The following is a 126,714-nucleotide window of genomic DNA, read 5'->3' as shown; positions in this document are numbered from 1 at the left end:
GTTGTATTAATGACATCGGAAAGTGGATTTTTAAAAAGTCTTCAGGATTTGATTGCAAACCCAATACAATCCTACACTTGTCGCAGCAGGCTATTACCATATCATCACAGTAATTAGGGTAATTCGTCAGTTATATAATTAAAAACCTTTTATCATATTTCAATTAACAAGGGTCGTCTAATTTGTTTAATACAGAAGCAATAGGTCGGGTTAAATGACACAAACTGTTGATCAAAACCCCCTTATTTTGATAGAAATCCGTTTTGATATTGTGTTGAATTCCGTGTACGACAAAATCCAGCGCAATATTTTGTATTCAAATAATGTGATGTTTGCTTCATTTCTTTGCAAATGACGGTGCTTGTGTTTTGGTTTACAAACATTTCTCTCCGCCGCATCGAAGGTATAGTTGGGTAAGTAAAGGCAGTAGCCCTTGCTGAAGTTGTAGTCTACAGCACAGTTGTTTTGAAGCAACAGCATATTTTACGACTTGAAACCATAGCTCCTATAGAGTGGTAAGGATTTTTTTTTTACTCTTTAGGATTAGTCACTGTGTTATTTCTTTTTTTCCCGTAACTGACCTGGGTGCTTTTTTGGTGTTCTTTTTTCAGTCAGCATTGTTTTCCTTTTCTAATCAACTGGGATGATTTTTGTGTATAAATCATTTGCATCTAATAACATGCATGCTGTCGATATAATGTGGCGAATTAAATGTAAGGGATTATAGGCCTGTAGACTTTACCTTTGGAAAAATGTTGTTTAACACATATTGTATGACACATGTTGGCCAATGCCAAATAAATGTATAGGAGTATTAATATTTGTCTCATGTGTTGCCTCTGCATGTAATCTGTGCAACCGATAGCGAAGACAGCTGATATGGAATGTAGCCTATATTTCTGGTTCAGATGTTTGCGCAGTAAGCTATAGGCATCTCGTGATTCGAAACTTAACTTGAGAGTCTCTCGTACATGACTGTTCTCTTTGTCTGTTAAGTAGGTTAATGCTGGGTTAATGCTTTTGAGATCTTGATCTCAAAGACAATTCGCACAACCCGTGTTTGCAACAAAGCTATTTGTGTAACTATTTGACACATAAACGCACCAGTCCAGTAGAAGATTCCCCTTTCAAGTGAGGCGGCATGCGCTGGCGACTCACACGGCACGGAGCCACCCCCGCGCTCACCTGGTCAAGAGGCATTAAGGGGCAAGCAGTGTCTCCTCATACACACCGAGAGACTTGTTCATGAAGCTTCAACCAGTCAATTTAAGTTGCTCTTAATGTAAACCGTTGAATTAATTTTTATGCACAGGGGGATCCATGAAAAGTAAATCTTGTAAGGAACTCCCCAGCAATCGGCACAATTTCACATAGTGAAACAAACATCTGAGGACAAAAATAGACAATGTTTAATACTCATGCATCCAGTCTGTGTGACTGAATGCGGTCTTAACCAGTATGTTCAAAAATGATTTATGGTCTCGTTATTGCACGTATTCAATTAGACGTGTAGCTACGCAAGGGTGTTTGTTCATTTTATTATAGCGTGCTCTTGGCACAAATGGAAGGGGAGGGGTTAATTTAGCCAAACGACAATTAAATGCAGTTAGTTAGGCATTATATAATATGTTTGTTGAATATCAATAAAATAACATTATTTGTGGGTGTTATTTCATGTTTGCTATTGTGTTAATGTTACCTGCAGTGTACAGGAAATGGACAAAGAAATGCAGCTATACAAAAGTAACGGACAGTAAGACGCAGAAAGTAGAGGTCCTTGAAGAAAAACCGCACCGGTTTATGGACAGTAAATTACACGAAACTTTAAAAACTAAAACGTCAAACGTTAGGTTGGTATTTCACAGACAAGAGTTTTTCGTATTTTTGGTCACACGTTTATCTTACTGTAGGTTATGGAGTCTGTGCAGCGTGAACAGAATGATAGATATCTTTGTTCAGGATTTTATTCGCATATATAAAATTGAAGGAGCTGATTTTTAAGAGGATGGTTTAATTAGCAATTTCAATATACTGCCCCAGAGGCGATGTTAATTGAATTTCCATTGGCTTGAGAGCTACTGGGGGGTTACTGTCTAATTACAGTGCCAATTGACCAGTGATAAGAATCAGATTTGACTAACGTGATTCTTAAAAATGAAGCTCAGCTTCAAATTTAATGAAATGTGCAGCTGAAGACTTATAATTTTTCTTTCCAAAATACAGGTAAGTTTTTGCCAAAAAAAACCCTACACAGACACACACGCACACACACACACACACACCACACACACACACACACACACACACACACACACACACACACACGCAAACAGGGACACATTCGAATTTGGGTGCCACTGTTTTATCACAATGCCAAATACAGGTCACACAGTAATCACACAGTAAGTCAAGGTCAGGAGCACTTATATAGTCATACATAAATAGCATATCTTGATATTGGAGTCAATAACCTTTTTTTTACCTTGTGACAAAATCAGGGTGCTCCTCACGACTTAGCTTTACAGACAGACATGATCAGTTTTCCCTCAGGAGAGGTGCACGTTAACAGTCCCAATTACACTGCAGAGACCGGCAGAGACACCCAAGAGCTTTTTCGTTGTGATGTTGTGATTGTTATGCCACAAACAAGGCTTACTGCTGGGGAAGCTTTCAATGCACATACATAAAGATGCTCTGAGAGGAAAGGATGCAGTTTCCTGGATACTTGCTTTAATGAAACCTTTATTCACCGGCAACTGGCTGAACTCAATTTCTCATCCTTGGAGCCCTTAGATGTAGTGCACAGAAAGACGCAATCAGCGACCTATGTGCTTAACAGACAGGAATCACTGTAAGAGGTAAAGGGAAAAAGAATCTATTCCCCATCAGAGGAAGGGAAAATAAAAATGTTAAACCATGATACAGCCACGTGTTAAAAACCCTCCTAGCGAATGAAAGGTATCCATATGATATCAATAAAAAGTCAAAGTGTAAGAATTTCTAATATGCAGTCAGATAATTTGAGGTCCCTAAAATATTTTCCATGGCATATCTTGTTGGATACATTGGGCAAACTGAGATCAACAAGGAAGCCACCATCCATCTAAACATGCTAAAAATGAAGGTCATACGCACATTACAGAAAAGCAGGGTCACGTGGAAGGTGAAAACTCAGTATACATCTCTCAAATTAATACACAGACACATTAATACATTAATACACAAAACGTCTGACTGGCTTGTCAAAGGATTGGTCTTGAGGGTCTCTGGGAAAAGACCTCTCCGAGTTCTGGGCAGAATACATGTAAATACAGTCACTGCCAATACTTAAGCCATTCCAGGCAGTGCAGCAAATGTGAGCTGTGTTTAGGAGACATGCATCATCTTTCTCTCGCAAAAGAGCTTCTAATTAAGTCAAGCTGGAATAGTTAGTTCTGCTCCACATTAATGCATAGCAGCTCCGAGGTTTGAAATTATATAGTAATATATATAAAAAGTCAAAGACACCTCTAATTTTTTGATGTAACTTAAATGTCCTATCTAGAGATATCTGCCTCTAAGAATTGTATAATATTCATTCACTCCAGTGTTTTCTGTCTTTGAGTCAGAATGTGGTCTTTACCATAATTGCAAGCCCACAGGAAGGCAGTGTGAAACAGGAGGAGAGCATCCAGTCATATGGCAGGTCTGAATGCAAGAGACAGTGTAAATTGCTCATGGCCACTCCTGTATGCCTTCTCATTACTGGTTACATTCAGGCGGAGGGCACAACATGGTGGTTTGTGTTTCCACAGGTGCAGCTGACCCCAGATCCACTCCAGCAGCACGAAGGTTCAAGGGCTCCTCACGCCGCAGCTGTGCTCTACAGTGTGACAGATGTCTTATTGCCGATGTCAGAGTTTTTGTGGCAGGTTGTACGCGTGAAAGCAACTTTGAAAATGAATGACACATGAAAGATGATAGGAGCATAATGGTTCATTTCCACTCGCGCATATCCAGGCGCACTTTAACGTGGTTGCGCTAAAAAGGCCAATTCCACTTACATCCAGCTGCAGGTGAGTGATTGAAAGTGGTTTGTTACAGTTAGTTGCCTGGTACTTGATGAGTCTAGGGTGTAGTTTCGCTATGCTTGGCAGAAGTTAGCATGGCTGCAGAACAGACAAAGGAGACGGTAGCCTGGCATAGTGGCAAGTAAATGGTGCAATCTCCTGCAAACAGAACTGATCTTTTAAAGTAAACAGTGAACATGTCCAGCTAGATGGAGACAGTGTTTGCTGCATGGGAGGAAAGGAGGGAACTGTCATTTCCTGGGGTCTTTTCTGCACACTTACTTATCAGCTACAGCTGCAAGAAAATATATTGGAATATATTGGAAATATTGGAAAAGAGAGCTACATATTAACAAACATTATAGACCAAACAATGCAGGAAGATAAAAAAAGTCTGTCAAGATGAACTGTTTTCCTACGCAGTTAGCTAGCTACTAGGTAGTATGAGAGCAGATGTGAGTTTTTTTTAAGCTAGTTAGCTAGCAGTGGTTACAAGTTGTGAACTACTGTGCAAGCTTTGGCAAGATAAAAGGATAGGCATCTGATATGCTTATGTAGCTAACTGCGCTTCAAAGCAGTTAGGAATTTCAGGAAATCCCTCGTATTTTTTTGGCCCGTATCTGCAAGGGACATCCACCCACAGGTCAATGTTGTTAATGTAAATGTAAATGAACACAATGCTGCCTGCGTATTTCAGTACACGTGCACCTTTGATGGATATTTTGTCCTTGTTTCCAGCCGCTACGCTCACATTCCACCTGAATTACAATTGAAGTATTACTCAACTATAAGGTCTTTGTTTCAAATGCATTTCAATCTGCTCATCTGGGGAAATGAATGACGATTCTCTAGTTGCTTGAGAATACACACTGCCCCCGCACAACACTCGACCACACTGCGCTCCTCGCTTCTTTTATCTGTCTGCAGACCCAGAGCAGCACTTCCACAGAATAGCAGCTTAAGTCAGCACGACCATCTATTCAAATGCAGCTAGCTGAGAGGGCCTGTGTCATGTCGTGAGGTTGCGGAAATGTCTCTCATTACGACTCTGGAATAAAAAACATTGCAGCTATGAAATGCAGCCTTTACGCCATTCGTCCATTTTGAAATGTCATTCACTAAAAAGCAACACATCATAAAAGCAAATAGCTTTATTTGCTACACTCTTCATTTAGGGAAGAGATGGGAGAAGCAGACAATCAGACCTTTGTATATAATAAAAATGAGAACATGAGCTCAGCCATCACTATCTGTATTGTGAAGGAAGCACCTTTAGAGGAATAAGTACTGTTATCCATATTTTCTTCTTACAAGTGACAAACTCACCTTTCGATGGGCCCACCTGAAAGGCAACCAGTAGCATTTCCTAAAATTCTCCCTCATTTTACCAGTCAGCCTGGATTAACAGGCATGAGAAATATACAGGGTGCAGTTACTGTACGTAGTATGTCAAGCAGAGGAGGTGATATGTAAGTAAATGAGGTGAGATATGGGGACAGGGAGAGAAATAACACACACCGACATTCAGATGACAGGCTCCTGCTGATGTCCTTCAGTGAAGCAATAGGCTTTGTGAGTCCTGAGTCCTACACAGAAGCTGCAGGGCAGTAGATGATAAGGTCAATCCCTATAATGATGTCACATACCTCTAGGTCCTCAAAATCAATATAGAGGGACCCTCCGCACCTGTCAGCAAGTCAAATAAAGCTCTGATAAGAAATCCACCCTGCCCTCAAATTGTCTCTTCTATTGATGATTTAAAAAAAAACCTTTTGGAATTGTTCACTTTGCTGTAAGGCAGAAATCACACACAATCTGTCAGCCGTTATTTCTACCAAACTCCCAGTCCCCGGGAACCACAATGAGTATATACTTGTGCCTCTGTGTTCAATGACCTTCACGTTATTCAATAACTTATACAGCACTATGAGTTTACCATGTGCCTAATTTAAGACAAAATGCAGTGCAAGACATACAAAAGTCGTCATACCTACTTCATTTGTATGCAGTATACAGTTATCATTGTTATGCATATTGTACAACAATAACTGTTTTTCCACTGCACTTCATACTGTATAATAGCAATAACCTTACCCTTGTTTATTCTTGTTTCATAATTCATTATATACTATTTTATACTATGTATATAATCATAGCACAAGGATGATAATTTCTCCATCTCACTATTCTCATTTATTTATTATATGACAGCTACAGACTTACTGCACAATGCATAATTGCACAAACATCTTTCTTTTTGTTGTATTTTATACCTCTCTATTTATTTTATTCAATTTATTCTTTTGTTGTTTTTGATGTGTGCTGGATGGTGCAGTTGTGACACTCAAATTTCCTTCGGGATTAATAAAGTATTTCTTATTCTTATTCTTATTCTTATTTGTGACTGATTGTTATAGATGACACATATTTTGGCCATTTTGAACAGAAACCTGAAACGACAATGAAAAAATGACCACAGCACACCTGTTATAGCATTGTGTTACTAGCTGTTCATCAATGAGAAATGTTCTGACTGCATAAGGCAATTACCAGACACAAGCCAGTAATGTACTGGTGGAAGTCCAACACTGAGCTGAGCTCAGACACAGGGGCTAGCTGAGAGCCAGGGGAGGGAGGGAAAGGCATGGACAAAGCAGGATGAGACCTGCAGCTGCCTGGAAGAGGTTGTGAGCAATCAATAGAGGTTCACATCCGTAATCCTGCCTTAGACTGCTCTCAGAACATGACCATCTTAAATTTGTGACAAGTATCTAGAAAGATCAGTCTTGACAAGACCAACAAGATGAAATCTAGACCTTTTTTGATAACGCTATAAAGTAATATAAACTGTAAGGAATGGTTAAATACACTGAGTGCTCTGAAAACCAAAGCTGACATGTGCGTGCATCATCAGCTGTTTCTTTTCGATGCAATAAATAAACATATGGCAGCCATATCAGATTATTGTGACACAATTTTTTTTCTTTGTTCATGTTTTTGCCTGCTTAACGGAAAACAGGGGGAATAGTTGTAAGTAGTTGCTTTATTATGTTTTGTTTCTAATAATCTTGACAGGGCTTTACATGTACAGCCTTTCAAACATTGATTAAATCTATTACATAACTGACTATACACTACTGTCTATCTTCAGCTACAGTATTCAGAAGGATCAAGAACGACCATAAAACAGATTGTAGATTTGCCATGTCCCTTTACCTGGGATAAGACCGTAAATCGCCAAATACATGTTCTGTTTCCGTACCAGTCCAAACAATTCAAAGTAAAAACATTTTCAGAGCAAAAAAGAACAATTAATAGCACACATGTGATAATGTGTGATAATAACTAATGCTTACGTAAAGTGTACTGTAAAGTAGCTGACTGTGAAATGAAACCATTTTTTTTTTGACAAAACTTTAAGTTGTGACGAAAACTTTTGCGCGTTTATTACGTACTTTACGACAATGATGGCGACCTTCTGTGTGAGGAAATAGCCAAAACTGCTAAGCCTTTCAGTCAGTGTTTTGCCTCCCAAGTAATGTGCGATTTCAAACGTGTGCCGCGGCTGTCCTGAAGAGAGCGGTGACAGCGGAGTTCTGCACGTGAATATGGCCCTTTTTGACAGGATTCGGAAGGAATGGTTCATAATCGGAATTGTGCTTGTTATCACCTTTGCCAAACTGGAACCTTCAGTTGGAGTGAAAGGAGGTGAGCTCAGATGAATAGCCAAATAGCCAGCTAGCTAACCAGCTAATGTGTTTCACCATGTAAAATGACATTAGTATTAACTAGCGAGCTTGGTAGGGGGATAGCTAATGACCTTTCGTCCAAAGCCACAGCTTTACAGAGCCAGCAATGAAACTAGCTAAAGCTGTCCAAGTGGGGATGTCAACTAGAGAGCGAGCCACTGATGCCAAGCAAACGGCTACCTAGCTTGTTAGCAAGCTAAAAGTTACATGTACAGTAACTATTTTCAATGATCTGGCCAGCTAATAAACTGACGAGACTTAGCTGGTCACCATCGCACTAATATGCCTACTAAACCTACTAATTGTAGGTTTCAAGTTCCAGCATTCAAAATAAACAGATAGATAGCTAACTAGATGCAGTAAAACAGGATAATGTAATAAATACAACAGTGTGTTAAAATAAAGTCATTTTTCTATTTCTGGATGGAAGCACCTTAATGCAAAATTTTGAGAGAACTAATGTTTGCACTTTGTGTACAGTTAGCCATCGAACTGACAAAGTGTGGCCATCGTACTGCATGTTCGCTACTGTTGCGAAGTGTTGCATACCAATAGCTGAGAAATTTGGAGTCCGATCATCAGAGAGATATTTTCTCCTGATGAGTACTGTCACCTACCTAGCTGGCCAGTTGTGCTATTGTGTTATTCGCTGCCATATCAACGTGTTTGCTGTGGTTACTTAAACTGAGGCGCTAAAATACACTTCCACACACTGTGTGCGGGGAGCATGCATCTAGTGACACGTTGCATTCCTTGGGAATAGCTACCACCACTTCCGTGTTGCAGTCCGGACACTCATTCAGAGTTGTTACAAAATTACTCAATGTCCGTTATGTCAGGTATCATTAACGATGACATACTAAGTAGCGTGTACAGGTTTTCTTTTTGGAATAAAACTAACGCTGCCCAATTAGCTAGCCAACCAACATATCAAAGAGGTGATACAACCCGTTGGAGGACTGGACACATAAATTCCACTGACCTGCGCGAGTCTCTCCTGATAAATAGTGTTATTCATAAACCAGCTTCGTTGTACAGTATTTGCTTTGACTAATTCCCGTCTTTCTTTCTTCACACAGGTCCCCTGAAGCCAGAAGTCACCATCACATATATTGCTGTATCTGTTATATTCTTTAATAGTGGATTATCGTTAAAAACAGAGGTACAAGATATATATGTATATTATCTCTCTGTTAGGTTTGCTGCCAAGTTTCTGAGCGCTGACTGACAGACTTATATTGTAAAATCACAGAGAATGCATTTTAATTGACCTTGATTTGGGAGGTAATAAGGACAGAATGTACTTGAACATCAGCCAGTTATTTCATAATAACAGAAGCGCAGCGCTGAGTTGTAACAACTGTAAAACCTTTGTTTCAAACAAACAAGAGAAGCTAACAGTTAGCTCACTGTTTTTCTTGTCAAACAGTATGCATGTCCTGCAATATATTTTCTTAACATGTTCTGCGTTTGCAATAAGTCTGAAAAAGTTTTGTGGTGCATGCTGACCGGGTGCCAATGAAAGCAGCATGGTTGATTTAACCCCAGTTGAGTCACAGTGCTTTAAAAGACATTGCACTGTGCAGGAAAAACAGACTTAATGGTCCTCTGCTGTCCTTTAATGTCATTGTTATTTCAGCCTCTGATTGGACAGACACAATGCAGATGAGAAAAAATATCCCACGTTTCGGTTTACAGCCTACAGTGGGGAAAAACAGCTTAAATATACTAGAGCAGGTCCATTCATCAGCTGTTTTGGACAACTGAAAGGTCAATACTTTGGGTATATTGCTGGGGTGGTACACAGTATCCTCACAGGGAGACCTACAGCACCAGTCAAAAGTTTGGACACAAATTTTGTTCTTCATTTTTTCTATTTTCCACATTTTCTAATAATAGTGAAGACATCAAAACTATGAAATAACACAAATGGAATTATGCAGTGACCAAAAAAGTGTTAAACAAATCAAAACTATTTTATATTTTTAGATTCTTTAAAGTAGCCAAAAAATATTTTTTAAAAATGATTTTTTTGGAAAGAAATTCATACATAGGCATTAACTTCAGTATTTATATTTGTCTAAGAAACAAATTTCAAGCATTTAAGCATAGGTCTATAGATCATAATGTCATCAACAGCATGTTTCCCGTTATCTCAATCAGGTGTGTCCAAACTTTTGACTGGTACTGTAGAAGTGAAGCACAGGAATGGAACAGGCTTCCTGTCCTTTCGAAGTGCAGACAGTGAGCTCTGGGAGCGTCTCGGAGGCTGAAGTCAGAGGCCTCCTGCTGTCACACCTCACTGTGGCAGGGTGAGGGGTGCGGGTCACTGACGTGGTGCTTGGTCTTGCAGGAGCTGACGAGCGCTCTGATGCACGTGAGGCTCCACCTCTTCGTGCAGACATTCACGCTTGCCTTCTTCCCGGTGGCGGTCTGGCTCATCCTGAAGCTCCTGGCCTTGACCTCCATTAACCAGTGGTTACTGAAAGGGTAGGCCGGCTTTTTTGTTGACCCGACTCTACAGACGTTGACTTTTTGTTCTCAGAAGGATGACAGCACTTCTGTGTGGTATTGCATTTGTGTAGAATCGGGGTGGAGTGCACCAAGTAGGTGTGAGCGTAACTGATGGCCGTCATCCAGGTTAAGACAGTGTGACATTTATTGATTTTGGGCATGGCTGCAATTGCAATAGATTCAAACATAAAATAAAATAACTTTATGCTGCACATTTCACAGCTCTCCATTGTGAAAGGTGTTACACCAAATACAGTTTTATTGGCTGATAGATTACATGATTATTTAAATCATTAACTGATGGATTAATTTAATGTAATGGTTTATTGAAGGCCAGCATGTGTGAATTATAGCAGTAAACAGAACATGAAAAAACATGAAAACATGCATGTGTTCTCATACAGTTGCATCTTATGTGTTGCTAGGCAAGAATGGATTTTGCTTTGGTTCACTTTTCCCCTCACTTCAGTCTTGAATTGGTATTAATAATGACAGCCTTTTCGGTTGCAGTGGCTTAATCTATGTCTGCCTTGTGCACTCAACCTGAGTTAAGGAAAAGTGTATCTTTAAAATAAGGATATCATCTGAAATGCTCGGTTCATGAACACATTTTCTCTAAAGAAAGGTAGTTCACAGATAAGAAGACAGAAACATCAATTCCACATGATTTCTGACACATGTACAAACTTTGTAATTACATTATACATTACATTACAATACATTATATGCATTTAGCAGATGCTCTTATCCAGAGTAACTTACAGCACAATAGGACATCAGTGTATCCATTCAAGCTAAATGAGCAACAGTGTCAGACCAGGCTAACAACTTTCCCAGACCAGTGAGTGTGAGCATAACAGTATTCGAGCCTGACCACGAGGTAATTTGTGCAATCTGACTAGTCAATTACTTCATTCAATTACTGAAGTCAATTACTTCAGTAATTGACTCTGTAATGAAGTATTTGTTCAGTGCTACACTCCCATTCAATGTGAAGGGGGTCTCTGTGCCCTTGTGAAAAACACAAAATTAATATGCCTCAGTGCTTTCCAAATGTAGATGTCTGATGTTACATTAACACTGAGTTCACAGTGATTTTGTGGAGGGCTTTTCACAAACAGTAACTGTCGTTGCATAATTCCGTCTTTTTTTGAGACAGAGAAGTCAGTTTACTTACTGAGATTTTAGGGCCTAAATCTTGCATTTCTCAAACCGTGCATTTTACCTTGCAGGAAATGTGTGTTTCTCTGCAATTTCCGCTTCAGAGCTCTCTGAAAGCTCCCTTTGTGCCCATCTGTATACTGGTACACCTTTTCCCCTAGAAAATGAAACAAGATTTTTGTCCTCCATGCACCCCAGTATTTATATATTTGTAGCTTATTTTCAGTCGTTCTGATTTGACTTGTGGTTCTGAGACATGCTTGTCACAGTCAGTGGTCTTCTTGTACAAATGTATTTCACAGACTGCTCAGTACTAGAAAATATCTCCTCACACCCTTTATTTAATTTTAAGGTTTTCTTTTCTCTTTACTATCATTGTTAATCAAAGACTATGCTCACAAATTTTAATATTTCATGACTTCTTTATCTGGCAGATGTCTTCATCCAGGGAAATTGAACAACATTTAACCAATATATTAAATAGATAATTATGGGTGTAAAAGCTGTACTAAGCAAAGCTGATAGGTGCTGTGAAAATCAAAATTTACATTAGGGATAGAGGCAGCAGTAGTGTAAATCCCAAGGCTTTATGATATGGGATTTACTGAAAGTATATTATTACTTTTGAGCATGAACACATGGTTCTCACAAGTTAAATCAATGCATTGGGCTCCTTGTTGACTTAATGATTACTTCCTTGTACTGTGACAGTCAGCCCTCTGGCATTGTCATTATTGTGTTCAGAATTGTGTTTTTCAGTTGACTGTGTGGTGATGTCATCATCTGTGTGCTCAGAGTTGCTTTCCCCAGAAGCGTGTGTTGTGCTGTCATTTTCATCGTCGTCATACCCAGAGTTGTTTTCTGCTCCTCACGACATTGTGATGTCATCAAGGTTGTTGTGCTCTGACACTCAGGTTGCAGACGGTCGGCTGCATGCCCCCACCTGTGTCATCAGCCGTCATTTTGACCAAAGCGGTTGGAGGAAATGAGGTAAGCTGAAGTCTCCTTGTGGTGATTTGGCCCTTAATGGACCTGAAAGGCTTAATCGATTAATTGACACTGTTCTGCTTGGCAAATACCAAGTGTCAGCTTGGAACCAAGGGGAGAGGTACGCACACATCCACAGTAATGGCAGATATATGGCAAAGGAAATGTGAATGATAGTGAAAAGGAGTGTTACTGGCATGTTGTTATAGCTCCCAAATGAGAATAGACTTGTGTGCTAGACAGCTCACCAACGCATCTAGGATTGTTTCAGCCTAGATGGCTAACATGTTGTTTGTTTGATGTTCTGCCCAACAAAGAATTATCTCGCGTAGGGCCTTCAGTGGTGCACAGTTATTCGCTTTCAAATATCATCCTTCACTTGCTTATTATAATCAAATAATAGTTAAACATTGCTGTTTTCCTCGGGAAAAAAAGTGTTCTGAAGGCGAGATTTATAACCGCAAACCCAACTCAAACAACGCAGTAAACGTCGAGCAGAATGTTATTCTGATGTGATCACTTTGTTCACTTTGTGCAATGTGTCGTCACATGGAGCTAAGAACATGGAACGCTTTTCTGTTCGTGTCGTTCAAGAGCGTGATCTTCAGAACCCCAAATTCTGTTTGCTGTTGGAAAATCTGTTATCCTCTCAGTATCGCGGAGTGAGCAGATGCGCTCCCGTTGGAGTGAAGGTGGTGACTGCGAGTTTGTCCAATCCGGGAATGTGACGTTAATCACATCTGATCACAGAGGCATCCCGTGCAGTTCCATTAGTCGCGGAATTGCACGGGCTGGCTGCTTGTGTACCGCTTTCTAATTTATACAGTCTAACCTGGCTATTGACACAAACGCATCTGCGTGATCAAAGGCGGGATTCAGAGGGTTGGACAGGGCCATGAAGACAGGGTCTGTAATGGTAATGATCTTCAAACACTTCCCAGTTTAACTGGGAGCTATGCGCAAGTCCCAGTCAAGTCTTCAGCAGCTCTCCCCCACCGGGGAAACGTGCGCTGTAGGTTAGGTGGCAGGTGTCACGTACCCCCCCGCCCCCCACCTCCCACCCCTACCCCATCTCCACGTGAGGCTGGGTGGAGCAGAGCAGGGGAAAAGCAGGCACTGCAGGAGAATGCGAACTTTTTTTTAACGTTTAATTTACTTTATTAGACAGAAAGCTGTTTAACATCACTGCATTGTTGATATTCAGCATGAGGGATAGTTTAAACAGCTTTAAAGCAGGAAATTGGCATCCCGGCCTTAATCCCTGAACAGAAGACCGGAAGGTGGGAATTCTGGGAGTGAAATTTGTGTATGGCAGGGGCGCAGTGGAGTTTGCATTAGTCACAAGTTCGCCTGCCTGGTGTTTTGAGACCGAAGCCGCCGAGCTGAAGGTAGCCGGCGCTCGCTAAACGCGCTTGGCCGGGGCTTCGGGCGGGTGAGCGTCCAGCACGATGTTGACGACGGGATCGCCGCGGGGCCGCTGGCAGGGCCACGGGCGTCTCGCCGACTGGGTGACGTGGCCAGGGAGAGCTGCTGCCCAGACCTGTGCTGAGGGCTTCCTCTGGGACCGGCCCAACATGGCCTCTCCTTTGATGATCACTCACTCAACGCTATGCATTTCTGCAGGAAACGGACAGCTGCTGTTTTGTAAATTTAAATAAATTATACACATGTATGTATGTGTGTGTGTATGTATATATATATATATGTGTGTGTGTATGTGTGTGTGTGTATACATATATACATATATATATGGGTATATATATGAATATATATATGAATATATATATATATATATATATATATATATATATATATATATATATATATAAAACCTGAAACACAGAAAGAAAAAACCCGTCTGCTTAAATGCTGACTAACATTAACTCATCCTATAATGCCCTCTGACCCTTACCAGCGTTTAAGCCACACTCCTTTCTTGCACACTTATTTCTGGACCCATAAGCTATAACCTGTATAATGGGCCTCAGAACTGGCAGTTCTTCCAAATATTTGCACTAAATCCTTCAAGAACCTGTGGCAAACAAATTCTATACCGTTTATGCAGAGACCGAACGCAGTTGAGGTTTATGGAAGCTAATAAACTGTTTTAGCTTTGCGCTGGTCGTGTCCTCTGTGTTCGACTCCTCACATGCGGACGGCTTTGTTCGGTTGTTTGCTCTCTGGTGTTAATACTGAGCCGTAGATCAAATAGGCTTACGTTCTCCCTGGCGGGTCTCCACGTCCTCCGGCCCCACCCACGCATATTGTACAGGGGTGTGTCTGAAGAAATCTGGGAAACGTGGATAAAAGGGGGAAAGGATGGAGCCAGGCCAGCTTCAGAGGTCATAGATATTTACTTGTCTCATTGTAAGATGAATGGACTGTGGTTTTATTTACAAGCGGGACGCTAGACAACTGCTTTCAGGTGGAAGGATATGGGCACTGGCGTAAATGATGCAGCACGGTCAGTGTGTTTCTGAATTCTGCGGTGGTTTCAGTGTGAAACACTAACAAATGTACTAATGATGAGGAAAAATAATAGCGTGCAAAGTTTAGTATTTTCATAGCATTAATTCAGATACATTTCGAAGACTGAGATTCACGATCATGAGAGCATTTTCTAGCTGGCTCGTCTCGCCGTAATGAGCCTGTTTAAGTCCCGGGCCTGGGTGTAGAACCCAGGAAACCCCCAGTGGAAAGCAGTGCACTAGACCCCTGTAGAGATTTGAGGACCACTTTGGAACTCTAATCCACTCAAAATGTGCTGATAATTTTCCTTGCCAGGACACACTCTGCCTGGTGTCACAAGAGTGGCCTCCCGGGAGCGGATCAGCCAATGATAACAAAGTAGCCAGATGTCTAGTTCTGGCAAACTCCCAGAAGCCAGACAGCGGCACTCGGCAGCATCCGCTGTGGGCCCGAGATCAAAGATACCTGAGAATTACTTATGGGCACAAAATATGTATTGCTTATTCTACAATTCCCATTAATAACGATCTGGGAGAATTTGTATTTCTAATTAACTCTTTCTTTGGGCGTAAATGTGCTGCAGGATTTGTATGCTGCGGCAAAAGTTACAGCAGCCCGAGCAGATAACAGGATGTCTGATACATCACCGGTCGGATCAAGGCCTAAGTGTAGAAGTGGGTTTTTTTCTTCTTTTTTTTTTTTTTTTAGTTGTTTATCACTTTCCAAAACCTCAACGCTTTACTGAGCAAACAAGGAAATAGGGAGTTTGCATTCAATCCAACTTGCTATGAGTAGTGCCACGCAGATGAAATGAGGAATGTTACAGCTTTGCAGGTCCTTTGATTCAAGGCGATTTACTTACAGGTTATGTTATGTGCTCTAAATGCTCATAGCAATAAAAACAAGGGCATTTTGGTGAAAGCTTAATTCACTGGTCAGAATACAAGTTACATAATACACATACACACATTATATAATATTATTATAAAAATTATATATATATTTGTATATATGTATATATAATTGAAAAATAGTTTTATTCATTATCTATGTAAGCTATGCAGTCAATCATCTAATTTATCTGTATATTAAAATTTTAACATAATTGTGTAATAATAACAATTATGAATAATATTTTTGTGACACAGTTTACATGTGTTTGATGTAAAGTACTTCATTGCATAGATAAACACAAACATTTAAATCAGTATAGCAAAGACTGGAAAGAGTCTGTTATTTTATAGTTGTGGATCATAAACAGCTTTAAATATGAGTAGGAAAGTAAAAATTGGTGGGTATATAAAGTAGATAGACTAATGTTGCCGTTGCTTACATAGTGGAGCGGTGTACCGGCCCTGTGTTCCTGGCAAGGCCAGCAGACTGCTGAATAAGAGCGTTACTGTCATGGTGTGATAATGCTGACGTTGGGCAGCGTTTTTAATAATTTGAAAAACACAGAACAGAAGTGCTTTGCTGGAATCCAGCCTAGAGGAAGCCTCTCGACTGGTCTCTGTCCCTGTGGCCACAGAAGACTTTGATTAATTTATCGCAAGGTTTTTGTTTTCGGATGCCGCACATGATGTAATCTGCGGTCAGAAACCCGGCTCATGGCTGCCTCGGCGGCGAACCTGAACGCTCCTGACACTTCAGTGTTTTCCAGTTTCTGGCTGATTTAGTAGACAGACCTTCTCTGAAATTCCGAGGCATATTTCCGTTACTGCTCCTCCTCTTTGTATCTTTGACAGCTCTGAGTTCTACAGTTGTTTATTTTCGTTGTCGGCGCGGGATATCGGACCGCAGTGTTTCCTCATAGTTTCTCAGCCTTGGCTGGCTCTGAAAAAGTATCTCAGAGAAAGAGTTTGGTTGGGTGTGCAGTACCAAGCCTTCGGCCTTGCGAGGGCCATCTGCTTGGTGTGGGAACATGCTTGGTAAAGGCCAGCCAAACAAACTCTCGATGGGTTTCATTATCAAATACCTACTGACCCCGTATTATTCATAGACACAGTAACACAGGAGTGTGTTCACTAAACAATTCATGATGATATCCTTTCAAAGAGCAATCGTTGAAAGTTTTCTGAATCAAGAGTAATTCATAATTTAAAACATTATAGCTACTGGACAGTGAGTGGCAGGGTAGCTGGTCCTTGAATGGAACATTCAGCAGGTTTAAGATTTTGGGCCCAGAAGGTGCGATTTTTTGGTTCTTATAATTTATGTTTTTTGGAGAAGAAAGTACAATTGGAAAATATGTCTACAAGGTGCAAATGTAAAACAGCAAAACTTTTTCGCATTTTGCACAGTTTCATTCCGATTTCAGGTGACCATGAGTACTGCATTTGTACTAGGCTGCTGTGGGCCATAGCGCTATTGAGATGAAGTACAGACTCCTCAACCCGACTAAGTAATGTTTCAGCCTTGCCATGACCCTCACCAGGATAAGCAGCTAATGGATAATGTATGGATAGTCAGCATTCACTGAATCACCAGTAATGGCCTCTTCCCCCTTCTACTGCTCATGCTGAACTTGATGAGACCTTTACTATCGCAGGCTGAGCGAACCTGGAACCAAACCCCAACAAGTTAATTCCTGCTTTTCACAGCTCTTATTTTGCACCCGATAATAGAACATGGTGGAAAAGGGTTGAAGGTCTCGGAAACGCTCCCGACCAGAAACGGAACCCGTGGCCCGCGCACCTGGAGGTGGCAGGAAGGATTTCTCCGCGCCCTTTCAGCGGGCGGCCGTTTCGTTAATACGGCTCGGCCTCGGACATATTCCTAGCGGACGACTGTCCACATCTCAACTACCCGCCACACAATTGGCAGTAATTGGCGTGCGGCGCGGAGGGTCCTCGGAGAGTTCTGAGGGAGTGAGCGGGCACGGACTCTAAGCTGCCCTCTCCACCAATTAGGACAGGCTCTCCGCGGGGGGGGGGACGGGGGGGCGGGGGGGAGCAGGCGGAAGCCTGCCTCGCTGCTCGATTGGGTTGTTTGTGGAGATGTTTCCTCTCCAGGATTTTGCTGTGTGTCTGCACTGCACAGACTTGCTGCTTCCTCCGCTGCTGCTACCCTCAGACTAAACTGCGTCGTTATTTGTCTTCTTTCTCTTTGTTTCTGTGTGCGGCATCGTATGACCCACCGGCTTTTTTTATTAAAGAAACTGACACGTAGAGAGTTCCCCTGGGTGGGGAAAATATATAATATATATTTATTTTTCCAGGGGCATTTTGGTGGCATTGCATCTTGGGGATGAAGCATAACAATATGTACCTATATCAGATACACCCAAATATAATTGCATATGTAAACAACTTTGCATCACGGTGAATTTACTGGTGAGAGGATCGTCTGTTACTGTCCATGTGTCAAATGAAATCAGGGATGGACATTAAACTTTTTGAAGGGTCTTCCCTTTGGAGGAAGTTGCATTTCTTACTTTTCCAGAGATGTAAGGCTCTTGTCCGAATAGCACCATTTTAATAATAGCTCATCTGCCTGGGGGGCAAAATTAAAATAGGATATACACTTAATAAGTGTATTTGCAAAGTATTCTCTCAAATCAGCTCTCTGGAAATGCTTCTGGGAACAAGTTTTTGTTCAAAGCCTCTGTTTCTCTGCATTTTGTCTTGTGTTAATATATCTTGGTTTCAAAACGGGGTCTACCCCATTGGCACTGTGTGAGGAGGGGCTCAGAAAAATGAAGGTGACGTCACCCCCCCCCCCCCCCACACACGCACACACACACACACACACACACACACACACACACACACACACACACACACACACACACACACACACACACACACACACACACACACACACACACACACACACACACACACACACACACACAGAGTCTGTAACAGTGGGATTGTTACACAGTGCTGTAAACACTAATCACAACCCCAAAAAACTTATTTTGTTACAGGTAGAAATTTACTGCAATTGCAAATGAACTTTAAATAAATATTTAATAAATCAATATACCAAGAAAGGAAAGGTGTTCCAATCATGGAATACCACATTATTATAATGTAAAATTAATGCAGGGAGTAATTTCTCTTATTCTTATTAATTAGTCATTTGGCAGACAGGCTAAACCAGAATGACGTAGAAGGCTCATATGGCATGTCATGTTAAAGCCATATCACTCCCTTATAAACCTAATAGCCCATGCCTGGCTTGCACATACCCCAAAGCAGGGGTGCAGTTATGATGCCTGTATGGTCCCAGTAAAACTTGGCTTACTGCACCGTGCATCTACTGCCATTTACACTGTGCCCCGGACTTTGAGCTCCCCGCGTTTGTGCATGCAATTGTGCTGCTTGCTCATGGGCATCATCTTAAGCCAGGCACTGCACAGATTTCCTTCCCTTTATATTTTATGGATGTGCTAAGGTAATTATCTGTGTCTACTGTTAGCCTGTCCCGATGACATATGAATTTGTGGATCTGCGCGGCGCCTGCTCTCAGATGAACAAGCGGATGGTCTCCTGACCTGCATTTATTGACAGGGGGAGCAAAGCAGCATAACCACACTGAGGAGAAATGTACATCTTACTCAGCTGCTGTTCACAGGCCCACTGAAACGACAAAGTAAAATAAGAGACCCCCCCCCCGTGAAGTGGGGAGAATCTTTCATGCCTTCTTAGTCTTTGCTGCTTTCACCTCTCAGATTCTGTCTCATTGTAAATCTGGATTCTGTGCTACGAAACAATCAATGTTGTGGGTTTTTTTAAAAGTCATAATCATGGATCCTGCTGACTGGGAATGTCCTAAAACAGGGACTGCCTGTAATTTAGATTGCATGGGCTGGCATTTTGTTCCTGGGCGCAGTGATAAAGGAAGTAAGTGCATACACATATTACCCATGTACACCTTGCTTGCGGCAAAGAACCTTCGCACAAAACCTTGTGTTTCACCAGCCTCTGACTGCCACAGATCACAGGTAATTTCCTCTTACACCATTAGGTGGAAAGCAATATTAACGGGGAATCTTAGTTATTCAGTATACTGCACTGACCAGATGGATAGCTCTTATTTACAAGGTGTGTCAACAGCAAATCGCAAATTGATATAACACCTTTACTGTCTCCATCAAACGTGCAAAATAAGCCCGCTAACTGCATGTCTTCTCGGTAGAGAGCGGCGCTACAGCGCGTGCTACACTAAGAGCCTTGCGCGAGGCAGTTTTTGCAGGCGGCGGAGAGCCACAGGTTGACAGGCAAATCATAAGACGGCCTTTGCAAGGACCCGCACAGGGGGCCTAGCTAATATGCTATGTGGCCTAAGGGCCTGTGGGAGCGCGGTTGGATTATTATGTTAATGCGTGAGCCCGCTGCCCCCTCTCTCTCCCAGCTGGCTCTCCTGTCGTTAGGAGCTGCTTTGCTCTGACAGGGGAGAAATATGCTTCCTGATTGAAAGGGCGAGGGATCTGGCGTTAAAGAGAGCAAAGGCCACGCTGATAAACATATGAAAAAAAGGTGTGACTGTATGCAAGGAGCCCTAGAGAAATGAACAGATTTAGCAATTCCTATAGATTTCAGGAAGGGGGGGGGTATTTATTGAGACTGTCTGGACCTTAGTGGGGCTGGGTTTTAATTACATGTATGCAATGTATGGATTTTTCTTTTTTTTTGCTTTTGAGCAGCAGCCCGTTTTTATAGATTTTCTATTTGTTTATTTAGAAATATTCTTTAGAAATAGTTGTTTCCTTTACAACTACCAGTTTAATTTGTATATTTTAATAAACACCCAACACCATATTGTGGAAACTGTTCTAGAAAATACACTAATTGAAATGTTGCTGGCTGAAACGGCAGTCACCATTATTAGACCGTATTCAAAATTTCAAGACATTAATTTTATTGATTTGAGAAAAATATCCCCATTAAGCTTATTCAACCAAATGGTGTGTGACGCTAATATCACATACATTATCTCAGGTTTTCTCACCAGTCTCGTGCACTTATCTCTCTCTGTCTCATTCTTTTTTTCTCTTGTATGCACTTTCTCTTGAAGGGTTTCATCAGTATATTGTGATTGCCTTTTGATGTTTTATGGTTTTGTTTTTTCATCTGTAACTCATGCGCAGCCACCTTCTTGGCCAGGTCTCCTTTGCAAAAGATATTTTTTTATCTCCACAAGACTTTCCTGGTTAAGTAAAAATAAAACAGGTAGGTAGTGGTGCAGAAATGATTTGCAGTGGAAACCAGCCCTCACTGTACAGTTTACGTATCTGCTTGCTTATTCACCTGGCCCGCACTGATTTTATTTGAGACATACCCACCATGATTTTCCTTTATTACTTTCGACCACCTGCAATGCATACTGCACTGATACTGTACTGTATGTGGAATATTAACGAGCCAGTCTGTGTTAACGCATCAGTCATGAGCTCAGTAATTAGCCTATGTCCCGGAAAGATTTAGGGTGGTAAGGACTGCATGGTTCATCATCACCAAAAACGAGCTTTAAAAATGGGGCATTAACAGATACCAGAGTTCCTGCTGAGGAGCTTCACACTGCTGAGATTTGACAGAAAGAGAACAGGAAACAGGAAATGGCCGTATGGAATCTCTTTGTTCTCTTCATATACATCTACAGATTGATGTCGCCTTCAGCATTATAAGCCTCCGTTTTGTTTGAGCTGATTACTGAGGGGTTTTAATCAGGCTGGATTTTAGTCGAAATCTGATCCAGAGGTCCTAGCGCTCGGGGGAGGGTGCCTTCACAACAAGCTCCACATTGAAGAGCCGCGATGTTTGTGTCAGTGGATCTGTTAACGAGCTGAAGGGCGTTGGTGTGTGATTGCTGGGTAAACACTCGGCTGTGGCTGAGCGTCGGCAGAAAGGTGGGATGGCAGCTAAAGCGTGTCACCAGGCATCTCCCAGTCGCAGAGCCGCAGAACAGAAGAGTAGCCATATTGTGGCGGCGTCGTTTACAGCTGTTTGTAGCTGGTAGAAACTGTTCTTTACAGACGGACATTGACGTCAGCACAGTGATCTGTGGGAAGGCCAAGGTCTTTCCCTGGGTATTATTATCAACAGAAGATAAACTAGAGGTGCCCTTTTCCTCATCCCCGTGGTTACTGGAAAGGCACCAGCTGTCAAGAGTGCCAGCAGTGTAGCAAACTACTGTAGTGTTAATCACCATGCAGTATTGTTATCCACTTATTGTCGACTTCTTCCTTGCGGTTTACACAAACCTTAAAACAGACAGTGCTATTCTCATTGTGAGGAAGAGGCTGTTCAAACACTTATATAGTGCTCCTTTCTCTCATGGTTCCATTAAGGTATGCATGGCAAGATTTATTTAAGATGTGATTTCATGTAAATCATATTGTTACGAGCAGGGAGCCTCAAACTTGGGCTCTGGAGCGGGCCTATTTCTAGATGGTTTTCCCCCCTTTTCCCTCGTCCTTAAAAGGCTTTTTGAGATTCTGTGCCGTGACAAGTGCTTTGTGAAACCATTGTCTTTATGAGCTCAAAGCCATGTTAAATATAATCCCACAGGCTAATGAGGAGAGCTTCAAACCGGGGAAAAAAACGGGGAGGCTGTCAGAGTGGTGACATAAAAACGTCACCCGCAATCCCCGCGCAGACCCAAGACGCCGATGCACCAGATTCTCGACTCGGAGTCGTTTTGCTCCTCGCAGTTCAAACGCTGTTGCCTGTTTGCCTGAGCGCCGTTCAGCAGGGCGTGCATGTTCTGCAGACCTTATGTCCAGGCTCAGGAAGTGAAGCAGTGTGAGTTTACACCGGGCACAGCCTCCTCGCCAGCGTCTGCTGTTGGATACTCTGCATATCTATGTGTCCGTTCGTTATCTGAGCCTCTCTATTGGCCAGCGAGGTTAAAAAAAAAATAATAAAGGACTGGGAACTTGTCTGGTCGGAAGGACCGGTAATTTATGTGCCTGTCTTCTGAGGTTGATGAACTTGGTTCATTCTTGTTGTATGTAATTGAAAACTTTCCCTGGAATATTTTTTTTTTCTGTAATAATTGGCAGAGAACTTGAAATGAATTTCGTGCTCCAGTGAGAAATCTCTGTGTGGTAAATAGTAGTAGCAGGAAATAATAATGAGCTGAAGAATTTTTTAATATATTTATTTCTTTTGAGAAAGCTGTATACGCCCTAAATGCAGCTCGTGGTGTAAGGTGGCACACGGGGCCCTTACTTTCTCTCAGCATTATATGGAGCTTTTTTGGGGTCATTGTGTGGAATTGATTAAAATACTGCCTTGATTGACATATGGGTTTGGCAGGGTGTTGTCCTTACTTTCTCTGTTACCACCGGTAGTTGTACAACACTTTCTCTGTGCATCACTTTAAAATCATAAAATCAAAGCATGTTGTTTCTTTTGTCCTGAAACCTTTACATTTCAAGTTGTAGTTATTAGATCTGCAAGGTCATAATCGTAAGATGAAATATCGACACTAAATCCCAGGTAAAGTCCAAAGACTCAGTGGAGACATCAGGCCTTTCCCAGGTGTTCTGGGCTTGGATCCTCCCCCTGTCCGTGTGCGGTGTTGATCTGGGGAGAAGTCTACGCTGCCGGGCCGCCAGGAACAGCCTGGCTCGGGCCCCCGAACTCAGATCGACAGCGAGAGAGAGGCGCAGAACAAGTGCCGCGGCGAATGTTTGCAAGACGTGAGGAAACTCTGGGCCAAACTCTTCGGGCCCCCGCCAGCGCTGCGGGTCCTTAGCATTCCCGGCTTGTACCGGCAGCCCGCCTCTCGGGCGCGGAGCGGGCCCAGCGATGGGCGAGCCGAACGCCCCGGCCCGCTCCCTCAGAACAACCTGCTCGGCCCATTAAAGATGGAGCGCGTGCGTTCGCGGTCGGAGCGAGCCGGACTGCCGGCTCCCGGCATCGCGAACGAACAAAAAAAAAAAAGAAAAACACCAGGCCTGACACTTCCTCAGTAATGAGCGGAGGGGCCCGGGCCGAGAGGGTCAATAATTCATACCGAGCTTAAATCAACAGGGACAGGGGGAGGAGAGCAGGCTCTCTGTTTTCAGAGCCGGGATCTTTGTTATGGTGGGCTCTGCCTCACACATAACCCTGCGCTTCTGCGCTGCTCCTGCTGCGCTGCGGCACTCTACCGGGCATACATGAACAAAATGTTGTTTTCTGTTTGCGTGCTCTGTTCTACCATTCTCTATCATCTTATTGTCAGTAGCACCGGCCACGATTATTTTTTGCCCTGCCGCCGATGTAATTATTGATGCTTGTAAGAGTAGTCGCTGCACGCTTAACTTTTAACCGCATTACAGCACCTGTTTTTTTTACCCTGTTATTATTTGCAATAATGTGTGGCGGACTGTAGACCTGATTTGGGTTTTTTTTCCCTCAGTTGTTTTTTCGTCCAGGCGTATAGCTTGAAATGCTGATGGGAACAGTGACAGTGGCAGCTTGCGTTCAGTTGGCCATTGTGTAGTCACCGTTTTTTTAATGGTTTCGGGAATTTACTTAAGCATACTGGCCGATATGTTTGACCCGGCGGGCGCTCCCTGGGTGCACTGCATTACGATCTCCGGCTCCGATCGCCGAACGAGGGCTGGCTATTGGTTGAAACTCCTGGCCCATGAATATCCTCACCCTTAGCCTTCCTTACCGTATTCTCAGCGTTCGGCTGCAATGCCCACCGGCCTTGGCGCATGGGATTTAATTTGCACTTCATTACATAATGAGATGGGCCTGCTGCAAACTTAACCAGTGTTCCTGCAACCTCGTCACAATATTTATCAGTATATTCTCACATTCCTACCACTCGCAACAACAGAACCGTAGTTAATCCCCCCCAGGCCTATGCACAGCAGAGCTGAAAAATAAAGCACGGTCAGTTAGACATTTGAATTTGAATCCAGTTTGGCGTCTTCCTTTAGATCTTATATGCTGACCTGTACACAGGCGGCGGTGTGTTCTCGGTTACCCCGCCGTAAAGCGGATCATCATAAATTGAATCCTGTGTTCCTGCAGATGTAATGTTATAAGCTGGGGTTGCATTCCGGAGCACAGGCTAGAACAGCGAGATACAAATCAGTCTGTGCACCAGCATTGATTTACAGGGCAAACCAGGCGGCACACGCACTCCCCCTCATGAGCTCACGCATTTAAAATAAAGATAAATAAGAAAGACAGAACAAAACTATAAAACAAAGTTGTTGTTTTTTTTTTGCTGGTGGCGCAAAAAGCCTTGTCGTTTTTACTGAGCCGTTTTTGCTGGGCCCCTTTCTTGCTTTCATTCCAGACTCTCTCTAATTGTAAATCAGGATTATATTTATCGTACTAAAGTTCCATTTTTATAACCGGCGCAAATGTGCATCATTGTGAACTGGATCGTCTTGAAACGGGAACTTTTCTCATTTTCAGGCCAAATTGCATTTGAAAGCCTAAACATTGAGCACAAGGGTAACTTTAAATGTCATTGTCTTTTATCGTGGATTTAGTAGTATGGCAGATTAAGTTCAGTTAATACAGGGTCATCACTCTATCATTATTTTCTTCTTAACATGGAATGTGTTTAAATGGTATTTTCCTGGAGAGCTGGAGTGTCATTTTAAGAACACTTGTCTTCTTTTACTGCTGCTTTTTAAGGTAATGAAGGTCGTATGTCAGCCTGACTGTAACGCCAGGTTCGTGTAGTTGATTTTTTCCGCCACCGCGCTACATTATTAAATAGAAAGAGATGTGGACAGTAATAAACACTCCCAGTGCCGCGGAGTCCGGCCGCCTGGCACTGCGGTGCTCCTGAATCTCGGCCCTGACTGATGGGCGAACTGTCTGTCAGCAAGCGGCCTCGGCTGGGCCCGTATGTAAAACTGCAGCGCATAGAGAAGATTTATTTCCTCAACTGTCATCAGCTGCGGAATATATGTTTGAATAAACGTTTTGTAATAACTGTGTTACGAGTGAATGGGTCCCAGGTGAGGCAGGGGGGTGGGGGGGTGCGGGGGGGTGGAGGGGGGGACCCGTGGTTTGGGCGGTGTTGGGGGACGACGCGGGTGTTGGGTGAAAAACCAGGCACGGGCCTGAAATACACAGCTATTGTCCTGCTCACATTGCCCCCCCCCCCACCCCCCTCCCCTTACCGCCATTCATCAACGCTTGGCAGGCCCTTATTCTCGCTCACATTTAATGCCCCCTCCCATAAAGCCACTTAATTTCCTTAAGAAGGCCAGACACCTGATTCAATTTTGTGTCGGGGGGAGGCTGAATTTGCTTGCCGTTCCCGCCGCATGGAGATGAATGATCACGTGTCTCAAAACAACGGAGGACAGATTCAATATGTGCATAATGTCCTCGGCATCGTCCGCCCGTCTCTCTCTCCGCCCCCGGTGTCGGACGTCAGAACGTCGCTTTGGGTCGCCTCCCTTGATTATTTGACCTTTAACCTTTCAGTGCGAATGAGTTAGTTTGGTCAGTGTCCTGATGAGTTCATTCACAGCTGGTGTCTTATGGATGTTTCTGCTATGACTGGAGATCTGTTGCAATGCACTCGGACCAGTAAAGCCATTGTAATCACTCTTATTTGCTCACCGAGCAGATGAGTTCATACATGGCGACATCCATAGCTTATTTTTGCATATCCATTACAAAGCTTAGCTGTGTATGTACGGAAGGAATTCAGGCTAAGAACCCTGCTTAAGGATTCAGCAGCAGGACTCCCGCTGGGATTTGACCCTGTAACGTTCCGGTTATAAACCCAGCTCTCTAACCTCTACACCACACTGCAACCTTATTTTGTTCTTCATATACAGCGCGTTTCTAGCGCAGCAGTTTGTTTGAAGCGGCGGCTGAGGATGATTTGAGGGCTCCCGGTCACGGCTGGACCCGCCGCTTTCTCCGATCCGTCAATCAAACGCGGGGACAGGCTGTTCTGAAGCCCGCTGTCCGAGACCTCAGTACAACGACTGTCTTTTCAACCGCGATCACAGCTCTAATTGTTCTGTCAAGGCTTTCATCTGAGGGGCGTGAGAGTGTGTTTGAAACCAGATGCCCACAAACAAGAAAGGGACACGCATTCATTTATTCATGTTTTTCTCTCCCTGCTCTTTTTTAAAAAAAAAAAAATTTTACAAGCCTGTAAATGTTAATTACTGAAAGGATGCCTTCCGTGTGAACTGATTTTTTTAAAACTGGTGCCAAAACAAGACGGTTTTTTTGATTTCCTAAGTCCTTGAAGTCCAGGGCTGGTACAGTAGCACTGTATTCACTACTGTAGTTGTAATTCTCCAGTTTCTGAGGAGTTGCGTGGTCTAGCTGTAGTTGGTTATTGAATGAGCAACCCATCTGTTTGGATGGCAAGCCAGCAGAAATATAGCCATTAATGAAGCAGGTTACATGGTATTAGTAGCCATGAGGGTACTATGTTTAGATGGTATATCCGGCTGTTTTTTCCCGTATACAGCTGGGATATCTTTAAAGCTTGCAATCTTGGTCCTGCGTTCTTTATCAAATCCCCATTCCCTAAAAAAACTGATTGTTTTTCAAAAATTAAACCCTGCAATTTTTTTTTACAAAAACACTAAAACATATTCTGTGCCCTCACACTCATCCAGTCTAATCGCTCGGTTATTATAGCTATTATTCTTATTATGGTTATGATGATATTTGTAAATGGAACACCACTGTAGGTGCCCTTTAACAGAACCCTGCCTCCTCCATGGTTCCGGATTGTTCCGCGGCTGAGAGAGACTGGCTCTCTTCCCATCAAGGTACAGAGCGGTGCCAAACTGCGCCGGGGCCCGCCGCACCCCGCCGCACGCCGCCGCACAGCCCGCGCACTTCAAAGGAGCAGCCGCGGCTAGGAGGCGGCCAGGCTTTCCGAGAGGCCCGGGGAAAAAGGGCCTCTAAAGGGAGGAGACCCTCCACAAAGCTGGCGGTTTCTCAAAACCGGCGCAACTGCAGCGAGGGCGGGGCGGGGGTGCGGCTCTGCAGGTTGTATCACGCTGGCGGGTACCTCAAACTCGGGAACGGGATGCGGCCCGGCGTGTTTCTCGCGTCGGGGTTAAACCGAGGCGGCGTCAAAACACGCCAGCAAAAGCCTGCGAGTAAGCGCAGTCTTGAATGCAGAGCGGTCGTAAGCCGGCGGTTTTGGTGTCATTGCGCAATGTCTGTATCAGCACCTCGGGCTAAATAATAGTGGTACATGACATTACGTTACATTATAGTCATTTAACAGAAGCTTTTATGCAGAGCAACTTACATACGTTACAATTTTTACAAGTCATCCATTTATACAGTTGGATATTTACTGAGGCAATTCGGGGTTAATTACCTTGCCCAAAGGTACAGCAGCAGCGCCCCAGAGGGGAATTGAACTGGCAACCTTTTGGTTGCAAGCCCTGCTCCTTACCACTGTGCTACACTGCCACCCTCACAGTGTTATTGTACTAAAGGCAGAACTGGCTGCCGTCTCCCTCTCGTTGTCGATATGAACAGGGTTCAGTTGGCTGGTGGGTTTACAGGAGAAAGTGTGGTGAACGGGCCTGACATGTGAAGTGAGGTGCTGGTTTGCATTATGTACGGCTGTAAGCCGCGGTGGCCCCGTACCGTAGGCGCTCGGAGTAAAACGGCGCGTCTTGGTGCCAGCTCGTCACGGGCGCAGCCATGATCAAACCCGCCTGATGGAGGGGCGCCGGCACCGGCCCGGTCTGACGGCACACGCCTCGCCTCTCCTGCGCTTGTCAGGGCTGGAGCGCCGGTCTGTCACAGGCAGACAGAGGGAGGTGACGGTGAGGGACGCTTCAGATCCGCCATGTCCACCCCCCCCCCCAACTCCCGGGCCCCCGAAAAGCGGCGGTAATGATCCTCCGATTCTACCCTGACACCTCAGCCCGCTGGTCTTTAGCTGAAGGCTTCCCAAGGTGGCTTTCAGTACGAATTGAAAAGTGGGCAAAGGCTTTATTTTTTGTCACACCATAGTATTTTCACGCCGTTGCTTTATAAGTGACATTTGAACGGTATGGAACCCGACATTAACCAGCCAGCTTTTGCTGCACCCGGAGAGCCGGCTGACTTTATCAAACAGAACGTAATTTAGTAGTGCTCTCAGGTTATTTTTTTTTGCTCAGTTTCAGTTTGTGTTTTCTCTCTGACGCCCCGCTCTCGAAATAACGGAACGTACTCCGCGGTCCGGCCATATAAACGCAGTGCAAATTATTGTTTGATTATTTCTTCATTGTAATTATTCTTTCATTAAGAAGTATAAAGCCCGTTTGACTGACAGTCGTAGATATTGTTCGTGCCTTGAGCTGTGTATTGCAGCGGCCCGAGAAAACTCACGAAGCAATTGAAGCGCGTTGAATCTTCGCGGTACGTAATTTAGCAGACGGAGCGCAATCGTTATCTGTAACGGTGAGTCGCCGCGCGGTTTTTTAACGCCTTGTGAAACGGCATTACTGTAGGTGCCTTCGGTTTCATCCTAACCAACACGTGTGTAATCTGCGCCACACCTCAGTCACCGCCTCTAATTCAAGGTGGGGTGGAATGTGCCAGAGCATGTGATCCCTTGATCAGATCAAAAGGAGGCTGCACGCTTTTGTTGCGGGAGTTGGCCGAGGGGAGGTAATCTTGACATATGCAACCCTTGTCATTAAATTCCAGCCATCTTCTCACTGATGAATATTTCAGTAGTTATTGCAAGGGGGCTCCTCATTTGATTTTCTTTTCTCCCACTTTTCTTACAAGTATTCTTGTGAGGACCATATTAATAACGCCGTGGCCCTGTGATGAAAAGCCGTGCGGGCGTGGAGCTGTGCCGAGTGGACCGCGCTCACGCAGACGCTCGGCTGTCAAAGCGCTGCACGCCTTTGTAATTGGCCTGGAAAAAAAAGAAAATCACATTTACTCTCAGTGTTAACAGGAGGCCTTCACTACAAAGTCCTGATTGAAAGTCGGTGTTTTAAAGTAGCACGCCCCCTTTGCCTGCTTCCCTGAGAGCATGCTGTCTGGCTGCGGTGTGCAAAACTTCCACAGGCAGCTGCTGGCCTGCCCTGACAGGGACCTCTCGTGTGTTTGGGTGTTGCAGGTACCGGAAGGAGGGGGCTCTGAGTGGTGCTTGTGTTTTTCCATGTGCCAAATTTTGAGCCCCTGTTCAGAACATACCGGCAGAGCCAAGCCACATCTGTGAGTGTGTGGAGGTGTGTGTGCGTGCGTGCGTGCGTGCGTGTGTGTGTGTGCGTGTGTGTGTGTGTGTGTGTGTGTGTGTGTGTGTGTGTGTGTATATGTTTGTGCGCGCGCGTGTGTGTATGTGTGTGTGTGTGTGGGTGTGTGTAGGTATGTGGGTGTTCACATTGTGTGTATGTGTGTGTGTGCGCTTGTGAGTGTTAATTACTGTGTGCACATTTGTGTGTGTGTGTGTATGTGTGTGCGTGTGCGTGTGCGTGTGCACGCGTGCATGCACATATGTGTGTACTTGTGTGTGTGTGTGTGTATGAGTGTGTGTGCCTTTCTGCGTGTGTGTGTCTGTGTGCGTGCTTGTGTGTGGGCGGGCACAGGTCTGCCCGGATCCAGCGGCCATTATTTATTGATAAGTCTTGGAAACTAATAATCTAATGAAATTATCAAAGTGGCTGAATTAATTATGACCGTGAATAAGAAAGCTTAGCTCTCTGGAGCGAGGGATCTCATTAGCCATGCAGTCTCATCACACTCTCCTTTGGAGCAGCCGGCACTGGGGCTCGTGCCTCTCCTGGCAGAGATTCACCGCTTTGGACTTCATTCAAACTTTCCCTCCTCACTGACAGAACCATCACCTGTGTGTGTGTTTTTTTTTTTTTCTTTTTTTCAATTAAGCAAGACGGGAGGTCATGGGTAATTAATGTTATTTTTTTTCTTTTTTTTTTTTTTTTTACCATCCCCTTTTGTACTTTTGGTCAGACTGACTGACTGACCGGTCGCTGGAAGAAGCAGTGGTCTGTGAGCAGAGAACGTTACACCTTGCGTGTTTTTATTTTTATTTTTCTTGGCTCGATCCAGATTGCAGTCCTTGAAACCTCTGGGGAAATTTCTCATTTGGACATGCTGGAACTGGGGGTGGGGTGGCTGGGGCGCAAAAAATTCAAAGGCGTCCCGGGGTCTCTGGGTAAGCGAAGGCCGGGTCGGTGTCCGCTCAGTGCGGCGGTATTCGCCAGCTGTTCGCTGGGGTGCAGGTGCTTTCAGTGTGTGTTTCTCTAAACAGCTTATTAAAGTTTGTTGCATGGTTTCATGTACACGTGTTTATAGATCTCTGTGGTTGAATTTTGGTTTAATGTAGCTGTGCTTCAGTCTTCTTCCCTACATGCATGTTTCATAAAAGGAATTTAGTCTTTAGTTTTTCAGAGCCTTTTGATGATGCTCTGTCAGTTTTGAAGTTGGAATTACTTAGCTATAGTAATTGTGCATATAGTTGGATGCAGTAGTCAAACGTTGTGTGTGTTTATGATTGTATGTTTGCGTTTGTGTGGGAGTATAGGTGTTAAATCTCCATGCAAAGGTTGCAGCGTTTTATACTTTATGTAATTCCAACTTTTCTGTCTTTCCTTTTGCAGGCTGCTGCCATATTTAATTCTGCCTTTGGAAGCTTTCTGGTGAGTAACTGTATTCATCTATTACAGGTATTGATGTGTTATTCATTAAGGCTTTGATACACACTGCTCGCTGGATCACAAACAAGTGAAAAGCTCACATATTAAAAGGGACCATTGAGCTTTCTTATATCATTATAGCGCTCCATCAATAAAGCAGAGAAGAAAGCTAAAAATAGCCTGGGGGTAGCTGAACCCTTTAAGTCAATGCAAAGCTTTTGATTGTGCGTATTTATTTTGTGTTTCTGTTTGTTCATTAACGAGTATCAGCGCAGAACATCTTAGACATACACTCTGATCTGCAGTTATTAAATATTCTGTCCCCTTTTTACGGTAACACAAAGTAGCAAATTCATGAAAGCCAAAAAAAATCTGAAATGTAAAGATGCGCTACTATTGTAAATCAGAAAACATGAATGATTTTTTTATATAGGAACCTGATTCAAAATAATAATACAAAAAAATAAAGATTTAGGCCTGATGTTTTCAATCAGTTGTGATCTCCTCCTCTAATTGTCACCTCCTATGAATTGTCGGAATTGATTGCCGTACAAATTAGTCTTAAAAGGCGACCGGTCAATATATGGATTGTTTTTATGAGGTCCATCAAATAGCCATTACCGGCGGTATCAGGGGGCCTGCGGTGTGAGGGGAGAGCTGGCCGTGAGTGATGGGCCCGGGCAGGCAGATGTCTGTCGGTGTGTTCCTGCGCTGTCCTCAGTAATTAAAGGGCACCCTGGACTGTTCTCGCAGGAGGAGAGACAGGCGGGGGGGTGGCTGGGGGGGGGACCGGCCGGCCGTAGCCGCCGGTCATCAGTCAGCCTCGTAAGGGCCGTGAATCCGGTGCACTCAGCTGTGCTCGAGCCCGAATGGAGACGTTTAACCTTCCCCTCAATATCAAACGTCTGGAGCTGCACATCAGCGGCGTTTCTGAGAGGACTGCCGCTGACCTGGTCTCGGGGAGCGGCCGTCATTCATAAACAGATTAACTGGCCAGCAGCAGTAGTTGTATCTACGTGTACGTGTAGGTGTGTGTATGCACAGACTGGATCTGGAAATACGGGCCTGGCGACGGTTTGTACTCAAAACTGAATGAGTTAAATGCAGCTGTTTACAGTTTTTATCAATCTACAGTTACAAGGGCTGTCATGAACCATGTGACACTGGCTGACTGCAGAAATGTTTTGCAAATGGCTTCATTTTATTATTTAATCCACCAGAGAATTTAATAGGTCATTCAGTGGGGAGAGTGTCTAGAGAGAGATCCGAATGTGCTTAAGAAGCCAGGCGAAATGGGGGTTGACTTGTAAATGGTTATTTTCGAGAAGGACAGCACTTTGAATTGTGTGGTCATAGTTCCAGGTAAAAGGCAGAGACATAAAAATGAACTATATGACCTTCCACACGTGTAAACGCATTAATCCTTTTGTTTGAATCGTTGAAAAGTTGTTCTCCATTACGTTTACAGCTTATTCGTTCATATTTAAACTATTTCTTGATTGGGTTTTAACAAAATCTCCGCTGACGTACAAATATCTTCAGATGCACATAGTGCCGTTAAGGGATTGCTAGGATAGAATTCTGCAGTAAGTGTTAGTTAAGTTCACCAGTAATATTCCTTTCAGCAATCGTTCTGGATTCTGTGCATCACCTTCCGTCTTCATCGTCGTCGAGTGTTGCAGTGCCACGGTCCTCACTTGTGCTGTTCGCCTGCTTTTTTTAAACTCTCTAATGAAGAAAAAAGATACGTGTTTCTCACCTTATTGATTTCGCTTGTGTATGTTGATTATGACTAGGAGACAAAGGAAAGGGACAGCGGCGAAGCAGATGAGGGATTCATTTCTATCCGAAGTAATGAACTTTCCCCGAGGTCTCACCCTGGCTGCATAATCCTCAGTGGAGAGAGGATTGATCCCCTCCTGCTCTGACGCAGAACAGCATGTCCAGCCAAACACTTTCCCAGAGTTTGGTTTTGGTATTTACTTGTATTTTTTCACAGGGGTTGCAGTTAATTTCAAGCTGTAATTAAAAACACAAAAAGGTAACTTTTTGCCTTTCTATATGATATTATTTTGGCATAGTATAACAATAATAAGAATAATAAACATTCAAATGCATATCAGCATAATAACATTAGATCAACCCTAGGTACTCTCGGTAAAGGCCTGTAATATCATAAATTTGCCACATGCTTCATTGTAGGTTCATATGTTGGTATTTTCAGTTTTTTGTTTTTATGCAGCACCTTCTACACAATAGACCCAAATGTGGCCTACTCTGCCTGTCCTGTCAGCCAGAAAGCTGTCACTTCTGCGAAGGCTTGAACTGCGTAGCTGAAATTCAGATAGAACTTTAAGAGGGAAAAAATAGTTCAGAAACATTTTTGCTTGGTATGCCAGACGTCTTCAGCGACAGCCATAACATTGATAAAAATGTTTTGTGGATGGCCTGAGTGAAGTAGTGGGAATAGGAGATTAATATAGGCAAAAATATAATAATATAGAACATGGCAACGATTCAAACCAGTAACAACACAGGTATTGCTTTCTGTGTTCTCTGACGTATTGAAAGATGTATTGCTGCCCAGCGATGGATTAGGAGAGATGCCTTCCATTCACTGCCTTTACTTCGGTGTTAAATTGGTTTGAAATCTCAGGAACACAAATAAGGATGAGATGAATGCGTTTCCTCCATCAGACGTCCCTGTCATGAATGTCAAAAGTTTAATGTTGTGAAATAGAGCTCTTAAATATTCATGCTGGGCCTATTAGTGTCCCCTGGCTAATTAATAAGCAACATTTTAAGGTCTAATTGTTCAAGAAAACTGTGTTTTTTTATGTAGCGGCAATGGTAATAACTAATGATAGATGAATAAAATTTACATAAATTTCAGGCCAAGAGAATATCTGATCATTGTGCCACGGAGAATTGCTCTAAGTTAGGAAGTTAATTTCGTTATCTCCTCCCCTCATTTAAGCCTGCTGCTTTACAATAATTGGAAAACAGAATAAAAGATTAGATTTTACTACATGATGGGCTGTAATAAAGTCTGATAGCATGTTAACATTACGGAAAGTGTGCCAATTACAGACGGGCGGCTCAGATACTCTGACGAGAAGATGGAAGCTCTTCTCTCACTTTACCCAGCCAAATGCAGAGATATGGGTTAGTGGGAGTGCTCTTGAAAACCCCAAAGAAAGAAAGGACAGGTTCTCACCTTTTTATTCCAAAGACAAATGTTTGCTTGCCGCTGCGACACAAACTCAGACCTCCATACAGGCTGGAAGCACTACCACAGGTTGTATCAAACCAGGTGGTTACAAATAAATGTGGCAGTGTACAGTGTACAGTTTTTTTTTTTTCCCAATAACTGTGTTATACAGTGAATGGTGGAGTCCAGTTCTCCACGGTAGGTGACAGAATTCTGTGCTGCAATGTTAGCTGTAAGTAGTGAATAGTGGCAGAAGTCCTGTTTCCCGGTGTTGTTTAGAAATACCAGTTGAGACCATTTGCACCATTAAGTCACTAATAATGGAACCGAAGAGCCTGAACAAGAGGGGGGATGTTGAGATCGCGAAGACATGCGCGTCTGCGTTTGCTCTCCCCGAGAAAATGGATTTCCGTGCTCAGTGAAAACGAGGGGTTCTAGCTGAAGGCCATTACATCCTCATCAATCTCAGCGAGGCAAACATATTTTAGGCCCCATAAAGAGGGTAACGTGGGCTGCGCGTATCTGCACTCCAGCTAAACTCTGTCCCTCAGTCCGGAACCTTCCGCAGAAGCTAACCGCATTAAGCACGGTGTCCATTCTTCTCCCACGTTTGTGACAGCAATTTAATTACTCCAATGACCGGCAAAGAACAAATTCAATTTGGATTGCGTAGGTCAACTTTTTTTTTTTTTTTTAAGTGACTTCAGTTTTTTTTGTGCCCCCCCTTCCAACCCACCCCATTTGAATCTCATTAGGGAAGAGGTCTCACTAGACACCCTTGTTGTTCCTTGCGCGAGCGTTGTGGCTTCTTCAAAACGCGCCTTTGTTGTCGAGAGCTTCTTGCAGAGAGCGCATATTCATGCCCCGCGTTTAAGGCTTTTTTTTCTGCTGTCGTAAGCAGGTGTTTATTGTTATCAGCGGAGGGTCTCAAGGCGTCTGCGCCGCGGCGGCTCCTCACCGTATCCTAATGCACCGGGGTGAGATGCAGCTTTTGATACATTTCTTAACGTGTTTTTTTTTTTTTTTTTTCCCGGCTCCCGGCTCAGCATATGAAGATCCTCTTTTAATAATGGCCGCGAGGCAGGTTACTTCCTGTAGCAGACGTGGCGCGTGATTCAATTGACACCACTCGGCGGTGGCGGGGGAAACCCAATTGTCTGGAATTGTCAGGTAATATAGTTCCCAGTGTGAGTCGCTCCCGTGCCTTGGCAGAGGTTAGCTCCGGCCACGTTTTTATTCAATAAGCGAGGCGTTCTCCCCTCACCATCCATGCAGCCCCCCCCATAAACCCCCTCTACATGCCTGGGCTGTCCTTCAACCAAGAGCCGGCTCTGCCTTTAAAAAAAAGGGAATCAAATACAATTTTCTGAATTATTTTTGAGCTGTCATATTTTCGTGAGATATTGAAATATGTCTCTCTCTCGCTTGCTCATTCGCTGCATCTTTCTGAGCATCTGTTCAGAGAGAAATTTAAAGCAGTGCCGCTTAAGTATCGCAGCATCCTCCGAGCTGTCCTAATTATTGATGGTTTTTACATATTAACATGTCTGAGAACCATGTTTTTTCTTCCACGTAATGGTAACTTTCTTAGTTATCGTCATCATACTGATGATTTCATACTGAAAAGTAATGATAGTGATGCAGCTACGTTTTACAGATTCGCCAGCAGGAGCTGAAGTGGTTCTTTGAGTAAAGTTTTGAATCCCGTTATTGTTTGATGCCATTGCAGGTCCCCGATTAATGGTGTCGGTTCTTGTCCTGATGGAAAGATCTTGCTTCGACACCATTCTAATCATATGAGCCTTGTAGGATTGATTCATTGAGTCACAGAACTGAGTCATTGAGTCATTGAATCACAGCACAGTATAATTGAGTCACAGAACAGTATAATTTAGTCACAGAACGGCGTGACTGAGTCATAGGACTGAGTCATTAGGCACTTGCACATTGCCCAAAAGGCCCAAAAGAGTCCTCCAGAAGGCTTGTATTGGCTGATTTTGTAACAAAAAAAGTGAATGTTTGATGGTACACTGGACCGATAAAACAGCACCAAAGCAAACGGAGAAACTGCACTCTCATATACCAGGGGGAGGTGAAACAGTTCAGGATACATAAATCAGGGATCTGAATACTATAGGTGGGTGAACTGTGGACAACTTAGCCAAGACCTGTATAAAATGCTGTACCTACTAGAAATATTTAACAAAAAATCTAAAGAAAAGTGGAAATGAACTCTGTGCGTATGTATATATCTGTGCACACGTTTGGTTATGTCGCTCACTAGCCAAGCAAAATATTTTTCTTTGTACTTTTGTACAAAAATTGTACCTTTTTTACACTTATTGTTTTAGAAAATCTATGGATCTGTCATCCATAGGGGAAAAAGCATGTCCATTGTTTGAGCACCAAATGTTTATTGCTAGATATTAACCCATTTTCATCCCTTGGGCACTCAAATGCAGTTTCTAGCACACGTTTCTTGTTAGTACAGCTAAAGCGGCCAGCTGGAAAGCTTTCCCTGTGTTTCTGTGTTCAGTGGTTCAGGCCCAATGCTCATATGTCAGTGCATTTGCAGTTGACATTGATTTCCTTGCCACGGAGAAGAAAAAAACGAATGGTCCCAACATGGTGTGAAAAGAGTTTTCATGACTTTTCATTGTTGCACCAGGTAGCAGGTGTGCCAACTGGCAAGTGAGCACACCGTGTTATTGAAACTGCCCATCTATTCAGCTGGAGCTTCAGCTAGTGATACGATATGGGAGAGCTATCTGCATTTAAAAGCAAGGCACCCCTGCCCTGCCCCACTCTGCTGTTTGCCAGTGGTGCTGCCTCAGCGTATGAGGGCCTGTCGTGTCATAAGGCAGAGGCATTGCATCACATGGCTGGGTCTGTGTGTCAGCCCAGCTGGTGGTTACATCGGTTCGCTCTCCCTGGAGCACGCGATGTAGCGGTTTGAGTCTGGACTTCACACCAGACCGTCACAGGTTTAAATCCCAGGTGGCCTGCAGAACTGTACCGTTCAGGCAGTTCAGCAAAGAGTTTTCCCTCACACACACTAGTCAAAGTCCACTTGTTTTAAATGGCAGCGTTACGCGTGAGGATGATGTTTGTCAAATGGTGCCTACTTAGCAGATCGTTTGAAATAGAATTTATCGTCAGCCATTGGCACACACTAACATACTTGGCAAGAAATGTTAAAAAGGCCACATGCTCTTATCTTTCATAGTAAATCTTTAAAAGGTTTGGTGTTAATGTATTAGTTCATTATTTTAAGTAGATATATTTTTGGAGACAGTCATTTTCCAAAGGTAGGTAAGATCTAGACAATCTCATAATTTATTTATTTTTCCCCCATTGGACTGAGATTGTAATATTAACATTACCGTTAATCATGACTTAAATTATCTTTCATGTATAACCAAGGTGTTGACCATTGAATCATGCGATTTAATTCAAATGAAACTGGCTAAAACAAATGCCGGCTGAGAAAGGTGAAAAATGCTGACGGTTCTTCATCCTCCATGTCCATGTAGCCTAACATTACAAATGGAATTCAGTCCCCCTGCTTCGCAGTTTAGCCTTAACTTTGAATACTTCATAAATAAAGCGTTTATGAAGTTTGGATCATTTTTGTTTGTGCTCATATTGCCGTAACGCAATCATGTCAAATCAAAAAGTAGGTCTTGGCTTTGAGTTTCCCCTTACATGAGAGTACTTTGTTGATATGTTTGTTTTATAAAAAATAGAAAATGTGTCATTTTTTTCTGTGAAGTTTCCATTCCCTTTCACTGACGTTGTAATTTGAGTTCCCTTCATTTAAACAGCGGCTCAGTGACGGCGCCGGTGTGATTGACATGCAGATTTGATTCGGTTTGCTCTGCCAGACAAGGAAACAAACGGAGCACAAGGCGAGGGAATTTAATCGGAGATCTCAGGGCCCCCACAGGACACCCTAACATGCTGTGTGCCCGCAGCCTCGCGCCTGATCGCGTTTGCGGGAGAGAGCTCACGCTTGCCGCCAGGGCCGTGCGCCGTTAGAGTGACGAGGGCGGCCCCCGCCGGGGGGGACAGGGACCCTAACGTCAGATGGAGTGTCCTGCCCAGAGCAGACCGCTCTCATCCCCCCCACTCCCCCCCCCGACACATGTTCGTCACCTGTTCATCACCTGTGATCAACTGTAGGATAAGCGCCGGCCGCATTAAACCCCACGCATCTGGGCGGCCTTTTAAAAGTGACGGGGGAGAAGGAGAGGTCCGCCAAATCGCGCCCGTCTTCCTCATTCTCTTCTCGTTGCGGGACGGCGCGTTCCCGAGGACATCTGCCGCGGGGCATTTTCCGCGTTTTGTCATTTAATTGGACGTAATTGGGGCTGAACTTCGGTTGAAGTTTGGGTGGAAGTAGTTTTAGAGAGAAGTCATAATTAAAGTGCTCAGATTGACTCCTGCTGCAGGCTGTGCTGTCAGGGCGCATTGAAGTCCTGCCCGAGCGCACAGCAGCGCTGCTCCTATTAATCAATTTATTCTGCATATGAGAGTGCTTTGCTGTGTGTAGTTGTTGTGCCAAGGAAACTCTTTTGAAGGCAGGTTGTCCTTACTGTGTATAAGGTTTCTGTCCCTGGTATTTCCATGATATTACATTACATTATTGTAATTTAGCAGGTGCTCTTACCCAGAGCAACTTACACAGGTTAGCTTTTTGACATGTTGTCCATTTGTACAGCTGGATATTTACTGAGGCAATTGCGGGTTAAGTACCTTGCCCAAGGGTACAGTAGCCCCAGTGGGGAATTGAACCAGCAACCTTTCGGTTGCAAGCCCTGCTCCTTGGCCACTGTGCTACACCACCACCCGCCCAAGATTCCTCTGCTATAAAATGCGCCGGTCGGAGAGAGGGGGGAGAGGAGGGTCTTCAGTGGTGCAGGTTTCTCTTAATGTCTCATGAATCCAAGCTTATTGCAGTGGGGATCGAGCCCTCAGACATTGCACTGTACTCAAAGAGACGACCAAGCTCTGAGCTGGATTGGAAGCGGCAGCACAAGCACCCCTTCACTGACCGGTGACCTGGGAGACAGCAGTGCCAGGCCAGGCCGGGGCAGTGGCACAGCAGCGAGGCGAGGCTCTTTGGTAGCGCCGCCCGCCTGTCGCCTGGTGACGGGCCGATGCCGTCTTTACTGTTCACGCGCTTTTTGATGTGCCTCTGATTCCTAACTTTTCATGTGCTGCCAATGGGCCATCAGTTTGAAAGAGATGCTTCCTTTCAGAGGGCTCGCTCGTATAAATATTTTCCATTGATGAATAAAATACTGCGAAGACGCCGTACCGCGTCGCGCCTTTGATTCTCTTCTTTACGGCCCACAGTGATGTCATATTGTCACGGTTGAGTCCCTCGACAAGGCAGATGTAATCCCGAAACAGCGGCGTTCGCCATTCTCCTGGTGTATCCCTGTCCTCTGAATGGTTGTGTAAAACATTGCCATGACGATTTACTGTTCACATTGTATATCTGAGCTGTGTATACATTTATTCCTTTTTTAGACAACTGACTTCATATCATTTTATGGTGTTTGTGCAGATTTTGTATTTTATGGTCCTTTGAGATTTACGTCTACATATTTAGGGCAGTTAAGGGATTAGGTCGTCTTTGAAAACCTTCTCGCGCACCTTAACCAGACTTTGGTCGGCGTTCGCTGGTGAATCGCTTTCTGGCTTCTGTGCATGTTGAACACATCCAGCACGGTCCCAGAATGTCAGAACTCATGTGTGGTGGGATTGTTGACCGAAGCTGTCAGTCACATCGGAAAGAGAAGCGTGCCTTTCCTTCACATAAACACCTCCCATCTGACACACTGAGAATTTTTTTTTTTTTTAAGAGCCGTTTTTTGAGCGCTGCTCTAAAAATGGATTCATTTGCGCGGAGGAGAGACAATGATCCCGTTTCTTTTCCCGCTTTTTTTACCCGGGATTGTGGCGGAGAGCCCGTTGAGCGTGACAGGTCCTCCGCCACTCTCGCCTGGAACATGTTAAAAACATGAGTGGGAGAACTGGGGGGGGACCATCGCTGTGTGTTCCAGAAACATCTCGTTCTCTTTCCCCGCGACCCACTGATGAAATGTTTATCCTGTTCAACAGGAAAGGGTTTTGAGCAGTTCCTTAAACAACATGACCTGCGGTCTGGGTTTGAAATAGCTAAGATTTCGACTTTTTAATTGCTTAATGTATAATGCATACGGGTACAGATCCACGGCTTATTGCTTATTCAGGCGTTTCCACGGAGAAGCCCGGGTGGAAGTGAAAAGTGGAGAGCGTCAGCTTGTCTTGTTGATTTAAGTTTTTTTTTATCCCGCCTTTTTTTTTTCTTCGCACGACTGTCTTGAGCGATTGTGTTTTAGAAAAATATTTTAGATGTCAAAAAGATCCAACAAAGGTTAACGGCAGGTAGAAACGGGGGAGGTGGGGAGATAAGAAGGGGGGAGGAAAAGGGGAAAAAAAAAGCCTGCATTGAGCTATCAAACGGGTGTCCTGGTTTCTTGGTAGATAATGAGCTCTTGGAACTGTGTGTTTTTGTTCCAGTACCAGCGAAAAGATGAAAGATTGTTCCAGGATAGCACCGTACTGCACATCTGACTGAAGCAGGTGCTAGAGATGCAGATGAATGGAAGAGACTAGAGACAATACAAATTTGAAGTGAAAATGCTACTGGCGGGCCTTCTCTGTTCTTAACACGTGAAGCCTGGGGACTATTAATTATTCATCTTATTGTGTGTGCGCGCGCGTGTGTGTGTTAGCTCTGTAGGAAGTGGGGAAAGGTGTCGGTTGCAGTTAAACAGCGAGCTTTGGGTTTGTTTAGCACAGGTTGGGAGGCTGTGCAGCGGCAATATCCCCACTTGTGCCGTTTTAATGATGGAACCAGGAGGATTGGTGGCTAAAGTGCAGCTTCAGTTATTTGAAGGAGAAAAAAAGAGAGACGGAGTGGTGGTGGTGGTGGGGGGAAAAAAAAAAAGCCTCGCACACTGGGGGTGTTTTTCAAAGACGCGCAGACTTGAAGCCATTGGGAGAGGCCTTTGACTTTAATCTTGCGCTCCTTTGAAAATTATGGCCGAGGACAGTGGTGCTTCATTAAAAAGACGTGTTCTTTTTCTTGTGTAGTGCAGCCAGGATCCCACTCCGTGCTGAGCTCGGCTTTCGCCCCTTCCGAAAATCCCGCACCCTTCAAAAGCACCTTATGTTAAGGGCAGCTCACGCGCCTGTTTATGGAGCGACCCGGCTCTTCCCGGTTATTAGAGGGGACGGGCCCAGTTCCACTTGTTCTTGTCATTTTATTCATGTTTTTCCTGATTCTTCTTTGTTTCCCCGAGGAAAAAAAAAAATTTGATGAATGTCAAAATATGTGTCAAGTCTCATGGTAATGGTAATTATAGATTATTGATAGGTAGATTCCATACAATTCCATACAATTTCCGTTAATCATTTTGTGGAATAATGTGATTTTTCCATTGCTGAACCTTCATTTTTGGTTGATTTTGCTCATGAATGACAGAGAACTCAGAGAGTATAATGGATTTACCGGCAATAAGGGCCCCACGATATGGTACGATATGGTACCCCACATGGACACAAAGGCTCCTGATTGGAAATATTTCCTTTTAAGGTACAGGTTGCGAAGGTGGCCTCTGAAAACCAAACTCCCGTTCTCTTGTGTTTAAAGAAGCTTTAATGATGTTTATAGAAAGCTCAGCTCTTTTGGGAAAGGATCTTGAGTCAGTGTCCTGGGCCATTTTATACTTATCCTCATACCTGTGTTGCCGGAGTGTGGAATCGCAACGCCTTTGACTGGTTCAGCCCATGAAGATCATCTTCCCCATTCGCCCGGCTCTTAAAACAACACCCCGCAGAGAAGCGCCTTACGCCAGTGGCTCCTCCCGGTCGGCTGTGCACCCGGGCGGCACCTGAGAGACGCCGTCTCTGGCGGCTCCCCGACGCGGTAAAGGTCACGGGGTGCCGCGTCTCTGGGCGACGCGGCGGATCCGACGGCTGGGGCCCCGTTTGAAATTCAGGCGGACGGAGCTTCAGTGAAATGCCACACGGGTGCGGATCGATCCCTGGCTGCGCTGAGCACCCGCCGCGAGTGCACAAATCAGGTCACGCCGAGCCGCCTTTAACGACCGCCGCTCGGCTACAATGGGAGAGCTTTCTCAGCTGTTTCTACAGTCTCCTTTTTCTTCTTTTTCTGAGAGAGGTGCTCATGCCGTGCCAGTAACAGTTTCAAAATGACACATTCAGTCTGCTTATTTTTCGAATAGTTAGCCACACGCTAATATTTTTTGATTACACATCCCTCTGTCCTCTGTATTAAATGGTTCATCCATTATTGCAACGCTGCTGCTACAACAAGCAGAAAAATGGCTCTATGTTCCAAAATCAGCCACTCATCATGCGTTTGAGGAGTAGCTCATATTTGCCTTTCCGCGTGCTTTAAATGCGTCTCTTTGAAACGATCATCAGTTAGGATGCGACTGAGTTTAGCGTAGTTAAACCAGCAAAAGCCTGTGGAAAAAGAGCCTCCAATTCCCAAAGCTCCTCCGGCAGTAAAGCATTATTTGTGATGCTGCCGACTCCTCTCTGAACGTATGTAGCCTTTTTTTTTTTTTTTTTTTTTTATTATAGCCGTACAACCGTCATCTAACGTGTTTGCGCGTGAGAAGCGCCTCACCTCATCTGGCTTTTAAAGCGCGGGAATGAAATGAATAGTGACAATTGCAGGTAGGCTTGTGAGGGTTCTTTCACAGGGTATTTGTCTTCTGCCTTTGTTTGCTGGGGGAACGCGTGTTGTGAATTTCTCAGCGCAAACCTCCCAGTAATGTTAGCTGAGGAGGGAACAAAGGGATTTAAAGGAACAATATACAGCCTCTCAGTCACATGTATGTTTTGAGGTGCATCTCGGGCTGAAACGGGAGGCAAACAAGGAGCGTAACAATACCGAAATGGAATTTGATTAGCCGCTTTACAACATCTAAGGGTGGAGAATATCTCTTTAATTTTTTTTCTTTTTCGTTTTTTAAGCAGTTGCCACATGTGAGACTACAAATGTAGTGTTCTTTTTGAAATATGTCAGGACCTTCACCTGCCTGCTAATTGGTTAATAATTGAATTCACTCTGTGGGAGCAGTTCCTTGAAGTGTGAAAACAAAGAGACTGTGTGTCATATAGGGAGAGGTGTGTGCACAGCCTCCTCTGGTACTCATTAAAGGAGTTATTCTGCATTGAGGCACCGAACCCCAGACCTGTTAACCAAAGTGGGCGTCTTCAGGGCTCAGAAGTCCTCCCATCGAGCTTTTGCCTCGATTGGCTGGCCTGGCAGGACGGCGAGTAGAGCAGAGCACCTCCTCCGCGCGTGCTGAATCGAACGAAGGGGCCGAGCTCAAAGCTTAGGGCAGCTATCGGCGGAATGAATGTAAGTAACGGAAAAAAAATAAAAATAAAAACATGCTCGAAACTGTCCCACGGTCTGTTTACGTGGAAACAAACGAAGAGACAGAAAGGGCCCTTTGATCAATCAGTCTCCGGATGAATTCCGGCGGAGGAGCCCGCGTTGCGGAGCGGCGGAGGACGGCGCGAGAAAAACAAATGCGCCGGGAGATCAAACCGTGTCAATTCGTCCTCAGGAATAATAGAGCAGCTTTCTGATGGCCAACAGCCACACCGCCACCAATTACACTTTTTCCCGCCGAACTATTGCACCCTCCGCCTTTGTTTATCTTCCGCTGAGGGCTAGGTGCAGATAATAGATTTCTCCCAGTCCCTGCCCTCCTGTTGCTGTGGGCCTGTCCCCTGAATCTGGCTCGCAAAGCCTCTGGTAGAGGCGATCATGCCGTCTCTTTGCCATTGCGATTTTAGGTTGGCGAATATTATCAGTCAATCGATCAGTCCCGGTTTTGTTAGATGTAGTGCTCCTAACAGAGGAATTGTCACCGCCTGCTTCACTGAAACGGTGCACGTTGTAGTAGATATAACTTGAGAGAAATGAAAGGAGTGATATCTAGAGCATCATGTTGAAATCACCCAGAGTGGTTGTAGATGGAAGAATACGCTGGTGCACAGACAGAGAGGTGTCCTCACGGAGCTACATACAGGTATGTATAGTAGGGTATCGTATATATGCTTCTCTTTGGGGAAGATAAAAAAAAAAAACACTCCAAGCAAAACACAGAAATTAGTTTGGAAGAATGTAGACGCTTTCTTTACTGTCTCCTGAAGGCAACCAAGGCGACGCTGTAAGTGCAGACCTGCTTTGCTTTGGTAGGTCATGGTATTGAGCTGCTCTGAAAGGCAACTGAGCTGCAACAGATGAAGACAGTTCACACGTTGTCATCCATCATCAGCTGAAATAAATGCATTAGGTCCACACATGGCAAATGTTTCAGTACTATATATGACCCTGTGACGTCACGTGTCCTGTTTTTAGATAGGCTTGTAGACTTATAGACTTATAGATAGACCGTACTGTAGTCTTATGATAGACCTAACCTGTATGAAAGGGTGTTTTTTGAAAGGAGGGCGTATGCCATGTATGGACGTTTTTTTTGTTTTTCGTATTATGATGTGTGCTTACACTGTCCCTTTGTAATCGTCTGAATTAAGCTTAGCTCACTCTGCTTGAGTCTAAATGAGTCCATCCATCCATACTTGGATAAAATGAGAAACAAATGGGAAGCATGCAAATTAAGACTAAAATGGATACATAATCAATATTTAAGTGTAGGTTACCATTTTGTAGCCTGTTGAAGTCAAAAGTATATGGTTTTAAATTTTTGTTTTACAAGTTCATTAATATCTAAAGCAAATAATCAGTCCATACATGGTTTCAAATTAAAGAATTTCATTTCAAATATAAAGGTTAGAAGGTCATGTTGTACCCGTGAATAAGTAGATATGAATCTTTCTTTATTCTCACAGCAAAATGAGTACGTATTTCTCCCCGGAGATATCCAGCTGTCGTTATTGATTTGTATGTAAATGTAATTGTTAAAGTCAAAGAGGAATTACAGCAGGTTTGCTGCGTAAACAACGCGCTAGCGTGAAGTTGTGCTCCTGTAATCGGATCTTTCAAGTTTTCCTGCAGACCCTAATGAAAGCTGACGCGCTGTGCGTTTTTAAGGAGTGCGCTGAGCGCTGTTTGCCGTAGCCGCTGTTCAGAAACAGATCGTAGCGGCCCCAGCCACTGCTTCTCAATAGCTTCATCTCCAACACGGCCAACAACCCCCCCCCCCCCCCCCCCCCCCCACCCACAAAGAGCGTGCATTATTAATGTTCGGGATTTCAGGGGATTCTGCAGATATTCCCACTGTTATTGATGCCAAATTTCTTTTATTTACAGGACGTCTCATATAGGGGCGTGTAGGCTAATTTCCCCAACGCCAAGGGGCCTTTGTTTTTAATAAGGGTCCCTTTGCTGCCTCCTCCGCCCTCTTGCTCGGTTCGTCCAGGCGACTGGGGCCAGCCGCGGGCTGCGGCGGCTTTATTGACGCCTTCAGCGGTGCTTGGTGGCCCCGCCTCGCAGCCGGGCCGAATGTGCCTGTAATTACGCCCCCTCCGTCTAATCACACCTTTTAATAACGGGCACCAGAGGACCGGCTCACACCTGCCTGCATCTCCGCATTGCCCCGGGTCGCCCCGATCCACCGCGCCGCGCTGTCCGTACAAGGCGGAGTCGAGTTTCTCCCGACCCGCAAGAGGGGAGGACGGCCCACACAGCACATCACTGGACGGGAGCCGCCCAATCACGCAAGACCTGGGCGTTCAGGACAATAAGCTGTAAAAGAAGTGTCATCTTTCATATCTGTCTGTGTTCAGTGATTCAGAATGTGCAGTGTGCAAATGTACAGGGGGTCAGTGGCTGTGTAGTGAAATTTAATTAAGCATAAAAGTGGATAAAAGTAATAGTCAAATCCTGCCCATTGAAAGGTTGGCGTTCTTGTCAGAAGATTGGTTGAGTGGAATTTTAATAAAACTTGGAACCTGAGCTTCAAACAGCATTTCAGTGAACAGACATAACACTGGGGGACACATCTTTACATTATGTGTATTCGTCGGTGTACATTTTAAAGTTGCATTTCTTACCATTTCTGCTATTTGCTTGATTAAGCGGTCACCCCCTGTAAGAATCTGCTTTTTTAATAAAGACGAGCCTTAACCGTGGAAGTGGAGTTCCGTCGGTCTCAAGGTGACAGTTGCGTTGCGGTAGATTGCATACCTCGCTCGCTAACAGGCCCCCTCGTGCATGACGCCTTGCAGAGGCGACGTGTCCGCGTGTTTCCTGCTCAAACAGCTGGGCACTGAAGCTTAAGTAAGCTCTGGGGTTAAGTACCTTGCTCAAGGGCGCGGCGGCAGCGTACCCCTCCGTGCCTGAACGCACACCCATGTGGCCCTCAGCTTGGTGCTATAATCACGGCTCCGCCTCGCCCGGCCTGCGCGGGACTAATGGTGCAGGAACAAACGAGCTTCCACAGGGGACTGACCCCTTCGATGACTCATCAGTTCCTGCAGGGAGGGTATTTGTCAGTCCTCGGCCCTGGGTTTGCTGTGCCTTTAATTTATGCCTGAATGTGGATGTGTGGTTTTACCCTGTAACAGGCAACTCACACATACACACATGCGCGCGCACATACACACGCACGCACATACATAAAATAACAGGTCTCCTAGACATCCTTGAGCATCTGCTGTATTAATGTTCACAGCATATACACTTGCACATGCACAGGGACACACGCATTAAGACTTGTTTTGCCGTCTCGTGAAGCGCGAACGGTAATGTTCATTGGGAGGTAGAGCTGCCTTTGTTTCGGATGTTAAGACATGTAACATTCAAGAGAATACACACGAGTGCATTTACTAATCATCATAAAATAAATAAAAAAAAAACAAAGCCGGTATGATACACCGCTCGGCCCAATGACTGAAATAAACACCACTGCGGTGTGCTATAATTTGTCTTCAGAAAAATGAATCCGCCTCAACACCCAGTACGCAGTAAGTAAACACGCTGTAAGAGCTTGCGTGCAGAATCAGCATTAAAAACGCGGCTCCGTCACGTAGAATGCGCGGGGGCCCACAGACAGTGTCATTTGGACATATTAGCGGCCGGCGCGCTCTAAGCGCTTTATGTTTATAATTTGACGCTTAAAGCAATAACGTTCGGGAGCGCAGAACGCTGTCTGAGACAGGGGTGCGACCCCTGTAATGAGGCCTTTCATAGGCTTTAATTTGCGCTCCTCCCCCGGGGCCCGTGATGGATGGATCCCCCCCCCCCCCCCCTCATCTGCGATACGCTTCCTCCTTTATTTATATCGGCTTTTATCCTTCAGCGGCTCCGCTTCGCTGTCGGACCGCTCCGGCCTCTCCTCTGTCCTCCCGCCGCCTCCGTAATAAACACATACATCTCTATTAAGTCCTCACATTCCGGGAGCTTGTAATGTTAATATCCCGTGGTGATGACCCGCGTCCTTTCGCTCTGCGTTTAAGTAAAGCGGCCGATGCGGTGTGATAATTCACTCCTGATTGGTCCTGACGGGTTTGTTCCTTTTGAACGTTTGTCTGAAGGCCGTGTTGTTTGCCTCGATTTCCCTCCTCTTCCTTTGTGGGTGTTTTTTTTTGTTTTTTTTTTTTTTTTGAAGCGTGTGTGAATTGCGGTGATTCTGCTTTGAGCGAGCATGAATCATATATCACAGACTGCAGGCTGCCCCTCATTTCGAATTCTCGGTTTAGACCGGATTTTCCTACGGGCAACGGGAAATTAGAGGCAAACTTTATAGTTTAGCACCTGTCGTCGGTTGATTAAATGACCCCTCTCTTCCGATGACCATGAGGATCAATTACCCCGATAGCCCCGAAAACAATGAGAACAGCATCGTTGCTTCCGCGGAGGACCGTGGTCTTTCAGAAACAGCCACTTTTCGGCGCAGTTACAATGGCTGTAACAAAGGTAATGCGTTCCTTTTATTGTGCTCTATGAAAGACAGCGCTCATTGGGACGGATCATTAGGAAAAGGGTCTACTGTGTGCTTAGCATTGCTGTAAGGGCTAGCTCCACGGCGCCTGAGAATCCTTTGGTAGCCGGAGCCATTGAAGTCCTGGCGGTGACAATGCCTTGCTTGATCTGGTCGTGCATGAGACTCCGAGGCACACGCTCGGCCGCGGGTGGGGGTGCGCGGAGCGGACCGAGGCAGGAGCAGCTCTTTATTCCAGGTATGGGCACCTGGGACCAGATGAAAGCCTCTTTTTTTCCCCCTCTTCCTCACCTGTTTCCACATTCATTCTTATCCCCCCCCCCCCACACACACACACACACGCGTGATGGACATTCTCAACACGGATGAGAGATCCAGCGAGTAAATATTGGATTGTTGGGGGGGAGACGGGGAGCAGGGAAGGGGGGTTGCCCCCAGATATTTTGCAGTCTTGTATTTTTCGAAAGCTTTTTATGGTGCTTGTAAGTTAGTTGTAAACACTACCTCTAAAGTAATTCTCATTCGTCTTAGCTTAGGGCTGTCTTCCCGATCACATGATCTTGCAATCGGTTTGGGGGCGGGGGGGCTGGATGCAGGGGTGAGACAACAGGCGTGCTGCACTTGAATGCAGTTAGTGTTGTTTCACCTTTTAGAGAGGGCATAGGTGGCAGTGCCAAGGAGAATCGTATGAAGAAAGGAAAACGTACAATCACAGCACTCAGACTGGAAATTCAGATGACAAGCAGCCTACATTCTCTGTGCTGAGTAGGGTACAGACTCCCTGCATTTCCTGTGCTGTGAGCAGCCTACATTCTCTGTGCTGAGGAGGGTACAGACTCCCTGCATTTCCTGTGCTGTGAGCAGCCTACATTCTCTGTGCTGAGGAGGGTACAGACTCCCTGCATTTCCTGTGCTGTGAGCAGCCTACATTCTCTGTGCTGAGGAGGGTACAGACTCCCTGCATTTCCTGTGCTGTGAGCAGCCTACATTCTCTGTGCTGAGGAGGGTACAGACTCCCTGCATTTCCTGTGGTGCTCTGAGACGCAGCCCCCGTCACACTGCCAAGATTGAGGCGGAATCTGGTTCACGAGGCCTGTGGCTGTTATTTTCAACTAGACTCTGCCCCCTGGCCTGCCTGGATCACGTAAAGAGACCCATCTGTCCACTGTGGTATAATCTTAATTATGGCTCATTGTCACAGGAGCAAACCAAAGCAGATACAGCATTACTGCCACCCCGCACTTCATTATGGAGTGATGCTTGTAGTGTAGTACTGATCAATAAATGCGTGTGTGTGTGTGTGTGTGTGTGTGTGTGTGTGTGCGTGTGTGTGTGCGTGCGTGCGTGCGTGCGTGCGTACGTGCGCGTGTGTGTAGGTGTGTGGTCTGTGTGGTCATGTATGTACAAAACTTCCAGAAGAAAAAAGCATAGCTTTGTTTATTCAAATCTTACAGCATATTCTCATAGTCATTATAACAATATACCATTTTAACCCAGGAAAAGCAAATGTATAGACCGGCATTTTGATTACAGATCAATGCCCCAACTCCCCCCCACACACACACAGTGTCGTACTTGTCATTTCTGTAGAACAATAATTTGTAACGTTGACAAATATTAATGAATGTAAAGGGCCAGTTATGAATGCAGCTGCATTGAGATTTTGATTGTACGACAGTATTTCCACCAGTCACGTTCTGCCCTATTGGGCTGATTGAGTAGACTGGATCAGTTTTTTAGGTTTCACAGGCTGGTGTTACACACTGCTTTTAAAACACAAGCAGAAACCAAAATAAAGGCAAGAGAGACTGACTGATGGAAAGGTAGAGAGAGACACTATCACTGGACCGCACATGGTGGAACACCGTTAGAATGAAACGTTTCCCTGTAGGTGGGAAAGTGTGCCTTTTGTTTAAGTTGGTAGCTTGAGGCCTTTTTGCTGTTAATTACTGAAGAGCTGTTTTATACGTTATAGCACCTTGCTCAGTGACTTGTGACATGAAATAGTAGCTTTGGTGATTTATATGATTCTGGTTATTTTGCTTACCTATATTTTTGTACTCCAAAAGATAAGCAAAGTTATTATGGAGTATAAGATTAATTGTGATTGTGTGTCTGGGGGTGTAGTGTATGTGTGTGTGTGTGTGTGTGTGTGTGTGTGTGTGAGTGATGTCTAGTGTGTGTGTGTGTGTGTATATGCATGTATGCATGAGAGATGGATGTGTAATGGGTGTGGGTGTGTGCGTGTGTGAGAGAGATGGATGTGTAATGGGTGTGTGTGTGTGTGTGGGTTTGTGTGTGATGTCTAATGGGTGTTTCACACAGTGCTCTGTGAGAGCTGAAGCCACCAGCCAGTCCTAGCAGCCCCTGTGGGTCCCAGTTCAGCTGTGTCAGCCAGACCATGTCAGACGACACACACACACACACACACACACACACACACACACGCACGCACATGCACACACACGCGCGCTGCAGGCAAGCTGCTGTCAGCCAGTGACCAGTGAGATGTCTTCATTTGAGAGGAGCAGCTTTCAGCCCCCATTCTCCAGTGTGCCACCTTCCCAGATTAGTCTCCCAGCTTCCTAAATCCATACATTAGCAGCTCTGTCCCATCCCTGCCCGTCCAACTGTCCAAGTGTGAATGACTCCATTACCTACCTGCCAGCATTTTGTTTGTAATTCTTACAGCTATCACACATAACACATATTCACACAAGACAGTGACATTTTAGCTCTGTTGTATTCTTAACTGCAGACGTGTGTGTTGGTAAAGGCATCGCTCTTACCTTTCAGCTAGCCATGCTGTGCGTTCATCTTTCCCCTCAGCCAGATCCAGCACGCCTCGTTTCCGGTCCCGAGGGACGATTGATTCAATGGTTATCGACGGGGTTTTTCAGAATCAGCAGTGCCCGGCGAAAAAGTGCAACTAATGTGTTTTTTCCGTCCCCCTTCCACACCCTCCATCAAACCCACTTTCACCTATCAATTAAAGTTCTTCGACAGGGCCGGAGACGCGGCGCGGGGAGAACAATATGTTCTGACCTTAAGTACCTCCCCCTCGGTTTGCCTTTTGGCACAAGGGGCCTCTCCCAGCAGGCCGGCAAGCTGACACTCCCCAGCCTCTGTGTCTTTAAATCAATAGCGGCCTGACACAATACAAACGATCGGCGGGGGCCGCACATGAATCATCGCATACATCACGGAGCCGACGCGGGGCCCCGGGCCGCGGTGACGGGGGCCTCTACGCCACCGGGGCGGGCCGGGGCAGGGCCCGAACGGAGGCCCCGGCGAATGAGGGCACGCCTTAATTATTTGTTTGGTTTCGATACGCACACAAGGAGAGGGGTCTCTTCCCGGTCAGCCCCGGCTATTGTTTACTTAATACTCTGACTCAGGGAGCCGGCCCCTCAGGGGAGCACCCTTCCCCTCCGCCAAATCTACAGTGGCAAAAATTGCGTTAATTTACGCAGTCAGAAATATTAACCACGTTATATCAAATAACTGCCAGAGACAATTCGCCGGCCGGACGCGTGACTTCGTTTTAATTGATTTCCTTGCTTGCGTTCAGCCTGCGTTGATTTGGTTTCCTTTGACAGAATGTTTATTAAAAGCATTGCATTATCAAAAAACACATCATGAATTGGTTCTGTTTGCCGTTTGTTTGTAAGCACTAAAGATTTTAACCCTAAATGTCCCTGGTATGTTGTAATGTTGCTTCAGTTCATTTGTGCTGGAAATCGGAAATAGGAATAAGAATGTAATAGTAATAAAAAAAAAAAAAAATAGTTTTTCAGCAGATATCTCTTGACATCAGAATTCTTTCCCCCAGACAGGTTCCTGTTACATTGTTCTGACACAGAACATGACTATATGTTTGCAGCTTCTGTTCTGTATTACATCATTTGCGGAAGAATGCATTGGACAGCTCCAGGGACGCTAACACAGGAGTCAAAATGGCCAGTAAAATGATCACCTCACATGGACCACAAAAGACTTTATCGTGTTAAATATGTCAAAATTGTTAAATATGTTAAGTCGGGGAGCTTTTGGCTGCGTTGTTTCGTCATAGTTTACATCACGGCTGCTGTACAGCAACACATTATTTCTTAATAATAGATTACAGATAAATAATAGGCAGTGCGTAGTGTATTTCAGCGATCTTAGAGTTATTATCAGCCTCCATCCTCAAAGAGTTTCTAACCCCAGTGCAGTGTGTGTGAGTTTGGAGTGGGGTTAGGTGTTAGGCCTCAGACTCTCTATCACACAGAGCTTTAGCGGGCTCTTGCCACATCGCTCTGCGCACACACGCGGTCGCGCGGTCCCCTTGATTGAGGACTCCTTCAGCAACCCGCCGGAGTAGCCAGCAGCAGCGTAGATGGGCTGATTTATTTCTGCTCAGCGCGTCTGCGGCGTAACGGTACCGAGCGACTTTGAGGCGAAAAACATTTTTTTTTTCTTCTTGTTTTTTTTTATTTTTTGTCTTGCTACGAGTTTGGTCGCTGCGAGGAGACCCCCGCGAATGTTTTATCCTGAGCCTCTTTTAACAGCTGTCTGAGTCCGACAGGCATGCTGTTCGCCTGAAAGAAAGCGCGCTAATCATCTTTTTGTGTTTGAGGGCACAATGTGTTGGAACAGGCAACGCACGCACACACACACACACACACACACACACACACACACGCAGTGGCAGCGTAGCAGGGAGAGTGGGCTCCAGCAGACTGCTGCTTTCGTGTCCTCATGGTTGTGGGCTGAAGGGTGCAGGGGGGGGTGGGGAGGGGGTGGGGGGGTTTTGGGTGTGAGTCTAATCACTTGTTAGAGGTTTCGCCTCAGTGCCGAAGACTGGCTCGGCTCTCTGGCAGGCTTCACTTTTGGAGGGCCTGTTTGAAGCGGTGGGGGGAGCAGATCACCCCCCCCCGTCCTCCCGTGTCCCCGATATCCCCCTTAACTTCAGCTCCTAATGATGACAGGGGAAGTCCTCTTTGTCGCCGTGTGCTTTGGCTATTTTCGGCCTCAGGCTTGCTGAACTCCACCTAGCTTATGTTGCGGAGTCCCGACACGTGACTCGCGTCCATTGACACACAGAAAATAATTTTCAACAAAATGATACGTTTATGTGCTTCTGTTTACTGCTGATTGTGTGAAGTCACACAAACCACCGCTAGAATGAGTTATTCCCATCGGAACGTATACGTGGCAACATAAAGAACGCGGCCGGTTAAAACAATAACGCATAGATTTGCTCGAACCCGCCCAGCTTCTCCAAGCCGAAGGAGGAGAATAAGCCGAGCGCCGCGCTAAACAAACCCAAAACAAAAGACTAATAACGCTAAAATATGAATGGCAACTTGACATCATATTTACAGATCCAGCGGAGGAGCCGTCTGCTAAATACAGCCGAGCCGAAAACAAACGCGGGGAAGAAAGCGCTTTTTTCGGGGGCACATCGCTCAGCCATTAGATGTTCTCTTTTCAGCTGTCAACAGAAGGCGCATTTGCCTGCCAAGTTCCCCCTCGCTGCGCGCACCGCCTGCAGCTCGCCCGCAGCTCCCCTTTTGACTAAAAGTGTTGATTTCACTTCTTTTAGCCTCGTTGGCATGTGGCGCCCCCGGATCCCGCCGCTCCCGCCCGGGCCCCGGCACGCGCGCGCACGCACGCGTGCAGACGCAGACGCGGCTCCTTAGCCGCGTGACTGACTGGAGGGCACGGGGGAGTAACGGGGACCGGGCAGGAGAGGGGTGCGTGTCACCCCCCCCCTTGTGTGGCTCTCCAAAATAATGGCTCGGGTTACGCCAGAATGAGGGCGCTCATTAGCAGCCCTCATAGTATGCATTGTTTGGTCTGCAATTTATTTTAGCTGTGTAGTGATAATAATGCACAGATATACACATATATATATATATATGCGATGTACATGTAATAAGACGAGTAATAGTAGTAGTAGTGGTGTTAGGAGGGTTAGTAATATGTTTGTGTGGGTGTGTTTCCTGTTCCCCTGTGGGAAGAACCTTAGAGACCCACCCACAGGGCTGTGCCACTTGAGTGGTACTTAAAGAGAGCCTTTGAACGTAATGGGTTTCGAGTGGCATGTGTTACGTGCCTGAGTGAGCCATTGATTGAGTGCTCGTTTGTTAAATCACTGCTGGGTCTCGCTGATTGGCAGCCGGGCGACACAAGCGTGGTCACCACATCCCTGAGAGAGAGCGAGGGAGGGAGAGGGAGAGAGAGAGAGAGAGGGAGGGAGTGGCCTGGCTGGGGCAGCCCCAGTGTCCCACTGCAGGGGATTGAGAGGAGGAGTGGGAGGGTGTTTATTTCAGCAGAGCCCCCCCCCGGCCCACACACACACCCAATGTTAGACGGCCTTTTTACAGCTCGGAGACACAGAGGCAGGAGGCAGGGATGGGGTCAGCTCCATCGCTCAGTGTCACAGAGTTAATGACAGAGGGGGTGTCAGCAAGGCAGCGTCGTAAAAGCACCACCATATTGCTTGGCTATAGTCGAGTCCATATGTCCCTGAGGTTGTCTCTAAAATTAAATTCATAGCATCTCTTTTGATACCTGTGTATAGCTGTTTGCTAAAATTGTCTGTTTCAGGTCTACATACACTATTACACTGCAGTCACCAATCAGATTCATTTTGATGCAAGTTCATACGAATATATCCACCAAATAAAGTACATTGATTGTAGTGCGTTGCCAAAAATGTGGAGGACTTTGCATACGGCGAGAATGAATTTTGGATAGACCGGCTATGACTTGCGTAAGGCCGTGGAAGAGCTTCAGCGGTGAGCTGTGTCTTGACCAGCGGAGCTCTGCGTTTCACAGTGATAAGGTGAGACGTTTTCTATCTGCTCTTTCTCCTCGTTCCTTGATGTGCGCGCAGCGGTGGCCGCCGGTTACCAGCACCCCGAAGCTGTGTAACAGCAGATGGTGCGGCTGCTATCAGCGCGGTTCATTCCGAAGGTAACGCTGAAAACAGTTTTCATAAAACATTTTTCATGCTTTTAATAGAAATGAATTGCACTCTCATTTCAGCCCACAGGTTAAGAAGAGAGAGGGGGGGAGATCAAAAGAACTTCAGTAACAACATTCACAATTCACAATTAATGTTTATTTTCTTAAAGTTGAGGCTAAAAGTTGCAAATTCTTAGGCGTAGGCTGCTGCCTTCATTGGTAAAGTGGTGTTGTTTCCATGGCCCGCTTCAATTGTAACTCCGTGTGGTGGAGCAAGGGGGAGTCATAACAAGGCTTTCCACAGCTGCTGCTGTCAGGTCGATAAGTGGACACCTGTCACGCCTGTGTGATTGACACACAGGAAGTGAACGGAGGGACAGCGGTCCACGTGACCGCTGTCAGTGTGAAGCTGCTGCAAAGTGCCTGACACGGTCGACCGCTGTAAGCGAAGGTCACCCTTCAGCCGCGTGTGAAAATTCTGGTCAGATCAGAAGTGCTCTCCTCTGGGAGGGCGGCCCGAGGTGACGTCAGACCACGTGAGGCCCCCACACGCACCCAGGGGAGGAGACTGAGCCCTACAGCACTAGGGAGGCCCCAGTGAGCCTGAGGAAACCATCAACAGTGTGCAATAACGCATGTAACACTCGCTGATCAAAAATTAATAAGATAACAAAGGTATATTTTATGGAATTATGATTATTGTCTGGCTGTACATACCTCCAATTTCCACTGCCCACCGTCATTAGCCTTGCCACTCATTGACTCATTTGTAAAGTTTTAAAACCTGTACATTTATTTTAAATGTCGTGAATATTCGTGCCTCAAGCTGATACCAGTATTTTTGAGTGAACCAAGTATATATTGAACACAGTGGTCATGTGTTTACCTCACAGCTGCACTGAACATGTGCCGTCCAGTGAAGCGTTACCTCACACAATAACAGTGACGTACAGTTTGAGATACTTGCACAGAGTTGCTTAGCAACAGTAGCGATATTGACCTTTTACAAGTCTCAGGGATTTTTCTCCCTTTACCATTGCGCTGTACGCAAATAGTTTTAATGTGAGTTTATGTTTTCGGTCACGAATTTTATAGCGGCAGGTTATCACTGTCAAAGCACTGTACACAAATATAATTGGAATTCAAGAGACTCTAAACCATTAAAACATCTTAAGACATCTAAAGGGCTGTCTTTTCGTGGCATATCACCTTTTAAAATGGAAATATGCGAGCATCAAAGTTGAGATAAAGATGTGATGCATTAAGTTGTGTTGGCGTGTCACCTGTTTCCCCTTGCATTTGATCATTTTCAAAATTAAAGGCATGAGAGTGAAAACGTCACCCTTCCCATTTTAAGTGCTCGATAATAAATGATGAAATCGTTTGACACTAGCCTTTATAAGGATGTAACCATGAACTCGGGGGGGCCAGGTCTACCGCAAACCCTTCAGCTAAACTCACGCTTGCCATGAGTAGGCGGTCGTCAGGTGTTTGTTTTCTCTGCTGTCATGAGAGGCAGTTTACCTGTTTTTAAAAGCTGGCTTTTTGGAGAAGACACATCTGTGTTATACTGAGAATCTCTACACAAATATGCGGAAAACACATGGTGCTCTTTCTGTAAGACAGAGAGAACTACCTGTTCTTCACACAGGACGGAAAGAACTACCTGTTCTTTACAGAGGACGGAGAGAACTACCTGTTCTTCACACAGGACAGAGAGAACTACCTGTTCTTCACACAGGACGGAGAGAACTACCTGTTCTTTACACAGGACGGAGAGAACTACCTGTTCTTTACACAGGACGGAGAGAACTACCTGTTCTTCGCACAGGACGGAGAGAACTATCTGTTCTTCGCACAGGACGGAGAGAACTACCTGTTCTTTACACAGGACAGAGAGAACTACCTGTTCTTTACACAGGACGGAGAGAACTACCTGTTCTTTACACAGGACGGAGAGAACTACCTGTGGTTTTATCATTGGTCATGTTCCACAGCGGCAGCCTGTACAGGAAGTATGTGAAACAGAAGAAACGGGGAAAAGAAGGCCCGTTGCCGCGTGTCTCTTGCTCATCACGTCTTTGACAAAAAAAAAAAAGCACAGCTTTTAACATGGCGCTTTGTAGCATCAAAAAAGGCACGCGGGCCTGTCTAACAACATGACCAAAGCGAAGCCTAAAACCGAGAGGGGATGCTTGCCGGGGAGATGTGCACCGAGCTGCTGTCCCTGGAATGCATCCGGATGGCAAACCTGTGTTTTTCGTTCCTTTTAAGAAACCCTTTACAAGACAGTGACGCGCTGCCTCCACCACGGCAGCTGTATATTTCTATCCATAATTGATGGCCTGAGCCCAAGTAGACGGCGCGCTACACATGTAATATGGATTCCGCCTGACTTTTTCAGATCCGTTGCTTCTGTCTGGACCGCCGGGCCTCCCGCGCCCCGGCTGTTTACACGGTTTCAAACTGTGACTGTGGCGTTTCGGGGGGGGGGGGGGGGGGGGGCACACGCCGCGGGGGGGGGTTGGAGGTGGTTGGGGGGGCTGCCCTCTGCGTTGGCTGCCGCGTCCGTTCTCGCTTTCGAACATCATTCTTTCGGAGGCTCTGTCCATGCAGTGGGCGAGGCCGGCACTCGCTGGTATGCGGGTGTGTCACTGAGATTGTAAGAGAGGTGGCGTTAGAGGTGTCATTAACTGAAGTTGCCGAGCTCACACCCTTCTTTCACGTCCTCTTCCTCATCGTTGTCAATGTAGTCTTTCAATGTAGTGTATCGTATTAGTTGTCCTATAGTTGCCCGCTTACAATGTAGTGTATCGTATTAGTTGCCTTATAGCAGCGTTTCCCAACCCTGCTCCTGAAGGCACACCGTCCTGCATATCTTCTATCTATCCCTGCTCTACCTACCTGACTGAACTCATCAGTGGCACTTTTGATTAGCTGAGCACACCTGATTTAGTCAAGCAGGAAGGATACATAGAAGATATGCAGGACAGTGTGCCTCCAGGAGCAGGGTTGGGAAACACGGCCCTATAGGCTGTAATTGTACAAATCTGATAGTACTGTGTCCTCAAACAGACCTTGCTCTCAGCTGAGAACTGTCTCATTGTGGAACTGTACACATCCTGTCCCCGTAGTGTCGCTATACTTACTGTATGCACTTTTGTAAGTCGCTTTGGATAAAAGCGCCTGCTAAATAAATAAATGTAAATGTAAATGTAGTCTTTCTTCACTGCCATCGTTGCCGAGCAAGGTAGCGTACATCCCCTCGTGTTACATTGGTTTCTTTTTCTTTTGATGCATGACATTTGCTGTAATGCAAGTACTGTGTACATTTCTACTTTTTCATTCCTAGGTGACCGTACTGTGTGGTGCTGGGGTTATAGGGTACTCGGGCCATTTTTAACAGTGTACGGGATGGCTGATGCGGCCAGAGTGATCAGGCTTTAGCTGGAAAACAGGGTACGCAGACAGGGTTCGACAGGGCCACGGAGGCGGGAGTTCCATCCAGTCTCAGGGCAGTGAAGTTCCTGCCCTCTGTTCCCATAGCAACTCTTGACATCTCAACTTCTACTCAGTCCTCTCCTTTGATTAATTGACCTTTGAACTCTCTCTCTCTGTCTCTCTCTGTCTGTCTCGTGTGTGGAAATGGCGGCTGCACCGCTCCGGCTGGGCCTGCAGCATTTCCCGCTACGCTTCCCTCCGCGATGGGCCCGCGCCCTGTAACGTGGGGTTAACGACGCCTCCGAAAACAGGCGTGTCAGCTCCGAAACGCGCACACGCAGCAGTATCACACCACGCGCTGGAAACCGCTGCGGGTCAAATTACATGCCTAATGACTTAGCAGCTCCTCTTGCCGTAATGACTTCCTACACGTATGTTTAAAGCCATACAAAAGGCATTTCAGTCGGCCTTTTTGAGCAATCTCGTGTCAGATGTTCCGTGTCCCTGGCTTCCTTTGATAGAGCAGGTACACTGTGCCACTCCAGAGTACAGCAGGAGAGGCTGTGGGATCCTCGTGGTCCGGTCCTCAGACAGGAATGCGTGGGCGTTAACAATGCTAAGCATGTGTTGAGTGCATTATTAAAGAGCGCTAATCAGCAAGTAGTCTCCCGCATGTTAAGTGCTGGGAGGGCGAGCCGGCCCTGTTTTCTGTCGCAGGTGTGCTTCACCGTGTCACGTTTGTCTAAGGCGTGACTCTTGTAGCTGAGCGGCAGGCCTCCTGTCCGCACTGCTCCTCTCACGGTCTCCGCTGTGCCATCGCAAAGGCATCGCCGACACTGCCACTCTTCCACCGCTCACCCTTCACGAACGCGCTCTGCGGGTTGGCTCAACCCGCGTGGGGCGTTACAGAGCGCGCACTCTGCCTCCTGCGTTCCGCACCGATCTGTTTATGTGCGGGAGCGTTTGAGGTGAAGCGCCTCGTCCAGGACTGGAGCTGGCCGCCCCCTGGGCTTTGGCACAGCAACCGCCATGTAACACGCTGCCCACAGCCTCGCTTTTAATGTGCCGGTGGCTCTGTGACAGAATAGAGATGACCATTACAGGATAATGAGACGAATGTAAGGATTCTAAATGAGGCGCAGCATTAAAATATGTATCATTTTTTTCTCCGAACAGACTGTGTGTGTGTGTGTGTGTGTGTGTGTGTGTGTGTGTGTAGGTGAGTGTGTTAGGAAAAGGCTAACTTGAATGGATACGCTTCTTTTATTTGGTGCTGGAAGTCATGCTGTGTGTGTGTATGTATAAATATACACATATGTGTATATAAACTTCCAGCAGTTCCATCGTGGTGAAATGGAAAATCTTGATCTGTCTTCATTTATTTCCACTCTCTCAGTTTACACTGAGTTAGAACCTGTGGCAGTTTGAGCAGTGAGGCCTCTCTCCTGTAGATACGGGGCTGAAGGCGTCCCCCCTGAGACGACGGCTCTGCGGCAGAGGGGGGGCAGCTGGGGGCAGGGTGGTCGCGGGCCCGTTCCTGCCGAGTGGCTGTTAGCGGCCTGTTCACCTCCCCCAGCCTGCCGTCCATTACCGCCAATTAGCGCTAATACCCCCCCTCAGGTGCGCGTGCAGGGGGGAGAGGGGCGTCCCAGGGCAGACAGCCTCGGATAGAGGGGGAGCAGGGTGAGGACCCTGCCAGGGTCACCCCTGCGGCAGAGGTGGAGGTTTTCGGGAAGGGTGCAGCCCCTAGTGGGGCTCTTTACCGGGCAGCGTGAGTGAACAAGCGCAGAACACCAGGAGTGTTAGCACAGCGCTCTCCCAGCACACAGTCAGTGCCACTGCCTAATAATACAAATATGTTACCAGGGGGCCTCATAATACTGATACATACTAATATATCACCTTGGCCCCATGTCTACTGCAGCGCCATTTGAAAAATCTCATATTTTCTGTCTGGTAGAAGACTGGTTCAGGTTCAGTCTGGCCGCGATACATTATGTTCTTGAATTTGAATAACGGAGTCCAGCAAGTGTAGCATTTTTGTGCTACTTACTCAACATTTTTTCCTGAATTTCTGCGGCTGCTGGAGTCCTAAAATGTTGTATGTAATGAAAAAGGCTGATTTTGTTACCAAGTTAAGCGCACTGCTGTGAGATTGAATCTAGGCGTCAGTGACAAGCTGATCCAGTCTGAAAGGTTTTCGTGAATGATTTTTTTTTTTAAAAGACGTTTCGTTTAGAAAAGATTGTGGGTTTTTTTTCCCAACCCTGTCTTTTCCTCCTGAGAGGAATCATACCTTAATCCTCTGCGTGTTTGATCCGCCGTCTCCCATTTGATCCATCAACAAAGGCTTATGGGCCGCGGCGCGGGGGGCGAGGGCGGGTGCGGGGAGGTGCGCCGCACGTAACCGCGTGTCCATGTTCCCGCTAATGGTCCCCAAATCCCCTCATCACCCCCGACTTAAAGCCGCGGCCCGGGTGGACGGGTGGGCAGAACCTCCTCCGGTTCTGCGTCCCCGCGCGGCGCCGGCGGCCACAACCGGTCGCACGTCTCGTGGCGGCACGCTCCGGCGGTGGTGTGCGGGCATAATTACCCGGCGTGGTTCAAAGGGGGCCGGCGCGGGCGGCCGACTTCGCGGCTCCGGGCGTGGGGGGCGGGGTGAGGAGCGCCGCGCCGCACTCCGCCATTCGACCCCGGCGCTGTAATCAAAGCCACCTCGAGGCCCTGCCTCACTCCGGCACGCTCAGAAGAGCAGCCTCTGTCTCTGTTGGATAGCTTCACTCCTAGTTTACAGGGTGTGTGTATATATATATTTTTCAATTGGTTTTAGATTACACTGGATTATTAATTCAATATAACGGGGTGGCAGTGTAGCATAGTGGTAAGGAGCAGGGCTCCAGAAGGTTACTGGTTCGATTCCCTGCCATGGCACTGCTGCAGTACCCTTGGGCAAGGTACTCAACCCATAACAGCCTCAGTAAATATCTAGCTGTATAAATGGATGACATGTAAAAATTATAACCACTGTAAGTCGCACTGTAAGTTGCTCTGTCTGCTAGATGACAATGCGATGTAATGCCTTTTTATTGGTTCAGCAGTCACCTCATTTCTTTCGCATTTGAGCCATAGGTTTTTATGCCCCCCTCTTCGTGAGCTTCGAAACTGTGTGAGCCAGAGATCGACAGGCTCACGCGCATCTACAGGTGATGCTCTAACCTCTGCGCCACGCAGGTTCTCCGTTCGCGGTTCTCGTCTGATTCTTTCTGACCGAGCTCAGTCCCCAACGCGGATCCAAGTTGAGTTTTGTATTGTATTGAGTTTCAGTCTCGCGTTGTTTGCCGAAATGAACAGCCTCCCTCCGTTAGGCCATCAGATTGTATTTAGCAGAGCTCTCTGCTCAGTGGAAACTGTGCCGATGCAGTCTTTGCGCTGTATCTGGCCCCTGCTCTGTGTATGAACCGTCGCCTTATGTCTGCTACAGTTAGAGAACACGGTTATAATAATTTGCTGCAGATTTTGATCTGGATTTTAAATGTTATTATGCAATATCAGTTTTGTTACCCTCACACTGACATGCAGCAAAAATGTCTTGTTTACAGTAATGCAGCTACAGTGAATTCTGGAAATTATGTCAATTGTCTTATAAATGCATAAAGGTTAAAGGGTAAGCATATAATAATAAATAAATGATTAAATTAGAAGTCACCTGTTAAATGAAAATGTGCTCATTAATTCAATGGTGCACATTAGTTAAATTGATCAGAATTAAAGGCAAGGATGGCCATCTGGACCGTGTGCCTCCTCATTGTGAGGACTGTGTCAGACGTCCCAGTTCATACTGCAGGACAAAAGCGCCATCTAGTGGAGGGGCTTAATAAGAGCCATGTCACGAGTTTGACAGTAGTACCCAAGGAATAATAGCAGAGCATATTCTCTCTCAAAGTGGCAATTAAAGTGTACTTCACTTACATAAACCCCTAATATAACATTCAGTTTTTCATATTAAAAAAGCCTTCGGGACAAATAATGATCGTGCAAATGCTTTGCTTTCTAAAATGAATAGGGGTCTGTTGGTTCTGGGTGAGTGTCATGTTTGAAGTAGGAGTGTGGCATGAGGACACAGTGGTTGAAGCCAGATCCTCTGCATGTGTTGATATCCTCATATATTTGACATCCTGAATGCCTTGATAACTAAATTCCCTCATTTTCCCGTTTATCAAATAGTATTCATTATCTGTGTGCTCATTTCTCATTCAGCTCATTTTAGCTTGATGCCCATGAACTCGAAAAGAAATGATTTTAGAAGAATTGCTTCAAATAAGGAAAGATACTTGTTTTAAAATGGATGGTGATGTCAACAAAATCACTGTTTTCAGTGATTTGAAAGAAGGGATGTGACAGTGAGAAATATGGAAGAGTATGCCATCTACTGGCTATCAAAATAACTGTAGTTTGTGTACACACACACATACACACACACACACACAACCACACACAATATATATCTAACGGTGACAAACTACCCAGTCACACTAGTACTCATTGTTGCACACGTCCTCACTCAGATCAACAGCGTCAACTTTTCTAAACTAAACACAGTTACCTCCAATTTTGCTGAACAGTTGTGCGCTTGTCTCTGCAGTTCATCTCTTTGGCAATAATCCTATTTATTTATAATAAATAATAATCCTATCCTATTTATCCCATTTTGTTACTTCTCATGGAGTGCTGTGTCCTCTAAAACACCCACTTACATCTCCTAACGTACCTCAATATCCCATCATTATGCTATTTCCAATGACCTTTGCTCATTACAGTACGTAGGGTTTCTAGCTAAAATGAAATTATCATAGGTCCCTAATGGGGGATGTAACAAAACAATTATACAGTTATTGTTGCTCTCTCAGCTGAAAAGTGTGGGCTCATTTGTAGTCATTTATATACACCAAAATATCAAATGCTCAGCATTACAATATTCTAAACTTGTGCGCCATCCGCAGGTTAGGACCGGCAGGACTCGCTGTTGTATTTTTGGGGAAGATTTTCTGGAAGTTGGTACATGCGTACGCGTTTTTTATGTGATTATTTGTTTAAATCACTGAATTCTTGTTGAGGTACCCTACCTTAACCGTAACACTTGGCAGGAAATAACGGTACCTCTGTTTGATGGTTTATTTCCACTAGATCCAGCAGACATGGTTCCATGGTTCCGTGGTTCAATAATTTATATTTTCATATATGGTCTTTAGGTGCAGTTAGCATGGAAGGACATAAGATATATATACCTTTCCATGCTGTCTCTCTCAGCTGGTAAAAAATAGCTAAAATGGCTCCTGGTTACTCTTTTAGCCATTAAGAATGCAGAATAGGTCCTCTGTGTTAAGAAAAGAAACCTTTTCCTTCCTATCTCATGGCAAACAATGACCCCCATTTGGTAGGATGTGTTCAGCTTTACATAAAAATATTTCTATTTGCTAAAGATTCCATGAGTTGTTGACTGAATTTTCTGTAGTTCCTCCTTCTTGGGCTCTGTAAACACAACATCCTACTTCTGCTGAACATAGTGTAGCCATGCCCTGGCTACACTGAGAGCCGGATAGCCAGCTGTACCTGGAGTTTTTTAAGTCCACCTCACCCACAGCTGGCTGTAAGTGGAAATGGCTTTTTTCTCATTGCCACTGGCCATGAATAGGCTTAATGGAGATGAGTTATACGTTGCTGCATGACATGAAATTTCTGAAAGCAGGCGTCTGACAGATGATATTTATTTCTCAGCAAAATCCTGACAGATTTTTAACACCTGGTCTTTCTGAAAGCAGCGGGCGCATCAAGTCAACAAACACGCCCTTTGCCCTGCTCGTAATTTCGGTAGTCACATTCAAGTGAGCCCGGGAAGCTACGCTCTGTAACCCCGGTGCAATAGTCAGAGCTAAGCTCAACGAATAAAATACAGGATGAGTCTTGAGAGGAAGCCATGTCACGCCGCCTCAAATTGGCTCCGTCAGACGCACCTGTGTCGGCTCGTTTGAACGTCGGAACGGGGCCCCAGCGTCCAGATGGAAAACAGGACCACACGGCGAATACCGACGGCTCGATAAAGCCGATCTGAAGCACGCTCTGATGAGAGGAGGAGGAACACTACTTATAAATTAGCAGATGGCTGGCTTTGAGAAAACACACCTTTGATATTTTAATAGTTGTCTTTCGCGTAGCGTATTAATAAAAAATCAGCGATCTGGAAAAATATCCAAGTAAGGGAGGGAGGTATGCCGAGGCTACATGACAAATGCGCTACTTTGATACGCGTTATTAACCTCGTTACGTGTTAAACGCACCTGATAAGATAGAATTGGCAAATAGATGCGGAAGGCTGCCTCCTTTTAAGTGGAGGGAAAGTGTCAGGTTGAAATGAAACCGCGAGGCGAGCTGGAGAGTCTGCCGCTTCCTTTTGTTTTCTCAAATTGGAGGCCTTCTCCCTTGCTGTGAATAGTAAAGTTTCCTGTCGCTTTGCGGAAAGTGTTTTTTTTTTTTTTTTTTTTTTTTTTTTGACGCACTACCCACAACCCCCCTTCCCCCGGGTGGTGCTCGCATGACATCGAAATACTGATACAATACTGAGAATACAGCCACGCTTTCTTGGAGAATTGTATAGTTAACGGTATTGAAGTTGCTGAACCGTGCATTAGGGGAGCAATTTTTCGGTAACGTGGATGACGGTCTTGTTACTTTTAACGGTTACTTTGACAAGCAGAGGTTGACATACGGTCCTAAAATCATCCAAACGGATGTGTTGTGCCTTCTTCCATTTGAACAGTGGGACTCTTTGAGTGTGGAGAGGCCTTAATACCTCTGTAATTACGCCTAGTAGGGTAATCTATGAAGACGCACTGCAGTTATAACAGCAACAGTGCGTTCGTTACATTGTAATAACACAAGCGTTCAGGCCTCTTAATGTCAGCTGTTTGCTCAGCCTGTTCCATTGGTGCTTGGCAGTGTGTAGCCTACAGCTGTCCTGCCCAGGCGTCAGAGCAAACCTGGTTCCCATCCAACGAAGCCCTTGCGACGTGGTGTCCGCTGACGCGGACCTGATGAAGCGCTTAAATATTGGTTCATCAAGAGGCAAGGGATTTTAAAAAGTAAATACCTAAACAAAGGTTGGATCACTGGCAGCTGTGTTTGCATCCCTACTGTGAAAGGGCATTGATTTTTCACTTGGTCCTGCCAGCTAATCTGCCAGAGTGGTACAGAGGTTAGCTACTACTGTGAGTGGAAAGTGTTTACCATTTTATGCTGCAGCTGTACTAGTCTTTAACTGTATGCATGCCAGCCTATGCAATCTCACATCCAGAACACACAGCCCTATCACACATACCAGGCCTAAATGATTTTGAGTCAGATGAAGTCTTTCTAAATAAAATCCATTTTGAAATGGCTCCATACAGGCTTCCAGTGGTGAAGGATGCAGATTGGAGTCTTTCCATTTGAATGACACCAGTTTCGCACAGTTACAGATCATTTCCTTCACGGCAGCTCTTTCTCTCTGAGCGCAGCGCCGGGGCCGGACAGAGCCGGCCTCTTCGGACGAGGTGCATTTGCAGTTTCCGCTCAGCCGGCTCTCTCTCGCGCTCTTTGAAGACGCCGGAAAGCCATTTCACCCCCCCCCTTCCCCCCATCAGCGGCAGCTGCATACATCTGATCCAGAGGTGCAAATGTATCAAAAGGAGAGACTGTGGAGAATCAGCAGTCGCCGGCTCGGATTGTTGTGGCAGCCCGAGAGTGAGATCACTCGAAACGCTTTCACCGGGCTCCTCTCGGCGCGACGCTACGCCGGTGTGCGTGGCTCTTTCTCTTCCCTCCGCAAACCCTGACCTAGATAGGAGCGCTCGCAGTCGAAGAACGGCACCGAGCGCTCACACCAAAAGATTGACTGCACGGTTTCGCTCCGCTGAATATCAGATATGAGCTAAACAGGAGGCTCTGCCAGCCTGTGTGGGCCTTGTTTATTTGTTGGCGCGGCTGATGTTGCGCTGAATATAAATCTGAAATGAAAATTATTTCACTTTTTTTTAAATGCTCCTCTCAGACAAAATGGAAGATTACGCGTGACGGTTGTGTATTAATGTCTGTGTGTCTCTTTTTTTTGTCTTTCAGGGGATAATTGTGACTCCGCTGCTGCTGCTCATGTTTGTAAGTACACTTTTCCATTTGGGTACAGTGTCATGTGACTGGCAGACCAGGCAGGGTGTGACGGCGTTAATGCTCTACAAACGACAGCACCCGCATGTGGCCTCCAGGCCTCTCCTCTCCCAGAAACTGTACCCTCACCGCCCTGCCTCGTTCCCGATCCCGCGGGGCCGCAACCACCCGGAATCGGCCCCATCTGCTGCCATTTCATCAGACTATCTGCAACTTACATCACTCCCTGATTACAGTTCAGTTTGTCATCCCAACATCCTCCCTGATTGCTCTACATTTTAATTAGGGAGGCCTCGTTAATTACAGCGAGGAGGCAGGGGCCTGCGACGAAAGGGGCGTGCAGTATATTAGCGGTATATTAGCTTTTACACTTACCCCTCGATTAATTATCCATAAGGCTACGCGCTAAGTAGTCACGGCAATTCATTAATTAAAAATATACCTACTTCTGCTTGTGTGCTTCTTATTCTAGAAGTGCTATACTAAAAAAGAGAGTTATGTGGAATAAAAAGGAAAAAATACACACATATGTATTTTTCATTTTCTGAGAGGACTATAAAAGGAGGAGGAATTGTTATTTTATCTCGGTTTTTACTGTACCTTGCACAGTCTCTCCCAAGGCCAAAACACTTCTTTTACATATATTACCATTTGATTAATGGGGTTGTATTCATTATTCTGCCTCGTTGCTAATTAGTTACCTCTCGGATTGTACTTGCCCACAAGGAATGGTATTACTCAAGTTTACTCAATTGTACACGGCTGTACAACAGCCACTTTCTCTCCTTCTTATCAAAGTTATTATGTATTCAATGGGAGCGTTAGCCAAAATGGCTGTTCGCTGTCCTCCTCTGTTCTTCTTATTCTTCTTTGTCCCCTTTTTCCTTGCCTGTTTTCCAGTCCCCGCTGTGTAGTAGACTGTTTTTAGCGACTGTCCTTCTTGTTGAAGGGGGTTGGTATTTCGACCGTCCTGCGGGGCTGCAGTGGCTGTCCCAGCAGAGGTGACAGTGGTGTCATTCGAACCTTGAGCGGGCCCAGGGTGGCCAGCGCTCCCTGTACACGGTGTTCTCCTGTCACTGCCGTTCAGCCCCCTCCTCGGTGACACCCTGTCAGAGTCACAGAGTCACGCCGCGCCGCCAGCTCCCCAACGTAGGCCCACATGCTTTATTGACGCACTTTATTAACACGCTGTGGGAAGCGAGTGGTGGATGCCAGGATCAGGCCCTGTGCAGCTGAGGGCTGCCGGGTCTCCGCTGTCACATGCCAGGGCCCGGCGAGCAGACCCGCGCGTTGGCGGACAGCGGCGGACAGCTGCATCACCCGGTCTCTCCGTCACCACGAGAGCCCACCCTAGAGCGGCGCACGGGTCCCGGCCCATCCTGACGGATGCGGGCACTTCGCTTTATGTGTCCGCCTCGGCTGGGGGGGTAAGCGACGGGGGCAAGCGACAGGAGCGGGGCGTGAGGGCGGGGCCGGGGATGGAGAGAGGGCCGGCGGCGGTGGTCAGGGTGATGCATGGATCCTGGTCTCTGCGTCCCGAGAGCCCCACTCCGCCGGCGGTCATTACCGGCTGTGCTTTCGGGTCAGCACTTTCCTGGGATTAGGTCTCATTCTTTCTCTGAACAGTTTTTTTTTTCCCCATCACCCATACAGTACACTGGCTTAATGCACCCAGATCAGGAACCCATTTGGTTCACAGCGGTTAGACCTTACCTGCATTCGCATTACTGTGCCCTCTAAGGTCAAGTGAGCACAGGGTTATTTGTGCTTGAATTTCCCTCCCTCTGAAAGATCAATGCTGTTTTTTTTTTTGCACACACACACACACACACACACACACCATCAAGCCAGGCTTTAAATAAACAGGGAGTCAGTCCAAATCAAGGAAGAAAGCGCTGTGGCAACAAAGAGCCACATCTTTGCTACTCCTTCCCTTCAGGAACAGAGGAGTCTTAGCTGTGGATGCTGGGGAGGTGTTATGAGGTGAACAAGCTGTCCACAGGTGAGCTGTGAATCCCAGCCCTGTTTATGGGGACGGAAGGCTGTTAGCCGCTTTCTCGTTAGCCTCTCGCAGAGTACCTCTGCACAGTGAAATCTGGGTGCACATTGTAAGTCCCTCCCCACTTACGTGGTCATCAGTTGCGCTCTCGTGCCGTTATTCCTCTTACATATTTGTCAGTTGTCCTTTCTTACACGCTCAGCAGTCTCTTTGCAGCAATTCTCTTTGGCTTTATTCCTCCTTACATATTTGTCAGTTTCCCCTCTTTTACACGTCCGTCTGTGACTCTTTTACACGTTGTGTAAGCGTAAACATTGTGTATTGTTTACATTTTGGTGTTAACCTGGGTTTCCACAGAGCACAGGCTTTGTCACCGTAGTTCTCCTGACCACAATATTTCAAATTAGGACTTAAATAAAAGAGCATACCATTTTTCCCATCTTCTTATATTCCTGATAAAAGTAGGTTTTTACTGTACCTGAATCCTAAAACACACTAATTAAATGAGGTCCATTTGAACGGATATTGTTTCCCTGAACCCCAGTGAGCGGTGTTAGACGTGGCCGTAATGCAGGTTGATTTGGTCCGTTCTGAGCCGGACTGAAAGATAGAATGGAGCAGTGCTGTTGAAGCCCCCATTTAGAGGGCATGCAGCTAGCCTCCACCCCATCCTTCCAGCCTGCAGTCAGCACTGGAACATTTAGAAGGAAAATTCGGGATCAATTCAAGTAGAACAACCAGTTAATGGACGCAAATTGTTACGGTAGCATGTTGCAGTTGTGTGTGTTGTTTGCTGCCTTGTATTCTGTTTGCGTTCACGTGTGAGAGGGAGCTCTTGGGAGCTCTCTTATTAGTGTAGATGCAGTTTGACAGTTCAGATTAGAGTCCTGTTTACCCATCGCTTTGAATGTACAGGAGGAGGAGGAAGGGGATGTGTGGGGGGGGGAATGGAATGTGATGGATTGTGTGTGTTTCGTGAATTGAGATGTGTGTGTGGGAGAGAGAGAGAAAGAGAAGGAAATTTTGAATTTGACGGTGATGTCTGTATGGGTGAATAATGAGTGGTATAATATGGGGGTGATGTTGTGGTGTGTGTGTGTGCGTGCATGTGTGTGTGTGTGGGAGAGAGAGAGAAAGAGAGAGAGAGAAAGAAGGAAATTTTGAATTTGACGGTGATGTCTGTATGGTTGAATAATGAGTGGTATAGTATGGGGGTGATGTTGTGTGTGTGCGTGTGTGTGCGCGCGTGTGTGTGTGTGTGTGTGGGAGAGAGAAAGAGAGAGAGAGGGAGAGAAGGAAATTTTGAATTTGACGGTGATGTCTGTATGGGGGTGATGTTGTGGTGTGTGTGTGTGTGTGTGTGCGTGTGTGCATGTGTGTGTGTGTGTGTGAGAGAGTATCATGTGTTGAGTGCAGGTGTGTGGGACTGTTTTAAGCAGTTGCTTGTGTGTGTGTGTGTGTGTGTGTGTGTGTGTGTGTGTGAGAGAGTATCATGTGTTGAGTGCAGGTGTGTGGGACTGTTTTAAGCAGTTGTGTGTGTGTGTCTCTCCCGCAGTTGGGCTCCTCGTCCTCAGTGCCCTTCCGCTCCATCTTCTCCCAGCTCTTCATGACGGTGGTGGTTCCTCTCATCGTCGGCCAGGTGAGGCCTCGCCCTGCCCCGCCCCTCCACAACCCCGCCCCTCAGCAGCCCCGCCCCTGACGACCCTAACATGCCGACCAGGATGTGGGCTTTGGATGCTCACAGATTTGGGCTCGGTCATGTCTCAGTAGCTGTCATATACTCATTATTTATTTATAGTTTACAAATCCGGGATTGATCACCAAACCTCAGAGATGCATACACAATTAACTGAAATATTTGTGTGAAACTTGCCTCCAGCAAGCCTAGGAATGTGCCATTGTTTTAAAGGAATATAATTTACATGAAGGGGAGATTGTGTAGGTCTTCGGCCATCCTGAAGGCTAGCTTTCCTCCCCTCTACACCACACAGAAAGCTAAGACCCTGCCCCAAATACTCCTCACCAGGGGTATATTTCGGTACAAAACGAGCACCTTCAATATCACTGAACTGAGCCGTTATGATAGGCACAGCACAACCCCACCACCTCCCCCTCCCGCCCCCCACTGCATTTCATTTTCAACCGAAATGCACTCGCGTTGTTTAAAAGAGGAGGACGCTCCAGAGTTGAACTGGGGAAACCTATCTCTCTGCAGTAGCTGGTCTAAGATTTCACTTAACGCTCCTCTTTGTCAACATTCATTGCGGTTAAAACATAATTACTCTAACTTGAGACCTTTTAAAAAATACATATCTGTATGTTCTTTTCCACAATTCCCTCTCTGGGCTAAGCGAGGCGTCGATGAGGAAGCTCTCTCACAGCAGCGATAGTAAGCCCAGGGCAGCAGCCGTAAGGCAGAGTGTGTGAGAGGCTCCGGTGGTGTGGCGCGGTGCAGCCTGTCTCAGGCCCGCTCCGCCGTGAGCCGGAGACGAAAGGCAAGCGGGCGGGAACCGGGGAAGGCGTGGGCGCCATTTATAAAAAGATGAGGGACGGCTCCATCCCAGTACTCCGAAGACCCCCCCGCACCCTCCCCAAGCCAGAATCCTCACCTTTGAACGAGGCACCGCGGCGCTGGGAAGAGAAGCAGGGTCCCAGCTGAAGCCCTCACTGAGAGAGAGGCAGCGGCGAGAAAAAGCCTCTCCCAGCGCCTCGGCGGCACGCTCTCCCGCCACGCCGCCTCCATCGCGCCCGCCGTGTTGCAACATGACAGATAGAGACAGAAGGAACAGAGACTGCCACAACTGACGTATTCCCCATCCCTTTTTTTTTATTTTTTTCCTTCCTTGTCGAGTCTTCTGCTTTCTGGACACCTGATTGATTCTGACAGTCTATATTGGGTGTTTCATATGAAAGAGAATTTTATGATAAAATGTTAATGAGCCAGAATTCTTCTCAGTGCTCTTATTACAGGCCGCCAGTTTTGAACATTTTTCAAAGTAACACACCCAAATCCACTGTTTGCAATGAATAAGTAATACGGCCTTGTCACTGAAGTATCAAGCATGTTTTAATCAGCACCGTTGGAACAGAGGCGTCTTGAAAGGTAGTTTTTTTTTTCATGATCAGAACAATTAGAACTTATCTCGCATCAAAAGGGGAATTCGGCGCGTTTCATTCGCGACCCCCCGTTCGCCTCTTTCTTTAACTTTGTGTTTAAGATGAAAATGAAAGTCTAACAGTCGGAGCGGCGACAGTAGTCTTGGGTGACCGAGAGGGGTCTGGTCAAAGGCGCCGCGATCCACAGAAGATGAGAGAGGCGGCTTTGTTCCCCCGCCCGGAGAGCGGTGGCGGTGCGTGTGAAATAAACATCGGCGAGTCAGCGCTATCGGATTACGCTCGGCCGGCTTCCATTCCGTTTGTTGCCGCGGAGTCGCGTCCATCCTGCCTGTCTTCCGTTTCGCTGTGACTGTCCACATGAATGCGCATTAATGGGTTGCGTTATGTGTCTGTTTATTATTTAATGGGTTGCGTTATGTGTCTGTTTATTACTCGAATGGTAATGAGCAGCTGTAATCGTGCTGTCGGATACCTTTCCTCACTTCCGTTTCAGCTCGGTTCTCTCACGGCTGGTTTGCTTAATTATTCACCTCGTATCTATTAAGAAGGAATTAAGAATCTATATACACAGGTAGAAACGATGAAGGCAAATGTCTTATAGAAAGGTGCTATTTGAGAATCAGGTAAAAGAAAAAAAAAATCTTTTTTAGTAGCATACAGGCACTGACCTGAAAAGAACATTTCAGCATAGTGTTAACCAAATCTCCAAAGTTAGCCCATGTTCCTGGCCCATTCCTTTGCGCAATATAAATCACAAGTACACAGTAACTAAGTAGTGCGGTTGAACTCCAGCTCATATGCCTGCATTCCTTCAGAAAAATGTTAATAACTTTTCTGTTTTTTTAGATTTTTGTCTCCTCCATCTCACTCTCATACATTTAAAATTTTTAGTATATAGACTTTAAACAGCCTTGATGTCTGTGCTTTAAACAAGTCAGTTGAAATAAACCAAATATCTTATGTATTATTAGCAATTGTGGCAGGCTACGAGAACAATTAGAGGCCACAGTATCAGACACAATATCAAGCCTTTTTTTCCCCGCACAGTTTGACTACTGAATATTTTACAGCATGTAGCATAGGAAAGTGTACTTTTCAACTTAACATGATTAAAATCTTGCATTTGATTGTTTTAGTATAAATGAGCTTTATAAAAGTTACATTGGTAGTTTTTCAGTGAAAATATAATGGATTTACATAATTGAAGATATTAATATAAAAAGTATAATGGTTAAAATTACATAACAAAACATACATGCACTGTTTATTCATTTCATAAATATGCTACTTATGGGAATTCTGTACATAAAAAAGAAGTAATACGAATAGCCATTGTGAAGAGTAACAGAGTAGAATTTCTTTCCATCTCAACGGAAGAAATCCCAAGCTAGTCTACCGGTGTTCAGAAATACCCAGTGATCCTTGCGGTCATTCAGCGGAGATGTTCTACAGAGATCCATATGAAGGATGCCACCGAACACCGATGCTAAGGGCTTTTGCGCGCTGAAATGATCAGAGGAATTCACATGTGACAGGGTATGCTTTTCTGCTCTCGCTTTTGGGGGCGATACGTTTTAAAGGGTCTCACTTTTTAACGCTCTGCATATTTCAGTGGGTTAAGAGGAGTCTTAGCTTTGCCGGAGTGTAAATGGAGGCCGCGTCAGACGCAGTCGGTGTCCATCAGAAAGGCTAAATTTACACCCCATCCCAGTGTGCAGGTCTGCAGAAGAATTTCTGGCGAACATTAAAATGAGCTTTCATCAAATATGTATTTTTTTCCTCCAAAATAACGCCGCGAGGGAATGAAGTGGTCAAAAGGTATCCTACCTGGAATGTAATAAATGACTTGGCCCTATATCCCGGAGCTATATTACATTTATATAACGTGTTGTAATGATGATGTAATGTTGGGTCACATTCTCTCAGAAAATGGGTTGGGCCCATTACTCTAAAAAGCCTCAGTATTTTATATCTGGAATATTATCATTAATATGATTTTTTTACATTTTTCATATTATGCATCTTCATTTTTGGGAAAACAAATTAATGAATGAACTCTTCCAATAATTGCATATTTAATTCTTTCTGGAGAATTTTTTCAGTCTTCTTCAATTCTTCAATAACGCAAATTTCTGTTTTGGAAAAGGTAATAATGTGGCAACATTGTCCAGTAGGCTGCCATGTAGACTAATATTCTAGTACTATTTTATTTGCAAAAACAATATGTGTCCTTTAATATGCAAGTATCCTTCAAAATACAGGCTAGATTTCCCCCCTCCCTAGTTTCATATGCACCTCAGCCTCGGAGGCAGATAAAACTTTGACTCGAAATGATAAAATCCGAACACGATCCCGTTGTTCTTTTTTTTTTTTTCCCCGGTAGCTCCAGTCTAAAAGCTTGCTAATGCCATTTGTCCTCAGGTTAACAGAGAGACTGGATATAGGGCAGATGAATTATTCACTCTCCCACAACACATGCACTTTTGCTTTTCAAGCATGAGTTATAATTTAATTAGAAACTTCTGGTGCGTTGCTGGCTATTTAAATATTAAATTGTTCCGCTGATCACTTTCGATTAGGCGCCCCGGTGAAATTCCGTATAATGTCAGTGGGAGTTGTTCTCGGAGCTGTGCTCGGGATTGTTGTGGATGTGGAAGGGGACTGCGGTAATTACATGCATCCATTAAAATCAACAGAGGACCGGGGCTTCTGGGAGGTCTAATGGGGACGTCTCGGTGACAGCTAGCAAAGAGCGTCTGGGATGATTACCTCCCCCCCCCCACCCGGAAGCTCGGGTGAAAATGTGCCCCTCATGCGGGCGCCCCAGCTGGAGGAGTCGCATCGAAAACGCTCCGGTTCTGCAGCGGGACAGACGTGCTCCGAAAACCTCGGGGGGGGGGGGGGGGGGGGTGATCTCTCAGTCACCGCGCGCCACTCTGCTGTCTCCCTGCATTTGTCACGCCCCGCTCGCCTCCCGAATGCAACCTGTTGACGCCCCCCCCCCCCCCCCCCCATCCCGTCGCACGCTCACTCTCTCCCCCCCTCGCCCTCCCCAGGTCTGCCGCCGCTTCATTAAGGACTGGCTGGAGAGGAGGAAGCCTCCGTTCGGGGCCGTCAGCAGCTGCGTCCTGCTCATGATAATCTACACCACCTTCTGCGACACCTTCTCCAACCCCGGCATCGACCTGGACCGCCTCAGCCTGGTCCTGGTGGTGTTCATCAGTGAGTAATCCCCTGCCCACTTCCCCCTGCCCGGGCCTGTGTGTGTGTGTGTGTGTGTGTGAATAATCTGCCCCCGTCCCGCCTGGCAGGTTCCTTCATCCTTCCTGGCCACCCGCCCGACATGGCCGGTTAATCAGCCCTGGCAGAGATTTAATAGTGATCCCTAGCCATGGGCGACCGGGCTAATTATAAGCCCGCATCTTCTTTAATCTTGTCCGGGCTCATATTTATTCCTTTATGTATTAAAGCAATCTGTTAGCTTTAGACGCCCCGTCTCGGGGCCGTCCGCCGGGGTTAAGAGCACATCATTCGCGAGGAGGGGCGGAGCGAGGGGGCCTATACCTCACCTGTCTGGGCTTCAGAAATAGCTGCGGTCCATTTCTTACCCCCCGCGCTCGCCCCATACCCACGCCCGGGGGGGGGGGGGGGGGGGGGGCGCAGGGCGCCTGCGACACGCCCTATGCTATGGCCTGCTCAGTTACAAACACAGAGACAGGGACATGGCCAGGGAGGCTAAAAATATGCCCGTTCGGCTTTTGGAGAGGGCCCCAGCACGTCTGTGGTCGGGTCCTTTTCCCTCCAGTGTGGCGCTTTATACAGCAAATGTGCTGATGGTCGTTTTCTTAATTGCAAGGTTCCAGTGAGGTGTCCATCACTTGCAGTATTCTCTCCCTCCCCAATCGTACCCACCAATCAAATTCTGCAGAAAACTTTCTTATATTTTATTCGTCAAAGCAGCCAAAAAATATTTTTTTAAAATAATTTAATGAAATTCATACATGGGCATCAACTCGCTATATTTGTCTAAAAAACAAATTTCAAGCATTTAAGCATAAGTCGTTTGATCAAAATGGCTGTGAATACACATTTCCCATTTTTGTAATCAGGTGTGTTCAAACGTTTGACTGGTAGTGTAATTTTTTCATTGACCGTTACAGGTGTATAACACACAGGTGAAATGCTGAATGGAGTGCTGAGGCATGCAGGGCTTTTGTGGGATTTTTTGGGGAAAAAGTGTGCCGCCTCTGGCATAGCAAATCTGATGGTGCTTTGTCATCATGGTGGGTCCCAGTGCGCTCCAGATAAATTGTTTGTTTTGAGCGATTTAATTCATCTCTGTGAAAACAGTGCATTGCTGCTTACAAGTGGCCTCATTTTACAGAATACGTAATCTAAAAATCGCTCACCGCGTGAGATAAAGAGGAGAAATAATTTCCTCAGATGGAATGGTCCATCTGAGTCAGCCTCTTCATTCTGTAGACATGCCTCATGCAGGGGGGTCTGTGTGTAATGTATTCGAGTGTGTATTGTGCGTGTCTGTTTGTGTGTGTACGCGTGTATGTGCGTGTACTGTTTATGTATTCAGTGCACACCTTTGTGTGCGTGCGTGGAGATTCGTGCTAAATCCCAGCGAGAGAGACATGGCTTGTAGCCTCACACGCGTCTCGGACTTCAGCAGATGCTTCTGGGGGGTCTCGCCGTCCGTGTGTCTCCCACAATCCTCCTCTCTCGTTCCCTCCCGTGCTGGGGTCACTGCCTCCCACTGAAGAGGCGTAGAGGGCTGCCTTTGATGAAAACACGCCTGTTTGATCGCCTTTAAAAGCCCTTGATGGCCACACACTTCACATTCGATTTAATGGAAAAGTAGTTCATCATGAATCAAGTGCAGATTAAAAAAAAAGATAACATCATAGTTATCTTTTTAGCTATTCACGGGTTACATTTCTACACATATATTAGACCAAGAGAATCTCTTTTCACAGAATTTACTATCAAAATCTGTAGCAGGTCATTGATATTGTTTGAATTTGCTTAAGCTCTACCATATAGAAAACAATGGGTACATGATACACACACTTAAGAAATAATTCAGTGACTTTTTTTCATTTTTTTTTTAAACTGAGGTAAAGTAAAATGTAGTGTTTGGGGACATTTGTAATGCCAAAAGGGTAATGAAAGTGGTGGTCACAGATCACATTGCTTTAATGGAATATTCTTTACAGTCATCTTATCGCCACTCAACTGACCAATCACATGCAGTTTTAAAAGCCAGGAAACTGGCCCCGTGTAGCTGGATTTAAAGACTTGGATGTCTATTTTTAATCTCTTTACTTCAAGTCATTTAATTGCCAAGATAGTGAAATTATGCCCAGTGTAAATACTGGTAGATGGAAAAAAACTGCTGGCCAGATGGTCATCTTGCTTGGCTGTGTTTGGTTTGGATGTAGCATAAGACACTATGAGATTTTAGTGCTGTTGTTTCAGGAAGCATTACACGATTTGGAGAGAAAACCCAAAATCCTAAACCACCGCTGGCTTATAGACCGCACTTGCGAAGCCGACCTCCTCACCCCTCACATCCATCCGAATTTCAACACGTCTGAGGAGAAGCTTTTTGTTGCGCGTTGTTGAGATTAGCGGAGTTTCTCGGGCCCCTCGCTCCCCGTCTCTGCGGCCCTAACAAGTCTTTTGTTTTGTTTGTCTGCCTTTGTCTTTTCCAGTTTTCTCCATCCAGCTGAGCTTCATGCTGCTAACGTTTCTCTTCACCACAAGGTAAGCGTTGCTGCTCCTCTGCCTCCGAGCACGTTGCACTCCAGCGCACCGCGCTGAAAGGCAACCCGCCTCAGACCTTTCGCGTTTCTCTCAATCCCACGATGCCTTGTTGGAGGGTGAGATTGACATCTTTGTCTCTTAATCGAAGATTGTTTTTCGCTCTCTCCCTTTCTCTCTCTCTCTCTCTCTCTCTCTCTCTCTCTCTCTCTCTTCTACAGAAAGAAGTCAGGATTCACGCCAGCAGATACTGTGGCGATTATGTTCTGTTCTACACACAAATCCCTCACTTTAGGTTGGTACCTATCTCTTTTTTTCTGTCAGGTTGTAGTCATCATGACTTGCACCCTCTGATTGGTGTAAATGAGACCGTATCCCTCAGCCGTCTGTGTTGGTTGAACTGAGAATTCCAGCTCAGCCAGGTTTATGCGTTTGACACAGAGGCTGGAGGAGAGGGCTTGTAACGGGAGGGTTCCTGGGTCTAATCCCTGGTAGGGTGCTGATTTTGTACCCTGTAGCAGCATTGCTGTCCTGCGTCACTTCAATATGAAGCTGCATAAATGGATGACCCCCAAAGTGTCATCTATGGAATTTGTCCTGTAGAAGGGGCGTCTGTACAACAAACCTATAGCAATAACCATTAGAGCCAGGTCCAGACAAGTAGATTTAATGAATACTGTATGGCAGTACTTTGGCCCAATTTGGCTTTGCAGTTAATAAAGCCCATTTTTACTTGATTATTATTTTTTTGCATTCTATATAATCTGCATAAACGCTCCATTTAAACCTTTTTTAGAGTGAAGTTAGCTACTGAGAAAGCCAGCTCCTTCACAGTCTGCCATATTGAACGCAGTTGTTTATGGTGAAAGAACTGCTTGCTGTTTGGATGAATTCCTGTAAAGTTGAAGTTCAAGGGCCAGTAGTTTCATCATATAACAGATATAGCATATCGTATACATTCTTATATTATGTATGCGCAGTATATTTTATTTGGTAAAGTATGTACACATATGTGTGTGGTAGAACATTGTTTTCATAATTCAGAATGGAGACATGGATGCAGTCCTCATCTTCAGTGGTCGAGACACTTGGGACGTGGCAAATAACATTCATATGAACAGCCCTCGGTTCTAAGTGACCTGTGCATTTTTCATGGTCCCATTGTGCAGTAGTCACTCATGGCTGTGTTACGGTTGTGTTAGTGACAGGACAGAGTCGAACGCTGAAATATTAATCCGCTTGCAACACACCACTCTCATGTTAATTAAGTCTGACCGTCTCTTTCGACTGACGGATGTCTCGGATATTCTGGCAGGAAACAAGCCAAAGCTTGTAGGAAGACATGCGTGATGATGGCAGCCATCAGGGCTTGTTCACGTCTAACAGAACCGCTCACACGTGAATGAAGGAAAACATTTGACCAATTGGGTTCGTTTCTCTTCGTCTTTCATTTGAGACGTTGATGATGTTGAGTGCCAGCATTCAACAGGAGTGTTGCATTTTGTACCTGCTTGTACCTTGTCTGGCCAACTGTTGAAGCTTGGTCATGCAGCGCTTCTAATATTGTTGACTCCTCATATGGCTTTTTGCTTGTGTAGTACTCTGCCTCACTTGTAAGTCGCTTTCGATAAAAGCGTCTGCCAAATGAATAAATGAATAAAATTTTATTATTAGTAGCAGTAATATTGCTTGTTCCATTCTTAAGCTTAAGACGCTGGAGTGAGCAGTGATTTTGTTGAGTCTGCGACTGGACTCAAGCTACCCATACATTATTCCCTGCACCCCAGGAACGGCCTCCGATTGTGCCATATCCCCCAGTTTATGCTGATTAACCTCTTTGTTACTGTATCTGGAGCATAAAGAGCTCATTAAATATTTACATATGCACTAAGCACTATTAAAAATTAAGAAACCCTAAATTGTATTAACCTGCAATAATATTCACGCATCATCTTCTCATTGAAGAACGATGCCTATTCCGCAGATGCAAGTGGAAAGTATCTTGCACGGCATGTTATGGGGAAAGAAAGAAAGCTTTTTTTGTTTATTACTGACCCTGTGTAACTGTTTGTATCAGATTGTTTGCGAATAAAAGAGCTGGGGAAAAAAGCGTGTTACACAGCATGTTCGATACGCAGGTCGAAAAGACTTGGTCTGTCCTAAGCACAGCAACAGTAGGTTTGCTCAGAGAATTACCGTGTTGGAATTTTTTTCAGTTTGACTGTCCCTATAATTAATGCAGAGGTGTTAATGTAAGTCTGCTTTAACACTGTTCACTTACACAGGCCAGAACCTATTCATAGCATTAAATATTTCTACTGATAACTTGTATAACTGAAAGCGCAAGGAACACAAACATCTGGGTCATTGAAGCCTGAGAAAAATGAAATTGAGAAAACAAAACCAAACAGCCGAGAGAATCCTCTCTCGCAATAGTATCATTCATTTGTTGTATTATAAATATTATTGTAACCTTTTGATTCAGTGTAGTTTTAACATTATGGGTTTATGAAAATAAATAATGCAAGGCTATATTTGGAAGGTTTTACCACTTTGTTATTTTGATTATTTTTAAAACCTGACATTTTAAGAAGAAATTACACCAGGTGGACGTTGCTCCCTTTTTCCAGCCTCTTTATGAGCTTCAAACAAGTATAAATTTCTCTCGCGCGTATTTTGTTATTCTCCGCTAATGCAGCTCGACTTCTCCTTCTTTCCACAGTGGCATCATATCAATACTATCAATCTTTCATTTTCACAGTTTAATAATAAAGAAGAGGTTTTTGAGCTGTGTTGCGGTCCTGCAGGCGGTGGGGCTGATTTTCACCTGTTTGAAGGGCACTCACTTTCGGGGTGGGGGCGTTTTGGGCCTTCTTATTATTATTAGCGCCGCGCCCGAGGAGCCGCCAGCACGAAAACTGCGAGGTTTAAAAGTTAATGGGCCGTCTCCGTGGCGTCCCTGTGATCTCTCTCTCCCTGCGTCGCAGGCTTGTTCCTGCTCCTGCCAGCCCGAGCTCCCACCTCTGCGGAGCGAAAAAGGCCGATCTGTTGCGTTTGTCCCGGGGAAAGACGAGCCGCGTGAAACTTTGATGCGCCCTGCGAGGGCCGGCCGCTGCGGCGGGGCACGCGGCGGTGCTGGCGCCCGCCCCGTTCGTGCCAGCGTAGGCCGCGGGCTGGCCGAGGCAGCAGTGCTTATCCATGATTTAGAGGCGGCCGTCAGAAGAGCTTAACGCCGGTGCCGGTGACGAGTATTTCAGCTAATTTCATCATGGCTTCGCTAATGAGGCCTGGGGAGGCCCGGGCGCCGTGGTCGGTGTTTGGGAGGAAGAGGGTGGGGGAGAATAACCGTTTGGGCCCCGAAGGGGGGACGAGGCCACGAAGCGGGCCGCACGGAGGCAAGTGGACACTACGGACCCCCTCTCACCCTGAGGTCTGCATGACTAACCCGCCGCCAGTGGCACCACGGATACGTGCTGACTGTTGAGGTAGAGAGCTGGAGAGCTGGGCTGTGTTAGCGCCGCGGCGTCCCGGCAGAAACGAAGCAGTCTACCTGAGAGATCGACTCCGAGCTCCGCGCTCAACCCAGATACAGGGAGCGGTGGCGCGTGGGACGCAGTCACACGGACGCCGCGCTCGACGTTGGCTGCATCACCCGCTCTCCAAAAAGAATTCATTTCTAGTTTCCTTTGCGCTCAAAACCCGTATTCCCCGGCCGAGCCCCTTCACCGTACTTCCCCCAGCGGCGCGGCATGCCAGTGAAACCCACTTCCTGCTTCTTTTGCTCCCTCTTGCATCAGTTCTGAGTCGATGCTCTTTCAAAGAAATCCAGAAATCGAGATCCGCTCCAACGTTTTTCCCTTTAATTCCGAGATGAAAGCCGGCTCCATCGCCTATGCACTGTAAATGTTAAGTATATTTGAATTGCTTGTGTTTTCCTTTTTCAATTGCACCGTGAGGAAGGGGGCGAAGCAGATCGGAAGAGGAAGATGTTCAGAGATCCCGTGGATGGCACGGCGTTCGCAGTCAGACCGCGCCGCACGGCTTACCGCTGCTTCGTCCCGGCTCCTGATCTCAGCCGTTCAAAGACCGCTGTTTGCGCAAATCCCATTCAGAAAATGCGCCAACATTTTCGGTTGAATGTCCTCGACTCATCAATATAAAGCATTCGATAAATAGGCACTTTTGTACTCGTTGGCAGAAAGAGTAGTCAGAATTGGGAATTCCAAGAGTGCGCGCGCAAACACACACACACACACACACGCGTGCGCGCATGCACACACGTATCAGGCTTATTATTGCTCATGAAGGGGGTAAAGGACCTGTCATTTCACCCCAGCCTGCCCTTTGTACAGCCTTAATGATGGTACTAATATGTTCTTAAGCAAAATTTGATTCATGGCTTTCATTAGAGCGTGTGCCAAGGTGTCTTTGCTCTTTCCCCCCCTCCTCTATTTTAATGACTGCCTACAGAAGGGGGGGTGGGGTGGGGGGGGCAGCACCCCCTTAATCACGAGAGCGGGCGTTGATGGGGACGTTGAGCTATTGTGATGATGAGGGCGGGGGTGGTGGGGGGGCTTCAGGGTAGGAGGGCACAGCCCAGCTGGTAACCCTTTATAATCCTGCTCACGGGAGTATGTGAAGAAAGGGATCCATGGACCCAGGGGAGAGCTCGGCTGGCGCGGGGGGGGGGGTAATTTATTAGGGCCCGTCACGTCCCCCCCTCCCCGCCCTCATTAATATCCACCCTTCACAACAAACCGATCTGAGAAGCACCTGAATGGTGCTTGGGGGGGGGGGGGGGGGGGGGGGGGGGGTGAAGGGGGTGAAGGAGGTGGCCTCCCCTCTTTAAGAGACGGGTGCGGGTGAGTAATGGCTCGGGCCCGTGTGCGCACGCACGCGGGGGGGCGTTAAATAAATTAGGTCCCGTTACCCGTGTAAGGAGGTGGTTCCCGGATCGGAGGCGCGACACCGTACATTTGTTTACAAAGCAGCGTCGCGGCTGCAGGTGGAGCCGAGGTGCCGGCGGTTCCCTGGGATAATTTGAATAATTCAGCGTGCGAGAGATCCGATAATGCCAGAGCGCTCTGCGTGTCCCGTTTAAAAATGCAGGGGGCGAAGTCAGCCCACCTTATCACCTGCCTGGCTCCCCCTCTCTCCCTACTCTCTGTCTCTTTCACCATCTCTCTCTCTGTTCTCTTTCTGTTTTCTCTCTTCTCTCTCTTTGCTCTCCATCTTTCACCCAGTATTTTTTGTCTCTCCTCTCAACTTCTTTCACCCACTTTTTCCTCTATCGCTCTCTTTCACCAACCTCTTTTCTCTATCTTTCACCCACTGTCTTTCTCTCTGTTTCTTCTCTCTTTCTTTCACCCACTTTTTTCTCTATCTCTCACTTTCACTGACGTCTTCTCTCTCTCTGTCTCTTCTACCCACTGTTTTTTCCTCTTTCTTCTTCACCTCTTTCACCCACTCTCTTTCCTCTATCTCCTTCATCCTCTCTTTATTTTTTTCACCGGCTCTCTGTCCTCTGTTTCTCTCTCTTTCTCTTTCCCCCTCTCTCTCTCCACTCTATCTCTCTGATCTCTTCCTCTTCTCCTCTGCTTGTACAAGCCCCGGTAATAAGCGGCAGATGTTTTTCCCATCCAGGGGGCTGCTCCAGTGCCATTGTTTTGGGCCTGGTCCAAGAAAGCCTTGCTTTGGGTAGCAGAGATGGATTAGGCTGCCGATCCTGCAGTTTCAGCGCCGGCCCTTTGTGTGTGTGCCGTGCGGTGGGGCGGCCCCTGCTTTTGGCTCCCATTTGCAGGAGATCAAAAGGGCGGGCAGACGCAGTGATTGTACAGAGCAGGCCTCCGCCGCTCCTAATATTAAACACACCAACCCACAGCTCCCATACTGAACACGTCACAGTCCCACAGCTCCTAATACTCAACACAGCAATCCTCAGCTCTCAGTACTGAACACACCATCCCACAGCTGTCAGCACTGAACACACCACTAGTCCACAGCTCTCCAAACTGAACACATCACAGTCCTACAGCTCTCAGTACTGAACACACCACCCCACAGCTCTCAGCACTGAACACACCACCACTCCACAGCTCTAAATACTCAACACACCATCCCTGAGCTCTAAATACTTAACACTTTACGGTCCCACATAGAGGAAGACACACCCTTGGCAGTCAGCAGGTACAATGGTGGAAAAAGTGGCTTGCCGTCAAGCTCATCTACATTAATGAAACTTTATTATGCCATTTAAATATTGCCACCATCTCCCTCCTGATTGCAGAGGGATCGCGGTACAGCTATTTTGAACCGTGTTCAAAGGAACAGTTTTACTGCGGCAGCCTTTAATGAATTAGTCCTACACAAAGAGCCGCTTGTGCAAATGTTACATCTCGCCAGATGTTATTGCTGAAAGACACATTTCTTCTTGCCCTGAGCTCTTGCAATTTAAATATCCATTTAGGTAAACCTTTGTACCTTTTCTGCCTGCAGGGAGCGTCAGGTTTGGAAGTGGCTAAGTCAATAAAGGCCGGGCTCCTTGTGTCAACGCGTTTTGGTTACAATTTTTAATGAAGCCTCATTTGCATTTAAAAGTACCGCACAAAGCGTTGGGGGGTACTTTGCTATTTTTTTGGAATAATATATGTGTAAATGTGTAGTGTTTTTAAGTCTGCTTGTTGTGACTGTTGTGGAATGTGGAACTTGCCCTTTTAAATTTGAGTGCGGTAAACAGCACACTGCTGATATGAGCATGTGCCTCGTTAAAACCTTTTCACTCAGGTCACGTGTTTACAGTGTACCTGTTTTAATAAGTAGGCGTATCTTAATTAATGTTGCAATTTCTTGTTTAAAAATGAAATGATGTCTGAGTGCGTAGTAAGAGAAGGTGACTTGAAAATGAATATGGGTGAAGCAGGCTGCAGTGTAGCATAGTGGTAAGGAGCAGGGCTCGTAACCAAAAGGTTGCTGGTTCGATTCCCCGCTGGGGCACTGCTGCTGTACCCTTTAACCCTTTAACTTAACCCATAAATTGCCCCAGTAAATATCAGGCTGTAAAAATGGATAACACGCAAAAATTGTAACCTGTGTAAGTTACCTTGGATAAGAGCGTCTGCTAAATGACAATAATGTAATGTAATGTACAGGGCTGAGTGTATGTGGCCGCAGAGTGGGGCCTTTGTCTGCCTAACACAGTTTGGCTGGAGTCAGACCCGGGTGCGTATCTCTGTAGATGTGTGCTCTGCATTGTGGAAGACGCTGCAGTGAGTTGTCCAGCAGCAGGAGTTCCGAGGTACGTGCCTAAGTAGGAAGAGAGTGCGAATGAGAACCGCAGTGTTACTGAATGGGCACTGATGCACCTGGAGAACATAAGTGCTCTGAGAAAAGATGACTCTAATTCATGTGAAAAGTGTTCTGGCAGTAGTTTTGTGTGTGTGTTTCTGTCTGTGTTTTGTGTGTATATTTGTGTATCTGTTTTGTGTGTGTGTGTGTGTGTGTGTGTGTGTGTGTGTGTGTGTTTAGGGTACTGGAGTGAAAGGTGCACTGACTGCATTCTGGCCGTGGTGTGTGAGCTGCACAGCTACACTAACTGCAGCAAAGTTTTCAGCTCACAGATGGATTTAGCCTGCAGGCAACACACAGCTTTCCATAAGTTAAGCACTTTCCCTGTTCTTCGCATGGTCTTTTAATCTTCCCTTATATTGCAGGAGGTGTGTACACCACAAGCTCATTTCAGTTCTTTGTAAAACACAATTCCTTTGAAAGATGTTGTCATTTGAAAAGAAATGGGGGGGAAAAAAAGAAAGAAATTGTTAATTTTGCCAATGCGGCTTTGAGATTTCGGCTTTTAACTGTAGGTTGAATATCCCTACAGCTGTGCTTTGTTTTTTAACTTAAAAAAAGTAAAGCAACATCTGTGCAAACTCTCATATTTGCCAGAATTAGTACTTTCTGGCATAGTGAATGCTTTTATCTTTCATGTAATTGTATATACATGGGGAATATTTCCTTCAGTAAGGTAGTAAATTTTATTTATTTACTTTTTTAAAACTGTGCTTCTGGAAAAAAGAGTTCATACGTACCTGGGGCCATCTGTATGATTTTCTTCTTGTTTCAGCCTTACTTAAGAGATATTTGCAAAACAAAACAGTATAATGGAACATCCCCTATGGGCTCGTTGTTGGTTGTTTATTTCTTATGAGAAATAAATCTCTTCAAAGCAACAAACTTCTGTGTTATAACTATTCCCAACCACACTAACCAGCGTGCTCCCACCAATGTGAAAATCTGCAGGCAAAGTGAGACCCGGCATCAGCCAATGCAAATGACAACGGGAGAAGAGTATTTGTATGTACAAATGTGCGTTACAAGTCATAAAATGTAGCTACAGCTACCTGGTGTACAATATTTAATTAATCGAGCAGGGTTATTGCAAGCTAACCGCTATGTTTCTCCAAGTAATTAGGAGTGAGTCTCCTGTGTCGTTTGGGAGGGACTCGTAGGACCGGAGTTTGCGAAAATCTCCGCTCCCCCGCTGACTGCGCCACACCGGCAGCCGCGCAAGGAAGGCGACTTCGCCTCCAGCGGTACTAAAACGCGCATCAGAGAGAAACAGTTGTTTACTTTGTTTGAACCGCGCAACCTCGCCCCCGCGGGGCATCGGTTCGCTCCCGAGCTCTTGGCGTCTTTCATTCTCGTTTCGTGACAAAGAGACGGATGAATAACAAAGTCGCTCTTTTCCCTTTTCTCCCCCCCCCCCCCCCGAATAATTCATTCGGTCCGCGGAAGCCTGGGCTCCGCGCAAACCGGACACGACACACAAACTGCATTACGTTGTTTTTACGGACATCAAGCTCATCGGTCTTTAATGGCGAGGAGCGCGACCGGCAGGGAAAGGCGGAGGCGCCGCAGCCGGTGCGCCGAGGATGAGTGCGTTGCGTAACCGAGTTAAAGTGAGGAAGCGGCGCAGCGAGCCTGTCTCTCCGTGAGAACTGTCCCCTCTCATCTGTGCTCTGATCTGTGCGTGAGGGGCAATGCGGAGAGACAGGGGGCTCACTGTCACTGCCAGTTTTCCACTCACCTGACACTTGACTGAAAACCATCCTTTTCGCGACTAAATAGTTTGCGCAAATCGGGACAGATTTGCCAGTTTTTTTTTCCTCGTCATGTTTTTTTCTTTATCATTTCTGTATTGTGTACTTTGCTGCTGGTAATGTGTTGATAAATATGTGCCTTCGACATTAGAGGTTCAGCAGTGTTTTGTAGAGATGGATTTTGTGGACCATTTCAAAAAATGAAATGCTCCCCGTATGCAGGGGAAAAGATGCTGTTTTTCAGTTATTACAGTGTACCTCGGATTCAAAAATAAAATTCAGCATTTGACGATGAATGTCAAGTACGTAGGTACACGATTGAGCATTGCAAACTACATCTTTAAGCCAAGAACCAAATACCCTCTGCCAGCTGATGATGCAAGCCAACGTTTCTGTCAGCCAGACATTAATTAGAGTGCACAGAGAGATGTAAAGTCTCGCTGACAAAGTGCTCCTTTTCCACAGACAGTCCTTCTAATCTCATAAGGACTACAAGAATCATGAAGAAAAAAGTGTTTTTTTGAGCATGTCAGTGTTAAGTTTGCGCACAGCACTGGTTTCTCTCTTTAGAAATTGAGTGAAATAAAATGGGGAGAAAAATTATTTCTTACATTTTTAATGCTTAATGCAGATGTTTAATTTTGTGTTTTTGTCATTCTTGTGGAAAAATTGCGCTCTTAATTGTCACCTTGCCTCCAGTGCACACCGAGAACATCTTTCTTCTGCTGTGTCTGGAGGCAGAGGAATAGGTGAAAATACGAGGTTATGCTCAGATCCACTCACGTAAAAATTCCCACTTCTCTCCTGTAGCCGATGCGCTGCTTTGTTGAATTCGTTTTGTGCGTAGCCCAGCGATATGCGGTAACCCTGACATATTTTACACCACTTCCAGTGCAGAGGTCACTCACTCGAGAGAGGCCATTGCCATGGTGACGCCAGAGGCATTGTTTGAGGGTTACTGACTACCACGGGAGAATTCGGCGCGCGTAACCAGATGTTTTAATACGTTTGGGGCATGTTATAATTTCCTGCAGGTATGACTTAAAACAACAGCGCGTGCCGAAGTATTTTTTCATTAGATATCATAGCTGGTTCGCTATTTCCACAGGGCTTTGGCTCCACAATGGAGCGTGCTTCTCTAGTTGCTCTTTCCCATTCCAGCCTCCATGGGCCCACGTGAACGCTGTGCCTCCGTGCTGTTGCCTTTCATGCTGTTTTTTGACTGACTTTACTAACTCCCGCTGTATCGCTCTGTGGGATCCTGTGCAGTTATTCTTATAGGTCTGTGTTTTTTTCCTGACCATCTTGTTTTTATAGTGATGTGATGGGCTAAAGTTCTTTTTTTATGTAACTCCACATTTTTGATCCATACACTTAAACTGATTTGGACAGTGGAAAGAAGGAGTCTGGTACTTATTGGGATTGACGTTCGTCTGGAATTTTACACCATTTGGATCAGGTGAACTGCCGTGTTTGCTCTTCAGATTTGTGCCGTCATATCTATATCTGCCTCCCCTTTTTATGAAGGCTGGGCCTTTCTCCCCAGGTGTAGTAGAATTATTCAGTGGAGTTGCTTGAATGGTAGTTGATGTTTTCTCAGGAAGCACTGATTTGTGTCTGGGTCTTCTCTTTGAGCCCCAAACTGTTGTGCCATTGTCCTGCATTCGAGTAGTAGCATCATCCCCAAAGTCCACCGTAGGTCCAGTTTTAAACTCCTCTTTTATGAGTTTCAGTGTTTAGTCATTGGCCATGAGGTGTTGGAAAGGGGAGAGGTGTTCTCTTTGTATGACACCTGTGAGAAAGAGTTCTTCTCGATAGATTTTTACCCATCATCAATCTCTGCGGAGATTCTGTTTTACCAGGATGTGTCTGTTCTGAACCCTTACTGCTGGCCTTGTAACTTGTCTGTAGAATCAGCCGTTCTACAGCATGTCAGCTCCCAACTTCCACAAGCACGGAGCATCAGTTGGGCAATTTGTTTGTCCACAAGAACACCTGGACATTTCTGGAAACGAAGTGAACCCAAGAAAATGTCATTTGTTGGACTTACCAGTTATCTATCTGCCTTCCAGAGGCATGTACGTTTACTGCTTTCATCAGAACACGCTCCTAACCACTGTTTAATGTTCAAACGCTGACCGCCTTTCCTACAAAAGGAAAATGAACATGTTGCGCCTCAGTGACATATGGTGGTTGGGTAAGACAATTAATGCTCAGAGGGTAAATGCATGTTGTTTGTTCACCTGGTCGTTCAGTTGATACAGTGTATCGCTGCTTGTGTGGCGCTGATACCCAGCAGACATTATTATTTTCCTGACCACATATATGATATTGATTTATGAGGAAAAAGAGACCTCATGCTAGCTACAGAGCTACCGAAATCTCTAAAGTGAATCCCAAATTATCTGTTTTATAACAAGTTGGGGTTAAAAAAGAGAACCCAGCAGAACGTGTCAGAATCACTCATTGAAGTGAGAATGACTTGTTTACGACTTTGCTTCCAAGCTGCTGGATTCCCTGTGATAAAAACAAAATCGCGGGAGCTTATGACTGAAAGACAAGCAGAGACGGGATCAAAGAGAGACAAAGTGGGGAAGAGCGGGACTGCAGGTAGTGGGCGGGGCCCTCTCACCTGTCTGTCATTCCTCTTGCTTTCATCGCCGGGACTTTGGGGCGAAGCGATCGCAGTGCTGTCAGGTGGGGCAGGATGGTCGAGGTGTCAAAAGGTCATTTTTGTCCGCTCCTGCACGGGGGTCATATTTTAAAAGGGGTTGGCGCGTTTTTAAACGGGGCGTCCTGGAGGGGTACGCCCCCGGGGAAACAAGGATTGCAATAATAAGGTTCCTACGCTGTAAGCTCAGACCTCCTCCTTTCCTGTGACATTTCAGTCACATCCCCAATAATATAGTTATGATTTGTGCATAAGAGCCAAACTGCAGCTGAGCTGGGAAAACTAATATTATAAGGAGCTGCCTTCCTTATTGTTTTACTTCCCCAGCCGGGGGTGGTGGAGGGGGGTGGGGGGATGGAGGGGGGGTGACAGGAAGTTACTTAGACATCGTTGGCAGATGTCACTTGAAAGCACTCCTTCTGGAGCGTGCAGAAACGTCAGAATCTGTCGGGTAATTTTTTGACGAACGTGTCACGCCTGACATGGAAATGTGGCCGGCCGTACATTAAGAGATCTCCCCAGTGTTTCGGAGCAGGTAGTAATGCGCCCAGAAAGTGCTCCTCGTCCCCTCGCACGATGTACTTGTCTGGTGCCGGAGAGAGCCCCTTGCAAGAAATTACTTTAGTCAGAAGAGGAACCCATTTACAATATGTGCTTTATCACATCTCAGACAATGCATCGCAGATTAGAGACATTTTTGATGAATCTTTCATAAACACTTTTTTTTTTTTTTCCTGAGTGCCACGGCTCCCGGTCCTTTCCGAATGCGTGCGCCAGCGCCTGTTCCATAAAGTCAGATGTCATCTTCGGAGAACGTGCGGAGGGGAGGGTGGGGGGGGGGGTCTTCGCTGGGAGAGTGACACAGAAAGCCGACGGAGTGGCGCATTGAAAATTCATCCGCGAGTCGTAAGGCTGCCATGATAGCTCCGCTGAACTTTCCTTTGAATCGGGCGTCACTTGTCCTCAGCCATTTCACCCCCCCCCCCCCCCCCCCCCATCTCAAACAAGAGAATCTCTTTCCGTGTCCTCATCAATTCTTCACCGCAATTTGACATGCATTTAATCCATTTGCATAGCAGTCCCTTTGTCTGTGGCTTGCAGTGTAGTTTGCCTCAACTTCCCTTTAAAACGCTGTTTAAAATTAATGCGAGCCAAAAAAAAAAAATTAAATAAATATATCAAATGCTGGCCTGATGTTGTTGTACATTATTCCCTTTGAAAAGGGATTTTGTTCATATTTTAAGTGTACTCAGAAGTAACACACATGAAGTTGGAGTCACCCGGAGGCAGATTCATCTAATGTTTTCAGTGTGTTAAGTACGTGCAGAACCGCTGCTGAACGCAGTAATATGTCCAAGAATATTTTGTAAACGCGTGCAGCGGTACATGCGTGGCGAGCTTTGCCTTGACTGATGTGAAATGTAACCATGTAGATCTCAGAATTATGGCATGTAGACAAATAGACTGTACATGCTGCACAGTTATACAGTAGTTGCTTGGTTTGTGGAGTGACTGTATGAGAACCAGGTGATAAATGCTGTCCATAGCTGTAGCAAAACACACATAGCTGTAGGAAAACAAAGTTATCAGGGTTGTAAAGATATTAATAACAGGATCTTGAGGATCGCAATCATCAGTTATTAGTTTTCCATCTCAGATCAGTCACGTTGATAATGTCATCAGATTTCTAAGATAACGCAAGACAGTTCAAATACCATCACACTGAACATTACCTCCCCCAGGCACTGAATGAAACTTGACATTAATCAGAATAAGCAGGAGTGGTCAGGAGTCACTGCGCTGTGGCGAAGGCCGCTTCCTCTCCGATCAAATGGAGATGTAACGGGGAAAGTAGATCCGGCAGCGTCTGTGTAGGGAGCGAACACCCAGGGTGATTTTCCATCCCAGCTCTGTCATATAAACTAGGGCTTGTCTGTGTTCTTGTGATGACTTGTTGGTAATTCGTTGTAATTCAAAATGAGGAGCCCATTCCTGTGTAAGAGCGAAAGTTGGAAATGGAACCTTTTTTATAACCTGTTGTGCACTTTCCAAAACATTTCTTCCTTTCTAGGTAACATAGATCATGTCTTGTTGGGAGGATAACTGTCTTTTGTTCCTTGTTGCCTGTCATTGTTGTTTTAACCACAAAATAAGAAATCTTGTGTAAACTATTTGAGAATGATGTTGTTTCAGTTAAAATGGGGTCATCCATGAGAAGTTTTCCTCTCAGTGGCTGCTGGATTAATAGAAGTATTAAGCACAATGCCACTATTGCTGCTTTTTAATAAAAACATATTTAATTACAACAATAGCTTTTTAAGAAAGCTCCATAACATTACCCTAACCTGAGGGATCTGGTGATTCTGTTCCGTCCCCCGGAATACCTTCTATTGTCTGTTTTTTTTTTTTTTTGGATAAAGGGAGTTAATGCATGTGATGCATTAAAAAAAAAATTAAAAATTGATCATGTTCCATTTAAATGCAAGGTACGCGGTGCTCCGCATGAGCACTGCTGTCTCTTTAAATAGTAAGAGCTGTCTGTTCCCTGTCTGTCTGTTTACAAAATATGTGCCTGTAAATGAGACCTGTCCCCGGCGGACCAACCCCTTGTATGAATATAAATAATAGATAGATATTAGATAAATAATTCCTCTCGCTGAATTATTGACGCCTTTCAGGATTCACGTCAAGACAGGGGGAAAAAAGGGAAGAGAGGGATAATATTGTGGGTCTTCCCTCCCCTGTTATTGTCGTGGGTGTGTGAGGTGGTGTGACCTGATGGGGCCGAGGCCAACCGAGAGAGGGGGGTGACCCCGGTGTGACCTGGGAGCGTGCGAGTGACGGCGCGGTGGGAGGCCTGGCCAGGGGTAGGCCCGCAGCCAGCGCCTGCGTGGGGGGTGGGGGGCCCAGAGGGGGGGCAGGGGTCCAAACTACCAAGAGCCGGGAGCGCGGCGTCGGTCCCCCAGGTCTGTAGGGGGAAGGGGCCCCCGGGTTGGAGCTCCATTGGAGAGACGGTAGGGTACACACAGCCCTGGGCCACAAACCGAAACGCACATACTGATGCGCGGAAACGCGGGATGGGGGGGGGGGGGGGGGTAAACGCTGGCGAGAAGATGGACATTGTTATTCAGACGCCGGCCGGCTGACGACGCGTGGCGGAGGCCCTTTTCCACAAGGAGTTTGGCCTGAAAGCGGCGCGTTTGGATGCTTTCAGATTCACGCCACGTCGGAGCCAAACTAACTCCTGCAAGAAAAGAGCTGTGCAGTGCAGGCTTCTTGCTTTGTCCTTTGACTTGCGTGATTAAACCCTCTCATTATTTAAACAACGCTTTTCGTTAATGTCTGCGACTGTCCCAGCGCGCACGCTGTAAGGAAGGGCAAAAAAAAAGCAATGGGAACTTGAGCTCATGAGGACAACCAGAGCTAACCTGAGCTCATGTGGAGCCACAGAGCTGGGGTGTAGGTGCACTGTTCCTTTCAGTGCACTCCGAAGAGTTAGAAACGACTCCGGTGGAAGTCTGTGAAGGGTGTGGTCACAGTGAGAGTGCTAACTGTCCCCGCTGCCTGTCTCCTCAGGCATCCCCATGCTGAAGATCGTGTTCGAGGGCTATGAGCACCTGTCCCTGATCTCTGTGCCTCTGCTCATCTACCACCCTGCACAGATCCTGCTGGGCAGCATCCTCGTGCCCACCATCAAGTCCTGGATGGTCACCAGACACAGGGTAGGGAGGGACACCGGAGCACGCACACACACACACACTTACACATACACATGCATGCAAACATACACATAGATACATGCAAACACACATAAACGCACACCCGCCGCGCAAAACACATAAACACCTGCAAACACACGCATACACATGTACACAAAGGCACACAAACACGCAAACAACACGCAAACACGCATAAATGCGCAGACACGCACATAAACACATGCAAAACACCTGCAAACGCACAAACGCTCACGAAACCACACTCGCATGCAAAACAATGCACAGACTCACAGACACACACACAAAGGTTGCGAGCACATGCACGTTCAGGTGCAAAGTGTCATCGGACATGCGGGGAGGCGTCACAGGCCGGGGTCCTTGGCAAGGGCGGCCTCGGGTCAGGAGACGACCCTCCAAGAGAGCAGGCGAGGGCTGTTCCTCCGTCTGATCCCCCCCTCTCTCTTCTCTCCCTCCAGTCGAGTATCTTAATGCAATAGAAATGTGTTCCAACTCTGCGGGCCAGGATTTGTAAGTAAAGATGCGCAAAGCCATTTTCTTACCAGCCAAAATAATTGAAATCAGGCTGTCATTGTGGGTACATGATCTGCTCAGTGCAGTGTCTCCTCCCCGAATTGCGGGCTGGTGGTGGTGGGTTATGGAGTGGGGAGGACCACTGTTCTTCTTGGGAGTTGGCAGTCTCACATTGAGCCTGTTTTTCCATCAGAATGTCACTGAATTTCAAGAGCTGAATTTCACATTGCAGTGTTTGGATTTGGGCCAATTTTTATTAAAATGTAATATCACATTTTAATCAAAGTACCATAACATTTGGACATAAAACAAAATATAAATGATATTACATTACCTAAATATTCTTAAATAAATATTAGGTATGTCAAACTATTTAAACGTTTCAGATAAGTACTTTAAAAAAGTACTTTAAGAAGTGTTTCACTGGCCACTGCTCGCCTTCATAGAGCAGCACTAGGGGTAACACTGCAATGAATCTATTCAAGCGAGTCAACTAATCACGCAATCCAATATTTGTGGACAGGGCCCTGAAAGGTTATAGAACGATAACAAAAAATACTTACAGCTAAATAAATAAATGCACTTATTGAGGTAAACTGGTGATTTAAGACAGACAGATTGGTGTTGTGGAGGATGGGGATGTAATTCCAGTTGTTGGGGACGTGGTGTAGCTGTCTGCGGAGTGCCTGAGTGAAAAGCATGGATGGATAAACACATGGGGAACTGTCTTATCTTCCTGACTCAGTACCTGAACCAACACGCAGCTGTCTCTTTTTCAACATGTCTCACGGCAGGCGGTGAAGCTAACCAACCTGCAGCCCATCTGACCAGGCCAGCAAAAAAGTTTCTCGGGAAGGAGCTGAACCGAACTGACGGACCAAAACAGAGACACGAGACCAGGCCTCAGCTGCCCCCACACCACCCAGGCGGAAGGATCCTGCCAATAAAAGTGCCTTACCACAACCATCCATGACCCCCCCCCCTTCCTCTCTCAGCCTGGCTGGCACCCACTGGCCCTCTGATCGCCATTGGTTACTGAAACATTTCTCTACTTTCCTTCATTTTTTCAAATATATATATCTATTTTTTTTATCTGACTGAAGATGCAACGTTGAACCATTTCCCGGCTTGGGGCTGGGAGCTGCATTACTGTGACAGCGCTGAAAGCTACCACCGGCCTTGATGGACCGACTCGGGCACGCTGGTGGCATGCCTTTATTTTTTACTCTTTTTCTGTTCCCTCTTGTTTTTTTTTTAAAGACCGTATGTGTGACAATCTGTACAGAACCCGGCAGTTTTGACTCCCCACTGATCCGGATTGCCTGGAGAAGGACCCGGATGGAGCAGGTGCGGGGCAGTTGCCCCCCCTGGCCCACTCACAGCCAGGACATTTCGCATGGTGCTTTCCAAGCCGGCTCCCCCTTTCCAAGAACCACACTGTTATGTACCTTTTCTTGTGAAAGCTGCTTTGCGAACAATAAAACATCTGGGAAAAACACGGCGGCTGAGCTGCCCGCGAACCCTGTGCTTGTCGAAATTGTGCTGACCCTCACCTGTGAAATTGCCGGGCATTAAGCTCCTGGAGAACCTTCCGGTAAACGCGCTAATGCTGCCGTGGCCCTGGGCTCATGAGCACCGCGTCCCGGCTACGCGGGGGAGAGCCGGGAGGTGGCGGGCGACCGTCTCTAATAACGTCATTTAGAATGCATCGCGTCAAAACAGGTTAATGCGTTCTTTGCCTAGAGGGGCTCCGCGCGCCCCTATCGGAAAACTCTCTTTAGCCGGCGTTCCATTAGGCGAGGAAACCGCGGGCCCTATTAGCAGCGCAGACAGCGTGGAGGGTTTGGGAGAATGAGGCGAGGGAGGAGGCAGGGTCAAAGGGACTGTAGCAGCTCTATTACCGGGAGTAACCCTCACTTAGATTAAACGCTCATGGGGTAATGGGGTCGTGGCTGTGATAGGCTGGTAAGGGAGGGAAGCCGTGTGGTCCAAGCATACCTGTGTCTCTCCGCTGGACTTGGTCGTGTTGTCGGTAGGTGCGTTCACAGACCCACCGTGATTTGAATGGAGTGACGGTTGCTCTTCCATCTCTCCATTTTTCTATTTTCTCCCCAATTTGGAATGGCTAATTCCCCAAATTTTTTGGAATGCCCAATTTGTCATCAGTGTTTGGTCCCATTGCACAACCCCCACTGTCAATCCGGGAGAGCGTGGATGAGCACGTGCCCTCCTCCGAGACATGTGATGTCAGCCGCTGCTTCTTTTCGCACTGCGGTCCACAAGCTAAGCTAGCACAGAGATGAGTCGGAGGAAGACATTTCATATGCAGCTTTGGCGCCTGGACCACAGGCGCCCGATCGACCAGCAGGGGTCGCTGTTGCTAATGGGACCGAAGCCCCTGCCGACGTACCCACCCCTATCCCCGGCGGAACGAAGCCAATGTGTTCCGCCTGTGAGCTCCCGGTCACTGTCGGCTAGTGACACAGTCGGGATCGAACCCGGGCCGTAGCGTTCAGTCTACACTGCTCTTCCACCTTTGACACCTGTGGCACGGGTGAACCTCAGACTACGTTACAATGCAGATGGCAGGGTAGAAGCGTGTGTATATTCATAAGGCCCTTTCCCATTTGGGTGCTGGCCTCTGCATACTGTGAAGGAAGGCTTAGTTGTGTGCACAAGATCAGGAGGCCTTTAGACAGACCCCTATAGAGCGGGTCACCCACCAGACATCTGTTTAGAGCAGGTTCTGGGCAGATCCAATTGTTTTCATGTCAGGTGGATCTGAATGAGGAAGCAGGCCCAGCGTGATATGGCAGTCGGTTGTGGTCTAGCACAGTTGGAACGCAGGAATGTTAAGAATGTGTGACTCTGGAAGGGCGATCAGATAAGGTGAGCTCTGAAATCGGGCTGGTAGTTGAAGAGCAAGGGTGTGAACTTTAACCAGACAGCATGGGTTTCAAGAAATGCTTCCAGCTCCGATATCACATGTCTCTCCTACTTACGATCAAGGATCACTGTCTGCCTTCCCCTTTGAGTTCCTCCAAAAAAACCCGGAGCTGCTAATGGTGGCTTCGTATCCACTTCTTCCTTTTTAGATAACTTTTTTGGCATGTTCCCATCTTCCCTGGTCTTCAAGGCAGAAGTTTCCTCTAAGAGCTGATCTAGGACCAGCTTTGGTATAGGGTGGGGAAGGCTGAGGAATCTGGTCTTCGATTAGCACTTACGGGCAACTTGTGTTGCGAACTTCCCGGGCACCCAGAGACAGTTCCGGCAGTCACCACAGAGAATTATTTACGTGGTCTGCTTGTGGTATATGAAAGTGACGAGGGTATCACGGACTACAGTATGATGTGCGTTTTTAATCTCTCCATCTCTATATTTGAGCACGGGCAAGGGAAGATGAGCGCAGCCTTTTAAACCTTAAATCCAGATAAGCCGGGCTGCTCCCACAAGCGCGGTCATGTTTGTCGTTCTTTGAAACAAGCTGAACTCGAAAATATTCGCTTTATTATTCAGACCTCTTAAATATCCTCAGGACTCTCCGAGCGTTGTTGTTTGCGTTGGATTGTTTATTAATAAATAGTCACATGAGATCGAACGAGACGCGCTTGCCACCAGACTTGATTGTAAGTAGAGCACTGCAGTGAGATTTGAAGCCTGCCATTCCCGCTTTGCGCTGTTTGTGCTTGCTTCGTAAAGTTTGCTTTTTCATTTTTAAAATGAGGTGCAGACGAAGAATATTCCCTTTGAAAGATTTTTGAATCAAGAGGGTTTCATTTAAGTTCCAGTTTCAGAGTCACGTCTTACATTTACTCTTTTTTTTTTTTGCAAAGAGTGTGCGTATGTATACAGTCTCCATTTTTTATAATTCTTCGACGCTGAATATTCATTAATCTTTCACACGCTTGATTTTCTGTTTAATGGATTTATAATCCTCCGGTGCTGTGGTACAGCACTGCAATCGTGTTTGTTTACAGCTCCGGATTTTTGTTTTAACCGAGATGCGCGCCAAAAGAAGTTATTTTTATTTATGTATTTATGCTCTTAAACGAAGAATGTACTACCAAGAGGACCAATGAGCGGCAGTGCTGTTGAAAGAGCCGGAGGGTAACGTTAATGTAATGTTTCAAGCGGGACTGAGGTGTGAAGTGAATTTCCCTGAAGTGCATCACACAGTTAAGGCAGCTACAGGACTACACTTTATCAATACCTAAAGCACCGCTGAAGGGATTCTTCCATAGAAGTGCAGCAACCATAATATATAGATCATAATTTTGTGCCTCAACAGATACTTAATTTAACGTTTTTACACATTTATATATTACCTCTCCACCTCTCAACCCAGATTAATTCATTCGTTCTTTTCTGTTATCTTGTCTTTGTTCAATTTGTAGTTGATGTACAGTATAGGTATAATTTAGGCGCCAATGTGCGGATTTACAGATCCCGTTCAATAATATGTTTTTGTACACGAAAGAAATTGAAAAATAAAAGCAATGTATTTATGATTCGGGGTGTGCATTAGGTTTCTGCTCTGGGTTAAGTTAACCAACTTTTTTAGGTTATGAGGAATTCATCTCAGGTTGCAATCTTACTACGGTAGATTAATAACTGTAAGCACTTGACCTGCCTTTGTTTATTTTTTATTAACCCATAAAACAACTTTTAAAGAATACGATCATACGTTTTTTTTTTTACTAATTGCGTTGGTATGTGATGCACAAGAGCAGTGTTTAATTTTTTTCCCTCTCCAACTGGCCGCTCAAAATGGGTATGAGTGTTGCGTTCTTGCTTTGTGTAAGTCTGCCCCCTAATGGTCAAGCGTGGAACTATCAAAGGCAATGTACAGTCTGGCCAATGCAGGAGTTGTATGATTTCTTTGTATTGATGACAACGGAGCTCTTTTTTAATGAACGGAATTACAAAAAACCACAACGGCATGAAAATAAGCAAGATGTATTGTTAGGGCATACACTTAGACAAGAATAGTCAAGAGTTTATTTAGATTGATGTTTGTTCAAGATAAAGTTGCTTTCCTCATTACTTAAGTATTTATGGCTATAAAAGCAAATATGTATGGAGTTAAATTATGTACAAGCTAAAATCCACACACAAAGAAACCCTAACATGCCCGCACAATCCCTAACATTTCTGAGAAAGTTCCCTGGTGTGAATACAAACAGTAATTAAAAGTTTAATACTGCTTGCAAAGAGAGAGAAACACAGCAGACAATAAGCAGCACTGAAAGTCTAATAATAAATTATCCCAAGCTAATGCTAAAAGTAAATCAGACCTTTCTTATGAAATACAGTCTAGACAGACAATGTTCCATAAATACATATTTTCTAGAGTAACATCACTGGAAGCCATTATTCAGACTCTTTGGAGGGATCTTTGAAGTGTGACTAATATTTAATAAAATAGGAAGAAGCAAAGTATCAGGTGAAAATGACACACTGCCTTGGCTTAGATAGGAAACTAACAGTAATGGAATGAAAGGGCCACACCATCTGAGACCATAGAGAGAGGGTGTTCACCTCACACTGTTCCAGCCAGAGTGTGAGCTTGTGTGTCTGTGCTTTTTTCTGTGAGTCAGTGAGTTTGTGTGTCTGAGTGTTTTTGTCTCTCTGTGTGAGTGTGTGTGTGTGTGTTTGTTTCTGTGTGAGTTGGTGCGTGTGCATTTGAGTGTGAGGGTGTGTGTGTGTGTGTGTGTGTTTGTTTCTGTGTGAGTTGGTGCGTGTGAGTGTGAGGGTGTGTGTGTGCGTGTGTGTGTGTGTGTGAGGGTGCGCGTGTGTGTGTGTGCGTGTGTGTGTGTGCGTGTGTGTGCGCGCGTGTGCGTGCGTGTGTGTGTGTGTGTGAGGGCGTGTGTGCGTGTGAGTGTGTGCACGTGTGTGTGTGTGAGGGTGCATGTGTGCGCGTGTGTGTGCGCGTGTGTGTGTGTGTGTGTGTGTGTGCGTGCGTGTGTGTGTGCGTGCGTGTGTGTGTGAGGGCGTGTGTGTGCGTCCGTGTGTGTGTGAGGGCGTGTGTGTGCGTGTGTGTGTGTGTGTGTGTGTGTGTGTGTGTGTGTGAGGGCGCGCGTGTGTGTGTGTGTGTGTGTGTGTGTGTGTGTGTGTGTGTGTGTGTGTGTGTGTGTGTGTGTGTTTGTTTCTGTGTGAGTTGATGCGTGTGAGTGTGAGGGCGTGTGTGTGTGTGAGGGCGTGTGTGTGCGTGTGTGTGTGAGGGCGCGTGTGTGTGTGTGAGGGCGTGTGTTAGTGTGCGGTCAGTTCCCCGGCGGGGTCATCACGTTGTACTCGGCCTGCAGCAGGACGAAGCTGTTCTGCCGGATCTTGCGCACCTGCACCAGCTCGCCGCTGTCCTGCAGGTGGATGAGGCCGCGGTCGTGCTCGCTGAGAGACACGGCGGTGCGCTTCAGGCAGTACTGCCTGTGCAGGTACCGGAGCCCCGCCGCCAGCACCATGCCCAGCCCGGCCGAGCAGCCCAGCAACACGCCCAGCTCCAGGGCGCTCCGCTGGGTCGTGGGCCCCGGGGCCTTCCCCTTCTCCTCCGTCACCCCGGCCCCTGCCTCCCTGGGGGGCCCCGCCTCCCCGCCCCGGGAGAGATTCCGGGCGACGACCCCCTTCTGCACCCGGGAAGCTGGGCCGGGGGTCTGCTGCGGGGGGTCAGCGGGGGCGGAGCGGGTCACGGGGTCTGGGTGCGAGCGGTGGGGGGCGTGGGGTGGCTCAAGGTGAGTAGGGGAGGGGCCTGCCTCAGGCTCCGGGTCGGGGGCCGTCTGGGGGCTCCTCTGCGGCTGCCGGGGCTGCATCGCTGGCTGCTCTGTGCTGGATGTCAGCAGGGCGGATTCCTCTGGGCCTGGACCGTTTGAACTCTGCTGAAACACATTTTGACCTCAGGGTGGGGGTGGACAGAGAGTGCCTGGGCGCGCGGCGGTGTTTAGATGAAGAGCGGCCCAGGTGCAGAGTATTTTTACTCCTCTGTTTGCATGGAAGCCGGCCAGCCGGTCTGTGGAGGAGGCCCAGAGTCGGGGTGTTGAGAGGGGAGTTATGCAAAGGCACGAGCTTTTTCCAGTGACAGGCAGCTTGCAGCAGGGAGGGCTCAGGCATGAAACTTACACACACACACACACACACACACACACACAGACACACGCACAAAACACTAAACACTAAACACAAACCCTGGGGTGGGCCAGGTCCATCAAACCCCGATGTCAACATCTCAGAGAAAAAAGAAGTGACATGCACAGCCACAAGAGGGCGCTGTACACAAGACCCAGAGCGGCTGCACTGTGACCATGCATGGAAGCAAGATCAATAACTGAGCCTGAATTATATGACACCTGGAGTGTAGATGAGCAACTTAACTGTCACCACACGCTTTACCCTGATGGAATGCCCACATACTGTATAACCCAGACAGCACAGGCCTCACAATTGGAGCTGAGTTTCCATGCAAACAGAGGTGAACACATTCCATTTAGCCGCCCACATGGTAGATGCATGGTGCGTTTCACTGTGAAACGCTGCACAGAGAGAAGCCATTGGATGCTATGCAAAGCCTTGAGTATTGAATCGGCGTTCAAAGATAAAAGCCAGACGCTTGCTGGGAAGAGTCCCACATGTTGAGTCAACTTCACTGAGTCCCAGACAGGGCTGCTGTGACTCACCCTTCGTGTTTTGGCATCCTGAGACGCTGTGCTGCTTAACAGCAGAGAAAGAGGAGGAACTTTACCCTCACCAGCACTGTCACTGCTATTTCCTTAATTTAATTTTAAGTTCCTTTTTAATGAGTTCACCTTTAATAATGAGGTGACACTTTCTAGAGAGTGGTGCTGCACAATGCATTTGATGTAACTATATGAATCTGCACAGTGTATTTTCTGGGTATAACACAGCAGGTTATCATCATATAATATTATCATATGACAAAACCCACAGTGAAAGTATACAAACCCTAGTGTATAGTCATGGATGAAGGTCCTGCTTATAAGTTTTCGATGATGATTACACATGTAATAAAACATTTGAAAACTTTATATCTGTCTGTAATGACTTGATATGGCATGGTGGATTGGTTGTCTTGTTCTGTAGAAAGCTCTCTGTGAACTGGCACAGGGAGGGGAGCCAGGAGGGAGAATTGCACATTACACAGCGTGATCTTGACGTGATGTCATCATGTGACATGAGGTGGGTGTGTTACCTGACAGGATCACTGAGATAAGCGTGTGATCTTTTGAGGTGGCGTAAAATTTTTACGTGCTCACAGGAGGGGTCTCGTGTCTGCCCTGTCGTACCTCTTCTCCGCGCTCACAGTGATGGCATGGCTGAGGGGCGGTGCCGGGCCGCTGGCTGGCTGTCCTGTTAAAACGCCCGGAGGCACAGAGCAGACACAGAGGCGGGCAGGTGAGTCGCCGGACTTGCAGCGCTGCACCGGGTCTCTGCCAGCGGCGTCTCATTCATACAACCGAAGACTTTCCCTGGGCTGGTTTTAAGGTGCTGTTAAAAGCCTTTACCCTCCGTACAGTGTAGACATGAGGCGTAGAGCTCATGTCTAGTGCTGTGTCCATGTATTTGGGGTGGCAGTGGGCAGTGTAGCATAGTGGTAAGGAGCAGGACTTGTAACCAAAGGTTTGCTGGTTCGATTCCCTGCTGGGGCACTGCCGTTCTGTTGTACCCTTGGGTAAATAACCAGCTGTATAAATGGATAATGTAAATTGTAACCTGTGTAAGTCTCTCTCGATAACAGTGTCTGCTAAAGAGCAATAATGTAATGTAGAGATGTGTGATGTACCCTGGTTGTGATGGGCCTGGGGGCGGTGCTAGTAGGACCAGGCCTGTGGTCGGGGCTGGTACAGTGGGATCCTCGCTGGAGGCTGTAGGGGGTGGAGAGCTGGTGCTGGACGACTCCTCCTCCTTCTCCTCCTCCTTCTCCTCCTCCTCTCTCTCTCTGTCTACCTCCGTCTGGCCTCCTCTGCTAGGGAGCTGCTCGCTGGGCCAGTCTGTGGAAGATTTGGGAGCAGAAAAGTTTAAATTTACTCTGTAGGCTAGCACTAGTGTGGTGCAGAGGTTTGGACACCGGACTCTAAGCTCCACAGTCAGGGGTTTGATTCCTGGGAGGGCCACTGCTGTGGTACCCAAGGGCCTGAACTACAGATACTCCACTTAAAAACCAGTGGAATAAAAGATGTGTCTGCTGTCAGTAGAGCTGATAAAAGGGCAATACCTTTAAAATATGAATATGTCCTTTTAAATAATCAACCTCTTGTTGCACAGCTGTTTTCACAGAAATGAATATGAATACTTTTAATAATAATATGAGAGCAGGGCTTAGCGACAGCTGCATCGGTGGTCTGTCTCATTTGGTTTGCCTGTGTGTGACACAGCTGGTGTTCTCTTTTGTTCTTTTTCTTTGTCCCGGTTTGTAAAGCTCATGTGTTGTTCAAGCCTTTTCAATATGGTAGACATTCACATTGGACAGATCAGATTTTTCTTGAATGGGCTTATTTAACAGCATGATTTTATGATTTGTTCGAAAGCATTTGATGATACTAAATGCTACAATCTGACCCTGTTGCAGATTTCAAGTGTTGAAGGACACAGTTCTTTAGCGTGTGGGAAGAGCTGAGAGTTCAGTCTGAGACTCGGTTTTCCGATACTTCATATTATCTGTTACAGCACAGACCCAATACTTCCAAGTCAGTTCAGTGAAAGGAGCAAGAGGCCACACTGCCGTGAAACAAATACCAAAATGTCTCACAAGAGGGCGCACAGCGCAGCACATAGTTAGCATTGTTGTGAACGGAGGAAGTGACTCTCGAGGTGGTGCCCCTCTCTCCGTAAATGACTCACTGGCTGCAGTAACCAGGTTTCAGCACTAGAGGGCAAAAAGGTCGGCAAAGTCTGAGCATCACGGTCAGTTCAAGCTTTGGACAGTTAGCTAAAAATACTCTCATACATTCATCTTTTGTAAATTTTTAATCACTTTTTAACAAATTCAGGACCTTGAGGCACACAACATGTTAGCAGCGGAGGAGAAGTGTACATTGCGGCAGTGGTCAAATCTATTAACTTTCCAATCACAAGTCAGCACTTTTTTTCCCACACTGATTACATTATTGCTCTTCAGCAATGAGAACATCTGGTGAAAAGAGGTCGGCTCCTGAGGCCAACTCTAATATAACCTTATATTCAGTGGGAGTGTGATGTAATGCCATATGATTTATCCTAACAGCATTATCCTTGCATCTCAAACAATGAAATATACACAGGTTTCAGCCTAATGAAGGACGCCCCGTTCTCCGCTCACTCTTGTTAAAATTCCCTGAGTGACATATAGCGTAAGTGCCCAATCCCAGCTGTCATTCTTAATTGAATGGCTTCTTGTTTTATTTTTTTTCTTTGCTCCTTTATTGGAATCATATCTTAATCTCAAAGGCAGCGCGTGTCTCTCGTCCCCCTCTCCGCTGGCCCCGACACGCAGTTTAAATCCATCAGGGAGCGCGGATCTCCGAGCTCGGCCTAATTGTGTTTATTACATCGGCCCGGCCTCTGGGACGCGGTCCAACGCCGCGCTTATGTGCGAGGCATGCTTATGACCTCCCGATCGGTGGAAGAGACGGGCTGGAGTTATGGTCGTCCTGCCAGGGGGGGGGGGTTTTACCCTTGAGCTGAGTCACGGTGCGCATGGTACTGTGAGCCCCCAGGCTCCACCCCCCAGCGTACCTTGGCCGGTCAGGCCGGTGATGTTCACCTGCGCACCTGGCAGGGCACCCCCTCCGTCCACTCCTGTCGCAGCATCTCCCCCCAGACTCAAGGGGCTCTCTGTCCCATCATGCACCACGGCGGACTCAATCCGGGCCCAGTACACAAAGTATGACTGCACCACTGTTATACTGGAGAAGAGAGAGCAAAGGCAGGTTACTGGAGGGAGATTCCTGTGGATAAGCTACATTTTGATCTAAATCTTAAAAGCACATGTTTTTGTCTTAAATGTCAATTATTTAGAATATATGGTGAAGCCCCCAACAAACACACACATGCATAGGCACTATGGGGGTGGTTCTGAGGACAAAAAAGTGCTTATTTGAGTTAAACTATCAAAATCATGACAAGTCATCTGTAAATGAACATACCAGAACTTCATGACTGTTTTTATTAAGCTGCACAGTGCAACCTTTATTTGAACCTGTATTTGATATTTCAGGTAACTGAAACCTCCAACCTCATCAAAATCTCTCACTTTTACATTGAAAAAAATTTTAAATCTTTAAAATCTTTAAAAAAGAAAATTTCATTCACTGAACACCGCTGGGGCGAACTACTGCAGAATATTCCCACTAAAGTCAAAATTATTGATGTGCTTCAAACTCCATCTTAAGTGTTTCATTCTTGTTACTTTTTTATAGAAATTCCCCTGTTAAACCATACCAATTGATCAAGACTTTTAGGAATCAGTCCTTAGAGAATATAGACATTCTCTACTGTTGTTTAATATACTGTGTGTAGTTCTTTGTATTTATGATATACAGTATTTAAGGTTTCAAATTTTGCACCTTCAATGCCAAGGCAGTCAAGTCTGAAAGTTTAAGAATATTACTGTTATATTGCCATAAGCCTATATCATAAAAACGGTGAGGGCCTATGCTGTATTTCTAAAAGGTTTCAAAGCATTGCAATGAAGCTAACTAAAAGGCAAAATGCAGGAACATAAATATAAAATGCCACTCATAGTTTTTTTACTGCTATCATTACAGGCGCAGTGGTTGGGTAAAAATGCTTTCACCTGTGAGTTTCTAACCTGGCTTACGAGAGCTCAGTTGTACTTCAAATTGAGTTAAGTGCTTCAACCAGACTCGCGCCATGAATCATTTTCATACAAAAAGGCATGTCCGCTCCCCGCGTTGCCTTTAATAACATATTCATCCCGCCTGTGTTCATCCCATAAAGATTACTATCCCTTTGATTTACACAGTCACACTTGGGGAAATAGGAGAAGGTGGAATGGTCAGGTTAGCAGTAAATTTACAAGGCTCTTTACTGATTCCACAGTAAACAGATCCGGGAGCTGAGGTGAAGGTAATGATAAACCAAGGGCTTGGGTGCCCCCAGCATGTCCTAGCATCATGGCTCTCCTCCTAGAGGCGGCCCAGTGCCGTGCTGGTAGACCCATATGAGTTCTGGACCCATTCGCACGATAAGCTGCCCTGTGCAGGGAGCGCATGATTCTCATTGGCTGAGCCAGACCACATCACATCCGGCATGGTCTTGAGGGGGTTGGGTTGTGGGGCATGGAGGGGGGCGGCAGCACTGTGCCAGAGAGCAGGGGCTAAAGCTACTGGAGACTTTCCCACTGTCAGTCCAACATGAGAGCTTTTTAGTTCCCAGATCCCATCCAGATCTATTGTCCTGCCCGAGAAGATGGCAGACAAATGACGTGTATCTTGAGGGAAGCAAACTATCTAACTTTGGTGAAAATTTTGTTCACTTATATTTCGGTTTTTCAGTTTTCACTCAACAACAACCAGCAGGCTGTATATAAGAAAATAAACATGTACATGTTTCCAATAATAGCGGTGTGTAGCAAGCTTAATTTATAGCTAGATAATTATTCAGATTATTACAAGGTGTTATCTTGAAGACACTACCCTTTATCCCAGCTGGCCGGCTGAAGATAGGCAGGGTGTGGCGAAGGGCTGGAAGCACTGATTTAGCTCCACTCATATTTCCCCTGAGACTCAAAAAGCCTTGGCACACCTCTGCCTGGCCCGGCAGTGGAAAACACATCTACCGTAGCAACAGTGTGGAGCTCTCTTACAGGAAGCGGACGTCCCCCAGGGGCCGGTCTGGGGCCCTCCAGACGAAGGACAGGTTCCTCTTGAGCAGCTTGTCAGAGTGCGTGACGGTGTCGTCCACACCCACGCAGCGGAGCAGCCTGGAGCCAGGCGGGACGAGGACGAAGGCCCCCGCCACGCGGTCGTCTCTCACGGTGCGTGCCTGCAGCAGGAAGCCCATGAAGTCTCTGGTGCTCCTCACTGCCACTGCGGAGACGAAAGCAGACTGGCACCGTGATTCCAGACCGCGGTTCAACCGTGACGCCTGATAGAGCGCCTCACTGGGTGACACTTCACTCTCTTACCTCATTCTTCGGTCTTTACCTTCTCCTGTAAGGAGATCCTGAGGTAATCACCGGACCATATTTCCTTCATCACAGCCATGGTGAATGACACAAAAACCAAGGTTTTATCTGTGCAGTTATACAATCACGTGACATTCAACTGCCAATAGAAATCAGTTAGTCCACATCACAAAACCCAGGCCCATTGTGTACATGTCTGAGTCTGCTCTTATAATGCACTCCGGGGGGGGAGACTTCACCTTCAATAACACCCTCATGCACTGTGTACAATGAGTAGCCCAAGGCCGGCGGCAGAGCCTTCTTATCCGTTGGCTAGCCTTGACTGTGTTGTGTGGTGGTCTCGCTCATTCCGCCATTTCCTCCTCTCCTCTTTCATCACTCGTTCGGAGGCCTGCGCTCCCTGATGTGCGCCAGTCCCGCAGCATGCGGCCCGTGTCACACACACAGCTCTGTCTCCTTCCCTGGCATTCCGCTAAGGTCAGAATGCCACACCGAGATGCCAAATTGGACGAAAGCGGCCCTCTCCGGTGCGCGGGTGACCCAGAATGACTCCACTTGACAAAGTGCAGCACAAAAAAAAAAAAACAAGGGGAACACACAAGCAATTCCATTAACAAGTTGGGCAAATGCCAGTTGTGCTGCGCGTTATCTATCATGGCAGGCTGGAAATGTTGTTATGGAGACTAATTACTTGAGTGCAACATAAGTTTATATTCCTTGTATTGCCTGTTTAAGTTTAAGCACTCCAGTCAATGAATCAACTGCCTGGTAATCATTGCAGCTTGGGTTGCACGACTTTGCTGGTTGGGCGGCTTGCTTCTAATACTGAAACCAGCCACTTGTAGAACCAGCAGTGACCACCCTTATTTAAAGGCCTAAAGCCCCAGGGAGTGTTGGCTGTGGAGGGGGCCTACGACAGCAGTGTGTTATTCTGTTCCTGCACTGCATATACTGCTGTTGTACTAGATTTGTGTTTCTTTATATTAATGCTGCTGCAGAAATAATGTGTAATGGAATTTGATAACCAAATCTATAAGAATGAGAAGAAAACAAACTTTTCTTTTAAAATTTGGCTGTTTTAACAGGGAGGCTTCGTAGAGGATGCCATTTTAAGCTCTGATTGTCGCAGTAGTGTTTCAGTCTCAGTTTCAGTACTGAGTCATGTTCTGTTCAGCAGCTGTTCCCACACTCATGGTGCTCAGCACTCTGAAAGGGCAGGAACTGAGCACTCTCTCGTCCAATCAGAGTTCTTGGAAGTAGTGATTAGGTGACCCTGGTTTGAGCTAGCAGGAAAATGTTTAAGTTTTGCGTAAAGACAAGAGAAATGTTTTATCTTGCATTGCCATCGCAGGATAATTTTTATTACAGCGAAGAAACTTCACACTGCTCGTAGTCTCTAAATGAGTCACGCTCTGACCTTGTGCCCACGGTAGCTTTTTTCAGATAAGCGGGTCGGAGGTCACATTCTTGGCCAAGGTCGGATGTCCCTGGGGTCTAAATTACAGTAGGAACTGCAGGTGGGGCAGTCAGAGAACTCTGTTCAAGGCCAGCTGCTCTGACGCAGTTAGCACCACGCGCATATGGCACGCTCACCCACGTCGTGGTGGATCAGTATGAAATCTCCACTTTCACAAAGAGGCATTTATCCAGCTTGTGGCAGGCAGTGCCGCAGTGTTCCTGAAGAGCTGTCCTGACACTGCCCGATGCAAAGGTGATCCCTGCAGCAGTAACCCTTTTCCCAAGGACCTCAAAGCATGGCTCACAACAGAGCCGTCTTCACTGACGTCACAAGTGCCCACTGCAGGCCAGAAATAACAGCTGGGACTAGGGTAGGGTGGTGGCCTAGGGTTAACACTATATAATAAAGTGAATAATTCATATAAATGTAGCTACGTGGTTCAGGAAATTTCAAACCACATTTAATAATGAAAAAGTATGCAGGCAGTGAATTAAATGCTGCATTTCACTCTAGGATGACGGATGAGATGAGGGCAGTCCATGCGGGCGCAGCTTGATCATGGAGTAGTGATACAGGACCATCTTAGAAAGTGCAGAGTAGCTGAGATTACAAGGATAAAAATGAATTCTGCAGCCATACAGGTGCATCTGGTGCTCATTTCAAAATCCATATTTCAATCTGACCTATTATATGTACAAGTGTCCTGTTTGCCTTCAGCAATAAAAAAAACTATATGTGTAATGAAGCTTATCGTGCTACAGGGGAGCATGCAGTGGCTACAGCAGTTAGCTGTGTTGGCTAGCTATAAAAATAACTGATAATTTCTGCAATTTATGCAGATTGCATACAAACACTATCGGACACGCAAATTGGACTTTCAAACTTGTACAAACAACTGTATAAATTGTACAAGTAAATAATTGTTAGCTACAATGGCAAATGATATAGCCAGTGATTGATTGTTTTTCACCATACAATGTCTGTACTAGCATAAAGCAGTGTCCTGGTAGGCAGTTCAAATCCTGCAAAAACTGTAATAATTAAACTGCTTTTAAATTAAACTGCTAATAATATGTAAAACATTTTTCACATAACTAATTTATAAACTTTTTTGTGAAATGGGGAAAAAACACTTCCAGTGCATGCTGTCTCGCTCAGTATTAAACACCACTCATGAGCAGTGAAGCCTGGGATTTATCTCAATTTTGAGTGACAGTCACAAAGATTTCATGTGCAGCAATATTAATTAGATTCTGATAAAAACAAGCAATGATTTCATCTCTCATTAATATTCATTAATACCTCATTGAAATTCAGTTGGCTACACAATGCAAGAACAAAAAACTGTAAACCATAAAAAACTGAGATTGTGGCCCTTTGCTTACAAAAGTAAATTTTTCCATTATATACCTGTAGATTACTATTAGGTGACTGTTGTGGTAAGTGTGACATACATATACACATTGTTTTACGTAACAATTCAGTATTTTTGTTTTTAACTACATGGACTTTAACACCGCGATGTTAAACTAATTTGTGAACATTTATGATATGTGGCAATCCATTATTAAAGTTGCTTCTGGATTGCACTCAGAAATTCAACCTCGTTGTTAAGGTTATCAATGAATCCCTTCCATGCATTGTAACCGATTTTTGATGTTAATCGAAACTCTTGAGATTAAACTGACCTTTTGTTTTGTGACTGTTGCTACAACACTCCAAAACTGAATTTTAGTCAAGCTGAAACTGAACACAGTACTATTGAACCACTGACATGAAACAAAGAAACTTGTGCTCGATTATATTTGGACCAAAGGTATAGATGTAGTCCAAAAGTCTGTTTTTAGAAGTGTTGACTGTTTTCATTACATTGACACATTATGTTATTGTCATTTAAGCAAATGCTCTTATCCAGAGTAACTTGCATGGGTTACAATTTGTACGTTATTCATTTACACAGCTGGATATTTACTGATGCAATTGTGGGTTAAATACCTTGCTTAAGAGTACAGCAGTAGTGCTTCAGAGGGGAATCAAACCAGCAACCTTTCAGTTTCAAGCCCTGTTCCTTACCACTATGCTACACTGCCAGCCTTATACTGCCACTTAGTAGTGTTCAGTCACTACTAAGCCTGAGTGCCTTTGTTTTCCTTTGCCTGCAGACTGAATGACCTGCTCCTGTTTCGGTCAGGTTGTGGTCATATTGTGAACCCACACTACAGATGGATGGGGATATCCCCTCTGTAGATGCGGTTGGCCGCGCGTCCCCCGGGCTGCGCCGTGAGGCCTACCTGACACGGTGTCTCCGGGGAGGTAGGAGCCGGCCCCGGCCTGCAGGGTGACGTGGCTGTGCCGGGGGTCCTGAGGCTGGGCGCGGATGTGCCCGGGCTCCATGTTCAGGCAGGAGGAGGGCTTCGCTCCCTGGGAAAAGGCCCGGGCGCGGGGGAGCGGGGCGAGAGCCAGAGCCGCGCACAGGAGCAGCTGCGCAGAGAGGGTCTGCATGACCTGCGAAACACATGCGTGTGAACACGTATGCGCACATGCACAAACACATGCGCAAGCACATACATACTGTACACACACACACACAGAAATAAATAACTGCTATACATGCATTAGCAAGAATATTCAAACCTGGACAGTGACACGCACACACATTCATATGCATACACACGGAGAGAGGTTGAGGTCACGCTGATCAGGGCTGTCCAGATCACCATCTCTTCCTCTGGGAATTCCTTGTTTGTTACGAATCTGAAGTGTGTAATCTATATTGTCTTCTTTTTTACCTAGAAGGTGGTTTGAAATAAAACCAATACACCACAGTGTCTCACTTTGGAGCACAAAGCGAGATCTGTCAGGGAAGTTATCAAGTCTCACTCAGTAATAACAGATATTACAACCACTGTGCAAGTAAACTAGCAGTCCAATTTCACATCTCATTAAAGAAGATCACATGTTTCAAGCTGTGAATGTACAACTAGCTGGAGATTGTAAGCGATTAAAATGAACGATCAGTTGTTTGACACACACGCCTTGCGAATCATTCAGCGGCGTTAATGAATATCTCCCACAGATTTCTTAAATGACAATGAAATGGTCTTACCTTTATGGGCATGGTGTTCTGGTTTGATGTGTGCAGGATTTCCATAGTGAGCCCACAGAAGAGCACGGTGTGGGGGGAAACTCCCCCCCAGACCCCACCTCCCTCAACCAGGAAGTGCGACAGCTGGCGCCGGACACCTCCAGGAACTTGGTGACACCTCATCCTCCTCTTAATCTCATTGCACCTCAGGCTCCTGAATTCTGTCCCCCTCACACACACACACACACACACACACACACACACACACACACTTGTGCACACACACAGTCCCCCCCTCTGGTCGCCGCTTTAGCCATGGTGTAAATAAGGGGCGGAGGGTGAGTCCTGCCACTCAGTAACATGGGCATTTATCCTGTCTCAGTTGGAGCTCCCTTATTGTTCTGTTCCGTGAGAAGTTTCCGGAAAACAAAGAGAGGCCACGCTGCTCAGAGCTTACAGGAGTGACCTTCCACAGCAGCAGAACGTTTGCTTGCACCCTGCACCGTGGTTTTGGGGGTCTGGAGTGAGACCCCCTGCGTTATTCTGTACGTGCCTGCTGGAGGTACATTTTAGACACCTTCTTACACCTTTAGACATGACGTTATGTAGGGTCAAATGTCACAACCTGGCAACATTGGCCGTAACTTTATACTGACCGTTGGCACCCTAAGTTAAAAGTTTGATACAACAAAGTGCAGAGTGTGGAGGTTTAGTGAGGCGTTGCAGAGCAGAATTCTGTTAGGACCTCACTGGGTGTACATTCACATATAATAATCTGGCCGTAAACTAAGAATACAGGAGGCCCGGGTACTGATATGGGGCACATTCAAGTATTTACAGATAGGGAAAGTACCAATACTTCAGACTTTCAGATTATGAAGTTTCTTCCTGTAAACTGAGTGATTTTTTTTATCAACAAAAAAATTAAAATAAAAAGTTTAAACAAGTCTTTGTACTGCTGGTGCGCACTGTATTTAATCAACACCACAACCATCAGTGTCTGCCAGGCTTTTTGTGTGTGTGCACATAACTTGTCATGATTGTCCCTTTGCAATGGATTTCAATCATCTGGAGGTCATTCTACCAAACAACATCTCAAGCATTGCTTACAGAAGGACTAAGCCAGGACTGTTTGTACTTATGCAGAAATGCCAAGGTGTGTCCTTGAACTGCGAATGAAAACAGAGGGTTAGGACGTTCCGGTCCTGGCCTGATCAGCAGCTATGCACGCTTGCTGTAAGGATTCAGGTAAATGAGATGAGTTTTACCTCAAAATGCCTCTCTAAAAATTTATCACCAGTGAGACATTCAGGTCAGCCTGACGTATTCATCATGTCTTTAAAACCATACATCTCTGAGTGCATCCGGTGGCGGTCCAGTACGTGCCAAGGCTCAGGTTCAAGCTGCCATTGACAACCTGATCAAACAAGAAGAGAAATTATGGAATTATGGATAGGGCATAAAAATAGTGCATTAGTCACACGTGGCCCGTCTGATTCAGATGCACAGTGGGCTCACAATCTCATGTAACTTGAAGGAAAAAAAATGTGTACATGGAAGTACAAAAGCGGCCATTCTTGGAAATGCAGACAAAAAGGGAAGAACAAACGATTGGCTTTCTGTTGTATTGCCCGGCACAGCTGAACCAGACACTGGTAAGGGCGAGTGTTTGTGTCATGTGTGTGCGTGCATGTGCGTGTGTGGGTCTATGCCTGTGCATTCATAGTTCTATTTGTAGAACTATTTGTAGTGTGTGTGGGTAGGCGGGTGGATGGGGTGGGGGTTGAATTAACCTGGCATTGACAGTGGTTTAATCTGAAAGCATATAGCATTCCTCTGTATATCATTTTCATTAGAGAAGCCATGACACATGGAAACCAGTGACAGAATAATACAGCAACACCACAGTCAGCAATGTGCGAAGCAATACCTAATCATTAACCCCTTGGAGGAATGGGAGATCAAGTCCACGCTTGAAGCCGCTTCATCCTCATGTGAGAAGAACGCCTGCTGAATACAGCAGGAGGTATAGGAGACTGGGGTAACTGTTTGGACCCCTGCAGGTCACTGCATTCTCTGTCTGTTTTTCAGATGCAGTTTGTCTGCATCCTTTGTCAGGGCGATCTGCAGGACTGGAGCCACAAAGGGCGCAGTTACACAGGCCGGCAGACGGTGGTGCTGTAACACCTCTGAGATGGTCGCCTCTCAAACTTTTACACCCAAAAAGATATGAGGGGGAAAAAATGATCCATGGCTTTTACTGTGTGTGATCAAACTGACATGGGTTAAAACGTGCAAGGTCACTTCGACTTGGGAAACCAGTGAAATGGGATTCAGAATTTCCACAGATTTCCGGTGAAGTGGAAGTCAAAAATGACACAGACATGAGCATCCAGTGGAGAAATGGGATAGCTAGCTATACTGTTGGGAGAAAAATTGCTCATCTGAAACACCCGATTCAGATAAGGATTCCCCCCTTAGATGTTGTTGCTGCAAGAATATCAATAATAGTAATTATCGTAATTATCATCATTATCATTATAACTGATTATTATTACTCTACAAAACTCGATGCACAAAATGTAATTGGTCATCTGTTCTCATGTAGTTTTGTTGCTCTTGGGCAGGGCAAACTAGACAGGTGAAATAGAATATTTGCTATGGCTATACTGCAATGCAGCTCTCAAGCTCAATAGATTAAGTCACTGTGCAGTTTGACAAAATTGAACATGTTCTCTTTCAAACAGCATGTGCTACAGCGGCAAATAATTATGGACAGCAACTCCCAGATGATGTGCAACTTTAAAACTATACGATAGCATTTAATATTAACGTGGTGAAATTGCATGCGGGGAATGTCAAATAATTTTTCACTCTTAATGCAAGGGACAAAGGTATTGTCACCCTGGATTTGATGCAGAGGGTTTCAGTTCATTCTGCTCTCTGATTGGTGAAGTACATTTACTTTGGGTGTGTCACAGGGCATGACATATACAGTACCAGTCAAAAGTTTGGACACAACTTCTATTTTTTTTATTTTTACCCTTTTCCACATTTTAGAATACTGTTAAAGACATCAAAACTATGAAGTAACACAAATGGAATTATCTTATATTTTAGATTCTTCAAAGTAGCCAAAAAAAATTTTTTTAATATTTTTTTGGAAAGAAAATCATACATAGGCATCAACTTTACTCTTTATATTTGTCCTCAGAAACAAATTTCAAGCATTTAAGCAGAAGTCTTTAGACCAAAATGTCTTTGTTTCCTATTATTTTAATCAGGTGTGTCCAAACTTTTGACCGGTGCTGTATGATTGGCTTATCCGGGCCACCGCCGGCCGTGATTCACCAAGCTGAATCATGGCAACTCTCTGCCATGTGACTAACTCGGCCAGTTTATCTACACAGTCAGCCCCTCAGCTGGAAGGTTTTGGCGTAGTGTAAATTTAGCATAAAAGACGCTACAAAGGAATCAGGACAAACTGAAACAGGAACAGTTGTTTACCAGCTCGACTTGTTCCCCGGGGAGGGGAAAAGCTGTCTTCCGAGGCTGCCAAACATTTTATTCCTTGCCCTTACGTGGCTTTCAGGGTCGAACCGACGGCCCGGAGATCGAGCGTAAAACGGTAAACAACAAAAAATGACCCCTGACTTCCCCGCCAGCCGTTTCGCCACCGCGATAAAACGCAAAGGTGCGCCGCATCGGGGTCATTATTGTGAGCAGTATTAATTGGCCGGCCGCACAAACCGCGGCGGAGGCCTAAACAGACAGCGGGGTTCGCTTTGATTACGCTAAGTAAATATTTGCTTCGGCTAACCTTGCTATACTACCCGCCATAATGATTCACTGTTTGATGGGGTGAGCTCAGCAGCCCTTATTAAAGCCCGGCTGCTCCGGAGTTTGATCAATACCTTGTCCTTCATCCCTTACTCCGGTCTGACCTTGGAGCCTTTGTCTGTGTCCTGGCCACTGTGGGCATGAGAAATGGAATTGGGGGGCCTTGCTAATCCGTCATTCCACAGATAGATGCAAAGTGCTCTTCAAAATATATATATATATTTTTTTTTCCGCTTTGAAAAACAGCTCATTAAGAGACTAATGAATCATTTATTTATTGCATTCATATCCCAGCGTGATGCCCTGTTGCTTTATTGAATTCTAATGCTCTCCGCACTCCGAGCGTCCCAAAACCCCATCTAACCTTCGCCTGTACAATGGAGCACGCATCGCAATGCCGAGCACCTGGAAGAGCCTTCACCTGCTGTGAAGTTCTGGAAACACAAAGAAAGGAAAACCGCAATTACTTGCGGTGGATGCCTTCGGCTTCAACCGTGTTCTCGCCAGACGCTTGTTTCTCCAAAGTCCTTGCTTCCATGTCCTTCATATAGTCAGACATGCTGTAAAGCCAAATGAATAATTATTTCACACATTGCATGTTTGCCCAGATAAAGGCATCTGCAACCAGATATAATAACAGTGATAACAGCAGCAATAAATATACAGCATGGTTGCAGAAACAAGCTCTAGGACAACCTGTAATCTTGAGAGAGTTTTGACCGTGAAATCAACTTTTAATACTTGTAAATTGCACAACACAACAAAACAACAAAACTGGCAGCCAGTTATATGAAAAATACATAATAAGTACAAAACTTTTCTTGAATTGTCTTTTTTATTTTACTCAATAATGTAAAATAAAGGAATTTATAACAAGAAAAAAATGCACCGAGGTTACCCTCACAAAAATATGAGCAGATACGTCTCAGATGATGATACGTGCAGCCCATTTATGCGGTCCGCTACAGTGCTATGAGAGCTGATTACAGAGGAACTTTACCTATTGGCATTTGACAGGGTACATTAATTTCAATCAAACCCTGCACTAACTGTTGTTCCTGCCGCCGCCTCCCGAACAGCTCTCTCATTCCCTTCTGATCTCTGAGCAGCGCTGTGCACGTCACGCATGGTGATCACTATGCCAATCACTGATCCTGGATCAGGAGGGAGTGAGGGAAGCAGGGAGAATGGTCTTCCTAATGAGCAGTAATTTTAGACAATCTCAGTTCCTCTTCTCTGTGGCAGCTCTTCTCGAACACAGCATACTGGGGTCTCTTACGAGGGAGTGCTCGCAGTAGCTTACAATATACGGCAGTCACTGGGAGCGAAGCTCAGTCTATCAGCTGAAATTTTAAGGGAATCCACTCACGTATATATATGCATGCACACACACACAAACACACACACATGCGCTGGCCCGCACGTGAGACTTAACCCAATAACTGTAGTTACAAAAAGCATGTTGCCGTGCGGAGAGTTTATGCTTGTTAGCTCTGCTCCAGCATGTCTGTGGAGGGAGAGGTTAATTTCATATCTGCAGCGGGGTTAAACTAAGGTCAGTGTTACAAGTCTTTGAGGTGCAAGCTGGAGTGCTTGTGAGTCAAGCGTGGCTAGGCTCTGGCTGATAAATATTCAACAAGCAGTTTGTGCACACCAGTCATATTCTCCCTGTGAGATGGAGGCTCTTAAACAGAAATCACACTTTCAAATCTCAGGATGGAGCATGTCTCAGGGAGAAACGGCAGCTGACCCTGCAGTGGTTGCACATACTTTATTTACGTAAAGCAGTAAACGTTCAAGTCTGATTAAAAGCAAACCTCCTGCTTGCTAAAATGTTGTTTTTTCCACTGGCATAGAAGTTAGCTTAAACATGCTTTTTCCCACTGATTTTTCTCTGATATTACGCATCAGCTTGTGCTTAACCTGGACTGAGGTAAATCCTTGGATATTAATATTGGATATTAATTACATTTCTTTTTTAGCATGTTTTTGACGCTTTAAAATGTCAGTTTCATATTATTTGAAATTTGGTTTGGCAGTATAATCGTGATATACATGCATATGGATAAGGGAATCTGCAAAATAATACTAATTCTAATACTGTTATAATACCAATACTGATCATAATAATCATTATCATAATTACACATTTGTTGTATTTATTTAATGACTAAACAGACTATACATTTTGACTCACAACATACTATACTGCCCATATATTTGTCTTTTTTGTTTTAAGCTTAAAACTTAGCTTAGGCTTCCTAGGCTTACCCATCCTATGTTTGTACCTGGAGAATGGGGAGAGTAGGTCACCTGGGTGTTTAACCTTAACGTGGACACTTACTGCAGCCGACATTATTCCCCATTTCAGCCACATGTTGGCCGCATGCATTATTCCTCTCTGTCTCGGTATGTTATTTGCACTGAGAGACGGCTCACTATTGATCTGGCCGGTTTTACGTGTTGACTCACTGACACACAGTGGCTCCTTCAAACAGCCGGTGGTATGAGGGGAAAAAGGAGGTAAACACACGGCCGCACGTGACTGTAACCGGAGCGCAGAGACCGCGTGAAAGCTGGGCCCGAATTGTGACGAGACGGTAAATAACTCTTTGGCCCGCGCAGATGTGACCAGGGTTCCGATAACAGGAGGGGGCGTGTTTACCGGCGGCCTCGCCGACGGCGGACACCTGAGACGGGTCGAACCGCGCGTTTATCCACGGAAACCCACGCGACCCGTTACCTCTGACCTCTGAACCCGCGGATGGCCGGCGCGGCCAATGAGGCAGCCGACCCCCTTTGTGTGCGGGCCTGGCGGCAGGAAGTGAAAGGTGAGAGTCTAGACTGGGCTGACCTTCAGAAGCAAGGCTTTCTCTCCCAGGTTGCGCTCGATATGGAGGAGGATAATGGGAAACCTTGAGGGAGAGCTAAAATGAAAAACAGACTGCGTGCTGGCAAAGTCCTTCTCTTCTCCCTGTGATCCCTGACCATACCGGAGCCATACAGATGAGTCCGGTTAATATCCCCCTCTGTACCCCAGCCCACTTAATTCAACACTTTTGTTTTATCAAAAACCATATGCGCTCTGTCGAAACAAACCCTATTAATATCATCCCTCGTTTCAAAGGCACCTTGGGTTGTCGTATGAGGTAATAAAGCATGGGGAAAGTCGTTAGTTAGATGTGCCAGGTGTTTATAAATCCACACAATCCACACAGCAAGGGCCATGCATGTTTGTGTCTGGTTACAGTGTATGGCGAATCCAACTGTATACATTATTGTCATTTAGCAGACACTCTTATCCAGAGTGACTTACATCAGTTACAATTTTTACTTAAAATTTTCCATTTATATAGCTGAATATTTACTGAGGCAATTCTGGGTTAAGTACCTTACCTAACGGTACAGTAGCAGTGTCCCAGCAGGGAATCAAACTGGCAACCTTTCAGTTACGAGTCCTGCTCATTACCACTATGCGACACTGCTGCTCACAACTACAACTAAACAACTTCCCCTGAGGCTCACTTTTAAATGATTTCTTTTTTCAGAAAATGACTTTTTTTTTGTAAATTCAGGCTCTCATCTGTCTCGAATGTAAAGTGGGAACCGTTAGGGAAAGCACGGGTGATGCTTCAGAGAGCGATCCTGTCATGGCCTTTCACAAAACAGGCCGTGGCAGGTACATGTGGAGGCTCATCTCCCACCTTGCTGACACACAAAGATCCCGTCCTCCGCTTTTTATTGACAGTGTCAGAGATGCCTTTTCATTCGCCGTGTAAAAATGACTCTGGCCAATGAGAGGGCGTCCTCCCACGCACAAGGGAACAAAAATGTCACCGTTATCAAACTGTATCTCTCGCAGCCATTCTCCATTACCGTGTTTACTTTAATTTCCCTCAGTAAAACGTGGCGGATGGATACCGCGGGTGGAGGAGAGCTGATACTGGAGGTTATGTGAAGGAGGCTATCAATTTACAACCTGAAATGAATCCCTTATGTCTATAGACAATGTGCTGTGTGACCGTATGCGTTGTTATTTATTAATAAGACCTTTTATTATAAAGAACTGCACTAATGGACCGTCATACGTATTACTGACAACATTGTAATTTAACACCAGAATATCCTCCTGAGCAAAAAATTTAAAAAAAAATCCTCACATGCAATATTTGACAGTTTCTGTTTTAGGATAATGGGTTTGTTTTATTGCACTTCTCTACTTAAATACATGCATAGTGTAGTCTTTGAAGGGGGAATGCATCTGAGTTTTGTCATAAATTGCATTGGACCTCATTTGCATTTTACTTTGAAAATAATCTTCATCTATTTTATTACAGCAGTGATATGTTGAAGGTTTACTACGGTCTGCTATGGAAAAGAAATATGTCAGTACATGTTGATTTTGTAAAATATTCTGTGCAATCAGCCCTACCTCAGCCTGTATGTACTTGGACCAATGGAATCCATAAATTCAATGTTGTCATGTAACTGAATATTTTTCAAATTAGAATTAAGCCTTTGCTTGCAGAATGGAGCAGTTTTGTTGCAACAAGCGATAAGCTAAATGAAACTCGTTGTAGTGGAGGACATTCAGTGTGCCGCTCCGAAGGGAACAGTCTCCCTTCCCATCAGGCAGTGCTGCGACAGTCAAGACCCAGCTCGCGGATGCCCCATGGGTAACCATTACAGTTTGCCCTCCAACCATTTGCACCCGTGAGACTCTCCCTCCCCTGCGGACAAGACAGCAGCCAGCTTCCGCCATTGGCCAGAACAGGACACACTTCCCCCAGAGGACCACCTTATACAGGAACCCCTCTATCTGAATCTCTACGGTCAATTTATTTCCTGACTTCATTCGCATTTTTTCCCCCTTGTTCCTCAGTGTCCTCTCAGAATATTCAGAGATAAGGATACATCTCATTTTATAAGGATGTGTGTCAGTGGTTCCCGTTTTAAAGATTGCTTTATCAAAAGGGCCTACCCTGTAATCTAAAATGGCCAGTCCTCAGTAAAAGGTTGGTATGGTATTATCGTCCCTCCTATTGGATATACACGCTGCGAAGAAGGAGAAGTAGTAAGATAGTGGACTTGTGCTTTGTCAGATGAATGGTGCTTATACCAGAAGCACTAGCCCGGACCCATAAATATGCATTGTGACATTCTGAACAAAGCCACGCATCTCAGACACATAATGAGTTCTGCCAGGAAACCCATAACATACTGCCATACTGTCATACCTTGTGTTTCACAGACAATACTGTTGTGAATCAACTTTGCAGATTACCTGACAATGTTGAAGGCAAGATGTGTCTTGATTTAGTCATGTGTGAGCTACAAAGAGAGATCTGCGTCAGAGTGGGGTCATGCAGCACAATAACATGCACACAGCATTTTCAAACATGTTTGTCCTTTAATGTATTTGGGCGGGGTGGTACTGAGGAGGACCAGTCTTAACCCTCAACAGTTAGCTCATATTGTGAAATGAAATTAATTTAGAGACCATTTAATGTATATATTTATAGCTGTAGTATATGGAAAAAAAATGTTTTGAAACAATTTGCAAAAGTAACACTGCATTGAGGTTCTTGAAAGCTAAGGACAGTCCATTTTGCGCTATGATTGAGACTCCAAAACCATATATATTACATACATTTTAATCATACATACACCAAGATAAATGTTCAGAATGCCAGTGTCATGATAAAAGAACCATGATATGATAGTTGCCCAGACAAAGACATTGATCCAACGTTGGACAGCACTGATGTGCTACCACCACCATCACAGAGGGGCACACGATGCGGTCATAGCCTGAAGGAGCAAAGAGGACATGCAGACATTTCTCTCCTCAGTTCAGCTTAACCGCAAACTGGTTTGTGGTAATCTTTGAGTATCAAATCCCAGCAACATTAACATACTTTTCTTTTCTCACAAAAAAACCTTCCTTTATTTCAGGGACAGTTTAAGTTTTTTCTTAACATTAGTGCAAGCATTTGCCTAAATGGGTTATTCGGGAAGAGCACCAAGCACATTGCAGTCTGACTGAACAGAGGCTCGGCTCTAAACTTTGTCATCTTTAAGCAGAATTAAATGAAAGATTTTGTCTGGCATTCTCCCTCAACTCCACTACGAACATTATTTTTTTTCACCAAGAGCAATGCCAGATTGATAGATGCTGTCATAACGTTTCTATTTCAGAATGCATTGGCAATTTAAATCACAGGGTATGTAGAAATACCTCAAGAAATGATCCCCCCGAATGCAATAAAATGCATTACATCAGTTCTGCTATCCTTTCACAGGAGTGCAATGTTACAAGAAAATTCCCGAGGCGAGCCGATGCCACAATAAATCCGCCCGCCCTCTCTTTCAATTTGTTTCACTGTGTCAGCTGGCAACCACACAGATACCTGCTGCTGTCCAGAGTGTGCCCATCACGGCCAGCCACTTTAACTCAATTTACGAAGATTCAAACCTGTGCGGAAAATGACCGATAGTTATCGATCTGGTTAAGTCCCCTAATATTGGTTTTGCGCCGGCCGCTTGAGCTCAAAGCTTTTGAACCCTGCAATTACCCAAATGCGTCATTCTGACAGAGGCGGCACTGAGTGCCATAACTGGGATGTGAAAAGTACAATATTTCTAATGATATTATAAAACAGTAATTGAGAACGTGTGGCAGAAAGCAGGGGGGGAGTCGTGTTTTCGGTTGTAAGGTCTCAGAGGTGGCACTGCCAGTCTCTTCAAATGCGAAACCCGTCCGTCCATGACAAGCATCAGAACATGGTGACCTGCTTGGCGCGTCTGCACAGGATCCTACCTGAGTGACACGGAGCAGGATTGCAGTTGTCAGGGTAATGCTGGAACAGGAGTGGACGTCCCCCATGCTGGAGGGTCGGATTCCTGCTGATTTTGAAATTACCTTTTTTTCATAGCCACTGATTTCCACCTGTAACACCAGGTCAGGTGACTCCCTGTCTGAATAATGAATTCGATAAAAAACACCTCACAGCTGAGATCTCCAGGACCAGAATGAACCATTCTTGTTTTAGAGTTAAGGTTACACTTATAAATACTTTATAAAGGGCCATTAAGTATTTTAAAAAAACATTTAGCCTATGTATTCATTTATATTATAAATCTTACATATAGGTTTTAACACTTGACAGGTCTAGCAGCTGCCAAATGCATTATTTAATCCCCAGAAAGGCTGAGCTTGTTTTGTGATAAAAAACTGTGAAGTGTTCAAAATGTATTCTGTGAATTAGTGTATGATATTGTTAAGTGATGATTTCTGAATTCATCTTCTGAATGTATGATTGGATAATTGATTTACAAATAGATACAGTAGTTGATAAACAAATTTGATGACAGCTCTTTAGCTCTAATTACAGAGTCAGTGTAGTCCTGAATGCAAAACAGATCTCATTTCACATTCAATTCAGTATTCAATATTCAGGCTGTAGGGTACACACCTTTTTCATTACTCAGGTTGCCTCTCTGATAGGTTGGTGTCAGGAGGTATCATTTAGAAGAATGCTGCTTTAGAAGAATGCTATCACTGTTTAAGACATCCATAAATACCAGTGCATTCATGTTGGACAAAAGTGTCTTGTTGACCAAGCTGATCATGCCAGTAGTGGTTTGATTATGCTAACAGATAATGATCTCTTACCATTGCTGTCATTGGAAATATTGGCAAGGCATCACCAGCCTGAATTACAGTATTATTTCAGTTATTTGGCTATTTTTCAACAGTTGATAGTTAATTGTTTCCTAAATTAACTGTTGGAAAGGTAACCACTGATGATACAAGTATTTTCATTGAAAGATATGGGATGCACACATTCAACTCTACATTGGGAAAAATATATATCTTCTTGTTTAGCTGAGGCATTAAGTTGTCTGAAACTATGCAGCCAGTGACACCTGTACAAAAAAATGAATTTATGGTCTTAGTTTCAAATAAGAATGAATGTAATGTTGGGGGAAATAACAATAAACAAAACGAAAATTTTAAAGACGATTTAAACTCAAATGACTGAGGTGGCACTGCGCTTGTGGTCCCTGGTCTGGGTCTGGTGGGGGTGTGGTCTTACTGGCCTCTTGTGGCCCTCTGTGGAACATGTTCTGCAGTCACAGTCTGCATCTCATGCAGGACTGCATGCCTGGCAAATCAGAGCCTCTCCTCCATCAAAAAAAAAATAAAACCCTTTGTCTCTGTCTTTTTGTCTCTTTTGTTTTTTCTCTTCCCTCCCAAAGCCTCCCCCCGCTGGCGTGAGATCAATCCGATCCAACACCTAACTTTCGCTAAGCCTTCGCCGCGATTACAAAGTGACATGAAATCGCTGCGCCAAAGCTAGGGAAATGTCGGGAGGACGTGTTAGGCGGTTGGCTGGGACAGGGGCCCGGGGGCAGGAGAAGCGCCGCTTGCTCCAAATACACCTACACAGAGGAGGAGGGCGACAGGTGGCCCGCTGGACAGCGCTGGCACGCGCTCTTCACAGGATTTCAGCGTCGCAGAGGGACACTCCTGCTGGCAAGGCCAGGGACAAATGTTCCCACTCGCCTGCAAGCTACAGCCTCCAAACTATGTAACATTAGCAGCCCTGGCGGAGGGGGTGAGGAGGCACTGGCCGTACTGTAGGTGCGAGACGAGGTGATTCAGGCCGTGCTTTGGCCCTTTTCACGTACCTGCTCCGTCCACCTCTGGAGCGGCTGACATTAATTCATTGAACTTCCTTGCCACGCTGCTGCAGGGATGAATTTAAAGGACTAATAATATCACCAAAAAACACTGTTATTGAAGAAGGGCGAGGATAATTCTCCTATTTAGTCAATGAGCCGAAAGGTCACATCGTAGGGGAGGGAGTTCATTTCTTTCAAAGCTTTTATTTTCTCCGGTTTCAAAGGCTTCAGTCAGAGCCGTGGGCAGGTTATGTAAACCTAACTTTGATTTCTTGTATGAAACCTATGGTTGCTTATAGAATACTTTGTAAGACTGAAGGTGAAGTGTTACACGTAATGTCACGCAAAGGGCACGGTGATTAAGGACCTGGACTCAGATCTGAGGATCCTTTTTAGGTGTAATACTACCATCTTATCCTTGAATGAGGCGATTCTCTGCAGTTACTCCAGTAATAAGCCAGCTGCATACCATAAACAGGCTATGAAATGAGCTTGGCGTAAAAGTGTGAGCTTGTAAATTACTCCGGCAACAAAACATGCGGAATCCCGTGTTCCAATGTGTTGAACAAAACTACGATAACCTCACAAGAAGGGTCCTTGAGCAATGTGGTGTATGGTGGTAAATACTTTAGAAGCTGCCGGCGCGGTTGCTTGTAAAATTCATACGGTTGTACAGGAGGCAGCTGTAGTGGAGCTCACCTTTTTTGGTCTGCTGTGGAAGGAGGCAGAAGGAATAGCAGGTGAAGGGGCCAGAAGCCAGAGGCTCCAGCTGTTCTCTATGCAACAGCTGATACAAAGCAGCAGGTTCTTGTGGACTGGAGCTCGGTTCAGTCTTTTAGCAGGGGTCAGGCAGACAAAGCGCCGGGACGCAAAGATATTTTTAAGTATCTGGGTTAGAATGTTGGTCGGATAAAGACTACAACTCTGACCGCACCGACAATGTGAGCCACAGGTTTGCTAGGTTTGCCTTTTGCATGTGTTTCAATGTTTGTCTTGAGGCATTGGTGGGGAAATACACACACACACATACACACACACACATACAGACTCGCACACACGCACATTCTGAGCGGTGACCTTTAGGTGCAACTCTGTGAGGTCACGCTCTGGTTGCCATAACCACTATCAGTTAATTGTCCTGTTGACAACATTACCTCAGCAGCCTGGCATTCGGGGGGTCACAGGACATACAGGGGCCTTCCCTTGGTGGCTAAAACACTGAACCATACCGCGAGGCTCACATACCCCGCTCCCTGCAATGCAGCCTAACTCTGTACATGTATTTCAGTTTAAGTTACTAGGGTAATGGAATTACATAAACCACAAACCTGTGCTGCACATTAATAGCTGTGCAACAAGCTGCAGGCCTGTTTACAAAGTGTACTCGCAGCACTGAACATGTAATTACAGAGAGATATTGTTCAAATAACTGCAAGTGTTACAAAAGGAAGATACCGCAGAAATAAAAGCTAGTTACTGAAAATGAGAGCACAGATTTAACCAGCAAGGGTGAGACTGATTTGGTCTCTCTGTAAATCATGCCATAAGATTCTGACTCGTTCATCTTCTGACACCCAGAAGAGAGTGTGAACAGAACAGAACAGCTAAAGCTGCCAATTTACACGGGCTAGCAGGAGTATGGCAAACGCAGAGGCGTTTTGCTTAAAGACACAATTCGTGTGTAATTAATTTTGACATATTTTTTACATTTTAATTTAATTTAGTTGCTCTTTAACTCCACAGCTCGTTAAGGGTTGACTTTTGCAAGAAAAAAGATTGACTAAATGCTTCAAACATTAAAAGTTTGTGAACGAAGTTATATATTCCACATAAATATATTCCATTTAGAGTATTACTTTACATAATAAGTTTCTAAAACTATTGTTAATTCTAAATGAATGCCACCAGAAAAAAATAACACAATTTGAAGAGCATCGATTACATGAAAACCCAAGGAAAGTAACCATGGCGCTGACATGTGATTGTACGGCAGGTCTGTCAGCACATGTGGCCAGCTGGCCAATGGTTTGTGATATTTATGCAGTGATTAAACGTAATGAATATTAAAAGATGAAGAAGACATGTTAGATTTGCATTTTATTCACTCATGTTAGCACACTGGCTAGGTTGCTAGCAGGATGGCTTATTAGTGGGATTCAACAGCATTTACATTTCACATTTATTCATCACTCAGATGCCCTTATCGAATACGACTTTTAAAGCAAAAAATGAGACAGAAAACCAAAATTTTCCGTTCACATGCTGAGTCATCAGTAAGATGATGCATGTAATAACGCCT

The 126,714-nt window shown here is 45.6% G+C and overlaps 2 protein-coding genes across 2 annotated transcripts; one reads left to right on the top strand and one right to left on the bottom strand.

Annotated features, from left to right (window-relative positions):
- The first annotated feature begins 7,559 nt into the window (after positions 1-7,559).
- slc10a7 (solute carrier family 10 member 7) lies at positions 7,560-95,187 on the top strand. The gene is made up of 15 exons (XM_036551874.1): positions 7,560-7,757; positions 8,878-8,960; positions 10,152-10,288; positions 12,388-12,463; positions 31,464-31,502; positions 57,322-57,685; positions 60,744-60,882; positions 61,721-61,832; positions 67,263-67,298; positions 70,862-70,945; positions 75,480-75,645; positions 78,147-78,198; positions 78,417-78,490; positions 93,538-93,683; positions 95,006-95,187. Exons 1-15 carry the CDS (start codon positions 7,658-7,660, stop codon positions 95,036-95,038), a joined length of 1,641 nt encoding a protein of 546 aa, XP_036407767.1. The 5' UTR covers positions 7,560-7,657; the 3' UTR covers positions 95,039-95,187.
- A 5,284-nt stretch (positions 95,188-100,471) lies between these two features.
- Positions 100,472-111,953, bottom strand: LOC118793644 (reelin domain-containing protein 1-like). Its single transcript, XM_036551873.1, has 7 exons — positions 111,909-111,953; positions 111,094-111,307; positions 107,023-107,245; positions 104,931-105,100; positions 102,503-102,566; positions 101,876-101,909; positions 100,472-101,080 (listed from the first exon to the last, which is right to left on the bottom strand). The coding sequence occupies exons 1-7, from the start codon at positions 111,951-111,953 to the stop codon at positions 100,472-100,474; spliced, it is 1,359 nt and encodes a 452-aa protein (XP_036407766.1).
- Positions 111,954-126,714: the final 14,761 nt, after the last annotated feature.

This window comes from Megalops cyprinoides, chromosome 18 (assembly GCF_013368585.1).
Source record: "Megalops cyprinoides isolate fMegCyp1 chromosome 18, fMegCyp1.pri, whole genome shotgun sequence".
NCBI lineage: Eukaryota > Metazoa > Chordata > Actinopteri > Elopiformes > Megalopidae > Megalops > Megalops cyprinoides.
Note: the sequence above shows the minus strand (reverse complement) of the source record. Positions and strands in the feature narration are given on the sequence as shown.

Excerpts from the sequence above, each read along its gene's own strand:
- LOC118793644 (XM_036551873.1), bottom strand. The coding sequence starts at position 111,953 with ATGGAAATCCTGCACACATCAAACCAGAACACCATGCCCATAAAG. Across the intron at positions 111,308-111,908 it reads AGAACACCATGCCCATAAAG|GTCATGCAGACCCTCTCTGC; the intron begins GTAAGACCATTT and ends TGTGTTTCGCAG. Across the intron at positions 107,246-111,093 it reads CCCCGGAGACACCGTGTCAG|TGGCAGTGAGGAGCACCAGA; the intron begins GTAGGCCTCACG and ends TCGTCTCCGCAG.
- slc10a7 (XM_036551874.1), top strand. The coding sequence starts at position 7,658 with ATGGCCCTTTTTGACAGGATTCGGAAGGAATGGTTCATAATCGGAATT. Across the intron at positions 31,503-57,321 it reads CTGCCTTTGGAAGCTTTCTG|GACGGAAAGAACTACCTGTT; the intron begins GTGAGTAACTGT and ends TTCTTCACACAG. Across the intron at positions 67,299-70,861 it reads CGCTGCTGCTGCTCATGTTT|TTGGGCTCCTCGTCCTCAGT; the intron begins GTAAGTACACTT and ends TCTCTCCCGCAG.